We start from the raw sequence: 119,605 nt of genomic DNA, 5'->3' as shown, positions 1-119,605 counted from the left end.
GTAATAATTTGGAGAGAGGGGGTTTACATTTTCCATTTTAAGGGAGGCTCCTGCCTTCCTTATCAGATATCTATCTTTTCAAACCAAGACAAAGTCACACCTCATTATGTCTGAAAACAATTTTATTTATCTGCAAACACCTTGAAAATGCTTTTTGCTGTCATCTTATATACTGTCATACAACGGTACATAACTTCCAGGATCATAACAGCTCTAAAGCAAATCTTCAACATACCAGCTCTTTCTGCACGTTCAATAAAAGGCCAAGGAAAAAAAAAACCTGCAAAACCCAAAAATCAAAGCCAGCCAGCTCCTAGACATATTTCCACTGATTTTTAAGATGTAACATGAGGCAAGACAGTCTGAGACAAGCACATATATAATGTATGCTTTCAATTATTTTCATGCAAACATGAAGTTTACGAGAACAAAACTATTATGGCAAATCCCATTTTAGAAGAGAGTTAATTGCTAGGCCTGAGATTCTAAAGCTCAAGCCTTCAACTTCCCAAGCAGATCTGACCACTATAAAACAACGTCAAAGGGAACCAATTTCTGATCAACAACAAAATTGGCTCTACCACTCCATGGATCTTTCATTATTGGGGAGGTTTTCCTCACCACCTCCATCACTCACATATGTGAGGAAGGATGTCCTGTGTTTTGCCTGCCCACAGCAAATCAGACTCCCCCTCCTACCCTGTTACTGATTTGCTGTCCCTTTCTTCCAACACTTCTGCATCTGGGACACAAACTCCTTTTAAGAAGCTGCATTTCTTCAGCCACAGTCAGCCTCATTCCCCAGAGGGGATAACCATGGTCCAGACACACGACAAGAGATCCCACCACACTCTCTATTCCACACTGCTGGCTCCAGCTTCTCACTGGGAGAAGCAGCTGCCTGTCACTTCCTAGCCTCCAGCACAAGCCTTGGCTCAAAGCCACCCTCATGTAAAAAGTCATGCATTTGGAAATAGATTTAACAAACTGCTTAGCAGTTCATAAGCATAACAAGAAGGTGCAGCATCTAAACAATCAGCCTGGAGTTTAATCTGTTTCCAAGTGGTTTTCCTCCCTTCATCTGCTCAGTAGTAGGTTTGTACTTTTCAAATGAAATTTTTCTTGTAGCACTGCATATAGCATTGTATGCAAGAATTCTACAAAGTTGACAAAAGCTTGTGAATATGGTAATAAAAATCTTAATATTTTTGCAGTCATAGCAAGACAACATTGACACTGCTGCTTATTGTCCATCCAGCTTAGTTCATATCTGCATTTAAATTTTTAGGGGCTGCAGTAAGTTGCCATACAGTCTGCAGCATTTAAATCCCATGTAGGCCATTTTTTCACTCAGATTGTAAAGCATCTTGTATTCCTAATCTTGCCTCCAGAATATTGTCCCTTTTCATTACATATGCACTGTATGGAGCACAGAATCATAGAACCATTAAGGTGGGAAAAGACTCCCAGGATTATCAGGTCCAACCTTTTACTGATTGCCATTGTGTCAACTAGACCAGAGCACTAAATGCCACATCCAGGCTTTTCTTGAACATCCCCAGGGACGGTGACTCCACCACCTCTTTAAGAAGCCCATTCTAATGTTTAACCCCTTCTGTGAAGAATTTCTTCTTGATGTCCAGCTTCAACCTTCCCTGGTGCAGTTTGTGGCCATTTCCTCTTGTCCTGTAGCTGGTTGCCTGTGAGAAGAGACTGACCCCTACTAGGCTACACCCTCCTTTCAGATCGCTGTAGGGAGGGATAAGGTCTCTCCTGGGCCTCCTTTCCTCCAAGCTAAACACTCCCAGATCCCTCAGCCACTCCTCATAGGACTCTCTAGACCCTTCCCCAGCTCCACTGCTCTTCTCTGGACTCTCCAGCACCTCAATGTCTTTCTTGCAATGAGGGGCCCCAAACTGGACACAGCACTCCAGGTGTGGCATCACCAGTGCTGAGTACAGCAGGACAACCCCGACCTGGCCCTGCTGGCCACACCATTGCTGGTCCAGGCCAGGATGCCATTGGCCTTCCTCTTGAAAATATTGCCAAGCAGTAATTTATTATTTCTTTAAAATAGTTGAATAATAGAAAGAAACGCAAAAGTCTGGTTTCCCTCCTTTATACAGTTGCTCTGTACATATCCCTAACAAAAGAACTGATAGGTAATCCACTACAAACACTACCAGTCTCTCAAAAGAAATGGGAAATTTCTACCAATTTTGTTTCCAGATTGGAGGTAGAGCCTTCTTGTAAAGCTCCTCTGACAAGATAAACTCATCTTATCTGTTTGCTTTTAGAAAGTTTATTGTGGATAATTAGCTGCATGGATTTGGGAAGATGAACTACACACAGTTGCTTTTAATTCCAGGAATTCAAGAAACGTTGTTTGTAAGTGCTCCTACAAGTGTTTATAAGAAATTCCCTTCCCTTCCATCACTCTTTTTTTTTTTTTTCTTTTTTTTTTTTTCCCTTTGGAGGTTCAGAATAAATTTGGGGAAATGAAAAATTTTAAATTAATTCTAACTTGTTCCACAATGTACGAAGCATTTAAACAATCTTGACATAAATCCCACTGATTTTATTTTAAACAGAATTTTTGGAACTAAATTCAGGTTACCAAAACAAAGCAGCACCTTGGATATCATCCTTTTTTGTGTAATAGTGAACTTCAGCCTTCCTTGAAAACTCCTAAGGAAACATATGGATAATTTCACAGAGAAGTGTCACAAACCAAAGCTCTACAGAGGAAAGTAAAAATAAACAATATCCTCTTCTCTTCACTCATCCCATTAGAATAGCAACAGAATATAAACTCAGCAAGAGAGTAATTGGTCATCCTGATAGTAAAAGTCAGCAAAGAATTGCAACTTTACAGTATTAAGGTAACAACAGAAAATCACAAAACTCTCACTCTAATTTGCTATGAAGGCAAAGCAAGACTTGTCATGTAAGACTACACAATGATGTGCAACTTCTACTTTTTTCTTTCTTTTTTAAGAGTATGCACTATAGAATCTTATTATGTGAGTCCAAAACTGCTTGGCAGCTATTTGAGGGCAACGCGCTAGCGTTTGTGGTTGGGGGAGAGGAAGAGGAACACCAAAACACAGGAAGTTCCATGAAGTATCTGTAGCGCTATGTGCTTGATTTTAATCAGTGAGGGTAACACTGATGTCACAAAGTCATGGCTACATTCATGACTTACTGCTTTGTAGATGTGTCTGAAAGCACTAGGAACCTGTGCCTTTTGCAGTCTGCCAGGTGTAACTCAGTTTATTCCCACATAATTTCATGTATTTCAACTCCTTTCAGTAACTGATGATCCAATGTGTGACTGAATTCCTTTTCACCCAGAACACTCCAAACACTCAGTGCAAAAAGCACTGCCAGCAGGAGTGCTAAGTGTGCTGTTGTTTACAGTGGTGATCACCACTGCACCCTGGGAGTCAAGAGAAAACCTCTCACATTGTTAAGGTTTGGTCAGTCCCTGTCATTCTCCCTGTATCCCTTTTGAGCTACATTTTCTGCAGGAGATACAAAAGTTTACAGTAGGGGCCCTTCCCACGTTATCACTGCTGGGACTGCCCAGCTGTGAATTTTTTGTTGTTCAAAGCCCAGCCATTCTTCAGTCTGGGTCAGCATTCAGAAAATACAGTGCTGTCATTAGCAGTTGTCCCAAACTGAACTTTAATTTTTCTGTGCCCCAAGTCTTCCACATCATTCAAAATTCCCTACACCAGAACTTTCTCATCTCCATTCCACCATCTTCCAACACACTAAAATACCACATTACCTTCACAGATGTTCATGCCTACCTCTCTTTGACAACTTATATTACTCAGCTGCATGTTTAATAGCAATTTTTATTTTTGATATAAAATAGAAAAAAAAAATAAAAGCTTTGCTGATGTCACCTAATTTAAAAGTAAAGAGATCTTCAGCATTTTGAAACTAAGAATATTGCAGAGTTTTTAAAAATGTTGTTTCAGTGTTTTTTAATACCATTTTAGCTGGAAGTATATTTTCTGATTTTCGTATTATTTCTACATGGCAAATACCCCTATTCTTTGAAGACAAAAACTACTTATCTGTGATCAACATACCCTGCCTGCTCAACTGGACCTGCCTCCAGCTGCTACATCAAGGAGACACTTTACCAGTGGCAGAAGGATCCGGCTGGTGCTGCTCCAGGAACCGGAGACACTGCAGAGCACCTAATTCCTGCTCAAGTTCTGACCACAATCCAAACACTCACCATACCCTGGCTCTGCTGGGTGCTGATAACAGAGCAGTTCCACCTCAGCTCCCTGCAGCCCTTTCCAACCTCCACAAAATTCCACACCAGCTGGTATTGAATCCTGCAAGGACATGCACACAGCAACACTTCCAAATGCCTGTGGCTCAGGAGGCCATTTGCCTGTTAAAACAAATTTGTTTGGAGAGCTGCCAGGAATCTAAACTGACATTTCACTAACCCCACTGCTTGTGTTAAAGGGATAGCTCAGCATCTGAGAGGAGCTAAAATTTTAGTTGAACAGCATTCTAATATAGTTGATTAAATGAGAGGGAAAGTGCTTTCAAGAGGCAAAAAAATCTCTTTAGGAATTGTTCCCATTCTAAATCCATATGGGTAGGCAAACATTTGTGTTACTCTAACAATACCTAAAATATTCACTTTTCTAGAAGTGAAAAAGTTGTTTTTTTTTAAAAAAACAGTTGTTAACCTTTTCAACCACCCTGTTTAATATGTAAAATCACAAATATTTTGTCTGAATAAATATTGTAACTAACAGTTTGCCAAAAAAAAAAGGGTGGAAACTAGACAAAGATGTAACTACATTGCTTCTCAGACTGAAGGCAGCAGTGAAAACATTTACTTCAAGGCAATTATACAAACTATTAGTGTATCCCAGTGGTTTCAGTAAATATCAGAAGTTCTTCAGTGTGACATGAGTGTCAGTAAACTCCCTAAAGCAGTATTGTGACTGGTATTTTATAACAGACATTTGTTCCTCAGCTTGGATGTCTGCAATTTAGTCACAAACACGGTCTTGAAAAGCATTGCAGAACTGGATAAGCTAAAGGAAAATGCTGTATCCTACAAAATTCAACAGTTTACCACTGTAGCCAATAAAATTCCAGCTAATATAAGCAACTAGATTGAAAAAAGGAATAGGAATTAATTCAAGTAATGATGACAGGCTAGGACATATTAAAACAAGAAAAAAAATTCCTTAATAAAGCTCACTGATTTGGAGAAGCCTCTGCTTTCCATAAATCTGTCCACACATTCAATACAGCACCTCTGGAAAAAAGGGTTTTAAAACATGAGAGCAGTCCTCACTTGTAAATTCTTCCTGTTGCTATCTACCTCAGCTCTCCAGTAAAGTGGTTGGAAAGAAATAAAATCATACTGTTGAGTAAGAAATACTTTAGAAACCATACTTTAAAAAAAACCAAACCCATAAGTCAACAATATTCTGCTTCAACAGCACCTACATTGAAATTGCCATGCTGGTCAATCTCACCTTACAGAAGTAACAGACTTGCAGAATACTTGTAATTGTAGAACAGATTTCTTTTTTTAATGATTGCCTATTTTTATCGAAGTTGAGGAGCAACCATTCAAAAACCTATTTACTGACTTTGGAAACAGAAATGGTTAAACAATTTTTTTGGTCTTACTCATACAAAATAACTATGCTTCAGGTCTGGGCATACTCTGCATCCAGCCTCACAAATGATTATAAAAGTGGTTTGGAGAAAAACTGAATCTGCAGTTTGTTACAGATGATCCAACAATGTAGACACATTACCATGGCCATATTAATTATATTTAACTTTGAATTTGGCTCTCTGAGGCAGGGATTGACCCAATGACACCCAGAGCCCCTTTTCATTGTAAACTATGCTGTGATTCTATGAATGGAAACTGACAACACATGGCAACAGTTCTTGGTTTTTTTAAATGTCAACGTACTATTATTCTATTTATAACTCAATAGTGCCCTCTGCTGATATTTTCCTGCTTGGTTATTTGCACGGGAAAACTGTGAGGGGATGTTATGGGAACATGTTAACACTTTTCCTGCAAATGAAGGAAGGAAAACTGCAGAATGCTCTTGTTTCAGAAAGCAAAGAATGTAAGTCATCAACACCTTCACCAGTTTGGAAATTGTTCAGGTATTAAAGCAGATCTCTTCACCCTCTGCCATTAAAATTTAGCATATTTCACAGCAGCCTTCAGAGCTACAGAACAATCCTACCCAGAACACATAAAAACCTCCAAAAAGAGCTATCAGTCTCCCTAACTACAACAGCAGGTGCATGCAGGTAACTTGAAAGAGGAGTTTAAAAAGGACATGATAGAGAAACCTCTCAAACCTGGAATATCAGAATTAGCAACCATTCATCTTCACCTGCCTGAACTGTAGTTTTACATATAAAAAACTGTGCAAGCGATAGGTAAAAAAACTTATTATAACCTCTAGTAAAGAAAGGATTTTGGTGTAATTTATTTTCATTACCCTTGGCAAAATCTACTTAGGAGGGCAACATCAAAACTGGTTTTAAGACACCATTAAAATGTATGTATGTCCAAAACAAATATTACAACACACAACAGATGTATGGAGCTTCTCCAAACACTTGTCAGGACTATGACTGGATGTTTTAGAACATCGGTTATGTGAGAATTAAATTTTACTAAAACTGTTATAAAGGCTTGCAAAAGAGACTCAAAGTTCTCCCTTCAAAATTTTCAGTCTACTTAAATTTAATTTCTAGACAAAAATGGTTTTTTCCTATTTTTACACTAATTTCCAAGCTTTGAAGTGCTTTGCAGAAGTGTTTGCTCTTATTTTAGACATATCATTTGTAATCTGTTATTTTTCTTTTGTATTCATACAGTCTCAATGGCCAGTAAGAGCTCCAATTAAACTGATTGTATTCCCTGGTTAATCAGGAATAATTACCTATTAGCCAGCACCATGATTGAACCATCCTGAGGGCAAGTTATACAAGTATTTTCACAATAGAGGTAAGGTATTAAGAAAAATATCTGCAGAAGTGACGTGGCCATTCACACATACATGAATTCAAAGGATTTCAGGTGTCCTTCATAGTGTTTAAATGTCTTTTATAAACATCTGTTTACAAAGAAATGCTCTGTTTGCATGCCCGTGGAAAATAAAAATTACACTAAAGAAAGGTAAACCCCTGTCTTTTTCTATGAACTATTGAATGGGACAGAACAGCAAGGGAAATTCAGGCTAAACTTTCTGAAAAAAATTCAAGAAAAATATTAAGCAATGAAACTGATCACCACAAGGGTTGAAAGGTTTCCATCACTAGAGTTCCAGACAAATGATTACCAGTATTGTATTCCTTAGTTACAGCTACTGCACAAAATGGCACAGCTAAATGAAGAAAGAAACCTGGATTTCTAAGATTAGAAAATACAATGACCCCTGGCACTGTTTAAAAATTACTCAATATTAGAAGTACATCTGAGTGAAAATGAGAATCTGGTTTGTTGCTTGTATTATATTTGATTAACACAAAAGAATTATGCCTAAATGATAATTAATTAGTTAAAGGTGTTTCTCTTAGAAGTTTTGTGTATCCAGAACATTATGAATTACCATATATTCACCCTGAAATTGTAAAATTATCTGCTAAGGTGCAAATGAGAACCCAGTGAGACAAAAAGAATGAGTTACTTGTGAAAGTTGCACCTTCCTTCATTTGAATGGTCAGACCTGTATTCATGTATAGTCACTTGACTGATATAAATAAACTTTTACTCATACTTGCAGAGGCAGCACAGTCCTGAGTTTCTTTACTGGCTTCTGAATCAACAGAATTCTTGACTGAGTGCCAGCAGTCAAGCTCTCTTAGAGGTAACGTGCAAGTCAGAAAAAACACAACCTGACTTTCCATTGCAGGCTGAGCTTGCAGCTAGAAATTGTTTTAGTTATAAACATGCTGCAGCATGGGTGGCAATTCCATCAACAAGGACTACAAGGCACCAACAGCACCTGACTGCTTCAGCAAATGAAAACAGAACACCAGACACACATCCACATGCATCTTACTGAGAGAGAACAATTTCATTCCTTACACTATTCCATCTTGCTCACTTTGAGGATGGTAGATATTGTTTTAAGTGCAAACCCCAGAATGTCCAGGCAGTCCACCATAAAGCATTTCTAGTGTAGTAGCTTGCTACTGCTGTGCCTAGATTTCATTAACAACACAAGGTTGGAAATACTCAATCCAATATCTCCCAGTATAACCACCATGACTTATGAGTGAATACCCATTCTAGAAGAAGTTGTGTCAGTTTTTCCCTGAAAACTTAAAACTGTACATTTTTTTCTAAGTGTGGTCACCTGCTTCTGGGAGGTTGCATTTAACAGGTACTCAGTTAAATTACTTTTAAATTAATACTTCTTGCTGCTCACACACGACCATTACCCCCTTGCCATGTGGCTCTACAAGCTGAGTAAGAACATCTCCTCAGAGCAATATGTGGAAATAGGTCCCAAATGATCTGGTGAATCATTCCTTAGAGTACCTCAGGGCATCTTAAAATATCTTTTGTTTCTGGCTGATAACATTTGCTGGTTCTTTTCCAACCTGAGGCCGTAATTCAAGAAGATAGCCAGGCTTCTGCTTAATCCAGAATCAATGGCTCTACTTGCATGGATCAAGTTAATTGTAAACTTACGTGTTGATAGGAGATATGAAAACAGGCTTCAAGCGTGGCATCCATCCACATCACTTCTCAAATCACCAAACAAAATGTCCCTGCCTTTCCAAGAAGAACATGCATACAAACACATCAAGTGCTAGGGAGAAACACAGAACAGACATTACTTAAATAAATTTATAGTTAAATACACACTGTACTATTACACCAGAGTTTTAAAGTAATCTGATTCATGTTTTTCATCCCCAATGTAAGATGATAAAAATAGTTTTGCATTATTAGCAAAATGCATGTTAAGACATGACATAGAATCATTGGCATAAAGGCCAAGTTTGAAAAGCACACATTATCTTCCTGGGATGAAATAAATTACAGATAATATTCCTACTTTACAACTAGTAATTAGATCCAGTAGAATAATCGTTTCCATCTTGAGTGGGAAAGAAATTAGAATTATTATTTTTCTCTCCCATATATTTATTGTCTTTTCCCTTGGAGCAGAAGTTATTAATGTGCCCAAGAAAAATTAATGACTTCTATCTTCCGAAAAGTAAGAGATGTTAATGAAACATTGGGGAGGAGCAAAATTGAACGGATCATTCAGATCTCATTTGGCAGGATAGGACTCTACCCACAAAAAGTAAGGATGTTGATCTGTTTAAATCTCTTTTAGTGCCTAAACAAAAGTAGAAAGGGTTCTATGAGGGAAAAAAAAGAAAGGAGACATAGAAGAAAAGTAAATTATCAGAGAAAGGATTTTGGATGTTAGATAATTGAAAATCAGTTGGTTTTTTTTCTATTTAATTCCTATGCATAGAAGTCGGTATTGAGTTTATATTATAAATCTCATTAATGAAAAAGATGTTAGAACAAGTTGTCACCTCCAGGAAACAGAGAAAGGTTTGTTGACATATTCCCATAAGCTTTCTTCATCTTCAGGCTGATTCTTGGGCTTCATTCTTCCTGAGAATTTCACCACAAGTACTCACTGTTATTTTTGGAACTGACTTCTGCACTGAAGTCCTTGTTTCTATAATGTGTTTTCCCTTCCTTAAGCTTTCTGTAAAAAATTTTGGTTTTAGAGAGAATGTACAGATTACAGAATGCAAAGATTTGTTTGCAAAGGACATTATTTTAAATAAATTGAAGTTCCTCCACTACTTTCTAACATTTTCCAGAGTACCATTATCACCAGAAGATATAGATTTCTATATTTATTCTGTAGCCTTTTCTTTCTATTTTCAGTACACAAGTAACTTTCTACTGAAAATGGAAAGTATTTTATTCTAAGCATTTTATGAAAACCAACTGTCATTATCAAACACCAACATTTTAGGGCCGAGTATTTGTCTAAAAAACCCAAACATTTCACGTGTACTAATTTAATCAAAAAGACTAGAGGATGATGGAGATGCTAGATCTCAGTTGTTCTTAGGTAAGCTGCTAATATTTCCTTTAAAGCATTAATATGATTTAATGTGTTAGAAATATACTGTTCATTTCAAATAATGTGGTATCACAACTCAGAAGTCCTCTTGGAAGAAAGCTTTGGCAAGTGTAGTCTCCACCTCAAACTTTTGTTTCTTTTCAGTTTTCCTCCGAACAAGCACAAGCTTTTGTAAACTAAGAATTTCTAAAAGAGAGAGGATACAGAATGGCAAAATTCCTGAAGTTCATCATAAGTAAATTCATAAAAAATTAATCTCTCTCTCCAGGTGTAACTCTGTTTAAATACACCAGTTTCTCTTAGCAAACATTCTATACCAAAAATCAGTGATACTTTCATTCTTTACATTTCAGCACTACAATGTCATCTGATACCTCTACAGCCCTTTGTGTAATCCTCACTTGTCCTATTAATTGCTGACATGCATTTTAAACCTGTAATGCTGATGCATAATCCCTAAAAACAGCCTTCAGCAGGAAAAGAAAGGAGGGGGGCAATAATCGGCCTTTTCCTAGTAACTCTTTGTTTATGAGGTGTTTATCATTCAAACAACATTCATCATTGAACAACCCAGTGTTTATCAATCGCATCTTCCTGGAACAAGTAACATATTTGACAACAAGTAACATATTTGACATGTAGGAAAACACTAAGCCAAAGCCAAAAAGGTGACTCCGATAGGAAAAAGCAAAGCTATAAGCAGAGAAAATGTTGAACTCCAGAGGGTGATTCCAAATCCTCTGTAAACAGAACTCTGGATAGTGACTGTGACTAGGAATCATCCCTGTTCTTGCCAGGAGGTGGCAATAACGACACTGTACTTGCATGGACAGCTTCATATTTAGAAAGCTGGGGACGATTTAAGCAGTAAAAAAAAATAACTTCGTAGTATTGCGCTTGTATTCCTAACTTCTTATGGTGTTCTTCACTTCTCACTAGCCCCACAGGAGACAGAATAAAAGTTTCCTGCATCCTACAGCTGCCTCTCTCGAGTTTTCTCAGAGAAACTCTATGAAGCAAAGCAAAGCCAAGACTGAACCATTTCTCTGTTTCATTTTTCTAAACCACGCTTTTATATCTACAAAATGCACTACAGAGGTAGTAGGTGGCTATCTGTGCAAAACATAACAAAAGCTGAACAAACAATTCTGTAGATTTCGGTGACCATCCAACTCAGTAGAAAATAATTGTGTTTATCAGATAAATAAGGCAAACACAAGCATTTGAAGAAGTATGAACAAAAAGTAATAATAAAAGTTACTTATCCTTTTATCCAGCATAAAATATTGCAGCTTTTGGTAGCTACAAAAAATTTTTCTTGGTCTGCAAAAACACGACACCTTCTGGTGAAACATTATCATACAGCAGTAAGGACCATCCATCCTTTCAGCTCTGGTTTGTTACAGTTCATGTTGTTTGGAAGGAAAAGAATACCCATAACATTGCTTAAAATCCATTTAGTATGGCCTTCTTCTGCATTCCTTTACCAGCAGGATAGAAAATACTAATTCCTTAAAGTAACAAGTTTGAGATGCACAGCTAATACGGTAGCCTCTGGAATTAGCACAATATTAAACTATCTAATAAAAAAAAATAAATTATACCCATTAAACCCATTTTTAGCACGTTTTAATCAGTCTTCCCAGCACTTTATTAAACCTGCTTACTACCTTTCCAAGATGTACATACTGTGTCAGGGCCTAAAGCAGATTAGTAAATTCTGATGGCCCTGGTGCCATTCTGCCACTGCCCTACCTACAGCCCATGGTTTTTATGCTAAAAATCAGCTGTAAAGATATTTTGTTACTAAAATATCACACTGACAACTCAGCTGTTTCCTACTGGGGCTTTTTTTTATTTAAGGGCATGCACCTAAAGCACAAATAATAATTGGCTTCCAAGGAGTAGTAGATAGGTAGATAGAGGTCTTTTTTTTTTTATACTGTTATTAAAGAAGCTTCATTAAGCTCAATTTTCATTCCTGAAAAAGGCTTATAATTCTATATGATGATGAAGTTTTCAGAGATTTTTTTAATGTATATATCACAAGTGAAAGTTCAATTTGCTGGATCTTACTTTTTTATATCAGTTTTTCCTTGTTTAACAAGATCTTCTCAACAATCTGAGTTTAAAAGCAGTAAATTAAATTTCCCCAGTAATAAAATCCAATTAAATTAAAACAAAAGACAGCAGGATAAAACAAGCCTCTTTTCTTGAAGTGTCCCTAAGCACTCATAAAAGGAAAAAAAGCAGCTCTTTTCACTAGAACAAGAATTTACACATTAAAGAGATGCTACATAGCCAACAGTGACTTATTGTTATGAGTGGGTATGGAAAGAAAAGGAGTTTTCCAGCTTTAAACAATACAAAAGTCAACAGCATAGTATTAAATTTTAAACTTTTTTAAATGTGTGTAGTAGGTTTGTTCCAGGGAGCAAGAATCATTTTCCCTCTTTAACTTTGGCTTTATATTCTTAAGGTCTGACCCTATAAAATCTTTCATTAAAATTAATTTTCTGTCCATGAGGAAATCTAGTTTTCTACAGACAGTGGTGAACAAATACATCAGGAACAGGCTGTCTTTTCAATCCAAATAGCTTCAGTATTAATTAAATATCAGAAAAGAAGAAAAGAAAAGAAAAGAAAAGAAAAGAAAAGAAAAGAAAAGAAAAGAAAAGAAAAGAAAAGAAAAGAAAAGAAAAGAAAAGAAAACTTAGGAACTCTATTAGTTAGCATCTGGCTCTGTATAACATTGGTTCTGGCATGTTTTTAGTGAAAAAAATGCACACTCCCTCACAAAAATTTCAACATCACTCTGCTCTCCTGCCACGTTTCTCTAAAATAGGTATTTATGGAAGAAATTTACTCAAAGAGCAGAAGAAACATTTGGTACAATGCATTGGGAGCAGGTAACTCAGTTCATTTATTCACATAATAAGTGAATAAAAAAAATCAGGTCACATTCAAAATGCTAAGTAATAAAAATTCTACTTACTTCAGCTTCACAAAACAGGTGACGCTGCAAGTCAAATAGTCATTACCATTATAAAATATATCATTATAGTAATTTATACTTATTTTTAAAATAAAATCAACTAATTTAATGTCTTAGAGTTGTGACTACCAATCAATTAAAAATTTTGTATTCTGTGGATGATTAGCAATAGGGCAAGATCAAACTAGCTCTAGGGTTTAATAGGCTATGTAAATAACATCAGCGGTTGGGGGTTTTTAAAATAATTTCTGTAGAAATGTGTCTGAGGATCCTTTAGTCTTACTACCCATTTTTTCCCTTGGTACAACTGTAAAAATGACCAAGACGGGTCATAGGTTACTGTGCTTGCTGATCCAAATACACAATGCATCAGCTGTCATAATTAGAAAAACACAATTTAGGAGCCCAATTGTGTAATTCCTTCTTTACTTTGCAACTTGGTGTGGCTGAGTCCCTCACACAGACCGGGCTCCAATGTTACCAGATTCCCTTTTTGTCATTAAAAACACTCACCTAACTGGAATATAGTAAAAAAAAAAAAAAAAAAAAAAAAAAAAAAAAAATACGCATCAAAAGTATTCCACCAGCTGACCTAGTCGGGTATTATCAATTTAGATTTACCCGTTGCTTCCCCACGAAATGGGGGAAATCTGCACGTTTTAATGAGTTTATTTGGAAACCTGTTGGCGATTTTGAGATGCCTTGAGGGGAGGCGCCGCCTGAGGGAGCCGTGCTCCAAAGCCCAGGGAGCAGCCAGGTAAATCTCCTCGATTCACCACTGGGATTGCGTACACACAGACACCCAGCGCTGCCTTTCGGTGTTCCATAGGTGCATATATATGTAATATATATATATGTACTTTGGAGTTGGTGTGTGATGCGTATCCGACCGAGCAGCAGTGAGCCCGCCCTCAGACCGCCCCAGGGGCGGGCCCGCTCCGAGCACGTCCGGGTCGGGCGCTGCTGTGAGGGGAAGTGCGCGCGGCGGCCCCGGCCCGGCGAGCGGCGGCTCCGGCAGCGCTGTCGCCAAGATGTCGCGGGGCTCCATCGAGATCCCTCTCCGGGACACCGACGAGGCGAGTCAGGGAAGGGCAGGGAGGCGGCGGGGAGGGGCAGAGAGGGCGATCCGTGCCGGGGAGCGGGCGGTCGCCGCTGCCGCCCGTGCTTGTGCTGGGTGCGAGTGTCGCTCGCAGCCCCCGTGCCGGGGTCACAGGTGTGGGTCCGGCCACATTCTCGCCGCGCTCTGGTGTGTCAGGGCTTTTTGGTGCTCCTCAAGCAGTCCATAGGCACAGGCAGGGCAGAGGACCCACTCTAAAGTTATTTCGCCGTGGGGATAAGAACTTACTTAACTTTTCTTTATTTAAGGTACACTGTCGCAAGCCAAGGTTAGAAAGTTCAGAAGTATGTGGAAGTGTACAGCGTATAACAGAGTTTGACGTTAAATCATTCCATTGCAGATACTAAATTAATAGTGTAGCTAAGTAAGTAAATTAACAGTGTAAGATAACTAAGGAACATAATGCTTACAGGTTGAAGAATATTCTCTGTGACCACCTGTATCCCTCCTCTTCTATATACACACACATACGTATATGCATACATGTATACATACATACGTTAACACACAGACATTCATATATGCACAAAAATATATACAGAAACAAATTTCTAGGTGGCTGCCATTGAGGTTTTAAGTCTTACAAGTTTACTTTGTTCTACAGAGTTTACATGTTCAGGGGCTTTTTCTTCTGTGACAGAAATTTCTGTTGGAGCTGTCAACATGAGTTGTGATCTTGGTGCTGCTCTTCAGGCTAGGTCTACTTGGATCCCAAAGTTCTAAATTAATCACTAGGGAATGCAATAAAATGCCCCTCCACTCACCCCTGCTCTTTTTTTACTTCCATTTTTATTTGCTGTGTTGGTAATACCTATTTCTCATTCATAACTATTTTAGTTGCTGGATGAGGGCCATTATCTGTCAAACAGGAGGTACTATGCAAGACAAACTCAAAACTAAAATGAGCAGAAGTTAAGCAGAAATATTTTTACTGGTACTCTAAAGTCTTGTATAGTCAAAACTATAAGCCTTTATAAAGTGGATTGCTCTAATTCAGCCTACAGAGGAGTCCCAGCACTGGTAATCAAGGTGCAACAACTGCACTTCTTTCTTGCTGTAAAATTAACTTGTAACGCAGATGACTAATTATTAAAGGCAAGATGGCTGAGTAAGGTGAACTAACAAGCAGTTAAATTGTGTTCTAAATATCCCATCTGGGGTATACCTGTTCCTTTTTCCTCATTTTATAGTGTCAGAAGATTAGATCAACATGGGAGACTAGTACTCACAAAACAATGCCTGAATGATGAAAAGTTCTTGATGTCATTTTTTGGTCACATCTACAGTTGTGAATGTTCAGAAATTTAGCTGGTTCAATAGTGTCTTAAGGGCATAAAGATGACTTTACAAAATTTCAGGAATCTAAGTCTTAGGTATTGATTTTCTGACACTGGGTGACTTGGAAGATTTTGTCTCTGAGCTAGATCTCTGTATTACCTGTAGGAAAAGTTTTAGCAAGTCAGCAATGTGCAGTCAAGTTGATTATTAGCTGATTCTGAGCATGAAGCCATAGTGAAAGAAGCTGAATTAGGTTCTCTGCTTATTCTCCCTCACTTGTATCCCAAACATTGGTTTGTCTTTTCTCTAAAGAGAGACCATTGGTTTTATCTTGTACAGAATGCAATGTATTATCTCTCCTTTCTTCATCCATGACCTTGTTTAAACACAAATAATTATTTATGTTTTGTGCTCTGACAGGTCCAGTTTCTTTTGAGCTCAATGACAGATGATGTTTTTAATGCTTTGTGAAAAGATGATCTGTGTTGTTTGGTCCTAGGTTATCGAGCTTGACTTCGATCAGTTGCCTGAGGGTGATGAAGTTATAAGTATACTGAAACAGGAACACACCCAGCTGCACATATGGATTGCCCTAGCGGTCAGTATAGATACAAAATGTGTATTCACATAATCAAATCATAATTTCCATACTCTTATGACCAGTGATAACTGAGTTCTGAACAGGAACTTTATGGGGGTCATTCAGTCATTGATTCTAGGCCAGATGTTTCTGATTGACATATGCATATTAGGATTTTAATTTCATCTCTTTTTCCTGAAACAATGCTTTTTGAGGGTTGCTCTCTATGGTTTTTTTTTCCCTCAATCTATAGTTTTCCTGGTTTGTGCCTTTGATTACATTCCTCATAAAAAAGGAGTGGGCAATCTCTATACTGTGGAAAGAATGGTTAAATGTCCAATTGTCAAAGAAGTTCAGAGGAAGACCAGTGTTTTATTCACTTAAAAATAGCTCAAAAACTTGTGTTTTAAGGTGGTGAGACACTGGCACAGTTTGCCTTTAGAGGCTGTGGATACTCCATCCCTGGAAGTGTTCAAGGGCAGGTTGGATGGGACTTTGAGCAACCTGGCCTGGTGGAAAGAGTCCCTGCCCATGGCAGGGGGGTTGAAACGAGATTATCTTCAAGGTCCCTTCCATCCCTGGCTATTCAATGATTCTAGGACAGAAAAATATTTGGCATTATCAGAACACCTTTTTCTGATCATGCCTACATTTATTTCTGCTTTATTTCTACATCCTGGAAAAAGAGTCTGTGTGATATCTAAAGCATTAGCTTGACATGTCGTGTGCTCACTGGGGTGGCGTTGTCTGTTAAAACTGTGTTTTGTAGCTGGAGTACTACAAGCAAGGCAAAACAGAAGACTTTGTGAAGCTGCTGGAAGCTGCCCGCATCGATGGCAACCTGGACTACAGAGACCACGAGAAAGATCAGATGACATGTCTGGACACTCTGGCAGCCTACTATGTCCAGCAGGCTCGGAAGGAGAAGAACAAAGACAACAAGAAGGAGCTCATCACCCAGGCCACCCTGCTGTACACTATGGCTGACAAAATCATCATGTACGATCAGGTAAAAACAATACCTGATCAAAAAAACATTTTTGTAAATTAATGATTGTAAAGAAAACAAGTATTGATTCACTAGAAGGAAGATAGAAGCTGCTCAGGCTTTAAAGTCACATCTAAGCAAAACTTGTATCTAAAATGTGTGTGGTGCCACCAGGAATAATTCACTCTAGCTTGGCACACCTGAGAGAGCTACTTCAGTCAACTCTAGAGGTTGTGAAGGAAGGATTGGTATTCTCTTGCTTGACAAATGCAAGAGAAATAATTTAATTGTAAAAAGCATTATAAGGCAGTTAATCTTTCACATAGTCCAAACTTCATATTTTACAAAGATAAATGTATTTCAAATTATTTTCCTTGTCTAGAATCACTTATTGGGAAGAGCCTGCTTTTGCCTGCTTGAAGGTGATAAGATGGACCAAGCTGATGCACAGTTCCACTTCGTGCTCAACCAGTCTCCAAATAATATTCCTGCCCTACTTGGTATGAGTTTATGGATATTTTTAAGAACCTGGTCTCTCTGGCTGAGTTTCAGAAAGAATTACATGCTTCAGAGGGTGTGTGTAGAGAGAATGTGATCAAGACACACATAGCAGAGACTAATTCAAATCTGTGAAGTACACATAGGTGGAAGAGCTAGGAAGAATGCAGTGCTAACTGGCATCTTCTGAGACCCATGGACATGCATCCAGTTCAGCTATTTATGCTTCCCTGATGGTGGCAGTAAAGTTGGACACTCTGTTAAGGGTGAAGTTACCACTAGTGAGGGGTCAACAGACTGTAACACTTGTAATTTAAGTTGTTCACTAGTCTTAGTACATGTCTTTCCTCTGGACCAGTATGGAATTAAGTTTCTGCAGAAAAATATGAAAATGTAAATTTAATGTGTTTTCATGCTTTTTTCATATACTTGATATCATCAAGTGCAATAAAAGTCTGAATTTTCTGTTAGATTTTAACTGTAACTTTTGAAAATGGGCACAGCACAAGTTAACCAAATAATGCTTGGAGGTTTATAATTTTGGTTTTATTCCTGGTATGTTCTAACAGGTAAGGCATGCATTTCTTTCAACAAGAAGGATTATAGAGGAGCCCTTGCCTACTACAAGAAAGCACTGCGTACCAATCCAGGCTGCCCAGGTGAGACAGAAAGTAGTTGCTACTGGAGGTATTTGCTCTGCTTGTGAACTAACTCAGGTCTTCCTAATTCAAATTCAGAGGGCATTTTTGTGGTCTGTATCTGTAAAAGAACCCCAGCTCTCCTTATAGAGGGATTTAGGCATTCATTGACTTGACCTAGTTCTTAAATGTTAGAGAAGGAAGTTGTGTTTAGGAAAATACTACTATTTTTTATGAAGTATTACCCTTTCAAGAGGTATTGAAAAATGAGAATTGCATGTAAGAGAAGTTAAAGTTGTATGGGGAGGGAGGGAATTATTCAAGACTCTTGCAGAATTTCTTTCTCTGAAAGCTCGTGGAATAAGGCTTCAGAAATGACATAACAATAATGAAACAAGATATGAAAAGCAAAATTCTACTTATATAGTGCATGATGTGAGTTTTTCTGGTCTTGTATTATTTTTTTATGCAAAAATCTGGGAAAGTGATTTTTAATGGCTGTAAAAGTGATACATGGGATTTAGATACATTAATTCAAGGTATTTACATTAGGATCATAAATACTTTAAAGTCTCTTGAGAGATGTGACAGGCTTTGCCAAAACCTGTCTGAGAAAAGGTTTATTGCAAAGTTGATGTGTGTTCTGTGCTCTGCTTTACCCTAAGAATGATTGCTACAAAAGCCTTACTTTACAACAAATGTCTTTCCTTTGCTCCCCTTTTTCTAACAGACACAGGTTTGAAACTGCTGTTTATAAAGTCTCTGTACCCTTAGATCACAAGCAGTCTGAAAGAGCAATATGATATGAATTTTCTGTATTAGTCCATCTGTACTTGGTCATGGAAGCTAGAGGATGATAAACAGCATGTGAATCAGTTGATCATTTGAGAAGTGCCAGCTAACTTGTTTATTCATCTGTGTTTTCTGAAGACCTGCTAGTTTGGGGTGAACTTAACTTGCCTAAGAAACATCCAACCCTTCCATCTGGCAAATTTTTAATGCTTTTCTCTATTATTTTTTAATACATTCCCATAAAAGTAATTTTTTATTTGTTTGGCATTGGAGTCTGTGGGAGATAGATCAGTGTTCTGAGGTTTATGAAGAAAGAAAGTCTTACTAATATATTCAAGTTCATTTTGAGGTCAGCCAGATATGGGCTGCTGCCTTGAAAAACAGCAAATTGTTAGATGGCTTTACAGGCTTTAAGAAACTATGAAAAATTCTACTTTCACTCCAGGCTGTGAAAAAAAAAAGGCATAAAGTTGAAACTTTGGGATACTGACATGTTGTTCTCTAGCCGAGGTTCGGTTGGGAATGGGCCACTGCTTCGTGAAACTGAACAAGCTGGAAAAAGCTCGCTTGGCCTTCAGCAGGGCTCTGGAGCTGAATTCCAAGTGTGTTGGGGCCTTGGTTGGACTGGCTGTTCTGGAACTCAATAATAAGGAGGTGAGTCTGACTTAGCAGGAATCCATGCTCAGTTTACTTTCTTTTGTCTAAAAAAAGGCAAATTTTTTATCTTTTCAAAGATAGTCGTGTTTTAAAATGGGTAATAACTTTTATGGTTGAATAATTTGAGGTCTGTGCTGCTGTTGAATGAATTATAGATAGGTGCTTGTGATGTGAGCAGCTTTCTTCTATTGTTAAAAATGTTCAGTTCTGTTATCTATAGAAGAGTTAAGTGCAGAAAAACAGTGCTAAGTTAACTGTTTCATTCAAAATAATAAAAATCCTTAATGAGATATGTGAAGGAAGGTCAAGGTAAAAGACATATTCCCAGGAGGTTAGAAAAAATTTTTTAGAAGACTAGGAGTTAAGAACAAATGTTCAAACAAGTTTCAAAGTTACATTCAGGTGTGCATGCTGCGTGGTAAACCAAAGAGTAGGCAAGAAGAGATTGTAACTGAGCAGATAAAAGCACAAATAAATGGTGATCCACCTTTCTAGGTATTGTATTGCTAGAAAAATACATGCAAATATAGCTTAGGATCATAACTTCCTTAGCATGGATTAACCATCATAGATATTATCACTGGATGATGAGACCCTTAAGTGTTTTTTAAAAAATAAATATTGTTACATAATTGTATGTAGCTAAAATTTAATGTGCTGCTTTCTATAGCTCCCTAGAAAGGTCTTTTGTTAGCACAGAATGTCTGAGAATTTCTTGGTTTACTACTTGGTGGGAGAAAAGAAAAACCTGTTAATACTTCCATGAAAAAAACTAAAAAAAAAAATAAATAAAGTGGGCATAAAAGGTTATTTTCATAAAACTACAGAGAGACCCAAAAATACTTTAAAGTCAAATTTTAATAAATTCCACAGATGAGAAATCGATGATACTTGGTATATTTCTCTTGCTTTTCCTGAACATCTTTTGACTGAAGTCAAGGGATGAGGCCACACACCTGAAGATTCAAAAAGCTGTGATTTAAAGCTGAGCTGCTCAAAGATGTTTTGTGTTCTTTCTAAGAAATACATCATCTGTGTGTTACCTCACAATGTTCTCACAAATTTGTAGTAAAAGTTAGTGTAACACTGAAGAGTTAACAGAGGGAAGGGAGAACACTCTGGGGAAAAAGATTCTCTCTGAGTATCAAAATAATTGGTATATTTTTTGTGCTTAGGTATTTCTAGTGTTTCTTCCTCCTAGAAGATGTTACAATGTCAGATCAGGGTTGAGATCACACTGTGCTCTCATTCACGTCTGTCTGATCTGCTTTTCTTAAATGAAAGCACTTAGAGCTTTGGGACCTCTACCCATCTATTGGATTTGATTGAAGTTGCACATGAGACTCAAGTTATTGGAGAACTTGGCCAAATGCACAGTGTGATTATAAACCACATTTGCCTTTGAAAATGAAGGCAGGAATGATTCAATATCTCCTTATCCAGGTGTATTGTTATGCTAGGTTTGGAAAGATTGCTCCTGTTCAAACTGAAATTGATTTTTTAGCTGTCTTCAAGTTACGTTTTAACCTCTTAAAACCTAATCTGTTCAATAAGACAGCTTTCTGCTCATCATAATTAAAAAGTAAAGCACAGCAGTTAAACAATTTGTTGATATAGCATTTTTGGTGTTTCTGTTCAGAAATAAGTCCAGATTAAGCTGACATGCTTGTGATACAGTTTTCATGGTTGTCGTAAATAAAAAGCAATTATTTTATCAGTTGTGGATTTGAACTTGTAGGTAAGTCACATTTTTACCCGTGGGAAGCTTTCTTTAAGTTGTAAAGTTTCTTTAGAAAAGAGTAAGTTGATGCAGTGATATTCCTATGTAAACACCTCAAACTTGTGACTTTAAAACGAGATCTAAAGTTGTTGTTTAGAATTTGAACATTTCTACTGTTGAATGATTGAGTAAAACATTGAAACCTAAACAAAACAGGCACTGGGGACACTGAACAGTAAAAGGAACAGAAGGAAGGCTTTCAGGTTGTGAGGGTGACATGTCAAAGGACATCAAGACTAAGTCTTTTGGATTTTTTTTTTTTTTTCCCTAGAAAGTCCTGCTCTGCTTTCTTCCATCCCTGTTTGATAGCTTCATTTCCCATTTTCCTGTATGCTGCAGGAAGAAAGGCTGGTAGCTGAATTTACTTTTTTTTTGTGAGCTCAGTATGGTGTTGTCAGAAATCCTGAGCAGCCTAGACTGAAAAATAGTTTTGAAGATGGTGATAAGATACAAACATTGAGGTGCTGCTGATACCTGTCAATGTTTCATTTAGGCTGATTCCATCAAGAATGGTGTTCAACTCCTCTCTAGGGCTTACACAATTGATCCCAGTAATCCAATGGTGTTGAATCACTTGGCTAATCACTTCTTTTTCAAGAAGGTAAGAAATCACTGAAATTCTACAGTTAAATGCTTGATAACCTCTGAATTCTGGTGTTAGATTCAAACACATTTAATCAGGCATCTAATCTGTTAATCTGGATGAACAGATGTGAGGTTTTTGGCCTGAATTTTGTGTAAACCTTTCTCAAGGAAACCAAGAAAAAGTTCACTTACTTAAATCAAAATCAAGCCTGAAGGGGTTTTGGGGTTTTGATGTTTGGGATTGGTTTTTTTGGTTGGTTGGGGTTTCTCTTGGTTTGTTTTTTCACCTCCTCACTCTTACATACTTTAAAACACAAAATAGAGAAAAGAATAGTAATGGCTAAAACTAAATCTATTATTACTTAGTCAGTGCTTTGTTATATTTTCCAGTGATGTTTAAATCATGAAATCACTTGACCATAAATAAAGTGAAGACTTCCAAATTTAATTTAACTTCTTTTTTTATTTTTTTTTTGTCAGGACTATGGTAAAGTGCAACACTTGGCTCTTCATGCTTTCCATAACACAGAAGTGGAAGCGATGCAGGCAGAGAGCTGTTACCAGCTGGCGAGGTCTTTTCACGTGCAGGTAGGGCAGTTTTTAAAGTCCCCTTTGAGCTTTTTAAAAAGTCTCTGTTTAAAAGTTTGTGCAAAGGTTGCCTTTAAAAACACTGACTGTTCTCCATTTAATTCCTTTTAATTAGGAAGATTATGATCAAGCTTTCCAGTATTATTACCAGGCCACTCAGTTTGCCTCATCTTCTTTCGTACTTCCATTTTTTGGATTGGGTCAAATGTACATTTATCGAGGGGACAAAGAGAATGCTTCACAATGCTTTGAAAAAGTCTTGAAAGCCTACCCTAACAATTATGAGACAATGAAAATCCTTGGATCTCTTTATGCAGCTTCAGAAGACCAGGAGAAACGGGATATTGCAAAGGTGAGCTTTTGTTCTGCCAGCATTATGTGTTTACATGCAAGAGTAGAACTTGGAAATCAGACTTGAAATCAGATTGTTCCTTAAGCAGGATGAAACTCAGGGTTAGGTGGCTGTAGATCTGGAATATGTCATATGGCCTGTCATGAGGGATCTTTCTGTCTGTGAAGAGTCACAACTTCTGGACAGAACTGGGACTACACTGGTCTCTAGGTAAAGCACATCCATGAATTTAGAGAAGCCCCAGCCTCATGTTCCTATTTAGTACATAAAAAGGGCAGAATTCTTTGCACATATACATATATATATATATATATATATATATATACACACACATGCAATTCTCTGAAGATGGGAATTTAGCTCAGGGTTTCCTGAAGACAGCAAATCAGGTGGTGATTTCCAGAAAGCAGCTGGCTTGGCTTGGCTTGGCTTGGCTTGTCTGGAAGGACACTGATGCTTCTTTTTTTTTTTAAATGAAAGGTATTTTAAATCTGATGTTGGGTAGATAAATGCAAGAAATGTTAGACTTTTCTCTAGCTTTTCATGTTGGTATAGTAGCCTTTGCTTCTCTAAGACTTGAAGCAGGTGTTCTGTTCTACAGAGGAATAGTAAAATGAAGGAAGGAAACTAATGGAGATTTATTACTGTGGAGATGTTCAGGATCTTTGCTTCTGCAGTATGGTATATCTTTCTAATGTTAAGGTTAATGCATTCATTCTTCCTTTTATTTCCATTTTTTAAAATAGGCTGTGTGTCTTTGAAGTGGCATAATTACCTTCTGCTTTTTTTCAGGGGCATTTAAAGAAAGTCACGGAACAATATCCTGATGATGTAGAGGCATGGATTGAGCTAGCCCAAATTCTAGAACAGACTGATATACAGGTATTATTAATACACACTTGGTGAATTATGTGTGTGCTTTTCATAAGAGCATGTAGAGCTCTTTCTCTTCTTTCTTTCATCTACTTTCTGTTTCTTTCCAAAGGGCGCTCTGTCAGCCTATGGAACAGCCACACGCATTCTGCAGGAGAAAGTACAGGCTGATGTCCCTCCAGAGATCTTGAATAATGTGGGTGCCCTGCACTTCAGGCTGGGAAACCTGGGAGAAGCAAAGGTATGCAGTTACTCACAGTCTGAATGGTGTTCCTTGATCACATGGAAGCTTTTCTTTGAGGATATTCTGGAGTGCTTCATTCCTCTTTCTGTACTTCAGAAATACTTCCTGGCGTCACTGGATCGTGCGAAAGCAGAGGCTGAGCATGATGAGCATTACTACAATGCCATCTCTGTGACAACATCCTACAACCTTGCCAGGCTCTACGAGGCCATGTGTGAATTTCATGAAGCGGAAAAGCTCTATAAAAACATTTTGAGAGAACATCCGAATTATGTTGATTGTAAGAAACATTTGATATTTCAGTTCTACAGTCGTCCTTAGAATACTAAAAATCTTCAGGTTGACAGTGTCTTCTGCTCTCCTTATGTCTGTCTTCCCTTGTTTTCACAGTAGTTTTGGGGCTGACCAAGCTGCAGCACACTTGATGCCCCATTTGTAGCCTTTTCCCTGCTTGTTTTCCACTGTCACCTCCAATACCCTTCCCAAAGCTTGTGGAGATGGGAGAGCTATTTAAAGAGTAGGGAGGAGAACTATGTAACTGATGGATCCTTATTTTTTTTGTGGTTTTTCAGTTGTCTTTAACTTATGAAGCCAATTTAACACATTTACAATACTTTAACTATTCAAAACCTGCAGTTTTTATATGGCCATCATGGGTGCAAGTTCCTCTTCACATCATATTTCTTGTGAAGAGAACATGAAAGATGTCTCAGTGTTTGCTGTCCTTAGCTGATTGAAAGACTGCTTTTGAAATTCATGCATGGACAATATTTTCTTTGTTCAAGATGACTTTAACCTGTTCCCTGATTTTCATTTTATTTCCTAATTTTATTTTCAGGCTACTTGCGCTTGGGAGCTATGGCCAGGGATAAAGGCAATTTTTATGAGGCTTCTGATTGGTTTAAAGAAGCACTTCAAATAAATCAGGTTTGTAACCCTATAAGTGTTTAACATTGAAACACTCTAAATAATAAGTTAACTTGAAGTTTAATTTTCCTCTTTTTGTGTTTTTATTTTGTTTTTTCACATAAACTAGGGGAAGAAGAGAGAGCTGCCAGATCTGCTCTCTGTGTTTTGTTTGGGGTTGTTTTGAATATGGAGTTACATTTAAGAAGAGTAACACTTTATACTTGGAAAAGAACCCTTGCAAAGGAAAAGAGTGCTTTTGTAACTTAGAGTGAATTTTCATTTAGGATCATCCAGATGCCTGGTCTCTGATTGGAAATCTTCATTTGGCTAAACAAGAGTGGGGTCCAGGACAGAAGAAATTTGAAAGAATATTGAAGCAGCCCTCCACACAAAATGATACTTATTCCATGCTGGCTCTTGGCAACGTCTGGTTGCAGACTCTCCATCAACCCACAAGAGACAGAGAAAAGGTAATGGGCATCTCTCTGCCGTGTGTGGGTTTGTTGGTTTATTTTTTTGTGTGTTGTTAGCTATTCAGAGCCCCTTTTGATGTCTGTTTGGCATCTTCTAGTTCATAAAACCTCTGGATAGATCTTTTAATACCCCACTGTAGAAGTGAGTGATGAATTGGGGCATTTCTTTCTGCAGGAGAAACGTCACCAAGACCGCGCTTTAGCCATCTACAAGCAAGTCCTCAGAAATGACCCAAAGAATTTGTATGCTGCTAATGGCATAGGTGAATATCAGACTCTAGTTTTCCTTCAGAGGTGATCATATTTTTAAATTTCATGCTTTAATAGAAAATTGTTTTTCCAGGGCCCAAGTTCTGTAGATTGGAGCCCAGAAAATGGAAGCTATGTCAGTTTTTGAAGGGGCACTTTATTGAGGCAGTATTGAATTTTCTGTGGTAGGAGTGCACAGTGCATAAACCTGGAAGCTCACACTGTCCATATTCCTCTCCCCTCAGGAGCTGTCTTGGCACATAAAGGATATTTCCGTGAAGCTCGTGATGTTTTTGCCCAAGTGAGAGAGGCCACAGCAGATATCAGCGATGTGTGGCTGAATTTGGCACATATCTACGTAGAGCAGAAACAGTACATCAGTGCTGTGCAGATGGTAACATCTCCACATTGAACTACCTCCTGTCTTGGCTTAGATCACTTCTAGATATCTCCCTGTTTTCAGGGCAGCTGGGAAAGTTTCTGAGCAGCGTTTTAACAAGTCCCATTTCTAACAAGCCCTTAGCTCTCAAATCTAGATTTAGTAACAGTAACTTAAGATTTAGTAACAGACTACCAAATGTGAGCCAGGGGTAAGGAAGCACCTATCAACTTTTACACTTTTTTTGGTACCAGGGTTAGAATTTTGGTTGTGGAATAAATTACTAGTCAGAGGGGTTTCAGTCAGTGTAGTTACTGTATGTGATTTACATTCAGATGTTTCCAAAGTGAATAAATACAATTTGTTGCTGATGTTTTCTTTTAAATAGCAACAATTCCTATTTTTGTTCTTGTAAATGACCACATGAATACTTTAAGAGTTGTCTTAAAAGATGACTGGGCTGTAATTTCACACATCACAGTTAAAATCACAAAATAATTAATGTTGGAAGAAATCTATTCAGGTCATATAGTTTGACCTGACCTACTCAAGCAAGTGAACGTTAAAGTGTCAACTTATTCTGAGTAAATTGACTTAATTCATCAACTAACTGATGAAAAGCATACAAATAAGCTTGAAAACACAGCATATGTTGAACAGGACAGAAATTAAGAACAGACTTGTGTCATTTGAGTCCTTATTGAGGCTCAAAAACACTTCATTCAGAGCTATTCTGAAGCTTTTTGTGATGCTTTATAAAGAAATGTTACTGGGCCTTTCTTACATGATCAGGAGCTCAGTAGTCACTGTCCTCCAGTGAACTATTGTTAGCAAGCTTTGGCAACACAGTCACGTTCAGTCTGTTGTGCTTGAATGGGGTCTGCTGTTCTTTTAGCATTTTGTCTATATTTTTATTGACAAAATTGAATTGCAGTGGGGAAGTGGGTATCACTATCACCTATCAATGTAGGAGAAAAATATATTTTACTCATTTGCTAAGTTATTTAAGAAAAGTTGTTATTAGAAATGTGTGTATTTACTGAAGTATTTTATTGTTCCCTGGGTTCTGCTATGCAGTCACAGTGTGAATACATGATATTGAACTCAAAGGGAGACAAATTGAATTCACCAGCCCAGCTTATTGCAGCCACAGTAATTATCCTACTGACTTCTCTACCCTAAAGCATACAAATCTGAGCAGGCTTGAGTTAAACACAAAATCTCTGATGCTGAAGGTGAGTGAAAATTGGGTGCTCACAACACAGTGAGATCCAAGAGTAACAACCTCAGGTGTTACAGTTGAGGGCAGTTTTTCTGTACTTGAGCTGCAAATAAAACTTACTTTGTATTCCTTCCTATTTTGGAGGCTTAGAGAAGGGTGAAGGGTTCCTTGAGAAAAGAGTATGTAAAACAGAAGGTGCTTTTTACTGAAAATTGCAGAGTTTGGTATCTTTTAAGCCTTTAATTCTAGACCCACAAAAGTTACAGTAGCAAGTCATCTTTTACACTTTAGAAAAACTGATACCCTTTGGCATGGTCAAGTTCCTCAGCTGGGTGGACAGAACAAATTTGATGTTATCTGAATTTCTTTTTTTTTTTTTTTTTNTATATATATATATATATATATGTATATACACACATGCAATTCTCTGAAGATGGGAATTTAGCTCAGGGTTTCCTGAAGACAGCAAATCAGGTGGTGATTTCCAGAAAGCAGCTGGCTTGGCTTGGCTTGGCTTGGCTTGTCTGGAAGGACACTGATGCTTCTTTTTTTTTTAAATGAAAGGTATTTTAAATCTGATGTTGGGTAGATAAATGCAAGAAATGTTAGACTTTTCTCTAGCTTTTCATGTTGGTATAGTAGCCTTTGCTTCTCTAAGACTTGAAGCAGGTGTTCTGTTCTACAGAGGAATAGTAAAATGAAGGAAGGAAACTAATGGAGATTTATTACTGTGGAGATGTTCAGGATCTTTGCTTCTGCAGTATGGTATATCTTTCTAATGTTAAGGTTAATGCATTCATTCTTCCTTTTATTTCCATTTTTTAAAATAGGCTGTGTGTCTTTGAAGTGGCATAATTACCTTCTGCTTTTTTTCAGGGGCATTTAAAGAAAGTCACGGAACAATATCCTGATGATGTAGAGGCATGGATTGAGCTAGCCCAAATTCTAGAACAGACTGATATACAGGTATTATTAATACACACTTGGTGAATTATGTGTGTGCTTTTCATAAGAGCATGTAGAGCTCTTTCTCTTCTTTCTTTCATCTACTTTCTGTTTCTTTCCAAAGGGCGCTCTGTCAGCCTATGGAACAGCCACACGCATTCTGCAGGAGAAAGTACAGGCTGATGTCCCTCCAGAGATCTTGAATAATGTGGGTGCCCTGCACTTCAGGCTGGGAAACCTGGGAGAAGCAAAGGTATGCAGTTACTCACAGTCTGAATGGTGTTCCTTGATCACATGGAAGCTTTTCTTTGAGGATATTCTGGAGTGCTTCATTCCTCTTTCTGTACTTCAGAAATACTTCCTGGCGTCATTGGATCGTGCGAAAGCAGAGGCTGAGCATGATGAGCATTACTACAATGCCATCTCTGTGACAACATCCTACAACCTTGCCAGGCTCTACGAGGCCATGTGTGAATTTCATGAAGCGGAAAAGCTCTATAAAAACATTTTGAGAGAACATCCGAATTATGTTGATTGTAAGAAACATTTGATATTTCAGTTCTACAGTCGTCCTTAGAATACTAAAAATCTTCAGGTTGACAGTGTCTTCTGCTCTCCTTATGTCTGTCTTCCCTTGTTTTCACAGTAGTAGTAGTTTTCACAGAGTAGTAGTTTTGGGGCTGACCAAGCTGCAGCACACTTGATGCCCCATTTGTAGCCTTTTCCCTGCTTGTTTTCCACTGTCACCTCCAATACCCTTCCCAAAGCTTGTGGAGATGGGAGAGCTATTTAAAGAGTAGGGAGGAGAACTATGTAACTGATGGATCCTTATTTTTTTTGTGGTTTTTCAGTTGTCTTTAACTTATGAAGCCAATTTAACACATTTACAATACTTTAACTATTCAAAACCTGCAGTTTTTATATGGCCATCATGGGTGCAAGTTCCTCTTCACATCATATTTCTTGTGAAGAGAACATGAAAGATGTCTCAGTGTTTGCTGTCCTTAGCTGATTGAAAGACTGCTTTTGAAATTCATGCATGGACAATATTTTCTTTGTTCAAGATGACTTTAACCTGTTCCCTGATTTTCATTTTATTTCCTAATTTTATTTTCAGGCTACTTGCGCTTGGGAGCTATGGCCAGGGATAAAGGCAATTTTTATGAGGCTTCTGATTGGTTTAAAGAAGCACTTCAAATAAATCAGGTTTGTAACCCTATAAGTGTTTAACATTGAAACACTCTAAATAATAAGTTAACTTGAAGTTTAATTTTCCTCTTTTTGTGTTTTTATTTTGTTTTTTCACATAAACTAGGGGAAGAAGAGAGAGCTGCCAGATCTGCTCTCTGTGTTTTGTTTGGGGTTGTTTTGAATATGGAGTTACATTTAAGAAGAGTAACACTTTATACTTGGAAAAGAACCCTTGCAAAGGAAAAGAGTGCTTTTGTAACTTAGAGTGAATTTTCATTTAGGATCATCCAGATGCCTGGTCTCTGATTGGAAATCTTCATTTGGCTAAACAAGAGTGGGGTCCAGGACAGAAGAAATTTGAAAGAATATTGAAGCAGCCCTCCACACAAAATGATACTTATTCCATGCTGGCTCTTGGCAACGTCTGGTTGCAGACTCTCCATCAACCCACAAGAGACAGAGAAAAGGTAATGGGCATCTCTCTGCCGTGTGTGGGTTTGTTGGTTTATTTTTTTGTGTGTTGTTAGCTATTCAGAGCCCCTTTTGATGTCTGTTTGGCATCTTCTAGTTCATAAAACCTCTGGATAGATCTTTTAATACCCCACTGTAGAAGTGAGTGATGAATTGGGGCATTTCTTTCTGCAGGAGAAACGTCACCAAGACCGCGCTTTAGCCATCTACAAGCAAGTCCTCAGAAATGACCCAAAGAATTTGTATGCTGCTAATGGCATAGGTGAATATCAGACTCTAGTTTTCCTTCAGAGGTGATCATATTTTTAAATTTCATGCTTTAATAGAAAATTGTTTTTCCAGGGCCCAAGTTCTGTAGATTGGAGCCCAGAAAATGGAAGCTATGTCAGTTTTTGAAGGGGCACTTTATTGAGGCAGTATTGAATTTTCTGTGGTAGGAGTGCACAGTGCATAAACCTGGAAGCTCACACTGTCCATATTCCTCTCCCCTCAGGAGCTGTCTTGGCACATAAAGGATATTTCCGTGAAGCTCGTGATGTTTTTGCCCAAGTGAGAGAGGCCACAGCAGATATCAGCGATGTGTGGCTGAATTTGGCACATATCTACGTAGAGCAGAAACAGTACATCAGTGCTGTGCAGATGGTAACATCTCCACATTGAACTACCTCCTGTCTTGGCTTAGATCACTTCTAGATATCTCCCTGTTTTCAGGGCAGCTGGGAAAGTTTCTGAGCAGCGTTTTAACAAGTCCCATTTCTAACAAGCCCTTAGCTCTCAAATCTAGATTTAGTAACAGTAACTTAAGATTTAGTAACAGACTACCAAATGTGAGCCAGGGGTAAGGAAGCACCTATCAACTTTTACACTTTTTTTGGTACCAGGGTTAGAATTTTGGTTGTGGAATAAATTACTAGTCAGAGGGGTTTCAGTCAGTGTAGTTACTGTATGTGATTTACATTCAGATGTTTCCAAAGTGAATAAATACAATTTGTTGCTGATGTTTTCTTTTAAATAGCAACAATTCCTATTTTTGTTCTTGTAAATGACCACATGAATACTTTAAGAGTTGTCTTAAAAGATGACTGGGCTGTAATTTCACACATCACAGTTAAAATCACAAAATAATTAATGTTGGAAGAAATCTATTCAGGTCATATAGTTTGACCTGACCTACTCAAGCAAGTGAACGTTAAAGTGTCAACTTATTCTGAGTAAATTGACTTAATTCATCAACTAACTGATGAAAAGCATACAAATAAGCTTGAAAACACAGCATATGTTGAACAGGACAGAAATTAAGAACAGACTTGTGTCATTTGAGTCCTTATTGAGGCTCAAAAACACTTCATTCAGAGCTATTCTGAAGCTTTTTGTGATGCTTTATAAAGAAATGTTACTGGGCCTTTCTTACATGATCAGGAGCTCAGTAGTCACTGTCCTCCAGTGAACTATTGTTAGCAAGCTTTGGCAACACAGTCACGTTCAGTCTGTTGTGCTTGAATGGGGTCTGCTGTTCTTTTAGCATTTTGTCTATATTTTTATTGACAAAATTGAATTGCAGTGGGGAAGTGGGTATCACTATCACCTATCAATGTAGGAGAAAAATATATTTTACTCATTTGCTAAGTTATTTAAGAAAAGTTGTTATTAGAAATGTGTGTATTTACTGAAGTATTTTATTGTTCCCTGGGTTCTGCTATGCAGTCACAGTGTGAATACATGATATTGAACTCAAAGGGAGACAAATTGAATTCACCAGCCCAGCTTATTGCAGCCACAGTAATTATCCTACTGACTTCTCTACCCTAAAGCATACAAATCTGAGCAGGCTTGAGTTAAACACAAAATCTCTGATGCTGAAGGTGAGTGAAAATTGGGTGCTCACAACACAGTGAGATCCAAGAGTAACAACCTCAGGTGTTACAGTTGAGGGCAGTTTTTCTGTACTTGAGCTGCAAATAAAACTTACTTTGTATTCCTTCCTATTTTGGAGGCTTAGAGAAGGGTGAAGGGTTCCTTGAGAAAAGAGTATGTAAAACAGAAGGTGCTTTTTACTGAAAATTGCAGAGTTTGGTATCTTTTAAGCCTTTAATTCTAGACCCACAAAAGTTACAGTAGCAAGTCATCTTTTACACTTTAGAAAAACTGATACCCTTTGGCATGGTCAAGTTCCTCAGCTGGGTGGACAGAACAAATTTGATGTTATCTGAATTTCTTTTTTTTTTTTTTTTTCTTTAACTAAATAATCAGATATATGGAATTACTATATTAGATATATTTCAATTGGTAAAATATCTGATATGAATAAAGAAAATAGATTATTTCCTACCCCCAAACTGTGAAGAATATTTGTTGCAGTAAATAGTACTTTAAAAAGTATTTTTTTTTTTTATTTAAGACCTACAGAGCCTTCTGGGCTGCAGACAGTTTCTAGAAAGAAAAGCAGGTACTTGCAGTGGAATAAGAGAGAGAATGTTCTGATCAGTGAAAAGGAGTCACCCATGTAGCATAACACACTTTTTTAAAAAACAAAAGGCATATTAGCAGTAATACTTTTTAGGACTAGAAACTTGCTGGAGTTAGCTAACCAAAATCACTGTCACCTCTTACTTTGATTTTTTTTTTCTTTTATTTCAGTATGAAAACTGCCTCAGAAAGTTCTATAAGCATCAAAACACTGAAGTGTTGTTATATTTGGCCCGGGCACTGTTTAAATGTGGCAAATTACAGGAATGCAAACAAACTTTGTTAAAGGTATGGATCTAGAACATCATAGATCATAGAATAAAATTGCTGTTAGTTGATGTGTGTGTTTCTCTAAGTTTGGTAGTCAAGGGTTGGAATCATGGTGTTTATTCTCTGTATGTCATTTCTGTATCATGTTTAGCTTATCTTAAAAACTTGGTTTTTTTCCAGGCCAGGCATGTGGCTCCAAGTGACACAGTCCTCATGTTTAATGTGGCTTTAGTGCTGCAAAGACTTGCTACCTCTGTCCTGAAAGATGAAAAAAGCAATCTGAAGGAAGTTCTTAATGCTGTGAAAGAACTGGAGCTCGCCCACAGGTAAAGATTATTTTTTTTCTAATCTTTATAATCTATTTTGTTGTCCCCTTTCTGTATACTTGCAGTATTGACCACAAATCTGGTTAGAAGAGCAATCATCTTCTACAAAGCACTGTGTAATTCTAGAGTTTCTAGTAGGAAAACAAAACATTGGGCCCAACAAAACTGTGTGTTCAGATTTTATTTCAGAACTGGTTTTGTTTGACCAGGTACCACTATGTGTTTCTCAGAGTTTTGTTACTGCTGTGACCAAGATGTCCTTATTCCCAGGAATGCACAGTTGGAAAGATGTTGACAATTATTCTACAACATGAATACTATTTTATGACTTCTTTCAAAGCAAACTAGAAGGCTTAAAAGCCAATCTGTTTATCTTACATAAGCATAATTAATGACTGGCAGTCCCTTAAAACTAATCTCACTCTCCTTTTGGCAAGTAAAGCCCAAGTACTGTCACAGTTAAAGAATAGAAGCAGTTTCTCAAGTTCATTTGAGATATTTTAATTCTGTTTAAAAAACAATAATATAAAATTTTGTGCAGGCACCAATGTGATTAATCTGATCCAGTTGTCACCATCCTTGAACAGCTTTCAACCATTTATCCTGCTCCTAGGTGTAGCTGGTGCATGATTTGTGCATTCCTAGCTCTGCTGTTATATTGAAGATAGAAGTTCTGACTTAAATTTAATGAGAAGCTTGTTATTTGTTGTCTTGCAGAAATTGCATTAATTTATTTTTGCCTATTAACTAAAATTTTTCAAAAATACTCTTCATGGTCCAGACTCAAGCAAGGAATTATTATACTTATATACCCAAGAATTTGAGTCTAGCACAAAACCATTTCATTTCAAATGTGTCTGAGGGTATATAGGAAGAAACTGTGGCAATCTTGAAAGTTAGAAGTAATTTTCTTTTAGATTGGAGAAACTTTGAAAGCACTGATCATCACAGCTTACTGATCTACTTGGAAGTTTGTTGTATTCTCAAGGACCTGTCCACTAGGTCAAGAAGGCTGTTCTGAAAGGAATTTTGAAAAACAAGTTTTCCTTCCTTCTCATATGCTGAATTCAAGCATGTAATATGTGACAGATAAGGAATCAGTCTGTTGGGGTCAGCAATGTACTTCGTGGTAGGAGCCAGCAAATAAAATCTCAGAACTCTCTTTAGAACTTTTCCTCTCCAGAGTGGTTTTAGAATGCTTTAAATTTGGAGAACTCTGAATTTACTTTTTATCTGCTAAAAGGTGCCATATTAAAAGGTGTTGGCACAGAGGAAATGGGCAAGATTTCCTCATCTGTTGAGTTTTACAGGTTTGTAATTCAGGAGTAAATGCTTTGTTTTAAGGCAAAATTGCAATAAATATGTAAATAATGTCATATTTGCTTACTTTGGTTTCTTGTGATTTCTTCCAGGTATTTCAGTTACTTGAGTAAAGTAGGTGATAAGATGAGATTTGACTTGGCACTTGCTGCTACAGAAGCCAGGTAAAAAAAAAAAACAAAACAACAACAACAAAAAACAACCCATAAACAAATCCTTCATTCAGATTCTAAGTGGAATATTTTTGTTGTGGGTTATATTTATTTTTTTTTGTATTAAAACTAGATTCCAAAATTTCAACTGTCAGTTTGTCAGAACAGAAGAAATACAAGTGCAGGATCACTACTACTATTTAATTCTTTTCCTGTGTTTCTGCACATTGTTGTAAGATTTCCATAGCCCCATACAAGTACCACGTGTTGGCCACCCTGCACTGTACCTCTGAATGGGCATCATTGAAGCACCTTGTGCAGAGAGGAAAAGTTCAATTAAAAGAAATGTCATTTTGGCATCACCTAAGAAGGTGGTGGAAGCACTTTGCTTTAATGTTTCATGTAACTTGGACACTTTATGCAGCCTTAAGTCTCACACACTGTTGGGCTTTTTAAGCTTGAATTTTGCCCTACCTTTCTGATTAGGTTTGTTAGGCTGTTGTGATTAAATACAGTTCTTATTAACCATACTTCTGGAGCTCTCCAAATTGGTTGGCACAATTCTTTTTATGTTCATGTGTGGGTTTTCTGTATATGAATTGGCTGAGTTTGAAGTGTAAAGCAATATGTTTTCAAATGATACATTGAAGATAAATTAGCTTACTCGAAATGCTTTAATTTACTCAAAAATCTGCGCTGCTCTTCTTTGCGCTATTTCAAGTAGCTGTTTTTTTACTTCACTGGGGATATGAATGTTATGTTGTGATGCACACACTTTATAAAAGCATTTCTCTTTGTGTTTGCCACCTTACCTTACCTAAGACCCTTGGATTTTGCAGGCAATGCTCTGACTTACTGAGCCAGGCCCAGTATCACGTGGCTCGGGCACGCAAGCAGGATGAGGAGGAGAGGGAGCTGCGTGCCAAGCAGGAGCAGGAGAAGGAGCTGCTTCGCCAGAAACTGCTTAAAGAACAGGTTTCATTCCACTAAATTCAATGCAATAGCATTTTATAAATGTACACACTGACAGTATGTGTGCCCCTGCTGCTCTGGGGTGGTACCCAGTAGCTGTTTTTCTTAGTCATAGTAAGTTCTAGCTGAAAATATTACAGCTAACAGTTGATGCTCTTTCTTCCCCATAACCTCAGAAATACTTAATTGTATAATGAAATAAAATAGATGTGACAGAAGTTCTGCCATCAGATTTTTGTCTATTCTACTGTGAGCTTTTTTGTAGAAAACTTCTTGTACAAAAAACTTTTTTTTGCCGTGTGCACCTTCAGCGGTGACACAGAGCATCAAAAAGCAATTTTCCAGTCTCCTGACAGCAAATAATTTCTGTGCTTGGTATTATAATCACCACAGTGGTGCAAAAACAGTGGTAATGGATTGCTGTCTTGGTGTTTCAGGAAGAGAAGCGTCTGAGAGAAAAAGAAGAGCAGAAGAAACTTCTGGAACAAAGGGCTCAATATGTGGAGAAGACCAAGAATATTCTGATGTTCACTGGTGAAGTAGAAGGATCAAAGGAGAAAAAGCGTGGTGGCGGTGGAGGCAGGGTAGAACAACATTTTTTAATCTCTTTTTTTTGGTTGTTTTTTTGTTGTTTTTTTTTCCTTTTAAACCTCCTTAGTTTTCCCTTTTTGATATATGGTTTCTTGCAGGAGCATGGGCTTTTAATTTCAAGCTCCTAGGCTATCCTGAGTAAAATTGCACAGGTTTAATACTAAAACATCAAGACTGGAAGCTAATACTTAAAAGTTGTGAGCGTGGTGGCATCACTAAAATGCATTCATTTGTTAACATCACAGATTATTTTATTATGTGCCTATTCAGAGCCAGTTTCTAAATCATACCCATCTTGTGCCAACTTTGCCATAGTCTCTAGAAGGTCTGTATTGTCACCTCTTCCAGAACATGTTCAGCTGAATTTCCATTTTGAAATGTTTCCTGGTAGCTTTGTAACTGAGATGTGAATAATAGGTTGTGTTGTCTGTGTTCCTTACAGCGTTCCAAAAAAGGAGCAGGGGAGTTTGATGAGTTTGTCAACGATGACAGTGATGAAGATCTGCCCATCTCTAGAAAGAAAAAGAAGAGGAAGGGCAGTGGCAGTGAACAGGATGGGGAAGAAGAGGAGGGTGAGAGAAAGAAGAAGAAGAGGAGGAGGTAGCTGATATTTTAATTAATTTATTATTATTTCATGTTAATTCAACATTAGACTCCCCTGAGCTTTTAAGTAATTTCTCTGCAGTCGTTTCTAACAGTTTAAAAACAAGCTCTTACCAAGAGGTCACATGGTTATTTTTTACTTAAGACATTACACATTATGAGACTTAAACAACCACTGCAAAAGAAGTAGGAGTAACACTTGATGAACTGGACATTTCTTGAGACTGGTATTTTTGTATGGTTTTTGCAATATTATGCTTTATGTCATATAAAATGTGTTTCTTCTGTTCAAGACCTCCGAAGGCAGAAGAGGGGAGCGATGATGAAGAACACGAAAACGGCCCGCGGCCTAAAAAGCGGCGTCCACCCAAAGCAGAGAAGAAGAAGGCTGTAAGTTAAACCCTGAATAACTGCATCACTCTCTAAATATGCATTTGGAGCTCAGCATTACCCTGGTCAAGAGAGATTTATTAGTGTTGAAAATTACAGAAAAACCCCTTGAAGCCAACTGGCCTTAGAGCTTATTTTTATCCTCCTCTCCTGTTGCTATTGCTGCTTCAAGGATGAAGAGGATATTTCCAAAGCCATCTAGAATTAAGTGATAGTAAATGGAAAAATTTTTAAAAGCATGTCTGGTTTTCTGAATGTGTTTGTTCATTTGGGCTGTGTGCCACATGAACAAGCAGCCCTTTGTTTTCCCCCTATACAGCCCAAACCAGAACGTCTGCCTCCTTCAATGAAAGGAAAGATCAAATCAAAAGCCATCATTTCATCAAGTGATGATTCTTCTGATGAGGACAAACTCAAAATTGCTGATGATGGGTAAGAACCTTAATTAACTTTGTGTGAACTTAGGGTTTCGATGCATGCCTTCAAGAGAAAATGCAGTGTTAATGAGATAACATAAAGATAATGAGAAGTTTTTCATTGTACTCACAGCATCCCTTCCCAGTACAAATTAATTCCACTCATTCTTCTAACACTAGCATTACCCAAATCCTGGTGTCTTGCTTTATTTATCAGCTAAAGGGATCACCTTTTAATACCATCTTTCCCCTCTGCTTTTCCCCACAGGCACACGAGAAACAGCAACAGCGATTCTGAGGAAGGGGAGCAGCAGCACAGCAAACGCATTGTTTCCGACAGCGACTCCGATAACAGGAACAAGTCTGGCAGCGAGGCAGGCAGTCCCCGCAGGTCCAGCGCCCGCGCATCCGAGGAGGAGTCTGACAGTGACAGGTCCCCGAGGAAGAGGCGGCGCTCGGAGTCGGAGCAGTCGGACAATGAGTCCGTGCAGTCGGGGAGGAGCCGCGGCTCCGGCGGCTCCGAGAACGAATCGCGCCCAGCTTCGCGCAGCGCCGAGTCCGACAGAGACTCCGAGAGAGGCTCTGACCACGAGGGCTCTGCCAGAGCTTCTGGGAACGAGTCTGAACCAGAGGCATCCAATGATGAGGGCTCTGAAGGGGGCTCAGATGACAGCGATTAGAGCGGAGTTACAGACCGTATTTTAAAAACCTTCATGTAAATATATCTCAGTTACAGGGGAAATAGAATTTTTATATTTCAAAACTGTGATTTAAAGAACCTTAATGTTTTAGCAAACTGTTGTGAGATCTTCTTGTGATTCTTTCTATTAGTTTCTAATGGATGTTTCTCTAAGTTGGCTTACGGTGTATTTTTAGTTTGAAACCACTGTAGGCTCGCAGAATCTCTGTCCTGTAGTCAGCACACCAAGGACAGAATGCATGTAAAAACTATGGAACATTCAATCTCCTTAGGTGCTTCAGTGTGGCTAAAACTTTGTTCTGTGATTATACAAGCATAGATGGATCTTAAAATCCTGCCAGATGGGACAAAGAGCTGTGGATATTTCTCTTTTTCCTCACTTGGAGTAAAGGTCAGTAGGGAGGTTTTACTTACTTTCTACTAAGGAATAAATGTGCCACAATGCAACTCTTTTATGTTTTCAAGAGTTTGTTCTTTTGCTTCTGTTTTTGTGTTAAATGAGTTGAAAATATGCAGGTCTTAGAGAAATTTTATAAACTAGTGATGCAGATGTAGATGGAGTATTTAAATTGGCTGGAGAAGACATTTGGGAGAACTCTGTATTACTTGAGAAAGGTAAAGCTGCAAGTGTCACAATAAAATGTTCTTGCTTATTTGCTTGGAATGATTTATTTTACTCTTTAGAAGATATAAGCAGAATACCTGAAAAGGTTGAATTTGACAACGGAATCTCTTTGGAGGAGGTGGTCCTAACTATTGTAAGTACATGGCTTTGGGAACTAAGTCCTTTCACATAATGTATTCAGGAATAACAGTGAAAAATTGCTGTGCTCTAGACTAAATCTGATTTCTCTCTGTGATTCTAAAAAAAAAAATCAGTATTTTGTGCCAGTCTGAGGAATTTTATTTATTTTTTTCCATTGGTCTTAAGTCCTGTGTCAAGCATTTGCTAAGTGAAGATTCTGTAGGTCTGGATCATGGTATTGCTACCAGTTCTAACAGACTGTGTGGCCTAAATGTGTTGCCTTGGTTGTGAGAGGCCTGGATTGTCACCGCTGAGAGTTCCCTTGAAGCACTACGTGAAAGTGAAGTTTCCCATGCTGCTATTTCTGGTTTCTGTGAGCGTGAGCTGTTCTCGTTGTGGATGGGTTTGTTCATGTGTTTATGGGCTGTTGGTAACCATAGCAGACAGCAGAACACTCAGGATGTCTCTGTGGCTCCATTTGGTATCAAGTTTCTATCTGTGGCCTTACCTAAAATTTAGCATCAGAGTAGCAGAACAAGCCTCATGTTTTTTGTGTCAGAGCAAAGCTGAATCATGACCCAGAACCACAGGGAAGGAGTGGATAGCTGAGGTGGGAATGCTTGGTGTCACATGGCTTCATTTACCAGGCTGTGGAGACCCGTGAGGAGATTGGTGCAAGTAAGGAGAACTGATACATGCAAGGGGAAACAAATGGAGTAGGGACAGCAGTGGCAGGTGTGAGAGTAGCCAGCTCTTAGCAGCAGGAAGGAAAAAGATGTCCAGCACTTACTATGGGACCTTAGAGACTTTTCTCTGCCTCAAATACATCTCTACTCTCATAGCTTTCTCTATCATATTCTGTTTTCCTTGTAAAAAGTCTGAAGATTTTGTTTGATGCTGTATGTACAGAAAACACATTTTTGTTGGCTAAAGCTCGCTCTAGATGAAGAAGTGCTGAGTGTGTCTTCAGATCTAACATCCAGCTGGAGAGAAATGCTTTCAGTAAGTGTGAAATAGCAGGGGTTTTCAGACATCTCTTGTGTGAGAGGTATTTTTTGTGCTCTCCACAGAAAGGGGTTGTGTAAGAAGAGGTTATGATTTAATACAGCTTGAGCTGTGTGATGTACAAGAGGCCAATCAACAGGGACAGAAAGGGAACACAGGATGCTTTTGCTTCACTATTCCTCTGCTTTCATGGAGTAAAAGAGGAATCAAAAACCAGAAGTCAGATTTTCTTTTTTCTTGCCTTTGAGGAGGAGAGTTAATGCAGTTAATGGAAGGCTTAAGGTTATATAAAAAGTCATGTGTTGCTGTAGTCTGAGAGAAAGCTGTGTTTTAGCTTAATTCATATTTTCTAATGCTTGTTTTTTGAAAGTGCCGTGGTGGAATAACATTGCTGTAATTCTCTCTTGGCAGCATTCCTTTCCTTCTGAAGTAGGTGGTTGGCTTGCAGTTATTAAATTCCTTTATTTTTAGCAGTAATCTATTCCTGGATAAAATACAGCAAGTTAGAAGTGTAACACTGCCTTGCTAGAGAAGTGGTTTATTCCTAGTTTCTGTTTTGCATCCACACTTGCATGATGTGGATTGCATTCATTCAGTCCACAGTTCCATGACTGTAGGAAGTGTTTCCTGGTGAGCTCTGCTGCAGCTCAGTCCTCAGATGTGAGCAGCACAACATCTCCAGAATCCAAGAGGAAAGGGGCATGTAGAATTTGCTCATTCCTGAAGTTTGCATATTTGGCCTTTCACAGAACATTTAAAATGCAACTTGACCAAAGATAGATAGATAGATAGATAGATAGATAGATAGATAGATAGATAGATAGATAGATAGATAGATAGATAGAGTTGCTGGTTGGGCATTTTGGTTTTGGGGGGTTTTTTGGAGGAGGGGCAGAAGAGGGGAGTTGGTTGGGGTGTGTGCTTGTAAGTTTTTGGGGCTTTTTAATCTGCTGACTCAATTTTCTCTTTCAGAAGCTTTTCCAGGTCAGTACTTGGTGGGAAGGAGTAGCTGTCACTGCTGAATGACAAAGCATCTGTGTGTAAATTGATCATTCTCTTTGTAAATGTCCACTTCTGCTAATCTAACTCAGAAAACCACAGTACTCTCTCCACACAGAAGCAAGGAATACACCTGGGAATGTTTTGACAAGGGTTTGGACAAGGCAAGACCTATGGTGGGAGCACAACAGCTAAAATTATGTCAGTAATTTCAATAAGGAAGTGCCACTTCCTGGGAATAAGTTGGTTTTCACATTTAATATTTCACTGCTTAGAGCAGTGTTTGTTGCAGCAAAGTTATAAACTTATATTTAGGTTAATTAATACTATTGACATCTGTTGAGGTTGCAGGCTTTCTGGAACAAGTTTGCTCCCTTCTTTTTCCCTCCTTACTTTGTTTTGCAGTTTTTTTATACTCCCTTTTTAAATAGTGGTAGTTGCCTTACAGTCAGTAAATCTGGAGCTCAGAAGTTACCTGGAAATATTCCTACAGCTGGAGCAGCAGTCAGCAGGGACAAATTCAGTATTAATATGAGTAACAAAACAAGTTGGCAAAATGGATGTGAAAAGAGGTATGCAACTGAATGCTCATTGTTGCCATAGTTACTAGTACTTACTCTTAATAATAGTATTTTGTTATTTATCTAAACACTAATTGCTCTGCAGAAGAGGATTTGAATTGGAGAGAGAATCTAAGGGAATACCAGATATGGGAATACTTAGGAGAGAAATTCAAGGTCAGTATACTGAAAATGTGTATTATTTTCATCCTGTCTGTGTATTTTGGTCGACATCTGCTCAAGCTTCACACTTTTTTACTATAACTACTTGGAACTTCAGGATTTTTTGGTCTTGACTGCACCTATAGAAGGTACAGTTGTGTAGTCATGCAGCTTGCAATGTCTTTTTTACCTGTGGTTCATAGCTATTGGAGAGATTAAGAATGCTCATCATAGCTGTGTTGTTCTTCAAGTGCCTCTGGGTTGTTTTTTCCTCTTTTTAATTCTTCCTTTGCAAGAGGCAAAAACTTCTTTCACTGCAGCTTCCAGAGCTTGGGGCTGGCAGACTCGATTGAGTTTACCTCCATTTGAAATGATGAATGCTAAAGAGTCCCTATTGCTGATTCTAAATATGTGTCATCCTTATTTTGTGCACATCCCTTTACCTCCCTCTTTGGGAGTGCCCCCAACACTGTTGTGGTGTTGCCTGAACTCCAGCAGTGCTGTTTGGCTCAACAGCATACAAGAATTTCATACCTTCCCACCCAGCCTTGGCTGATTAAAATACAAATACCCAGTTTTAGCTGAAGAAAGCAGGAGTTTTTAGCACCTGAGAGAGAGTGTTTGTGGTACTGACTTCAGGGGTGTTTTCTTTTGCCTTGGAAGGCTCCAAGCAATGCTCTGGCTCTTTAAATGTTTTTGAACCCTTCAGAGCTCTTAGCACATGAATCTGCTCTCTTGCCTCTCTCATATGCAAATCCCATATGCTAATTGCAACATCTAAAGCATTCTTGGACACTCTGAGGAATACTTCAAACATTCTTGGACATTTTGAGGAGTATTGTGGGCCCACTCTGGTTCTTAGGGCCTCCTGTCCAAGGTGCAGTTGAGCTGGTTGCACAATCTGTCTTCAGTGACAGATAGGTCTCAGCTTAATGTCCCAGACTGTGTCTGCTAATTCAGAGGAGGTTGTAATTTAAGAAGAATCTCATGCAATGCTATATTCCCTCTGTCTGGTTCCACAACTCTATTAGAGAAAACTGGTTTTGGAGTACTCTCACCTTTGCAGCTGGAGGTTCTGGCTGTACAGACACGGCTGAACCACAGACAGAGCTAATACTGATCAATACTAACAAATACCAGTCTTGCTCTGAGCTGGTGACAGTTAACTCCCAGTTCTGAAGATGCCTCAGAGAACATGAAACATCTCTTCATCTATCTCCACTCTTCAGAGTTTGAACTGCTCTAAACTGTCTGTATCTGTTATGCTGTGCTAAATTATTCCAGTACGTGTTCCATTCTCATGGGAATCTGTCTAACCAAAAGGTAACATTCTTTTTTCTTGTGGGAAGCTGTCCCAGACCAGCTGGAGAGGAAGAATTATTGTCAGCAGCTGTTTACTAAAACCAAAAAGGAAAGAGGAATTAGGTCTCGTTTGGGTTTGCAAGAACAAAGCATGTTCCTGCACAAATTCAAGGTGTTGATTTTAATCAAAGTGTTCATACAGAGAATTCCATATTCATGCAGCTGTTTTGTTTTGTGGTCACTGCATTAGGAGAATTGGCATGGACTGCAGGAGTTTGAACCCATAACTCTTGGAGTGTTCCTCATTTCCTTCTGCAGTCTGGGCTGCTCGAGGTTTGTCCAGGCAGTAGCCAAGGTATGGCCATGAAGTAATTAGGAGCTGCCATATAAACAGAATGGTATTACTGGAAGGGGCAAGGAAGGAAGGAAAATCAATTATGTGTCAGATTGTGCTTAGACAGAGATTATTTATAGTCTTGATCCTTAATTACTTGGGTCTCTGTAGTTCTGTCTTGGATCTTCTGTGTTGGTTTTTTGCTCTGCACTCACTTGTCTGTAACTAATGCCCCAAGAGATGCTTGCCTTGCCATGAGTGTTTAAATTTCTGTTGCCTTTAAAAAATGCAGGGAAAAGATATTTTATTCAGTGCATGTGGAAGAATTTTTGATCTATCCAACTGTAAAACTGGAGAGCGGAAATTGTAATAGTAAAATCATGTAAAGTATACATTAAAAATAGGAAAAAAAGGAACATAAAAGACACAAGGATCTAAAGGGATTTGTCCAGTCCAGACTGTGCTGTGATCCTAGAAGAATCCAAGATTCACCTCAGCAGGCTGCAGTGCAACCTCACTAGAGGTTGGTGGTACTTATAATATTTGCATAGAAATTATTCTCAGTGAAAAAGAATTGCAAGTTTTAAATTGTTCTCCAACACAAAGAACCTAAACTGCCCCAAAACAGCAGCAGTTCCCTTCAGCTGTACTTTTGCAGAATGTCCTGTTGCTGTATTCCAGCTGAAGTGATGTTGTATTTCTTAGGGTTTTTATACATTTCTGTCTTTGATGTTGCTTTTCAGAAATGTGTAAGAAAATGTGGTGGGCAAGGGGTGGGTGAAGATGTGAGATGCGAATTGTGCATCAGGATTGCATTTCATGCAGCACTGACATGAAGCTGCTTTGGGGGAGGATGATTCCTTACTGAGCTGTACTGAATTTTTGTCTGATCTGTAAGGTTTTTGGAGTATAAATTGTATCTTTATTGGAAAAATTACAAACGTTGTTGTTTGATTAGTAATAGAACCACAGCCTCTTTCTCCTTCTTCATAAGATGAAGTCTAGTGAAAAAGATCTGTCTTTGGTTTTGAATGGTTTAATTTAAATAAAGAAAACTATAAACACATAATTTTGCTATTAGAAAGGTTGAAGTGCTGGCCGAGAATATGACTTGAAAACAAATTAGGGCCAGAGTTGTCTTACAGAATTAAATCTTTATTGCTAAAAGCTGACCATCCTTGTTGATCCCCACATTGAAGAGCTGGGTTTTGGCCAGGCATGATTCAATTCCAAATTAAACTGCTGTGAAGCTGCTTTGCTTTCACAGAGTACTTTTTGTAGGCAATTAATCAATATCTCCTGGAGAGCTTCAGCAGAGGCTGTGGTTGTAGTTGCTCAATCACTGAGCCTGCCAAATAATCACATGCATTTGTTTTGTTTGGGAAAACTTCCTGTGATGATTTGTTTAAGAAAACAAACACAAAACAACCACAGACCAATCATTGGGGGTGGCAGTAGGGGGTGAGTGTGGGATGCAGAACCAAAAAGCCATGAAAAACCCTCTCCAAATCCACATATTAAGTGGATTATCTGGAAAAACTTCACTAGACAAACCTGCAGGCTCACAGATGTCCCAGACAGAGAATCAGAACTGCTTTAGGTGCAGTCTAGTGATTGTATCTCCTTAGATTTATGGACCTATCCTAATATTTAGCATCCTCCCTCCTGCCTTCCACTTGGGGTTAGTTTAATGCCCAGTGGTGATGGTCTTTGCTGTGAGCTCCCTGGTCAATTGTCTCAACTCATAATTGCTACAAATGCAGACATGGCTTCTCTCAGTAGTTATGAGGATGCATTCCTGTGATCTCTTTCTAAGAATTAGTAAATCTGACATGACTGAAATGAGCCAGTGGTGTAAATTTGGGATATAGGAGAAAAGCTGCAGCAGGGCTGGTTATTCCATAGCCAATCATTTCTTTTCCTGAAGCAGAAATCCTCCTGACTTGCACCTCTCTGATGGAGATGGCCATTTGGGTCAACACATGGAATGTACTTTCTTGTGGATGCTCTGAGTGGCTCCTTGGGACCAGAAAACAAAGTCAGGTTAAAAACCAACAACAGTGTGAGCAGAATTGAGCTGAGGGCATGGGAAGAGAAGGGCAGTGGAAGCCACGTCCTGGCTGTGCTTCTTCCCTTCCCTGGGAACTGCTGTGCCTTGAGAGGCAACAGGGGCTGCTTTAGCCCCTGGTAACAAATGTGCCAAATCCACACCCACTCTTGGGAATAATGTTTATAAATTTGTTATTTGGTGGGTTGTTGTTTTTTTTGGTTTTTTTTTTCATTTTTGAACAAAAGCAGCTGGTAATATTAATCACAACTAAAATGCTACTCTGTAATTTCTGATTGACCTGTGGAGGGAGGTAGAAAGGAATGTTCTTGTCACTTCAGTTAAAGGAAATTACAGCCATGATTAGTGTCAAGTGGAAAAGGATTATTTTGAAAGCAAACTGGGACTGCAGAGAATAATGGAGAGTTATCTTGGAGAAACACTCATGTAGAACATGAAAAGAGTAAGCTAAAAATCCAGCTGGGAGAATCAGGGGGGGACAAATCTAAATTTAAAGCAAAACAAACTTCTTAAATAAAAGGTATTGATATATTAATAAATCTAGGGAGTTTTGTCAGATTACAGGGCTTCTTTACCTACTGTCTACTTCCCAGGAGTTACTTTTGATTAATGCAGTTGTTCCTGAGCAGCAGAGCATCAAGTTCTGTATTCAGTATTACTGCCTTGTTTGATCCTGATTCTTGTTTTACCTGCTGCTTTCTCTAAGCCTCACCTGCAAGAACAATGAGAACTAACACTCCTTGGTGCTTTGGGATGTTTTGGTTTTGTTTTATTGTCTTTGGTTGGGTTTTTTTGTTTGGCTGTTTGTTAAGTGTTCAGCCTTGGTGGCTGCAGTGAAAAGCCTGGATGTCTGGAGAGAAGTGCCCCAGGGATACAAGACTGGAAAAGCAAGGAAAAACAAAACAAAATTTACTATGTGTCAAGATTTCTAATTCAAACATTCTGGATTTAGGTTTTGGTGGACTCATCTCACATGGTTAGGGTGGAAGATGAGGAGGGAGGTAGCACAGGGTGATGTGTGGAGAAGCACTTGTGCATTTATTTTCCTTTGTGGTCGTTCTAAATTCCATAATTGTCTCCCTGGGCTCAGAGAGAGCTGTCTCAGCAATTCAGAGCTGCAGCTGCTGAAGAGGCTGTAGGAAAATGGGGCTGATACCCTTCAATAGGGCAAAGAAGAGAAGGGGAAGGAATGTGGGTTAGAGGTGCAGAAATCCAGGGTTTTGGAGAAACTCCTGAAATATCCAGAGGCAGAAAAATCAAGAAAGAAAAACAAAAAGACAAAATAATTCTGTAAATAATGATTACCAATTTGATAAAATGAGCATTTGAAAGGCTGTGTTAAAAAAATAAGGATTTCAGAGACTTTGAGAGACACTTATGGCCAAGATGTTCATTATGTGTATTGCTGAGTTTGTTTTTTCCCATAGAGCTGTATGTATTTCCTGCATCAGATCCTACAGGTTATATATCTAAATTTGAAATTCTAACTAAATGGGTTGCTGTAAGTGCTGTGTAGAGAAAATTACTATGTTGATTTCCAAATTGCATCAATGTCATACTGTCCTCAGAAAAAACAAAAAAAAAAGAAGAAAGTGCTGGATCAATCATGTTCTTTAATTTTCCTGTAGCAACAATGGCAAGTTTTATTACAGTGTTACAGGGCCAGGTGATTTAAGTGAATTTTATTTATCTTCAGACATCTAAAAATTAGCAGTCTAGACACCTTGTAGAGAGAGACCCATGGCCTGGCATCCCCAGGGGGAAAATCATCCCATCCCAAGGTAATTGTGTAAGGGAGGAGGAATGAGTCACTCTGAGGAACCTGTTCCTGTCTGCTGCCCCAGAAGTGTGTGGATGTTTAGACACCCAGCATCTGGATAGTTAAGTAAGAGGAATCCCACCCAGCAGGAAGGAGCTCAGATGTTTTCTTTGTTATTCACTTTAATTAGTTTCCAATTTAGATGTAATTTTTCCCTCTCTCTCCTCCCTAGACCAATCCAGTAGGATCAAGTTTACATGAACCTTTATCACACTGAGGAACTGAAAGGGAGATTTCCCAGAACAGGCATGAATACAGTTGGCATCCATCTACCAGCTCCCTTCTTAATTGTGCTTTTATGATTTTTTTTTTTTTTTTTTGGTTACATTTAGGGGGTTTTCTCCCCAATTTGTGGTTTATGTCTGCTATTTCAGCAAATGCCAACAGCAAGCTTTATTCAGATTGTCAGGCAAGCTAAGGATCACTTCTTGTGAAGCTGTGAAAGTGCCTAGCAAACAGCAGGTGGGAACTGGGAGCTCCTGGAGGTGCTGGGGTGAGTACACAGAGACAGCACAGTGTTTATGGTGTTGCAGTGCAGGGGGACTCTCCCTCTCTGGTGCACGTGCTGGGATCCAGAGCTCTCAGCCTGAGCTGTTCCAGTGCCTGCACCAGGTTCTGTAGGAAGCCCATTCCCATCTTTCCGGGCTCTAGTGTCTAATTTAGCTGCTGGTTGTGTGTCTCGCTGTACAGGTAACAGGTGTAGTACCAGGATTCAACTCTATTTGTAGTGTATTTTTATGTTCCCTATTGGAGGATGAACTCCAAAGCTCGTGTGATGTCAGAAGGAACAGGATTACCTGGATTTATTATTGTTCGATCCAAGGAGCAGCCAGCCTGTTTCTAAAGCAAGAGGGAAGGAAGAGTTTGAATCAATGACATTTCCCCTTACAAACCAGTTTAAGTGTGTAGAGTCTTTGAGGAGATTATGTAAAATATGAAATGATTCCTGAATTGAGTCCATCATGAAGATTCTTATGGAATTTGCACTGGCAAGAATTCCACAAGGATTGCTGATAGAATAGCATATTCTGTATTTATAACTGATGTCTTTTATCAGAGCCATCCCAGGACACAATCAGTGCACTCCCACTGACAGGTTTCACCTCTTGCTGGGGTTTTACTGCATTATGGTCCCTGCCTGCATGGTAAATCTACTGAGATATTTATCTAATTGAATTTATGAAGGGCCTTTCATCACGGCTAAATACTTCATGGTCTTGCCTATTAAATTACATCAATCCTATAGCTGGGAAACTATGGGAAATTGGAGGTCACCATGGAAACCATCACTGGAGCAGGAAATGAAACTGCTGTGTTGATCAAGTGAGTAATCAGTTATGTACAGCCTAAAAGCACTGCAGTGCACCTACCCTGCCTCTCATGGCTGTGTCGTGCTGGGCCTCTTCCCCACAGCCTGCCTGGGGCTCTCTTGACTTTAAAAATGTTCTTTGTATGAAACTGAGTGAGCCCTGCCCTTCCCAGCCCAGCCCATGGGGCTGTTTAAGGTTAACATGGCAGCTGAACCCAGGCCAGTTCCTGTTTTGTTGTCGATATTGGGAAGAGGGATTAGCACTAATGTTTCTACTCTTACTCGAGAAATATTAACGACCTAAGCTTAAAATAATCGAGTAACTGAATGGCATTTCTCCAAGAGGAGCAAAAGGAGTAAAGATAAGTGGGGATATACATAACATGTATGTGTGCATATCTGTATAAATAGAAAAACTCAAGGCTTTAATCCTTCCCCTGCTTTATGCCTCTGGGAAGGAACTGGGAAGGAACACTTGGCTGGCCTGCTGCATGTGCCTGGAGCCTTGTTTGTTACTCTGCTGTGGAGGCAGATGACTCTGAAATCTGAAAGAACATGCAGTCATTTCTTAAAGGGTTAAACAAAATCTCTGAAAAAATGCAGATCAAGCCTTCACCTGTCTTACAGTTTTAACTCCATGTACTTTCACTTCTCAAATTTCACTTTGTCCTACCAAAGGAGAAATGTCCATTTTCTAACAGAACCAACTTTATAAACTCCTCCACAGCCATCAAACCAGTTAAAGATCCCTTTTCCTTTCACAAACTTAAGTGGTTTTGTGCAGCCTCTTAGATAATAAAATTCTGGGAATACTTCACACATCAGATTTTTCAGGCACTTCTCCTGCTAACATAAACAAAAACTAAATGCAATCTTGACGTTTTTCTAAACTGCAAAATATTTGAAGATAAAAATCCCCTCAGCTGGCTGCTTTCCTCACTCCAGCCATGTATCCATGCCAAGTGTAACTGTTGCCATGGCTGCTTCGTCAACTCATTAAAAATAACAGTTCGCTCCTCTCCAACAACCCTCCCTTAAAGGAAAGGGATGTGGGCTCCCTAAATCAAACCCAGACAAGCCTGTGGGCCTTCACAGCAGCACCTAAAAGGCACATTATTCAAGGACCTGAAGAGTCTCAGTTCCTGACCGTCAGAGGGAAAGGCCTGAACCTGTTTGAGAGAATTCTTGGTCTTTTAGAAGTGAAGCTAATTCTGAAATGCCAGGATAGGGGTGGAGGGGAGATGGTGTAACTGGCTTGTATCCTGCTGAATAACAAATACAGCTACTTCTGAAGTAATGACAAGATTTTTTGGGGTGTATCTTGTGCTGCATGTTTATAAAAAACCTGAAAGCCACGTTGATACAGTCTCCTTTAAATTACTGTTACACCCTGATGCCTGCAAGTGTAGCTGTGCAGCTTTTCCCTTTCCTGCTGCAGAGCAGAGCTCCCAGCCAGCCGCAGTTTCTGTTTTGTTTCTGCAGATACAAGGTGCAGGAGACAGGATTGCTCCAGGCTGCAGCCCTGCCTGCAGGATCTCAGCCCCTGAACTGAGGGTGTATCTGCCTGCTGGGCAAGAGGACTTGCTGCGTGCTCTGCTTCTCTGGCCAGCATCACTGGAGATAAAAAGGAGCAATGATCAACTTACAGATTTATGTGAGGTGAGGGAAAAAGCCACGACCTTTGTGTGACACTTTGACCCATTCTGCCACTAGACTCACACTCTTGCCCCTTCTCATATTCATTCAAATCATTTGGTGTAGGAGATGCACCGTGGCTTTTTATCAACTTCCAAATATCAACCTCCTCCCAAATTTAGGGGAATCCTTGTGCCACCAGTGGTGCCACAAGCCTCTGCACACACCCAACACCAGGACAAGGCTGGAGCTGAGCAGCATTTGAAGCAAAGGCTGCAGCAAGCACAGCTGATAAATGGAGGTTTCTCAGTTTCTGTGAGCATGAGCCCGCCACCCTTGACAGTGCTGTACCAGCTCCCTGGGAATTCACTTTGGAGAATAAGCATGAATTAGCAATAGACTCTTTTCTAATCAATCTCTGCAGCTGCTTGCCTGGATTGCAAAATAAGCTGTGATAATTCATGGTTCAGATCTGTTCTAAATTTTTACAGTTCAGGAGTGTGCTGAAATGATCAAATTGTTTGGATTTACACACTGATCTGGGGAAAAAGCACTCCAAGTCCAAATAGCATTCAGAGGGAGGCTTCCATCTGCTACAAAAACAGGTCAGATAAGCCACTCTTAAAAAATTTTGTTCTGCTCCCAGCCTTCTCCTTTTTCCCACAGCATAAGGCTTCTTCCTGCACTGTTCCCCAAGAAACAGAACTGCACAGGAGTTATGAAGATGTTTTGAGTTTTAGGAAGTGATCAGGTGATTTGGAACACGCTTCCCAGGGAGAGAGGCTGAAGATGGGGCTCCTGAGCCTGTGTCAGGTTCTTCTACTAGAGGGCTGGAGAGGGACTTCTGACAAAGGCAGGTATTGACAGGACAAGGGGGAATGGCTTCTAACAGAGTTCAGGTGAGACAGAAGGAAGAAATTCTTTACTGTGAAGGTGGTAGACACTGAACAGAGTGCCCAGGGAACCTGTGGCTGCCCCATCCCTGTAACTGTTCAAGGCCAGGCTTAACGAAACATGGAGCAAGCTGGCTGGATTTTCCAGGATTCAATGATCAGAACACATTCCTGTAATTCCCAGATTTCATACCTAAGCTCCACTGCAGCTTGGACAGATGGTGATCCATTGCTGTGAGCAGGGGCAAGGCAGTGGCTGCCCAACTGTGACTCTCTCTAGCTGCAGGTGAGAATTCACCGTGACACATCCTTCTCAAAATCCAGCACACAGCTGACAGGGTGAGGGCTCCTGAACAGGAACTGAGACCCAATTCAGCATTTCAGAGGATCAACTGAGTTGCTCTAAGGGGTAGGAAGTATGTGTAATATGCAGCTTCTCCCAATGCTCCTGGCAGTATAATAATATAAAATATTTTTTAACAAAAATAATATTAATAAAAGCCATTATCATTTATCAGTTACAGTGCTTTAATTTTGAGTGTGACTTTACGATGTAGAATGAAGCACTCTGTTTACATGTTAAGTACAATGCCACTCATAGTCAACAAGAACACAGAAGTGAGACCAACCCAACAGCCATCCCCTGTTTCAGATTAGCCACAAGTTTTGCACTTGAGCACTTAAAAAAACTTCAGCAGCAGTAAAGATCGTGAAGATGTTACCACCTCTCCTCATCTATGGAGAGACCACGTTGATGTGCACACTGCAGTCAGCACCATTTTTACACCAGCTTGAAGAACGCAGACCTGTTCACACTGCATGAGGTTTTTCCAAGTCATGTGATGGCAATTCCACCTTTTTGTGGCATTTTCTACTGTTTATGTTCTATTCTGCATTTTTAGTTGTTCTCTAAGCTCTCTCACAGAGCTCTTACTTAGTGACCAGTTAGAAAGAAGCAGAGCAGCAAAGCCTCCATGCACAGGTAGGTAAGGCTGTAGTAAGGACAGGGTAGACTGGGCAAGAATACAAGGCTTAGTTACTGTGTCAAGGAACCACTCACAGCTGCAAGCTCAGCCTTCTCCAAAATGTGGCAGAAAAGCTCAGCTGCAGGTTCTGGATCTATTCCCAAGCTTCTACTTGCACATCCTTCTACCTTTTCCTCTCACCTCTGGTATAAGTCGAGTTGGAAACCACTCTTTCCTGACTTGTGGTTCCTTCTCCCCATCTTCCCTCTGCAGTGCACAGGAGCAAAATGCAGCACATGCTTCACCTACACATTACCAGATACTCAAGAATTATTATATTCCCACACACCACTAAACCAACCAGCAGGAATAGCAAAGTTTATCCTTAAACTGAAAGACTTGGAGAAACACAACACTATTAGTAGAACAATGGTGAATTTCACTTCACAGCACCTTATTACACTTAAAAATGCAATTCTGGAACAGCATTTTGAATTAATTAGGATTAAATGAACCCTGTATTTGTCCATCCTGTTAAATGAGTATTGAACCACAGAACCGTGGTGCCTACAGCACGCATGCACCTGAGCCTAGTGAAGGGTGAAATCTGCACCCCGTTGTTCTAGCAGTGACTACATCGCTCTACAGACAGGGAAGAGCTGGGAGTTTCAGAAGAACAACATACCATACATGCTCTGGGAAGCCCCAGGCTGTGCTCACCACTGCCAGCCAGGAGCTGCAGCTCCATCACACACAGCCCCTGAACTGCAGCTGGAGCATTCCTGCCTCCTAACTGGACCCCACAGCAGAACCCTGTTCTCCCTCGAACTGCTGGATACACTCCATTTCTGAAATGCAGAGATGGTGCCATGGAATTCTGCCAGCAATGCAAGTGCAACACCCTTTGTGTCATTTGGCTGGCACAGTAACTGGAGTTCCTGGTCTCAAGGTACAGAAGTTCCCAAGGCAGCAGCAGAACTCCCTGACAGACCACAGCTCACCAATTCTGAGACCAGAGCTGTGACTGGAGTTAGGGAGCCCTTCAAAGCAAACCATGACCTGGCTCTTCCAGCCACAGCATTTCAAGATGCCCCATGCCAACTCCAACTCCCCTTTCCTCAAGGCAAGCCGTTACCAGCTCTAGTCCTTTTCTCGGGCTCCACTTCTCCCCCTGTGATGTGTAACACTTGATAGGCTTCAGCACTCACACCACTGGCACACAAAGCTCCAGTCCAGGAGCCACTACCCTTTTGCCATTACAAAAACATCACCTTTCAACAGGTCAAGTCTTGAGTACCAACGAGGACAAAAAAACTCACTGGGGACAAGGTTCTAAGAAGCAAGGTAATTTGAGTATTTAATAGATGACATTTCAAGCCTGTACAATGCAACATCATTCAACTCTTTTGTAGGGTTTTTGCCAATTTGATTTGAGAAACAGGCAGCTAGCAGACAGTGCCACTTGATTCAGAAACATGCACGTGGCCTGGGGGAAGCTCAAAGCATTACCAAGTCAAAAGCACATACTCACTGATAAAGCATACATCGGACCACAAGGCAAACCCCTACCATTTCTTCAGCAGAATTCCATAATTTTCCTCCTGTCACAACACATCTATAGTGTCTCATCTTGTCTGTGACCTTATTTAGAATTCATTTTCATATCCAGACAAGGAGTGTGAAATTAACTTCAGGATGGTTGCAACCTAAGGCAACTCCTACTGATGTTTCCTTTCTTAAGTGAAGAAGTCATTAGCCAAAGCTTTTCTACCGGGAGACATTCAGAAACAAGTCAAGTATCACAATGTTTATTGATAGATACAAGTATATAAAATCAGGGCATGAACATGTCTTGATAAATTAAGTAGACTTAATTTCAGTACTGTAAGAGGGACCAATTCAAATTTCTCACCATGTCATGTTTCACACCCACAAAAACCTCCTCCAAAGGGCCATTAAACCATCTCTTCAGCCGATCAGTTTTTGTGCAAGTAAACTGTTCCTTTTAAAAAAAGACTTGTGCACTTGCCCAGGCTCAAGGATATTAAAACCTAGCACATAAAGCCCATTACTAGAGGTAGAAATACAGGCAAATATACTATTACGGCAACAACCATCGATTACAGTTAAGGATTCTCTGTAACAACCAAATGGATAATCAAATATTGCAACAACTCAAGTATTACACTGAGCAAAGTGCATTTCTACAGTATTCAGTGTTGCTATTCAGTTTCTAACTTAAAAACAGCCTACGATAACTGGCAGCAAAGAAGACCCTTGCAACAGACTGCTTCTGCTCAAGAACTTATGATGTAATTATTGCATGCTGCTAATACACTGTTATCTAAACATTGAAGATACTCTAAAATATTTTTATTGTAGACTATTAAGACATACTACAAAAACCTTTTGCAGAGAATATCCTACTGACATACTTCTGCTTTAAATATTGTGAAACATTACAGCGGAATGAATTTTCGCAGTGGTTAGGTCAAATGCAGTTACATCATAGCAACAGTATGTTTGCACAATTTAAGGCTTTGGCTGGTTCTTTAGTCAGCTTCTTCTTCAGATTCCTCTTCTTCAGCAGTTTCCAGCCAGGTTAACCACTGGTTTACCTGCAGTTACACAAAATTGGTTTAAGGGAGCAGGAACTGTTTCCTCATTAAGTACTTCTGCAGAACACTCATTTTCCCCCAGCTCATTTTAAAACACCTTTCAGCCACACTTCCACTACAGGCCTCTCTAGTAAATAGGAAGCATTTATTTCACCTTGCTTTTAACTCCTTCCTACTGAAATATTCCATGAAGTTTCTAGGTATTCACAAATCTTAGACACTTCAAAAGCCTTCTCAAACACTCCAGTGCAGCAGAAAAAACAAAAAAAAAAAGTCTCTATTCTAATGTTAGCAGATTTACCTGGAATAAAGCTTTGCCTTTCCCTGGAAACTCTTGAGTAATGTCTTCTTTCCATGCCAAGAAGGCTTCTTCTTCAATGATCTCCATGTCATAGAAATGAACAAAGAAGCGCAGTAACATGCCTACAAAAGTGAATTTAAACTTGGTTAGCTTTATAACCTTCTCAACAGCTTACTGCATTTTAAGAAATGTAGGGATAAGCCAATTCAGGCAAGACCTCAATGCACTTACCTTTTGGAAAATTATTGTTGTAGCAGTGCACCTGGAGTGCATATAAAGCACTCACTTGCAGATCAACATGGTCATGGAGGAACTTCTGCATCACCGGCTTGAAGGAAAGAAGCAGCTGTTTTTCCTGCTCGAGCTGCTCTTTAGATGGAGCAGATGAAGAATCCGATTCGTCACTGGGTGGGTTTACTTCACTAGAAATATACTGCAAGAAACTGGACAGAAGAAAAGCCGAGCTAAGTTCTGTAAACTCAGGAGATCAAAGCACTTGGTATTTCAAGTTCAGATAGCTATCACTGCAACTATTCTCCTGCTTACACCTGCAGCGAGGAGCAAGCACAGGGACTTGTTTTGTGCTTGACAGTGCACCATAAAAATCCTTGTTCTGCCTTTGTTACAGCTGCACACTCCAGAAAAACACATGGGTCTAGACCTCCTAAAGAAAACATTTCACACTAATGCAAGCCTGGATACTTGCTTTTCTTCTCAAATACAATGGGCTTTTACTGAAGAAGGTCCACTGAGAACAATCTATCTCCCCATGCACTGCATCTCGGATTTCTGCAGAGCTACTACATTTGAGCCTTTCCAGATTTAGAGCCTTACTGGAAGTTTAACCAAACAAGTACTAAAATACATCAAAACAGCATCTCACCTGGTCATCAATATATTCACAAATCCCTTATCTACATGAAGCTTGGGTGAAATGTTATCTTTAATCCACTTATAGATGGCTTGAGGGGATGGATCTGATTTTATCTGCTTTAGCAGTTCCTTCTCCAGTTTCAGAAGCGGGAACAAGAAGCTAAGCCCCTTCCCTTCCAAGATCTCCAGCATGCGGTCCTTGTTCTGGTCAATTTCTGACAAAGAAATAAAGATAACCTGTAAGGGCTTCTCAAGAGCTGCAAGTGATGGCTCATGGCTCCAGCCACCCCTTAAGGAACATCATTCCTAACACTAATGACAGCCAATTCCACCAAGATAATCCTGCATGTTATTTTACTCTGGCATAAACTAGAACAACATCTCGCTCACTCTAGGATCAGATGACAGAAGAGCTCTGTGGCAACTCTCACCTGGTAACATTTTCTGCATATTCACTTTGCTTTGTTGGAACAATTCTGTTAGCCATTCACGGTCTTGTAACTTAGCTAACTGCTGAAGACAGAGCAGGAAGAGAGGGAAATGGGTGCCGCTTTCCAGTGGTTGAGCCAGTTCGGAAATGCTCACCAGGTCTGAAATAATGGCACGGGCTGCAAACTGTGCTAAGTAGGATTTCACCAATGGGATGTCCACCTCCAGTTTGGGGCACTGGTCCAATACATTCAGAAATGCCTAAGAAACAGTACACACACGAGATGAAATTCATAAGTTATTCTGTTCCTGTGCAACATACTATTCACAGTACATTTTCTGCAATCACTTAGAAAGAGGATCCCAGGTTCCAATTGCCCAAATGCCTTCCTTTCATTGCTTCTTGTGCCCCTCACAGGCTCATGTACTGTTTTTTACCTCCTCAGATTAACAGGACTTAACAAATATCTGCACACTGCCTTCACAGCAGCTACACACCATGAAGAGCAAAGAAACAAGGACTGCAAGATTATCAAGATGACAGTACCTGCATGAAGTTGTCACTGGTGGCTATTCCCTCCTGCTTGAGCAAGCTGATCAAAGTACTTGCTTTCTCTTTGTCCTCATCTGATCTATCTAGGGATTGAAGGATTACTTTGCTCAGCATCTCAGGAATGAAGTGTTTTGGAGCTCTCATTTCTCTCACAGTATTGACAGCCTCATTAGCATTTCCATTGTTCAGATACTCAGTCACAACAGCCTCCTGGAGAGGAAATAAGTACAGTTAAACATTTTTTCTCAAGAGCACATCCAAAGCTCCAAGACTCACTACTGCATGCTAACTTACAGTTTGTTTCAGTAGCTCTTCCTTAGAAGGAGGTGGTTTCTTGGTGGTCTTTGCAGGCTTCTCTTGTATAAGTGGTGGATTTGTTTTAAGACCAAGTTGAGGCGGCTGAAAGAGACCAGAATTTGTTTCTTTATAGCACATCTACCTTTGCTTATATCAAGTTTTACAATACAAAACATAAAGCAGAGAAAACTCAAAATCAGTTTACATTCTCCTCCCAATTCCTGCTCTGTGCCTCCCCTTCCCACCTTTGAGATTAAGTTTTCTAAGCAGGAACAGGAAAGTATAGCAAACAACATACAGGAATTATTTGTATTTACCTGTCCCAAAGGCGGTGTCTGAGTGCGTGGTGGTTGAGCACTGGGAGGAATCATAGTTATCTGGGGCTGAAGCTTTGGCACTTGGTTTTTATTCATTAGAAAAGACTGAGCAGGTCTCAGGCTAATCTGTAAACAGCAAGTCGAAGAAAAACTCAAACTGTTTCAAGTATTCTGACCAACAGTACACAGCCATGGACTCATTCCAACTGATCTCACTGAAGCATGACTCCATTTCTACAATAGTAATACTCAAATACAGATTAAAAGCCACGTATGTGTTCTGCAACTCCCCCAAAAGCAAGTTACTGGCACTTAGTTCAACTGCTATAAAAACCTGGCAATGCTCCTTTTAGATGCAGTATGTTAGAGACCCAAGAAGATAATCAGCACATTTGCCGATGTATTTTACAGCCAAGACAAAACTACCAAACTGCTCAGAAATTGGGATACAAGTCTGGTTAACACTCAAAATCACAATGCAGTTTACTCTGCATTTGAAATTTTGCCTATTAGCCAGTTCTAAACAAAAGAAAACAAAAAAAAATAACCTGGTCCAGCACTTCAGGGTTTCCTGAAGTTTTAATTAAATGTACTGTTATCAATAGGATGCATGGGAACTGATGTCAGAGTAGTGTTCTTGGAACTGTGTGGGAAGGAAGGGACACCCCAAAAAATTGCCCTCATATCTCAGTCTTGCTCATAGGACGCTGGATACCCTAAGGAAAGTGAGGAGGGGTAAAAGGTGAAAGAGGAAGGGACAAAGAAGGAGGAGAATGAGGAGGAGGAGAAAGAGTTCCAGCATTAGTCCTCATAATAACGCGTCTTGCTATAATCATTGGGCAATATTTAGAATAGGCTGTAAATAATGTAGGCATGTCATGTACCTCATCTGCATTAAGCTGTCCTTTCTTAGAAAACCGAGGTGGCATATCCTTCGACTGTCCTTGTTGCTGGGATAAGAGTCCCTGATTCTGGGTATGGTAGAGTTGGCTTTGCCCCTATTTCAGAAAGGGAGATATAGAGAAAGAAGTGCAGATGATGGAGTGGCGTACATCATATGGTAAGTAGTACCAGAGGGACCAGAGGAACAAAGATTCTATTTGCCAGGAAGGGAGAAAGAAGGAGCAGGGGTGGTGGGAGAGTATCATCTATCCCTAAAAACAGGGCTATCTTTTAAATAAAACACACCGTTCTGACCCACCAAAGCCACATGCACCTTTTCTTGCAGTGAAAAAAAAACCAAAAAGTGTCCTTCTTGCATCTTTTGTACCATTCAAAAAGTGGTTTAGAATTTTTGTATCAGCTGAGCATCAGTTATCAGAGTCAATTCTGAATAGGTCTTTCAACATAAACAGACTACAATCCATAACATACGCATCTCAGGAAGTGCTTCTAAAAACAAGCTCAAGTCACCATGCCAACATCCTCCTTACCTGACTTTTCAGAAAAGATTTGCCTAGGTCTCCAAACTGGGATTGAGCAGAAGGCATGAGGTGACCCCCATGGCCATTGAAGAGTTGGTTTGAACGATGGCGTCCCATGGTGGGTGAGAATCTATCCTGAATAACCCCTGGACCAGTACCAATTCCGCTACCTGGATTAGCAATGAAACAAATGACTGTTTTAGTTCCTACTCAGCACAGCAGAGCCACAGCCATCCCAGCACTCCTGAGGTGTCAGTGTACCTGGCATTTGTCCAAACATATCAGCAAGCCCTCCGAGTGGGTCCCTGTCAAGTTTCATCCTGGGTGGCATAAAGGGTCCCTCCAGAAAGAAGTCGCTTCGCATCCCTTGAGACATAGGAGCAGGAATAAAAACTCCCAGATCCTTTAAAACAGGAATTATAATTTTGGTCAGTTTTGAACAGCAGTCCCAAGAAAGCCAAGTTTTTAGCCCCCAACTACACAAGTCCATCTGTTTTTCATCCTTAAGCCAACTGTCACTCTGTGAGAACTAAACTACTCCCAAGTGCACAGCACCAAGCCAGGCTCTGGACCTCACATGCAACACTCACTTTTACTGCATCTTGACGGATTTGATTGATAGTCTTTGGTCCATTGTCAAGAAAAGCTTTGCGAGGAACCCAGTTGTGTTCTCTCAACTCCACAGTATCCTTGAAACAGAACAGGATATTAGGAAAGGATTCAAGACAATTTTGCAAGAAAAAAAGAGAAGGAAGCCATTTTATCATCATACCTGCAGCAGGAAACGAATCCTTGCTGGCAATTCCTTACTTGACATCAAGGAGCGCATACGGGCAAAGTACTGATCCATTAAGGACTGGGGGAACAAAAGTTACAAGCTGGGATAATTCTATCAGTGCCTTGAGTGTTTTCACTCAAGACTGTCAAGACAAAATAATGCAACAAGCTGCCCTTTCCTGCCATCTCCAGCTCCTTGACGAGAAAGTTGAAAGGTCTAATGCATCAAGGTATTTGAGTCAGAAACAAGCAACACAGCCAAAATTCTGTTCATTTTAAGCTTACATTCCAAATTCCTGTCCCTCACATCACCTAGTTAGTTCCTCAGCACATCTTTTCAAGCAGTGTTTAGAGAAACAACAGTCTCACTTTTATGTCCTGATGACCCCAACTACATCTTTGTGAAATGTTTAAAACAACTTTAAACATTTAAAACTGTTTCAAAGATTGGCTTTTTTCTATTAAGAGAATTGGTCTAGGAGCCATAGTTGGCACTCTTTTCTCTGAAAAATCAAACCTCTGTTTTGTACTTATGAATACTGAATACAGAAGGTTCAGGCAATGAAAAGTCTTAGCCACACAATTTAATTAGGTTAATGACTGCACTGGATAGGCACATACCTTGGCTTTCGCATGATCTAATCTAGGTCCCACTGTCCTCATTATCTGACAGAGGCACTCCAAATCCTCCCCCATATCTTTGAGTTGAACTCTCTTCTTCTTTTCCAAAAGCTGAAAAATTCAAGGAGAAACTTAGAATTTAAAAACTTTATAAATACAAACTTTGTACACTGACACATACAAAAACACTGTTTTGTTCTGAAGGCAAATGGACTTAAAAATTGAACTTTAGGAACTGCCAATTCATAAGTGTATATACTTTGAAGCACCTATGGCACACTTCTGTCTACACCAAATTACATTCTCCCTTGGAGACAAATCCTATGGCTTTGAATAAAGCTGATTTTACTTCTCATTCATGCCAAAAGGCAAAAGATAATAGTCAAGAAACATTTATGTGGCATTTTATGCTCCTGCTCTAAGACTCCCAAAGCAGCATTAACATTTGCTTTTTTTTTTTTTTTTTTAGGTTTTTTACGTTTTGGGGTTTTTTTTTTTACAGTTTTTAAGCTGTTTTGCTCCTAGCCCCCACCCAATCTGAATACTCACTGTTTTGATGCACTTATGAAGGATAGATTCATGAATAAGATCAAGCTTGCCAAGTTCTCCAATGAATTTGATGTTCCCCAGCATCTTGATCTTGGCAATGGCTCTCTGTTCCTCCTCCTCAGGGAGGAGGGGACCATCGTGCTTATCATAGACTGGAAAACAAAGAAGCCTGTTTTACATGGCTGTGGGAAAACATGACAAAATGGATTCAGTAGTAAAGCGGTTCTAAAACTTACTATCAACATTTCTGGTTCGGTTTTCAAATTCATCTTGAAGTTTAGATATTAGGAGGCGTCTGAATGTCTACAAAAACAAAGAAAACAGTTAAGCTCATCAGGGCAGCCACAAGTGCATGCAAAATTTACCATTCCAGATTGAGAGATGCACTCACTGTGCTTTGCTTCTGTCCTGGATGACTCTCTGCTGATGGGCCATCAAAGTTGGGTGCATCTTCTGCCAGTCGCAGACATAGTTGAGCGTACAGCGAGCTATACTTGGGCTCTTCAAGGGCTTTGTCTACGATCTACAGAAATTCAGGTTGAGCAAGGCAGCAGTAGGGTACTTTTGTTATTAGCAAAGTGAGTTACAAGACACAGAATGGACTATACTACCACTCTCATTTAAAGTATCCTGTTTTCTGCTGAATCAAAGACAAACAGTGTAGTACAACAGCAGTCTTAATGCTGAAGCAAAGGATGAAAACCATTGCATGCTACTGAAAAGCTGTATCCTTGGCTAAAAAAACCATGAGTTTATTATCCCAACACCTAGCTCAGTATCACCAATCTGATTTCGTTTAAAAAAAGTGATGTAACAGTTACATCAGTGTCCCAGGAGGTCACCAGTGGTAGCCTTTCCAAAACCAAGAGCCTTGCTCCTCAGGAAAAGAGGAAAAAGGGGAGGCCAAGCAAATAAGACAGCTAACTAGCATCTTAGATTATTAGAAAAATAATTATAGAACCCCCAATCACATTTAGTGATTGTGGAGACTTCTAAATAAGAAACTTGAAGCATTAAATCTACTTCCTCCCTATTAGATCCTTTTTTACACAGAAAGCAGGGGTGGGAGGTGGTGTTTGAATAATCCAAATACACAAAAGCATTCATGCTACTTCTGTATCCCATCATAACCAACCAACCCCCTGCTTTTTAGCATGCAAGAAATTTGTAGTTATAAGAAATGCAACCAGCTTACCAGCAGTATGACCCCTTTTAGGATGAGCTTAGATTCTACACCCACATTGAGGAGCTCAAGGCATAGCTTGTCAAACTTTTCAGGAGTAAGCTTATTTAGTATGCTACAGAGGAACAAAAACCAAAAACACAGAATATACAGATTGTAAGCATGCCATGAGTCACTTTAGACTCAACTTTTCTTTTCACTTTCTAAGTCTATTAAAAATTGAAAAGTGCAATTTCCATTCAACTGGTTTTTTTTGAGATCTTCAGAGTGTGAACTATCACTGAAAATACTAACCTGCTTACAAGAATTATTTTAAGTGTTTCTTGCTACTATGTTATCAGGTTGGTTCCTTGCTAAAGTCAACACCTCCCCCAAACTCAAGGCCCACATCTTCCTTTCCTCCAGCTCATCTCTTACGTACACATTGTTATTGAAAACATAAGGAAAGAAGTAATTTCTTTAAGAACTTACCCTCTTACTTTCCTGAAGATTGCATCATGTCGTTCTTTGTCGTTTGCGGAGTCGTCATCTCGTCTAGTGCTTCGTGAAGGAATCCATTTCTGAGCGTTTTGCCCTGGGGTTTTCCCCAGGAACTCGCTACAAAATTTTGAAGAATAGGGTTGTTAAAAAACAGAAACAAGTGATTGAAAGAACTGCCCTTTTAACCTTTCAGTGTTGCCTTACTCAAACCAATTCCATTACTTGCTTTATTAAGAGCTTACAATTGCCCCTACCAACACTGCAACATCTGCTGCACAGAGAAGTACTCAACAGCAACAATCCCTGGCACCCAAAAAAAAAAAAAACTCGTCACATTTCTTAAGTTAAATACATGAACAAGCCCATGAACATCCTACCGACCGTGAGGTACACTTTCAAGGGCACAGACTGGGAAACATTCAAAGGTCTTTAATTCAGTGGGTATTTCTGGTACAATTTTAAAGCTAGCCTATTTTCAGTTCTACATTCACTATCAAGCATACTCTGACTTTGAAATCATGCAAATCAAAGAGCAAGATTACATACCTGTTGCTGGCAGTCTTGGGATAGTGCTGAGGTGCACCCCTACCACCTCCTCCGCCTGAAGAAGCACTGTTAAAAACAAACATGGAATCCTGCTAAGTCCAAATAGCTCAGTTTTGGTATGAACATTACACTAATTCAAGATCTCCTCAAAGGAGATTTTCTATTAGGAGCTACTTATCAAACAAATAAAAGGTACCTGAAACGAGAAGCACCCCCTTCTGCAATCGCACTCTCCACTTTGGCGGCTTGACAACGAAGAATCTTCAAAAGAATAAAATTAAATTGACGGGGTAGGGAAAAACAAAACCTAGAAAGACAAACCAAGCATTCATATTATACTTGTTTACTATGAGCCATACCGTCTCAATTTAAAAAATACAGATGTATGCTTGAGAATGATAACCGAACTTTACAACAACTAAGAAAACTTTCATGCATGCAATACTGGGGACAGTCACAGAAAGGCCGATTTCATCATTTTAGCCATGTTTTCCAACGAGGGTGAGGGGAAATATACAAGGGAATCATGGACTGAGCAAAACCCTCAGGTTTACCCAAAAGCCAAGAGTCCTCCCAGCAAAGAACTAAAGTACTTTTTTTTTTCTGATTCGAAAGCACAATGAGTCCTTTATTGACGTTACTTAGAAACTCTGATTTATAATGGTACGACAAAGCGGCCGAATTCTAAAGTGAAAAGCTTTAATCAGACAACAGAACACAAGCTTAATGTAGTAAAAGGCGCGTATTCTGCGTCCAAATGCCGTACTAAGCTACCAAATCCACCCACCACCTCAACTTTCAGCTCGCAGAAAGAACCTCAATGCACTGTTCACGTAGAAGAAAGGCGAGTACGAGGCCACAAACGCCCGGGGGACCGAAGCCTGCAAGTGTCCCGGATGTTCCCGGAGCGCTCCCGGAGCCGAGCGCGGCCAGTGCCCCCCGCCCGCCCGGCGCGGCCACGAGCGGCGGGGACAACATGGCGGCGGCGGCGAACAAAAGGCTCGGCCGCGGAGGGCGCCCCCCGCAGGCGCCGCGCTGCGCCGCCGCACCCCCCGCCCCGCCCGGCGGGCGCCGCCCGCTGCCCGCGCCCGCCCGGCTCTTTGTTCTCCGCCGGGGCGCCGGGCGGGATCCGCTCCCCCGCACCACGGCGGCCGCCCCGGGAGGCACGAGGGGGAAAAGCAGGCGGTATCGCCCCGCATCGCGGCGCCCGAGCCCCCAAACAGGAAACGTGGGCGAGGCTGCTGCCGGCTGACGCGGCGCTTCGGCAGCCCGCTCTCCCCTCCCGCGAAGGAAAGGCAGTGAACAATAGTAAAAGGAGAGTTAGAAAATCATCTCGTCACCTCCCCACCGGCAATGTGGATCCTCAGACAGCAGCCCGTTATGTGTAACCGCGGCTACTCCCTCCAAGGGAAACCCGGGGGGCAGTGCGGCCGCCCGCAAACCGCGGCCAGACCACCATCCTGCAGCCGACCCGAGGCAACTAAAGGCATGGCCCGTACGGACAGGCACTGCCCGATCCCGTCTCCCTCGCTCTAACCTGAAACGCCGCCGCTCAGCCTCCCCTCCACGCCCGGCGAAGGCTGCCAAGCTCCTCCAGCCCTTCGCTCAGAGGCGGCGGGGCTCGCAAAGCCGGCAGCGGGAGCGGCCGCCGGCCCGGGCCGCCATTTTGTGCGGGAGAAACAAGACAAGCAACTGACAAGAAAATGGCGGCCAGTCCGGGCAGCCGCCATTTTAGGCTGCAGCTGCAGCAGTAGCCGCTCACTCCCGGCCCCAAACCCGCGCTTCTCCCGCTATTCCCGCATTTCTCACCTTCCCTAAGGCCTTGTCAGCTTCCCCGGGTCCCGGCGGCTACCAAGGGCAGGGGAAAAGGCAAGAGAAGGGGGGGGAGGGGAAGGGAGCCGGGGACCGGGGCTGGGGAGGGGAAGGGGGGAGCGCGCGGGACAGGGCGAGTCTCCGAGTCACCACAGCAGCAGCAGCACCGGCCCGACGCCTCCCCCCGCCACCTCCATAGAGCGCCGACCGCCGCCGCCGCGTCTCGGGCGCTCCTCAGCAGCCCCACTAACTTTATCACCCTTCACGCAACCTACCCCACCTCCCGCCGGCACCCGCCAATCGCCGCCGACCGCTCCACCCGTCCTGCCAATCACAGCCGAGGAAGGGGGCGGTGCCAGGACCGGGGTGGGCGGCGGAGGGAGGTGGTTTGGTTGCGCCGTGCCGCCGCCGCAGTGCAGCACCGGTATTCACGAACGCTGCTACGCCAGGGGCTGCCGGCGCCGCCGCGCAGGGCATCGGGGTCTGCGCAAATGGCGCAGCTGCTTCATGGCGGCTGCTCGGCCGCCGTGTCCCTGCACCGTTCGCTGCCGAGCTGCAGCTCTCCCAGAGCTCCAGAGCCAGGGGCCTGCCGTGGGAGCTGCAGGCACGTTCACAGAAGGGTACTTTAATATATATGCTAGTATATATGTTCATAAGATTTTTGTTTGTTTGGGGTTTTTAAAATTTTATTTAATAAATGTATTTAAGCTCCCTCCGTCAGCCCACATTTCGGATTCGGCTGAGGTAAAAAAAAATGAGCCGATAGCAGACGGTAGCCCTGAGCTTGCAATCAGACCCGGAGGACGAAGTTTGCTATCTGGGCTCCAGGAGGCTGCCTGTACAGATCCAGTTTCAGGTTTGCTTTTGGGGTTTAGAAACTATTTCTCTGCATGTGCTTTTGACCGTGAACCGGCCTGTCCGGGGCTGCAGACACCCCTCGGACAGCCAGGGCTAGGAAAACACATTCGTGTTTGTCGTGGTAAGCACTCAGCTAGTGGAGTGTTCCTGCTCAGTTGAACAAAACAAAGATGGCCAGGCTTCCAGCTCTAGGTGGAAGTTTGACTATGGAGACTTCCAGAGACTCACCCGTGAGGGGTTTTATCCTTTAACAGCCCGGCCATCATCCCAGGCGGTGGCTAAGGTAGCTTAGCTAGCTTTACCTTCCCAAAGGTCTAAATGTAGTTGCCCTGGATGGGGCAGGGCAGAAAACAAGGGCTCTGTTAAGGTGAGTAGAAGCCCCAGGAACATTCACATCTGCTTTGTTCACACATCCGCCTTCCACTTTCGGTTTGTGTGACTCACGGTTCAGATGACTGGGAGAAAGTGATCCTTGTAGTAACTCTGTGCAGTTACTCAGTAACTCTGAGCTGTGCAGATGGCAAGTCCCAACACATGATCCTGCACAACTTCCAGCTTCTTTCCAAAGCCAACCTCATTCCTAACGCTTTCAACACAGCGTGCCATCGTGTCCCAAGGGTTATGTAAGGCCTAAAGGGGGCTGTCATGCAGGAGTTTTTCTGTTGCATCTCTGGGATGAAGCTTCTTCAAGGTAGGTTTGCCCATATCATACCTGTAAGCATTAAGCATAATTTACTCACTGGATCGTGTTAAGGAAAATCTCAAACAAACTACCTGAAAGTTTCGAGCTCATACATGTTAAATAAAGGTGACACAACTGTGACACGTACTTGTCATACCAGAATTTTTATATAATGACACTTTGCCACATGTAACAATAACCACACTACTGCAACAGCTTGGACTTCACGGGTAAATCTGCAAGAACAGAACTGTGCAGAACACCATTGAAATCCATGGAATCCAGCTTGAAAGGAGGCAACAGTGGGCCTCAGCGACAGAGGAAACAGCAAAGTCAACAAGATTTAAACCAGTGTTAAAACTGATGAAGGTTATTGAACATTTTCAGGGTAAAAAGTATAAAAAATTACTTACAAATCTTATAAACAGAAGTGAAAGCAGGGGTTTTGTTTTGGATTGGGTGGCAGAATATTCTCATTCAGTGTTTCCAGCACAAGCATTCCAGTACTGTTAAACTGTAAGTGAAAACTAAGAATTTATATATATTTGGGGGGGAAGGACAGGAAGAGAACAGATTGGGAAACCTGCAAAACATCGTAGGTGCATAGTGACAAAGTGTCACATTTCATTGTTTATTTTAAAGCATACTATAAAATACTTATTACTATAACAACAGAAAATCCCCCAACATTTGGTCAGTAAGAGAACAGCAATGTTTTCTTAAAGCTATGGTCTTTTTTTTAGGATTGAATGCTGAAGGATTCAGCAGGATATATGGTGTTCCATAGCTCACACTGACTTTGGCAGGTGGGAACCAAAGAAGTTTCTGTGCTTGGCTGCTCATAGCATCCCTTCAGATGTGCCACACTTTGTCAGCCTCAGAGACCTGCTGCATGAATACAGTTGATGAAGGCAGTGAACCATAATGCAGAGGACAAAAAAAATTGTGAAATGCCTTTTATTTCATGCATCTCACCTTCTCCTTAAATTCCATCACTTCTTGGCAGGGGAGACACCATTATTCTTATCTGAGAATGTAACAGCCCAATCGTTTGTTTGACTATTTGGGAAAATAATTACCAAAAGAATCTTTTTTTCAGTGTATCCCCTTGACTTTACCAACAAAAAACCCCACAGCCCCTGTCCCCCCAACAAACAAATCCTACCAACCAACCAAAGAAACAAACCAACCAAAAAACCAAAAAGGAATTTTATGTCTAGTAGTTGCAGTGCCACCTTGCATCCATCAGTCCCCTTTGTGATTTGTCCAGATTCTACCTCCCCTTTGTATTTTCCCCCTTTCTCTCCTCCGCTTGCACTGGACACCAGTGATGCTTTAATTCAAATCTGGTGGTTTCCAGTTGGCATAGTGGTGCTTCTGGATTTGTTCCTGCAAGTCTGAACTTGCAGAATTGATGCATAATTCCAGCCCGAGTGCACTGGCACGGGTTATTTTGAGAAGGGATGTCTATCATGTGTCCTGAGGAACCCTCTGCCTTGCAGGCTGCGTGGCACAGGAGCAGGGGTTGCTGCTCAGATGCATCATCTGGCTGAGAGGAAGGGAGATGTCCCTTGCTGCACATAGGGGAGAGCTCAGAAGCTGGGCAGGCTCCTATGGAAAGAGCCCACGAGATGTGGGAAAGGAGCTTGCAGAGCTGGGAGCTTTCCCTTACTGTTGCCGAGCTGGAATCACCACGAATTACCCAGTGGAATAGGTTGCCTTGCAGTGATTCCAAGGCTGGGCCCTGCTGGGTGGGGGCTCCAGACAGTGCTGGTGACAGGGTGGCTGGGGCTGTGTGGCACTGCAGCACCCCAGTGCATCCTGCACCTCATCCCATGCTGGCCAAGGGGCTGGCTGGGCTGCCTTTATTCAGAGTGCCCCATTAAAGCAGCGTGGACATGCAGATAATGTGAGCCAAAGCACCCGTGTAGAGAATTACTGCAGAGTAAGTAATGCACTGGCAATTCACACCCTAGTTTATTCCATGTTAATTTCTCCAACATAATCACCTCCTGCACCTTCTAATTTCCCCAACAGTTTTTCAAGCCTGTGCCTTTATTCACAGCCTTATTTTTCTCCAAAGCCATCGTGACCCACCCAATGAATGAAGTAGCTGGCACACACATTTAACCAAATGTGAAATGTAGTCATTTAGTTTTACCTGTGATAGAAGCCTGTCTCAAGGAGAGCTGTACTGTAGAAAAAAAAAAGGCCTGGGGAAAAAAGAAAAAAAAGCAAAACCTAAACCCAAACTGAAAAATACACCTCTATTTTTCATTTAAACATTTCTTTTGGCACTTCTACTGAAGCAGAATGTTCTTAACAGCAAACCCATTCATACTGTGCAGATTGACTTTTAGAGGAATTGTTTGCATTGTCTCTTGGAAAAATGCACTAATAATACATTGGGTATGTGCTTAAATTGTACAATATAGCGTGGATGGTGTCAAAGCATTGCAGAAGGCTTTGTGCTTGTTCTCTACAGGATTTTAATTTGCAGAGTATTGCTATTAAACTTCTGCAATCTGTAGAGGTGACTTTGAGTGACGCTGATTTAACAATACTCATTGAGGCAAGATCATTCCAACCCTTCTAGACACTGGTGCACTTTAAGCCACCTGGGAGGTCCCTTCTCTTTCCCCTTCCTTTGGAAAATCCTTTGCAGTAGATTTCACTGAGCCTTCCATATAATAAATTATTTTGCTTTCATTCCGTTGTCTTCTGAAATGCTGCATCTAATACCTTAACTCACCAGCTGGATTCCTGCTCCTCAGAACCAGACATACTAAAAAAATATATTAAAAAATCCACCTCCTGATTCCCAATTTAAGACTCAGAAGCCTTACTGGATTTCTCAAGTGTAACAATATGTCTGGCAGTTACAATTGCACGGGACTCTTATGGTGGTTCTCCCTCTGAAATCTGGAAAGATACTTGGGGTGTGACTTGAGAATTAGCCAGTGAAAACTGCCTGGAATAGTCAAGTGTCAGAGATAGTGAGATTTCACCAGGGAGTGTTTGTACAGGCCGTGAGGGAAGCGAGGCAGTGCCCATAGCAGCACAGCTTGCTTTGCTTTCACAGGCCTATTTAGAACTGGGAATATTTTTAGCTGATATAATTGTACTAATGCATAATCATCATAACTTGCAAAGAGGAAGATTGCATATGTATTCCCAGAATGGTTTAGGACAACAAACCAACCGAAAAATAAACCCAGCAGTGACTGTCTTCTTGTCAGGTCCAGTTCAGTGAAATATATAAGCTGCAAAATTTTCACATTCTCTAGTTTTCTAAAATGACATATTTTTTCATGGTCCTTAACTCAGCAGAGTGAGTGTGCTGTGCTGCAATGTTCTGTTTCTGGCATTGGTTAGCACCACCTTCATTGTAAAGTAGGAAACATTTCAAATTTTTAATTTTCATTATTTGCCAGGAGAAGAGTTTTTCTTTCTCCTAACCACTGCCAGTTCATGTTTGATTTACCTCAGAGCATGTCTATAATTTGTAATTTTTATAGTTATTAAAATTCCTATTTTCTATGTTAATGTCTAATTTTGACAGCTTTTAGGCCCTCTAGTAGCACATTTCAATGAGTTCTGTGGTTTAATTGTACGGTGTTTAAGAAGTAATAATCCTTGTATCAGTTTTAGGATGTATTGGCTTGATTCCAGTGTAATCTACCTGCTTAAGTGGTTTTGTGGCAATCATCTTCTATATGAAATACTTATCATATTCAGAGACACCTACTGCAGCTGAACACAAAGTACTGTTGGTTGAGTTGGAAGAGCATCTGAATGTCCTTATAGCTGCATTGCATTACTCCTTAAAAAAACATGTGTTATTGATGAACTCAGAAGCATGGGTGGGAGATTACTGTTACTGAAATGCTGCACATGATCTTACCAAACTAATTTTGTATTCTCTTTCTCAGTGAAGAGGATGCTGTGTCGTGGTTTGTGTGTGAAGAAACAATAGGAATACACCACAGAACATTTATATACATTTATCTGCTTGTAGCAAAGGGCTTTTGTTGGATGTAAAAAGCCGCTCCTTAGTTTTCCATGGGCAGAAGCACAGAATGTCTTCTTAAAATTTAAGGTAATATTCAGGCATAATAGTTATTAGTGGTTATTGTTAATATTATTTCTATTAATGAAAAAAAGAAAGCATTAATTATCTGCTAGATTTCTGATAGAACCACATTTTCTGATATTTAAGGATCAAAGATCCACTTGAGTGAAAAAAAGAATGAGGAAAAGCTACTTTGCCTTTCAGTCCTTAGGAGGAAGCAAAAACACAGGGAAATCAGGCAAATAGTTATAAATCCAGGTTAACCTTTGGAAGGCAGTGAAGTCCTTCTGTTTTCCCTTGTTGCACATTTTAAAAGTTCAAAACCTTTTTTTAATTAAAAAAAAATAAAATTATTTGTATGTAAGAGCATATTATTACAAACCTGTATTTTTAAGTAGGTTTGAGAACGTTAAACCATTAGATTACAATAAACAGCATTTCCATTGTTTGATCTATGGTTCCCTTTATTAAATATAGCCTACTTTGAGTATGTTAAAATTGTTTTGCATTTCTGTATATTAATTTTATACTGTCATTCTTTAATCCCTAATCCACTTAAAGCGAGTGTAGCTGCTCAAGTGCAGCTGAAATTTTTTCCCTATTTTGGTGAAATCTCTTTTGTTTTTAAAGAAATTGCATAAAGGAAGTGCTTTGGGAAGAGAGATGGAAGAAGAGAACCAAAACCACTACCAGAAAATGACCTAAATCAGGACAAACATTGGAAGACTGTCAGATGTTTAAAAAAAAGAAGGCTGGATCTGACTCTGAAAGTGGCTTCTATTAACTAGTAGGTACTTCTGGCTTCATGTACCATGATTTTATGTCATACAGAAAAGCTGGTCCAGAGGAGGGCCACAAAAGTGATCAGAGGGCAATGGTTTTAAACTAAAAGAGGGTAGATTTATGCTAGGTATAAGGAAGAATTTCTTTACAATGTGGTGTGATACAGTGGCACAGGTTGCCCAGAAAGGTGGTAGATGCCCCATCCCTGGAAACACTCAAGGTCAGGTTGGACAAGACCCTGAGCAACCTAATTTAGTTGAAGATGACCCTGCTCATTGCAGGGGCGTAGAACTAGGTGAGCTTTAAAGGTCTCTTCCAACCCAAAGTATTGTATGATTCTATGAAAATGTTAAATGTGTTCTGTGGATTGAAAATAATTAATTCTCTGAGGCAATACCAGCCATTTCAGCACCATAGAATTATTTCCTGTTAGCCAGCTTCACAAGTTTAATGAATAGAAAATTGATAATCATTAACAAAAGGTAAAAAATACTTCAGACATATGCTTGAGTAGCATGGTCCCATTTCTCTGTATTCTCTTTTGTGAAATTTTGAGTAAAAATGGAAGGTCTGAAAAGAAAAGATTCTGAAAACCTAGTTCTTTTGCAAGTTTTTGGGCTTGTTTGGCTTTTCAGCCTCATATGGAGCTGTGGGAATCGCTGTATTCTGGTTGGGGAGCAATCTCAAGAAGGGTTGCAAGGTGAATATGAGGATATGGGGGAGTTCAGTTGTACATGTACTTATTGTAAAATGCCTGTAAACAGAGCACTCTCCAACTGGAGCGATTTTTTCCTTGGTAAAAAGGAAATGGGTTTTTCTCTGTTTTTTTTTCTGGTCATTTGTTTAAGTTTAGGGTGTTTGTTTGCTTTGGGTTTTGCTGGGTTTTGTTTGGTGGTGGTGGTGGTTTATTTTCTTTAAATGGAAACAGTATAAATAAGCATAATTTAATCCTAGGTAGTTATTCTGGTTAACATAAATGATTTTCTGAAATGATACTAATTTTGCAAGGATTCCAGGCTTAGCATTTACATGCTGTGTGTCTGAGGCAGAAATCCCACATGCAGTGAGTCTGAGTTAAGTCCTCTGCCCACAGATGGACTTGTTTTATGTGTGAATAGTTGGATCCCTAGACTGAGATGATATTGGCTTGAATTTACAAAAGTAAATTAAAGAGTTCTACAGGTAATTTCTGGGTTAGGTGTTCTTCAGATACTGCGAGATCTGAGCCTCCTGGGATTGAAGTATTGAAGAGACATAAACCCCACTCTCGAGCTAACCAAAAGCTTTAATTCCTTCTACAAACTCCTGGTATTCCTTCTACAAAATCCTTGTATTGTGTTTTTATCAATGGAACTCTGTTTAGGCCCTAAACAAACACTAAAGGACATAACCACTGACTTAAGGTCAGTTTTATCTGGGATGAATTTCACTCAGTATTTTATCCATACTGTATTCTTTATTGACTCATTTATTGAATGCAGCAGCTCTCAGAGAGTTAGCTGAGAGCACAGCTATGGGGTGCTGGCTTCACATCCTTATAATTCATCTGGTTCCATTAGTAAATAGCAGGTTTGTCATTGTTGTTTCCTAAATAACTGGTATAAAAGCTTATGAAAAAAAGGAAAGTTTAAAGCTTGCTCTGATTAAAGGAGGCAGTTTAGTTTGTCCACCTTTGCGGGTCAGAAGCTGCACTAGAAAATCTCAGCACAAGCTCAGATTCTTACTCCTGTAAGGGATTAAAGTATCTAAAGAAGCCAAATCATTTACATTTACAAATAATGTTTTAAAACTATTCCTGCCAGTGAGTATTTCTATCTTCAGTTAGCTTGGTGAATAAGTAATAAATATATTCTTAGTCAGCTCCCCATTCATCTTGCTCCCAGCAACCATATGGTAAATATACTCACATTATGTCCTTCACTAAACAGATATAGAACCATGATAGCAGTGTAACAAACAGAAAAAGTACAAGGATGAGGATGTGTCAGCAAGAGAATGCTCTAGAAGATGAGTCCAAACACACACAGTTTATGGATTTATTAAAATTAGAACTTGGATACTTTCAGCCAGGAGTCAAATTAAATTATTAAAGCACTTTCTAAGTAAATTACAAAAACAGTCAAGCCAAATTAATTTTGAGCAGTAAGAAGGTCTGATTAGAAATATATCACCATTTGAGCGGTCATTTAAAAAGATAATTAAGATAACTTTTCCTGTGTTTACCCACATAGAAACAACAGAAAACTTAAGCAGAGCAGTTTACCTCATACATATAAATAAGGACTAAAGCTGTCTGCCTCTAAAGCAGAGTAAAACAGTAACTATATTCAATGAATCTTCAAAAAACTCTCATTCTTTTCCAGTACCCTAGACTGTGTTTCTCAGTTTTACTTTCCATGAAGTTTGGTACAATAGGTGTAATCACACCAGCTGACAGGCTGAGGAAGAACTTGTACAAAGCTAGATTGCATTGTGGAAGGAAATGATCCATCCTGCTACCTGGGACCAACCAACATTATCCTTGCCCTGTTTAACACACAACTGCATCTCCAGATGATGCATTGCCAAGAGGGTCACTCCCAGGAAAGGTGCTTTCTTTAGGAAGAGTACATGTGAAAGGGACTGACAATTGCTTTGCACTTTGTGGGCAGCAGCACAGTGGGAACATGTGGGCAAGGAAAGGTGTCAAGAACAGTCACACTCCAAGTTCATCAACTGGAGTGAGTTCTGGGTGCAGAGTGCTCCCTTCTAATAGCTTTTTCTGTATTGTGTTCGCAAAAGTTGCAAAGCCACAGAAACTGAGTTAGGGAAGACAGATTTTATCTGTAACAAGCTTCGTCCTGCCCAAGTTGTATCATAAACTGCTAAAGAAACATCAGATAGAATACAGGCAAAAACCCCCAACACACCTGGGCAGGTATTTTACCTCTAGCAGCTATGTTTTGGATACTTCAGAAGTCCTTTCTTCTTATCAAAGTTTCCTAGACCCTCTAAACCTTTGAGTGTAATCTTATCTAGTTCAGTGCCAGTGGAACAGGAAATTTAACTTTATAATTGCTGGAGATAGTTGTCACTTCTCAAAGGAAATAAGAACAAAAAGTCTTTTAAAAGAAATTGTAATCATTATTCATGCCAGTGGCTGCCCAGATCTGCAGAAGTTATGGGTAAGACACGATATTTGGAGAGCTGATATTTGTGTTTCTGATACATTAAATTCCTTAGTGACTTCCTCCACTCTGATAGTGGTCCCTTCCCACAAATCTTTGAAGGGCAGGAGGGTTTCACAAGTCTGTATCAAGACCAAGAATATTTCAACAGAAAACACATCCTAGTTGGTATGGAAAAAACTGATCAGTCAATTATTGCTCCTTTATTCCAACTGCTATTTCATTGATTCACATGGTTTAGGCAGAAAGAATCTTAAAGAAGTCTTTAGGCTTCTTTAAAAAAATGCAGAACATCACCATGGTATTTATGTTTACAGATTGAAAATCTCTGTAAATATTACTGAGAAACATTAATTGGTTTTTTGGGGCTTAGCCAATTAGCAAGGAAAAGAAAATTAAAAAAACCCAACAAAACACTTCAGCATTTATACTCTAGGCCAGCAATCAGAATCAGTGAACCTCAGGATTCAGAAGAGGGATTTGCAGCTCGAAACTTTGCTGCAAAGTAAACAAACAAAACTGATGTCAGAAGTTTCACTTCTCAGGCTTGCTAGAGCTGATCTGAAAAGGGTTGGCACTGATGTTTTAAATCATTTGATCTTTTTTTCACAAGATGCAAAATTGTCACTTCTGTTTGTCCCCTCTATGACCTGCTGCCACTGAGCTTTTGAACGGAAATCACTGCTAATGCAGCTGGCGCTGCCTGGAGAAAAAGAACTGAAAACACTGTTGGCCCCTTTTGATGTCAGTCAGTGATCTGGCCTCATGTGATGCCAGCTCCTCTGTGTGGTATCACAACCTGTTACAGATAACAGCTTGAATTACCTGTAATCTAAAAAAATTATGGTCAGACTACTGTAATAGTGATTCTTGCTTTTAGGGTGTGTTTTCTGAGAGGGAGAATTCAGAGGACCACATCTTGCCTCACAGGACAACAAACACAGAGAGTGGGATGGATATTTCCTGCTTACAGTGAGAGAGTACAACACATGCTTTACCTCAGTTTTAAGTATGGTTACTTAGAAAAAGAGTAGGTAAATTTGTAGATAAAACTATACAAAATACTCTTGCACCAAAATGTCTTTTTTTTGTTGTTACTGAGTTGCAGGATTTATGCAGGCCTTATTGTTACTAATTTTTGAAAGGAATTTTAGACATAGTGAAAGGAAAGTTTGTAGTTTTGGTGGTAAGAAAGGAAGAGGATGAGAATACCTAAAACTGTACATACCAAACTGATGTCCAACTGAAGGAGGAGTGGCATTACTGCCTTGATTGCAATACTGTGAGAATTTATGGTACATTTAGCTTGATAACCTTTGCTATTAGGCCAGAATAAAACTTGTTTTGTGCTACATATATGTATTATTTATGTTTTATTATGAAGTTTATTTGATAAGACAGTTTCTTGGCTATTTGCTGGTTATAATTTAGATTAAAAGATAGAAAAGAGTAGTCACACTTTATACAGAATATATAAATACTTAACAGAGCATCTAATTTTCTCATTCTCCACATTGGACTATCCATGAGCAACCAGGATTGCTGAATCCTGGTTGGGAACATGAAGTATTTTGGTTCATACATTCATAAATGCCATTTCCTTTCAATTCAGCTTACAAATTAGTTATGATCTTTGCTATGTAATTGACAGGCGATCTTTGAATATTATTTGAGACATGGAAACACAAAGTGGGATGGATTGGGTACTATTTTCACAATGTGTTAAGAGTTCAAACTTAGTATTTTACTTTACTTTGTCAAAAGAGATCAAAATAAAATAAAAAAAAAGGAGGGAAGAGCAGAGTTCAAATTACAGTGCATAAAATTGAAATAATAACTCAAGCTATTATTTCTTATGACACAGGAAAGAAAAGGTGAAAGTTGAATTCCGTACTTGGGATCTCAGAATAGATGCAAAGATGACCACACAGCCCCAAATGAGAAAATTAATTACTTCCACCTTTGAGATTTCTTCCCAATTTACTCCTTTTCACAAACTCTCTGAAATCAGTGTTTATAGCACAAAATGTATACAAAACTTGTAGAATCAACAAGAGATCAGAGACAACTCTGTGTCCCTACTCCCTCTACAGTTTTTCCCCATGAAATGCTGATTTTTTCTGTTGACCACATGGACCTATCAAAGTGCCAGATTATTCTGGGATGTATATCCATGTGGGAAAGCTTAGGAGCAAAGCTTTTCATCCCAGACTGTCTATTCTTGATTGACAGATCTTTGTCAATAACAAGTGCCTTCTAATGAATGTGTGCAAATAAATGTTATAGTTCCTTGGCTTTTTAAACATGTAGGTGGTGGCCACATGGGTCATTACATTATTAGAAATCTATTGTTATTGTTGTTGTTGTTGCTGTTGTTATTGTTGTTATTATTATTATGGCTATTATTATTATTATTATACTACAGAGACTACTGTAATGAAACTACCAATTGATTTGCATCTCAGTAAATTAGCTCTGGTTGAATAACTTACCATGATTCACACATCAAAATCTTCACTTGTGTGTCCTTAATTTTTGTCTGCTTTTGCTTTTCAGATGTTTGTGTAGTTTCTATCATTATAATGTCTGACCAACAGAAAAAAAAACCATTGATGTAAATTACTGTCTTAATATGACCTTTCATGTAGTAAATATAATTTATGTTCCATTTAGGGGTGTTTGACAGTGCTGTAAAAAGGACAAAGGAGACACAGTACAAGACCAAATTAAGATGTAGTTAATTAGTCTGTGTGATAGTTCTTTCCAACAGGGAAAAGAAGGTTAAGAAATAAAGTCATTGTCTTCATGGAAAAGTGAGTACTTTTAAAGTACCAAGTTATGAACCATTTCTGTGAAAATGTATGTTATAGACAGTGAAAGGGTATTTTTATGCCAAAATGCAAAGCTGTATCCAGTATCTAAAAGTGCCTCTAAACTGAATTAGGGAAAGTTTGAGAAGCAGGATATTTATGACTAGATGGAAGACATGCTGCTTCTGATCCTGAAACCTTATTTTTGTAATACACTTCATTATGGAATGTGATTATACCTTCGGATTTTACTAGGATTCTCTTTGTTCAAAGTAGTTTAACCCATATTCAGAGTGGGAAAAGCTGCTTTTCTTTTCTGTCTGGTAAGAATGTTTCCACCAGGAGTGAGGCAGATTTGGTAGTGGGCTCAGATTGAGGCGAGTTTTCCTTTATGTTTACTTCCTTGTGTAGGCAAACCCCGAGCAAGTGCGTCACACAGGAAGTCTTGGGAGTTACTCCAGATTTATGCTGATGTAACAGGACACAAGAGAAAAATGTATGACTTTCTGTCCTAAGCAGATGGAATACTGTTAAGTGACAGCTCCAGCAGGAACAGATTTGGGAAGTACTGTTTTTAAAGGCTGAATGTTTTAAAGAAAGGTTGGAAATAGCAGGAAGAGGAATCATGTTCATTTTTCAGGTTTAAATAACGCCTGAGTAGTGCATTACAAGTCCATGCTGCTGATAATGCTGGAATCCTATCCAGTGGCCTCTGTTTCCCCAGTTCTATTGCCAACTAATCTATTTAAATTTAGACTATGTGGGGGAAAGACCAATACTAGTACTGATCCAGGATGTGGGTACTCCTGGTCTGTGCTGGACTCAAGGTAGGCTGTCTATCCTTGGCTTGTGATCTTCCTGTTCTACTGCTGAAGTACTGAAAGAAAAACGTTAGTTGAAAGAACTGAGAGAGACCTTATAAATGTGCTAAAAGGCATCAGGGCAGTTTTAGAGCTCTTTGTGAAAAAGTAAAACACAAATGTGGCCTTTTGCCTCTCCACCAGCGTAATAAATGCCATCAAACTTTCCATTAGTACCATGCTGTGTTTTCCAAGAAGAGAAATGTCATCATGTTCATCCTATTCAATTTTTTAAAATATCTCTCTCTCTGTCTCCTTCATAACACTATTGAGGAGACTGGACAAAGTTAAACACAGCAATTCAAAAGTCAGATCCATTAGCCAAGATGGAATTGGACTCTCTGCTAAAAGAATGATGAAAAGTACTGACAGAGTGAACACACTGAAGATTTCTTTCATTTAGATATTGCAGTTTCTTAGTATCACATATTTCCTGGTTAAACTTCACTGAATAGAATTTATTTTTTCTGGCCTAATGCTTTCCTTTCTTCAATAGGCTTATGTTCTTTTTTGTATGATCCATGTGATATATTCAGTAATTCTACTCTGTTTTCTAATCAGTATTTTTTAGCTTCCAGGAGTCAGATCTTATTGCTAGGCAACTAAATGAGAAATCTCCATCTCTGTATGAAGCAGTTTGCTGTATCCATGCTGACCCTGTGCTTATCTATACATACATCTATAAACCTACCTAAGTGCTGCTGTAAACGTCAAATGTAAACATGTTATATATCTTATCCATATGGAATTTATCTTGAAACTGTGTTGTTAATAGTCAAAACAGCTTGGAACAGGCACAGATTTTCCCCTCCCCCTTTTCAGACATGTTTCCCTCATATGTACCCATCTTTAAGGGTAGCCTTCGTGCTGAAAATTACTTCTTTCTTTTAGACTAAAAGAAATAGGGATTTATGTATTAATCACCACTTTTTTCTTTTTACATCAGGATACTTCCTTAAATTAATTAATTTAAATTAATTTAATTAATTAAAATGTGAAATTTTTATTACTGTGATTCTCTGTTTGCAAGTTTTCCAAAGGAATTATGAGATAGAGGACTTAGTGTGAAAACCAACAGCAGGGCTTTAGCAGATTGTAGTGCCAGCAGTCTTTCTGCAGTTTTTACAAAGCTTGTACATTTAATAATTGATTGAGCTCTTATTTGCCACCTTGGTGCTTGATTGCATTTCCAGTCATACAGAGTATTTTGGTGATCTTCTAATAATATGTCTTCTGTAACGTCATTGTCTTATTAGTAAGGATTTGTTCCTACTTTCTTCAATGTTTTTTTTGTTTTTAGAGTATCACTGTTCTGCCATGGAGAAAAGGGCTTCTGCTGTCACACATGGGCATGACTTTTTTTTTTTTAAACTGTTTTAGATTGTTTTTTAACCAGCTCATGACATGCTTTTAACATGTGTGTCGTGTGGGAGTCTCAGGAATGTAGAATTCAGGTCAGAAGAGGCGTGTGGAGGTTACCAAGTTCCCAGTCCTGCTCCAGGCATGGTTAATCTCTGAGGTTCAGAGCTTTGTTGTGTACTTTCTCTCTCCTATACTGAGTGCCAAACCTGGACACAGAATTCCAGTCAAAGGTGTTTTGGCTGTGGCCTGACAAGTGCTGAGCAGAGAACAACCAAGAGGTGACTTACTGGTGTTGCTTAGACATGCTGCTGTCACCACCCCTTAGCTGGTGGCTTGGCTGGCTGAATTACAGCTTTCCAAGTAAAAGCCTTGGTGGGAACAGGCCCCTTCCAATACCCAATTCTGCATTTTTAGTTTCTCTTTAAACCAGCTTCTGATAATTCACTGAGGATCTGCAAAAGGGGTTTATGTATGTATTTTCATATAAGTACACCTAAAGTTGGTTAGTATAAATAAAGGAGCTGAACTGATCCATTTTTCTGTTCTAATTTTGGTTCAGCTGTGATTAAGGATGTTCTGCTGTCCTTCCTGTTCAGATCAGAAATAGATTGGTAACTGACTCATGTTAGAAAATACTGTGTTCAAAAATAGAAATGATCGCATGCTGTGGGTGATCCCATGGAGTGGGGCTTTAGGTGAAGAGAGGGTTTAAACTCTCTTTTCTGCTTTGCTGTCATAGCACTGCTGTTATTTATGGTTCCCACGTGGCACCACTGCTTTTCTCACCTCCTCAGCCTCACTTGCTGTATTTAGGGACTGAGGCAATCTGGCAAGTACAGTTGAGGGACCGGAGGAAAGCTGTAGCTCTGCCCCATACTTTGTGATTCAGCAGTGCCAAGGATGTGGGAGCTGGGAAGGCAGATGCTGAAGCCCTACTGAAGTATGGATGGACACAGGAGTTTGTGAGAGATTTGGTTCCTGTTCCTGAGTGAAGCAGCACTGCTGGGGCCCGGCAGGCACTGGGTGTACTGGTGGCACTGGTCGCTCAGGCTGGCTCAGGTGGCAGCCCGTGCTCAGCTTACATCAGGTGCACAAAAAGCAGACTGTGTAGCAGAGGACACAGAACATGTGGAAATAGAATAAGTTCTCCCTTCCTTTCTGCCAGTTTAAAGTGAAGAGAGCACTTCTAAAGAGGAAATGGTATCTCACTCAGAGTCAGCAATTAGCCTCTCTTTTAACTGCAAAACTAGGTGACAGGCAGTGCTGCTTGCAGTGATGTACATCTCTGAGGCAAACCAACCAAACTGCACAGGAATATTCCCTGTAAGCCACAAAAGGCTTTCTCTTCAGGTGGAAGAGAAGCTTCCACATCCTCCCATTAGTAATCCACCAAGCCATCCAATATCCACAAAGTGAAGTTATTATGTTTGGTATTGTTTGCTTAGTTATAACTTTTAGTTTAAGTCCCAAGTTGGAGTCACAGAATCATTATGATTGGAAAAGACCATAAGATCCAAAAGATCCCCAAGTCCCAGCACCACCACAATGTTAGGCACTAAATTACTAAACCATGTCCTCAATGCTACATTTGACCAAGCTGTTTCTACTGTAAATATTATTCCTAATATATATTGTCTTATAAACTACTTATTTTCATTTACAAATTCTAGCCAGTCTTTTTTTTGTTTCCTTAGGAGATTTTTTTCTTGCAAAGTATCTAATTCTTTAAGATGTTACAGGTGGAAGCATTAAAATGGTGAGTTACTAAGTAATTCGACTTAGAACCAGCAATGTTAATATTTTTATCTTTTATGCCTTTTAAAAAATCCTACGTTTTTGTGAACTGAGCTTGTTTTCACTTAAAAAATGCTGTAGGTGTTGATTCCTTATAGGACAATTTTCTTAATATACATCACTAAATCTCTTGATTATAAAAACTTGTATTTGTGTGGTCAGGCAATTGGAGTAGATGATCATTGTAGATCACTTCCAACTGAACTATTCTATTTTCTTCTATTCAGTACATCTTTTTTTCATTTTTTGGACAGAAAAATCGGGGTTGTTTTCAGAAAACAGTTCAGTCTTCTAATAGAGTTGGTTCATCCCCCCTCTTCTTCTATAATAGTGCTTCAAAAACAGCAAAACCTATCTCAGCTGTGAGTTCATATCCAGACTAAATAAATGCATTTTATGAGTCTATTATATTCCTAGTTCTCTCTCCCTAATTTAGCTGTGATTTCCAAATTTGCTTTTTTTTTCTTTTTTTTTTTCTTTTTTTAAGTGCTTCAGTGGAGAGATGAAGTTGCCTTCCACAAAACAGGCTGAAATAAATACACAGGCTTTCAACCTTCAGGGAAAATGTGTTGGATTCACAGGATAAGCGTGATAACTGACTCTAGACATGATAAAGGGAACTATGTAGCCCACACATTCAGTTCATTTGTCTTTGTGCATGCAGATAACGTGCTGTGGTTGCTACAATTTCGACTTTCCATCCTGAACTTCCTGACATAGGTGAATCTAACTTGCTCCATTCCTCCCAGGCAAATAAAATGATCTATTTTTAAAATGATTTAATCAAAGGAAGTTTTATTAAGAGGAAAGCTGAGATGCAAAAAGGAAACACATCCTGCCGTGCAAAATTTGGCTCCAGCCTGCCCACCACCTTGAGCTAATATTGTCCATGTCTACATTTGCAAGTGGTGCTGTGCACTTAGAGCCAGTTTGCCTTTGGTGCCAAGAACCTGATGTCCACACATGATGTGAGTGGGTGGAAAGGAGGGAATGTGCTTTGAACTAGCTCCAGTTTGCTCCTGTGAGCTGAAAGTCCAGTAATAGCTGGGGCACAGGAGATGGTCTGCAGTCTGTAGGGTGCATCTTTCACCTTTGTGTCATTTGGCTGTACCCTCTGATCTGGGCTGGGTGGAAGAAAGTAAGGTGAGAGGGAATGAACAGGATATTTTCTTCAAAAGCATATTCCTGGTGTGAGCTCACAAATTCATAGAGATGCCTCCATTGATTGGATGGTTTGAAAAGTAAATGTATTCTGGCAGACTGTAGGGAATTAATACCTTCTGCCCTTTGAAAATAAATTCTTTCTATATTCACTGATGCTTAAAAAGTATTCCAGTATTTATTCTCTGTGCCAGGGTGAGAGAGGGAAACATGGTAGAATATAAAAGTGTTCACAAGGGAAGCTACTTGTCTGGTTAATAGCAAAGGACTCACCTGGTAAGTGATGACATTCTGTTTCATAACTAACATAGAGGATACATGGGCAGAAAGGTGTCTTCCATATATGTGTTTTTACTGTTTCAAAGCCTACACTATTTACCTTTTTCTAAAAGCTGCAACTAAGAGAGCTTTCCCTCATTTCAAATATTTTTATTCTTCATAAAATGAAAACTGATAAATTGAAGGCTTTGCATTAAATCCAGTACACCACTGCAGACAACAATACTGTTGCTACCTTTATTCTTTTGAGTCAGTACTGTAAAATAATGCAGCATGAATACAGAGAAATATGATAGTCCTGTAGTAATGGTGGAACTGAAGAAGGTTATATAATTTAAACACTTGTGAAAGTAGTAGAATTATGGATTTCTTGCCAAGGCTTGTCTTCTGAGGCTGTGATTGTTTACAGGAGTTGTAGCACGGAAGCCCGTGAGGAAAGATGAGATGAGGAGGCTGATTCTGCTGCCTCATTCAGATGAAGCAGGACTTGCTCTGAGCAATGAATGCATTCATTTTCACGAGGTAGTCTAAAAATGGACTACAAAGCAGGATGGAATCCAACCCTACATCTTAGTATTCAAACTCTGTTTAAACAACTGTCTGCACAATGCTGCATTGCACTTGTGTTTTTAGTATGGCTCTCAGTGGAAACCAGTAACACCAGTATGTACCACCAAGGTGAGAACACGAAGCCAGAGGCCATGGCACTTTTTACACAGACTTGACTTAAAATAGGTAAGTGGTCAGGTGAGCAGAGGTAATGAGCCATGTAGAAAATTGTACCAAAGCTTTTACAAGCCTTAGCATGAGAGCTGCAGCATTTATGTAGCTTTACTCATGAATATTGTTGTCCTTTTATAAACAAAGCCGATCCATAACCGAAAAGCTGTCTTTAAAAAAATAGGTATAAAATAAGCATTCTTTTAACCCAAACTCTTTCTCCCCCTTTCTGAACCACTTTATATTGTTGTTCCACGTGTGATACTTCCTTCAGCACTACATCAGTGCAGTGTGTGGTGGTCAGTGGGACTTTTGCCAAGGTACAATGTAAAGAAGGTTTTGGCAAAGTGCGATTGCAGATTATAAAAAGTTGGCAGCAGAGTTAGCATGGGGTTAGGAGCCATAACACTAAGAAAGTTGCCTAAGAGAACCAACATGTTTATCAGAACTCAACAGAAGCCCTGGAGCTGGGAAGTCCTTTCCTCATACTGCTGAGTATCATGATCATGTGGTGGGCAGCATTTAATTTCTTTGAGTTGGAGATATTTTTAAATTCTGCTGGGTGTCTGTGAGCATCCTCAGCATCTTATTTGGGAAAAAAGAATATAGTGTAGTGTATCATGCTCAAAAATTCTCTGACCCCTGAGCATTTGAGGTTTGATCTTATTGTGAACATCTACTTTTTAATCATATTTTGGGCCTGACTAATTCTAACCATTGCTTGAACAGTAAATGCTACTTGGTCCCTCAAGGTTTGGCCTTTTTTTTTAAAAAAAAAGGCAATGGCATGTGTAAGAATTAATTAATTCCCTGCAGGTTTTTGTATTCTCTTCAGCTCTCACTTTGATTTTCTGGATCTTTCTGCATGTTCATATGTATTCAGCAGCTGAGCAACTGTGGTTTAAAAAAAATATTCACTGAAAAATACCAAAACTCTATTTCTCTCCTCCAACCCTTCACAAGATACCTGCAACAGAGAGGGTCAGGAATTTTAATGCCAGCTGATTTGAGACCTAAGAGAACAAATAACTACACAGCATTTTTGCCAGTGTAATCTTTGGTCATTATTATTGATTGAAATGAATCTTGAAAGTGTGTTTCTTCTGAAGGTTTTTGAAAAATGGTGGCTGTCAGTACGCTTTTAAGGCTGAAACATCTATCAGCAGCCCTGTAAAGATGGTGAATTAGTTCTGCTGAGGTGCGTGACACCTGGGAGAACTCCTCAGTGTGTCTGATGGGAATCAGAGGTAACTTACAAATTTTGAATACAAATGGAGGAGAAGAATAACAATTCTCTGTGATGTGCCAATTTATGAGCAATGAGTAAGCACGCTATGGAGGTTAAAAGCACCTCTTTTTTGAGAAAGCAGCAAGGAAGAAAGTGTAAAATTATGTTCTGAGGTCTGACCCTAAAAATACTCAACTTTACAAAAATTATTCACCAAGAGGACCTGTAGAACTCAGAGAGAGTTTCCTGGGAAAAAAACCTGTTAGTGCTTAAGTTTAACTTCTTGAGTTTCATAGGGTTGATGATCTGACTATTTAGTTAGGTTTTTTCTCTTTGAGTTGATATTTGACATCTGTCTAGTTGAAGGTCATGCACAAGAGTGAAAGTTATTTTACAAAAAATTAGATGTTACAGAAAAAATTGATATCCAAGAGCACGCTCATGCTTATAAAGTCTTGATAAGAATGTTTCCATGAATTTCTATTCTAGAGGGTAGCAGTACATATTTAAATAAATTTAAACCTCCCCCAAAACAACGAAAAACAAAGTGCAAAGAGTAAAGACAAGTCATTTCTGGTAATTCATGCAGATTATTCTTTCTGATTTGCTTAATATTTTATGTACAGATAATCTGTGAAGTCCCTTGAAGCAGAACAAAAGCTCTAAAGATACTCTTGCATCCTCATTGATAATATTCATAAATGTTATCAGTGAGGAAGTAGAAAGCAATTTTTCCTGAACTTTGCCTCAATGAATAATTGTTGACAAAGGGCTCTTCAGAATGAAATGTCACATCTTCTTTTTCCTATGGCTTGTGATAAGTTGTGCAATCAAAATGCTAGGGTCACTAGTTTTTTACTAGGAAAGAGTTTATTATGTCTATGTGCCCAAATGTTTTCAGTTCTCCGTAACTCTGATGGCACAATATGTGATGGAAGTAAAGGAAATCAAGGTAATATTTGTGCCTGCTAATACAAACACAGCCGTACCACCTCTTACTAGTTAGGTAAATACTCTGTCTGCAAAGTTCAGGTCTGGAAGTAAATATCAAAGATGACCAGTGTTAAATGTGTTGTTTAGATTGGGCCCAGGGTTCAGTTTGTTTCCTACTGAAGTTTTCTGTTCTGCTATGGACAATTACCACTTACATAAAAGCAATTTAAACAGATAATTCTTTTACCTCTACAGCTCAATAAAATAAAATCAAAACCAATTTCCTTTCCTCAAATACTTTTATGACATTAAGGAGTGAATTCCTGCATAAAACTACTAAGCAGGGCTGTGATTTTTTTTGTCATCCTTTTAGCCAACCTTTCTAGGATGGAAAAAGATTTTAATTGTAGATCAGGCCCTATTGAAGATTTTTCAAAGCTCAGATTAATTTATTACAGTACATAAAACAAGTGTAATTTTGACTCATCCTGTGTATAAATAGCTCCTCTAATGTATTAGATTTTTCTCAATTACTCAGATTACTCATATGTTTCCTAGGTTATCAACAGATTTTTTATATAAAAAAGAGGGAAGATTGATTCTGACATTTTCTCAGTCGTGTGCAATGACACTTTTGAAATCATAGCAGTCTCCTGCCAGCTACGGATATTGACTCAGGCATGAGATTTTTCAGAAGACATGCTTACTTTAGAGACAAACTCCAGTTTGTCATGTTTCTGTCTGTTGGATAAATATCTTTTTGGCTAAGTGTAAAACCCCAAATACATGTCATCCCAGATGCTCAAGAAATTTTTCATCCCACTGCTGAAAGGATGAGATGCAAAATCCTCTCAAAACACCTGCCAAGAGAGACTGCACAATCCTGTCCCAGGCAACTGGAACAGCCACCTGAGGTTTGGAACTTGAACAATACTGATGTTGAAAACAGCAATCCACGAGACAAATCTTACTTCTGGGGAGTGTATGTTTTACCCAGCAGGTGGGAGATGTAAATCAGGAGCCTGGAGGGAACCAGGAGATATGAGAATAGCAGAGGGCTGTATGCTCAAGTGCATGCCCTCTGCAGCCAGGTTCCTGGAAACCTGACCTTGGGTTATTTTGGATACTGGCTGATAAGAAGGTTTTCCTTGTTGTCTGAGCACTGAGACTGAAGAAATTTGCATTCCTCCTTTTTTCATTTTATCCTGCTGGCTGTACCAGACAGGACTGATGGGGGCAGGTGAGACTGAAATCCCATTGTGCAAGCTCCCTCGCTGGCACGCAGAGATTTCTGTCCCTCACAGGGAGTATTTGTTAGATAGACCTTGGGAAATGTTCCTTCAGGGTTCTAAGAACAGTATGCTCACTTGTAAATACTCTTCTCTTTCCCTTTCCCCTTTCACCGAGATAAAATAATGCTTTGGTGGCACAGGCTCTGTAATCCTTCTGCTTCTTCACTTCAATAGACATGGAGGGATCTGTTGTTTAAATAGAAGTCTCCTCTGCAACACCAGTGTGCTTTCATTGACACTGTTTTTTTCCTTTCTTAAAAGTATTCTACATATTGATGTATTTGCCTAGGAATAAACAAAAGCAGCTAAAGCAGGAAGTAAGAAAGAATGACAGAAGAATTACTTTATACTGTTGACTTCTCCACAGCAGGTTTGATGAGAGCAGATAAAGCTAATTTCATGCTTTTATTCAGTAATGAGTTTTACTTAATGTAGCCACCAGCAGACTTAGTGATCCTATGTCCCATTTTATACGGTGTGATTTTAACTATGCAGTTTTCCCTTCTTCTGTCAGGATAACCTGAAAAGCAGGTTATTTTATTTTGTACTTAAGCTTGATTCTGACCCAGGCAGTGAACAGCTGTGGTCTAGCTGTAAGTTGCTACTGTTATTTTCCCTGTACTTTCCCAAACTCTGCCTGCAGAACAGGGAAGTGTGATTGGAAGTGACTCATTGGATCACAGAATCCACCTCTCTGCTGCAGCATTCATCACATCTTATAAACTCCCTTTAAAAACATCCAAACTTAGTCTTGAAACTGCTTTGTCACGCACCTTACGTGCTCTGAGATACCCTACATTGTTTAAAATCTGCTGTTGAAGAACTTGAAAGACCTCTGCTCTCCTGACTGCTGCAAAGTAAGCTTTTTTCCCCCCAAGATATACACATAAAAATATGGTGTGTAGGTGTTTCTTTCCAGTTGCTCCTGCCAGAATGCTGCTCTGGGACCCCACTGATTAAAAACACAATCATTTTGCTCAGCCTTCATGGCTAATTGATCTGGGCTTGGAAGTGTCACCCAGCTTGCAAATTTGGTCGTGCAGTTTCTTGTATTGTCAGAACTCTTCTGGGGAGGTTTGTTTCAAATATGTCTAGAATTTGTCAGTTTATATTACATGAAGAATGTAGGAATAGGGTGGAAGATCCAGGGTTGTTGAATGACACTGAAGTAAGGGAAGAAATGCCTGGATTATCTGAGTATGAACAGACTGAGACTGATTCCAAAAGATTTGTAAATAGAAATATTTCAGGACATCTTAGTTGTGTATTTAAAATCAGCATTACAAAATTCTTCTCATCCATAGGGAGGATTTTAGAATGCATTGAAAGGTAGTGTAACAGTCTCTATGACAGTTTTTCTAAATAATTGAAAAAAAATACTTTAAGAATGCTTCTATGATCACAGAATATTCTGAGCTGGAAGGGACCCAGAAGGATCATCGAGTTCAACTCTTAGATGGATGACCCATACAAGGATCAAATCCACAATCTTGATGTTATTAGCACCATGCTCTGACCAACTGAGCTCATCTCAGAGCTTATATGAAAGGAAATAGCATGACCCAAGTCTATGTCTTCTGCCAGAAACAAGAATGATATAAATCTCCTTAAAATTTTCTTTTTCAGATTTTCCTTTCCTCATTCACAACTTCTATTGTCTTCAGCAGTGAATTTCTATGTCCACCATTAGCCATGCCATTATTGTTCTTTTTCCTTTCAGTTCTTATTTCATGGACTGATACCATAACATTCTGAATTGATTCCATAATTTATGACTGGTGTTATAATTAAAGAGGCTTACTTTATTTTTCAATTTTAAAATTAATGTGTAAGTAGATTCCACTTTCATCTGATATTCTAAGAATTTACTATCAGACTCTGGCAAGGGATATCAAATGGATTTTTAGATAAATGCAACACAAATTCCAGAACTACCTCTCTAGAACACTATTTTTTGATTTAAGTGCTAGTAACCATGGAGGTGTTCATGAGAGATTTCACTGATGAAGTAGGATGGGGCTCTTTCATATATTCCTTCAAGTTCCTTATTGATGCTTTCAAGCCATATTTGCACAAATTCCTGCTTTTGGTAGGGCTCTGGCAAAGGCAGATTGATCTAAGAGCATGTAAGGGGAAAATTTAATACTGTAAGTGGGGCTGTGTGCTTCCAAAATTTTTAAATAACTCCTTAGGGCTTGGTGACGTAGGAAACCTCCCCTGAGTCCAGCCATTCACCCCCACCTTTGTATCAGAAATGCAAATCATCTTAATAACCATCCCTTGTATCCAAATATCTGATTTTGGACACTGCTTCTGCATTCACCAGGCCTCTTGACAATATTGAATATTTTTGACTGCAAGGTCAAAAATCTTACTGCTGTAAGATTACAGCATAATAATGTAATCTTACAGCTGTAGAAGGAGGGGGTTTTGTGTGGGAAAGTTGCAGTGTCTGTTCATATATTATTCTGCCACATGATGTCCTCCTAAACCAGGTTAGAATTATGGAATGCAGGCATTCAAACTGTGCAATTCTTCAGCATTCAGACATGTATTTATACAAAAAGTACCAATCTTGTAGTAAACTATTACTCTAACCAGAAATAGCTAATCTGTAATTTGTTTCAGTTGTTATGTATAAATAGTGAACATTTCTTCTGAGGCTGAGCATTATTGATACAGCCTCATGATCACCTGCATTAAAATCCAAAGCTTAAGAAACTTCAGTGTTTTCAGTTTGTTCAGCTCAGTCTTACTGGTACTGCTCACTACTTTGTAGAAGCATTTTGTGCTAGTCGTATTTTTTTTACACCAAGGCACATTTTGAATGTTGCACACATTATGTGAGCATTGTAATTAATCTTATTAATATATTACTTTAAACAGAATGTCTAGTACTTGTATTTAGGGTCTGGCAGAAATAAAGACTTTTAGGTATAGCATCCTGTTTTTTTCTTTGTGTCATGTTACTTGTTGCTGTACATGACTTTTCTTTTTCTGTCAAAAATTAGTGGTTTTTTTAATGCTAATGTAGTGTATTTTTGTGTACTTAGAGGGGCATGAATGTTACTTTTCTGCCAGTTCATTAATTTAGAGGGGATAATCTCCCACCCAGACAAAGGAAGATATTGAAACTAAAGAAGCAGCCTTGAGGATTTTGGTCATGGTGATGAGCACCTGGTTCACTGGGGGTCAGTAGAGCACTGACTTGTCTCAGCTCTCAGTGTAGTGCTTCAGAATATTAACCAAAGCAAGGATAGAAAAATAACCCTGCTTTGTTTTCAGCAGAGTCAACAGGTCTGTCTTCTCTCCATACTTTATCTGTGTCTGTGCATATTCATAAATACGTACAGGTATGTGTATCTGACCACACAGAAACCAGCAGAGATAAAAGAGAAACTTCACCCCTTGCTCATCTGAGCTTCTACTGTGTTAGGGGTTTACACTGGGCATCAACTATTTATAACACAGGTTTACAAGGTGGCTGGACAGTAGCAGAAAAAAAAGTTTCCAATACAGATATCTCAAGTGTTGAAATTTTACTTGCAGATCTGGCTCTTACTATGTCCACTAAATTAGATATTTGGACTTAGGACACACTGGAGGGCTTTCTCTTGGTATGGAATTTAAGTTTCACCTAAACTTCAGTTTAGGGTTTTTAACTGGACTCATTCTTCAGTTAAACAAGGAGGAAAAGGGTTACATAGCAAATTCTTAGGGAAATGAAAGGAACTGTTTTCTGTGGAATACTCAGTAACTGGTCCATCCCTCTCTCCTGAATGCAGCCAGTACTATTTAAAGTAATTATGCTAATCATCACAGTATTTAGGCATAGATTACATTTATAAAGAAAAATGAAAATGCTGTTCTAGCATGCCAGTGAAATCTGCTTTGACAAGTTAATCCAGCATTTATTTAATTAAACAATGGTAATAAAATATTTAATTGCACTTCAAGATTTCTATTTCTATCATCCAACCAGGTGAAAAATTCTGAACTCAACATATGTCAAGCAATGAAAATGCCTCAAGCACATCAAATACCAGCCCATTATATAGATTAATGGAAGAAACTGAGCTGTAATGTGCACAGGTACTAAATATTTAATTCCCTTTCTGCTCTTTGAGTCTGAAGCAAAAAGGAAATATCCCTCTCCTCCCCCAATCCAGGCCTGTTTGTTTCTGAGGAATGTTAATCAGCTTCCTAGTGCCAGCAGGCTACAATCACCAACTACTAATTAGTTTTAGATAATGATATTGGTAATGAGGCTCTAGTTTCTCAGAGGCACCAGACTGAGCTTGACTCAGGTTTATTCAGTTATTTATTAAGAATGTTATTGTGCAGTGTGAACAGTTTGAGCATGTTTAATGCCAAATATTTGTCTTTCATTTAATAGTACCAACACACCATTTTAAAATAGGTTTTGCTGATAGAGCAGCTGATTTTAAATTAACTTTCCATTTAACAATGACAGTACTTGTCTCCTTGTTATTCCAATTGTTTGATTACTCTCTTGGACATGTTTACTCTCAGGCAGTTATCTAATTACCTGAGGTAAGAACACTAAATTGGGGAAGTTTTTAAATTAACTTCCCATCACATTGCCTCTCTAGGAGGCCTGGTCATGGTCTTATGCCAAATGCTGCTATTTTTGCAAGGTGTAAAATTCTCCACTAGGTGTTTCACAGACAGGGCTATAATTCATTGGAGCTGCCAACTGTGAGGGGTAGAGAAAAAGTCTCCACTTCATGTAGTGCTGTTGCTAGGTGTGAGGTTAATTTGTATGTTCCCAAAAGTTAGCCTTAAAATTAACCATTAAGGCAGAGAAAGAATACCATTATCCAGGAGATAATAACAAATACTGTGGAATTATTCCATACCTGGAATTGTATTTGGAAGGGAGAAATGAGACATTTCAGCATCTACATGAGGATCTCAGTTTGGTACCACCTTTCTATCTGGTAAGTTTACAGTGGAGGATTGTGATTAATGGGTAAAAACATGAAAAAATGCCACACTTGTTTCCTTGTAACATTGTGTATTGAGAGGAAGACTACAGGAGGCAGAAAGGTAATGTGTTTCCTGGCATCCTGTCCTTGCCTCTGCTAAACATTGCAGGCCTTATTTGACCTTTAATCCCTTAAAAATATCAACCCACTGTCAGAAGATTATGGTGGAAGAATGTAGTGTAATGAAACATTTTATGTTCTTTTTCTTTTCATGGCTGTCTTCTGCTTTTACATTTTCAGTATTTTAGAGGAAAAGCCTGAATTTTATTGATGCTCTCAAAAAGGCCAGGTGTTTAAAGGCATAATTTTTGTCAAAGTTACATGTCTAAATTGCAGTTCTGAGAATGCTTGCAAGTTCTTTCTGTTGGCATATGGAGTCCATTTTTGGCTTGTTTTTGTAGTTGAAAGTTCCCCAGTATGATTAAAATGTTCTCAATTTTGACAAATTGAGCAGTAGAAACTAATGGATCTGTTATTCTTTTGAGTAAATATGTGGAAAGCAGGTTTCAAGGCACATGTAATTGTATTTATGCCATCAAGAAAATGTGTGCTATTTCTATATTCCACTTAATAGAGCATCTGTCTGAGATGAAGAATACCTCGAGTTTTTGTTTTGGCTTCCAGTAAAATTTCAATCTACCACTAACAAATGTAAGAATCATTAATGAGATGCTGTGTTGTTCTGTCATATGTGATCCTTTTACTGGGCCCAAGAAGTCTTGAATTATTTTCCTTGCAATAATGCAGCTTCTGCTGAGTCTTGTAGAATAGTTTCCAGCTTGCTTCTTAACACATTCTTTAGGAAAATTAAAGACATCAATTTGAGCTCCCTCATTCTGAGGACAAATCAAGGTTGAGCTTTATATTTCATAAATGACTGCTAGGCTCTTCTATGAACAATAGTAACTTCTTTTTCTTAAATTGTGTTTTGCCTTTCTATTTCCAATATAAAAAAAATACACTCTGAATGTTTCAGCATTATAATCAGCCCAGCTGAATTATAATGCTGAAATGAATGCTACCCAGCTAGAGATATCAGGATATATCAGTTATAATTAAAATACAGGTTATATGTGAGGATCTAGGTTATCATAGGTTTTAGGCTAGCTGTGTCCTCCTCTGCTCACTAGCTGTATTCCATGGGAAGATTGTTTTAAAATATGCTCTCCTTGTATTGTGATTGTAGAAAACATATTTTTTGTTTCATGTAATGTGGGGACAAACCTATTCAAAGGTTATATTTTATAAAGTGAAATTTTCTACAGTAGGTAGAATTTGAGGTTAATGGCACTAGAGTATGATAATTTCTGAGTGACTGTGGACAGCTGTGAACTTTGATAATTAGGAAGAAACCTTGAATCCGGAGCAGATTGCTTCATATCTTTTTATTGGGCATGTTCTCCAAGCTTGCTGATCAAACATGGAATGCATCCCAGCTATGAAGTACAGGAAAACTGATGAATAAGATCCCAAAGATTGAGAGAATAACATTTTCCCTAATTTTACCAGGCACTGAAGTGAGACTGACAAGCCTGTAATTACCAGGGTCTTCCTTCTCACTCTTCTTGAACTTTTGCCATTTTCAGTCAGCTGGAACCTCTCTGGACTACCAAGACTTTTCAAAAACAAGGAGAGAGGTGCTGCAATAACATCAGCCAGCTCTTTCAGTACCCTGGGATGAATCCCATTGGGCCCCATAGGAGCTGAGTGTGAAATAGCACACTTGGGTTGTACTCCCAATGGTCAGCTGACGTTTCCTTTTCTTCTTGGAAGCGCATAATGCACACAGACATTTTCTCTATTTCTGCCACACCGATTTTCTGCTTCCTTTTCTCCTGGAAATATGAAAAGATTGCAGCCTACAAAGGTGTCAATAACTGTGAATTAGCTCTGGGAAGAGCTGGTGGTTTATCATTTAGACATGCAGTGTTGCTGTGTGTCACACAACATCACTCACAAGAGGATTATGGTCTGCTTAAATGACAAATGCATCACTCTGTGCCAAACTCCTCAAAACTTGAATTTCTATATTTATTTGGAAACAAAACCCTTAATGATGATGATGGGCATTTCAAGTCCTCTGCTGGTTTCAATTCTCTTTAGCTTGTCTTGATGTGTGAGAGGTGCAGATCATGAACTTGTCAGTCAGGCAAAGGCAATAGTGCTTTACAGCCTTCTAATTATCTAAAGAAAAAAAAAATTCTGTACACACAATTGTCCAGTGAACTTTTGAGGGTAAAATTATCTTTGACATCTGAGAAGTATGACACAGCAATGTAATAGCACATACTGCTTCTTGGAGGAGTTCTGCTGACTTTTTATCATAAAGATCCTATTTAAGTTGACCCTTAAAATTGTTTTGCTTTCCTGTTAGCTGCCTAGAGGTATGAGAATTTTTTTGTTTTAGTTTTCTTGCCCTTGGTGTGGCCACGTTGACTGTCACCAATCACCTTCTTACTTCCCATGTGCCTCACCATAGTTTCCAGAAGTATCTGCTCCATGACCTTACAATATTTGGGTACTGCTGTGCCAGTGAACTAATTCATAAAAACTCTATTTTGGTGTCCTCAGTTTCCCAGTCTTGGGGGAATGATTTCCTTTTGGTTTAATTATGTTTTTTCTGCTGTGGCAAGAGGCTTTACCATGAAGAAAAGACTAGCTCATAAAAGCTATTTTTCCTTGGTCAGACCCAATACACTGATTTTTCAGGGAACTTGGCCAATGGGTTTAGCAGAGTGTAAGACACCAGTGAGACATCATGGTAGATACCTGACTCAAGATATCTTACATCTTTTCTCAATATGGTTAAATGTCCCCCCACCTCCCCAAAATATTTTTGTAAATAATTACAGTGGAGAGCTTTGAAGAGGTGAAGATATGAAGGACAGTGGCTGAATGCCATTTCTGGCTTCTTTGTTGTTTGAAAATACAACGAAGTTGATGTCTGCCAGAAAGGTAAGGCTGAACACTTTTTAGTTGGAGATACTCTGTGTTTTACTGGCCCTGGATTCTTGAAGTTGCTATTTCCTCCCTGAAAACCTCTAAGTTAATCCACTTCTAAAAATATATATTTTTAGCTTGTTCTGTCCATCTTTTGGATGAAGAAATAACTTAGCTTTTTACTAATTTTCCTTAATGTGGCTATTTTTGCCATGTAAGTACCTTTATTTTATCATGTGGGAAACAAATGGGAAAAAGCCACTTCCTTATAGATATTTTAATAAGGTTTCAGATCTTTTTGTGTTGTATGTGAACATCTCAGGTGGAAGATATCATATAACATGAGATATACCTTTTTAATGAGAAATGCAATATAAGGGTGAATCAATACAAATTAAGACTGAGAAGAACTCAGTGATTATCTCTATTTTGATTTTTATATTATATCCTGAAGTTCTGTTATAGCTGAGTGACATGCTCACAGTTAAAGGCAGTTTTGTGCAACCTATTTAAAACATGTTGAAATGTATCTTTAGAGTAGCTGAAATGGAGATGGATGAAGTTCATTTCACAGTGCAGTCTGGAAGAGGTACAAAAGCTCAAGCACAAACTCGAGCGTCCAAGTAGTTACGTCCAAGTTTATGCCATGTCATAGCACATATCAGCATTGGTTTTAAGGACTTGTGAAGGAAGCCAATTTTTCAAGACATTAACTGGTGTTCAACTCCATCTCAAGCTTGTAAGACAACTTGTAACACTCTCTTCTCCTCCTCCTCTCAATCCTTTGTAAATTTTATAGGTAATATTCTCTTCCCTCAGTCTTCATAACCTAGGAGTTGCATATGTTGGAATTCAGAGTTGTGAAAGAAACATTGCTTGTATTTTAAAAAAACAAAATCTACATCAAAAGCAAAAGAAACCTGTCTTCACTTTGTCAATTGACTAAGAGGCTAAATAATTTAGGAGTTTGCCTTCCTTACCTCCTTCCTGCAGAAGACAAAAGGTTTGGTTTTCACAGTAAAGGACAATGCAAGTGTAATGCAAATCTAATTGAAATTGTAGTGCAAATCTATGCTTTCTACACCTATTTTAAAGGAACTCCTGATGTTTCAAGTTTCTTTTATGCCAGAATAGTATGAAATGTTTTGGCCATTTTCCTGAAATTGGGTTGTCCAAGTCAGAATTTCAGCTTCTGATTTTGGGAGTTATGTGTGTGACTATCACCAGTATGTGTATCATGCACTAAAATGTGGGGGGTCTAGATTTAAATCTCTGTTCTTCTTTATTCAGAGCAGTTTATCCTCCATTACTTGGAGGCTTGCAGGGCATGGACTTGAATATGGATCCCCTGTTTCAAACCATGCCACTAGACAGGCTTATCAAGTTCATGTGAATATATTCAGATGTATGGTATAGCTCTGTGCAAAGAATGCAGCTTGGAATAACAGATATGATAAAGTTTCATTTAACCAAAAATACTCTGTTCATGTCTATGTGTATAAATAGCAAATAATTAGTTATACTCAGAATAACTCATTAAAATTCCATTTAAAGTCATTAAAGTTAATCTGGGCATTTAAAACATCATTATCATGCAATTAGTTTGCTGTCTGTTGAATACTGGACTTTTTTTAATTGCATCTGAAAGGGGAAATTGGAAGTGGAAGAAACTTGCAGACAAAGCAACAAAAATAAATAAATTTTCTTGCTGTCTGGTGAAAAAACTCTTCAGAAAAGCAGATATGGATTTCCAAAAGTGGGCTTCCTTTCTGATAGCCTGTTCTTTCCCCTCCCTCCCTAACACTGCTGAAAAGTTATGTTTCTGTTACTTTTTCATTTCCATTTGACTACATCAGAGAAGACCAAATTATTTCCTGAGTGATGAAATAGGGGGGAAAAATTAATTGAAAGATAAAGTCCTTATTATTTTATAACTAATTACCAAGTTCCAGCATTCTGTGCTGGAATGAAAGATAATGTCTTAAGCTCCCTGTTTCTCATCATCGTCAGGGAGGTGTCCCTGCTCATGGCAGAGGGGTTGGGACTAAATGATCTAGAAAGGTCCCTTCCAACCCTTAACATTCCATCATCACTATCCTGGGGAGGAGTATTTGTTCTGCAATGGCTGCACAGTAAAAGTAAATCCCAAACTGTAGCTGCTTTCTGCTTTTATTAGCTTGATTTTTGGTGTTTTGTTGTTTTGGTTTTTGGGTTTTTTTTTTTGGGGGGGGGGGTGTTGTTTTCTTTTGTTTTTAAGTAAAATAACTACTAGAAAACTAATTAATATATTTTAATTGTATAAACCTTCTGAATTACCATGGTAGTCAAATGACTGGGAGAGTGCAATGCCAGGGGAACACATTTTGGAATCACTGGAGACTCATTCTTTTATTTTTCACTCATTCTTTTATTACTTTTCAGCATGCTGAATATGCTGGGATAATAAAAAAACCCCAAACCCAATGTTCAATTCAGGAACACAATTTGGTGGTAATTTTCATAACAATAAGATGCTGTTAAGCAAATGTTATAAAGTGGTTTAGGTTTTGAATGAGGTAAGAAAGGAGATAGAAATTAGATTGCCATATACTGGTAGTGCTTTAATCTCACCTTCCTTTTTTAAGGATGAGCTTAATCCTTTACTGATTTTTTTCTCATTTGTCTCCTAATTTTGTTTGTTAAAACATTTTGATTCTGCCTACTTAGCTGCTTTGTACTCTAGAGTTACATGAGTCTGGAAAATGAAATATATTAACATTTCTAAGAGTTTCAGTCTGAAGAAAATGCTGGAAGTCTTTGTTGTGAAATAAAGAACGCTCTACCTGACACTTGGGCCAAATTCAGCGAGTAATTCGGGTTTTTAGTCTTATTGTCATGGAATCATTGAAGCATCAACTTCTTTCCCAGATGTTTTACTCTAGTTTGTGCTGTGATGCTGCCAAGGTGGGTGTGATCAAAGGCTCTTTAGATGATGCCTCCTCACCACTGGAGTGGGCAGCAGCTCCATCCTGGAGCAATGGCTGGCTGGCCTCTGGCAGGCCTTGGCCACTGACTGCACCCTCTGCTTTTATTTCAATTATTTCCAAGTTGTTGTCTTTAGTGTTATAAAGTGGGGGGTGAGATGAACTTTCAAGTTAATTGGAGTGAAAAGGCAGACAAATTTTTAATTGTAAAGAAAGGAAATTGCTGTAGCTGTGGAAGATGGAATCCTGTTAATTGCTTTTAACTGACATCTTGGCCACTGAGATCAAAAAGAAGGGTAGTACTTCCCTGCCTTTACCCTTCCTGAGGAGATAAGTTATGTTTTGGAGAACCTGGCAGCAGAGAGGTGTGGGCTGTCCCATGAGGGAGGATGGTCCAGGAGCCAAGAGTGACGAGGGCTCAGGCAGGACAGTGCCCTTGTCCCCAGTGCAGTCCCACATCCAGGACCCTGGGGCTGCAGCTCCCAGCTCAGACTGCTTGGGCTTTTAGGGGCTGTTGGTGCACTCAGGGCCCCAGTGGAAGGTTTGTAAGGAATAAATATCAATGGTGAGCTGGCACTTTTATACAAGTTTTTGTGCAGATGGCCTGTGGCACAATTTGGAATAAATTAAAATGGTTTCAATTCTCCCTAAGAGAATTATTCCCACTTACAGATTAATGGAGTACATTTTTGCCATTTTCTGATGAAACATAGTGTATATTCTCACTGTGGATAATGGTTGAGTTAATAGACTGAATATATGAAATTAAATCTCTATCAATATTTTTCAGTATTATGTAGTTTTGTTCTATTATGCAGAGCAGTATGTTAATACAGTCAGAGAATAAAATGGTGCAGACTGTTAAGTCTTTGGAGTTTTTTGCCTTGGATTTTTTTGAATCACAAAACTTTTGATTGCAGCATGAACCTTCATTAAAAAATATAGGACATTTCAGTGGTTAAATACCATACAGAGTATTTCAGTTCCTTACTATGTACATTTCTCAAAAGCTTTTAAGAGAAGAGTCATTAACATTTTGGTTGCTTTCTCTATAACCTTCATGTTCAAATAAAGTTTTGGATCATGATTTGATGTTCAGCCTCTGTTGTGCTCATGTGTTTTATCCTGTTGTACAAATTACTATTATATGTGGTTAGTTAGCCTGCTCTAAGGGGAACTGGGTTTTAGATTAGAAATATCTGGTCTTTGAGAGCCTGGCAGTTTAAGGGAATCCTAGGCTGCCACAAGGCAAATATTAAAATCTATATCCCTCAAAAGATTAAGTACTAAACTTCAGTAGTTATGTTACATTTTGTCTGCCTCATAGTGTTTGTTCCATTCTCTAATTATATCTTGTGTTTAATGAGATTATATATTTTTGAGTAGTGAATAAGTATAGAACTTCATTTTAAAAACAAATATTTTCCACTTAGAATGTTTTGCTGAAGAAGTCCAGGCCAAAAGTGAAATCCAGAACTTTTAAATGAAGATCAGAAATATTTTGAAGATGAATTATGACTATTTTTTTTGGAACAGTTTTTATGACGTTTTTCACAGGAGCTGCTTCCCAGCCCCCTTTTAAATCAACTCTGCAGGGAACTATTTCTATTTGAACGTCTTGCTTTGCTAGTCTAATGGAGCTCTAAGTTCTAATGATGCTTTTAGATGCTGCTGCAATATATAAAAAAACCCCAGCAAAATAAAAAAACCAAACCAAACAAAGAAAATTCAACAATAAAAAAAAAAAGCTGAACAAACAAAAGCCAATCACCACTACCAAAGCGAAAAAAACAAACAAAAACCCCAAAATAAATAAAAAAACCCCAAACAAATAACAAAACCTTGACACCTTTATGGTCTTCATAGAATTCATTAACCTGCACTGTTAATAGTAAGACTAATGCAGCAGATCAAGGCTGTTATTGCTATTTGAATGGCTTTGCTTTTGTTTCAGCACAAGCAATCTGCAGTGACTGTTCCTGTAATGGTATTTTCCAGAGAGCCTCAGAGACTCTCACTTTGATTGGCAGTGCTGTAGGACAGGGCACTTCTGGACAATTTATGCCTTTTATAACAGCCACTCAATGCTGTTACTTAATGTGCTGTGTTCTATCAGGCTCATCATTTACTGCAAATTGAAGATATTTCCCAGTCCATTTAAAGACTGTTCCATTGTTAGAAGACTCGTGTCCTCTTTTATATTTTGTTGTTATTTTTGTGATGGTTTTTGAGTTTTGCCTGTTGCCCGTGGCAGATTTATCTTGCTTCTTCTATATTTAATTATAGTTCCAGTGGAATTCTTGCTGTGAAAATGCAAGTCTGACTTGCATTCCCTCTGAAACTGTTTTGACAAGTAAAACACAATTAATTTCTGCATAGTGCTATTCACAGTGTTTTAGGCCACGTTCCTTGGCATTTCTTGAGAGAAAATAATTGGGAGAAAAAATGGATACTTTGAAAGTTCTCCTTCTTCTTGATTTTGTGGTGAATAATTACAGGATCCCTGTTCAGATTTGCGTCTGCATGAGGTTCTGAGAAAACCTGGAGCTTTTGACCTCAAAGCTTCAGAAGTATGAGTAAGAATACACAGATTGTACTTCCCAGAATTTCTTTTAGCAATAATATAAACCTGTCTTGACAGTTACAAAACAGTATTTTGTGACTGTTCTTCTCTGTGGACAATGAATCTTCGTACCCATTTTTCCTTTTTATGTTGTCAGTGTGTGCTTGTAACTTCATGGAAATGGCTTCAGGGAGCCTCATTTGTTCTTTTCATCAACTTTGCAGTTCAGTTGTCTCATTTAATATATAGTTCTTTCTTTTGGTTTGTCCCTGGGTGATGCACTTTGCTAAGTGAAATTAAATTCCAGTCATTTTTAAAAATGCAGTTCTTTAAATCTGGTTACAAACCCTTCTTTACTTCTGACTTGCTGCTGTCTGTCCCATATAGTTACTCTTTCAATTCTTTGTCAGCTTTCACTGATATATCACTGGGTATATAAAAGCTCAGTCCAGACTGATGAGATTTGGTGCAGCCAATAGTGATCTTTCCTCCTTTGCCCATTGCAGACTTTTCACCTGAGGGAGCCTTTTAATTCTTCTGTTCAGAGATATTTGAGGACCAGAAACATCCCTTTGCCTTTTTGACTCCTGATTGTTCTCTTTAGTCAGGAGACTCTAGTCCTTGCTCTATTCTGCCTGTGATGCAAGTAATTCCTAATATCTCTGCTCCTCAGTTTGGTTCACAGCTGACTTCTTAGGGTGGCTGTTGATTCAGTCCTGGGCTCATTGTTTGGGTCACAGTTTAATCTGATGTCACTCGTCGCTATTTGGGTGACATCAGCACCTTGTTTGTGTGATTTTTCCCAGTGTAGTTATGGTGACATGAAAACAGCCAGTTTAAATATGTCAAATTTGCATTTGCAACCAATGCAGCCTTCACAGCTCTTTATTGATTTTAATAGAGTTATATTGCTTTAAAGCAATGAAAGAACTGCCCTTTGTTTTCCATATGTTATGATTCTTAAGCTGTACTTGCCATGTTGTAGCTACTTAGGCCGCCACACAAAAATGACCAGGGCTGCACCTTAACATGTGCTCAGTGTTCAGTACTAGGTCCATGATCCCTTTTTGCTTTTCTGTAACTATTTCTGGTTTTAGAAATAGGCCTGTTTTTTCACTTTCCAGGCTGCTTTCAATTATAGTGAGACAACAGCAGGATTTCGACAAATTCTATCAAAAAGCAGATTATACTTCTATCCTTAGAATATTTCTTGATCTATACTAGATATTAAGGTTGTTGTGTTTTCCACTGAAGCTTCCCACCAAAATGAAAGTGTAGCTTTCTTGTAGTTACAAGAGAGTAAATGCCTCTTCATGCAGCTCCAGCTGCAGGACTGAGGTATAAATGGATTGGGGAAAAAAGCTACAATTTGCTTTCAAAGGATTCATTAATCAAGAATTGCTTTCTTCCTCTCTACTGAGAAAAATTCAGCTTATAATTATAGTGTACCCAGTGCATCAGGGCATGCCTTTCTATTTTTATCTAAGTTGTCTTCCATCTTTCCCATCAAAATGTTCTGAGACTTATTATCATTCTTAATTATTACAGCTACTGTTTCTGTCTCTGAGAGATCTTTCTGGAATTTCACACTTCATATCATGTTTTTAGTTTAACCATCTCCATCCACAATGCAATAATTAGAAGACCTACATGCTTTCTCTTTGCTATAGGTGAATAAGTTTTTCAGTGCTCTGTTTTTACTCTATTTCCCATGTTTTGCAATATTGTTTGGTTATGACTCATACGCCCACAGCTGGCTGCCCATTTAGTAATTCCTAATATTCCAAAAAGTGCATATCCTGATTAGACAGGAGATTCTGTGTCTGCAGATGAGAACCTCATCTCTTGTGTCTTTGAGAGGCTGGTCCTTTTTGGCTATAGAACCTACTTTTGTGGAGTGAAATTCCACTCTTGGATAGCACCAATAATCATCTGGTTAGGCTTGCTTTATTCCTACTACTCTTAAGGACAGTTTGGATGAAAATTATTTTCCATTTACTGATGGAAAGAGTATTGTGTAGGCTGATCTACTCTGAATAATGAATATCACACACAAACTTCTGCTACAGTACCTGGTACTATGTATAACTATTGTTATAAAAAGAGAATTTAATTGAATAAAGAGATTGTCAGTACACTAAGCCCTAACTAAACCCTGTGAACAGAAAGGTAAGCACTGGAAAACTGCCTTCCTTAAACTAAGGTGTTCTCGTTTTAATTGTTTAATTTAGAAAAATACCCAACACTAATTACTTCAGTATATTTTTCTATATGCACCCTACTGCAGAATGCTAGAAATATGTTATCTTTTCTTTATTCATGCTTATTTGATATGGAATCCATGGAATATATTGGGAATATCGAAGGTGTGCTTTGGAATATTGTAAAGATGGAATATTGTAAAGACTCTACCCCACTGGAAGAATATTTCTGCCATCCCCTGCTATTGTTATGAAACCTTGGAGTGGAATGCTACCATTTTTTCTTGCAGAGGCAATATTGTATGCAGGACAGAGCTAGTGAGCAGCTGAATAAGAGCTCTTGATTGTGGATTTCAAGTTGCCTAGGTACAAAGCCATGTCTAGTTACAGGTAGTATGGATTTATTTTGCAGCTGGGGTCAGAAGTGAACGTTCTTTCAGGAGCACAGAAATTCATACAATCACCATGTGGTAATTTGCCTGTTTTGTCTTCTATCAGTGCCTGTTAACAACTTTAATGTGAGTGCCTTTATTGACAGGGCCAGGGAGACTCTCCAGTGCCAACCAGACCTCTGTGGGACCTTGATTTAAATATGAATTTGCAGAAGTGAGACCTGGTATGGTAAGAACCATTAGCTGCAGGCATGTGATGGGAAGCAAAATCCCTATTTTGCCCCAATCCTTTCTCTCAAGATGTTTTGAATCTAACATCAAGCAAAATGGGAACCAGAGAGTGAAATGGACCTAGAGTACTGGGAAACTTTCTTCCCAGTCTGCTCAGAGAATAACCGAGTGAGGGACAGTGTATTGGAGCTGTTGGGAACACCTGAGAAGGTGGGGGAGAAAAGCATCATGGATGGCTGATCTCCCTTCCTGTGTGTGAAAGGGAAAAGGTTGCTGGTGACATGGAGCACATCTCCCACAGAGGAAAGTTCCTGCAACTCTGTAAAATGCAACTCCCTGGGTTTTTTTCCTCCAGTCCAGAAGGTTGTATATCCAAAGAGAGGAGTTGGGGGAACAGGCTTGTTCACATAAAAGGGATTTTTTTTCCATCTTCTCAAAAAAATAAAAAATAAAAAAAAGTTTGTCATCCTTTACTCAGCTTGTTCCCAGTTCAGCTCTGTTTGATCAAAACGTAGCAGCTTCCATCAGTATCTCTCTCACTTCATAATACTAATTGCTATTATGAAATTGCTTAGATTATTACTGAAGATAGGTTAATTATCAATGACAATAAATACCTGTGCAAATGTAGCATCAGAAACATGTTTTGTTGTTGTATTTTTTTGTGCAAAATCTCCCTGGTTTAACAGTGAACTCTAAGGCAGAGAATTTGTTTTGGTGAACCACCAAATGAACCAAGGTGTAGCACAACTTTCATCTCTGTGGAAATCCACTTCTCTTCATTCTTGCACATGTTTGCCTTCCCAGTGATGTGTATAATACAAGACAGATATCTTTCTGAATATTCATAACACAGATGTGATATGATAGGTTTAATCTGACATCAAGAGGATGTAGACTGTATTTCTACTGGATGTCATTCTTAGCTTAGGTCTGAGGGAGCTAAACACTAAGGCATTGTCTGCATGAACCTGATACCTGTTGGTTTGTTTGTTTGTTTTAAGGATGTTTATTTAACCTCATGGTTCTAAGTGTATTTTTTAATATTTTAAATTAATTTTAATAATAATATAATATAATATGTATTTAATAATTATATAATATATAATAATAATCTTTAAAATCATTTTAATAATAATTTTTTAATGCTAAAGATAGTAATGATGACACGTTGAGTTAGTTTTTATTTGTGTGATTCTAGCATATTTCTGAAGGGGTGATGAATTTGTGAAACTTCACAGTGTAGAGTTGCACTTGAATAACATTCTCAGGTATTAAGAGAATGTATTCATGGGTTTATTTCAAGTAATTCCCCTGTGCTTGGGAGACCTGATACTCAATATGCAATAAATTTCCCTTTTTTTGTGTGTGTTTGATATCTAACCTTTCCTTATTTAGTTTCTTTGCTTACAGCTGAGTTTTTTGGGTGGGTTTGTGGTTTTTTTAGTATTTTTTTTTATTTGTTTGGGGTTTTTTTTGTTTGCAATTGTAGCTTTTCTACAGCCAAATACAGAAGTGGCTGGCATGGATTGGATAAAATTGCATTCCTTTCCATCACTTCCTTATGTAAATTCAGTATACAAGAGAGACTTGACCCTAGTAAACACACTCTCAAAAGTCAATTTGGGTTATGCCAATGAGCTAAACTGCTTATTAATTGATGTTCTGTAATGCTCTACTAGAAGCAGCAATTTAAAATATATCACAGGTTTTGGTTGCCTGTGTTCCATTGAGTTGTCACAGAATGCTCCTGGTTCTGTGGTGTTTTATTTTGCACTTCTCTTCAGGGCTGCACAGAACAGCACAAAACTGCCTCTCTGTAATTACATTTCAATGACACAACTCAGAAATTTGGTTTGACACCAACAATGTCAGAATATATTGGTCACAAACGAGCTTGGAAATTAATGTTCCTCCATGGCGAGTTGTGAAGTTCATGTCTGATACTTAAAATGTTTTGTGACTTTGATTCAAAGTTGGAGCAGAGGGGATAAAATTTGTGTGGATGTAGGAGCCTCCATCTCTTCCCTGTGACCACATGTCACAGGAAAAGCTTATGTGGGCTGGCAGTAAAGCCCCATGGATGAATTTGGGAGTTCTGGCCCATGATGGATTTTGCTCCCACAAATCTGGTGCAAGCAGCTGATGCAAGCCTAAAGAAAGAGAAGTGTCCTGATCTCTTTCAACTCAGTTTTTCAATTCTCAGTGACATTTACTCCATGTCCCAAAGGGCCAAATCAGTGTGTTTGTATTCCAGCCTCATCTGTGAGTTTCTGAGCACACATCAGCAGGCCTAAAGCATTGCAGCTTACACAGGGCCCGTGGCAGCCCTGCCTTGGTCTTTTAGACACTGACAAGGCTGATTTCAGTGTCTGCTAAAGGGAGAGATGACTGTTCATGCATAGTCACCACATAGAGCCTCTTTGGTTTTGTGTTTCTCCTATACAGGCTTTGTTCCTATTAGAAAAAATATACTTTTAATATTTATATTCAGTTTTCTTCGACATTTCCATTGAAAATATTTGTAGCAAATATTATTAACATATTTGATGGTAATATCTGAGTATTTAGGAACCAAAATACACCTCTTACCCTACAGTCTGATTCATTTTTGGGAGACTATTGGTAATTGGTGCAGCAGTGTTTTCAAGCCTGGTCTTCTGATAAAAAGGAGTTTTCCAGTTTAGAGGTAAAAGTACAAGATACTTAAAAAATCCATAATTCTATTTTCTTTCTTGTATCTATTAATTTTCAAAGAAAGTTACACTTTAAAAAGCATAGTATTTACTTTCATTTAACTCTCCAACTTCTGCTAAATTTTTAAGTACAAAATAAAATGTTTGTATTGAAATAATTATATTCTGCACAGTTTAAGCCTTCAGAGTTATGCTCAGGCAATGCATTTGGGTTATTCACTAAAAATGAGAAGCTGACACAGTCTGATCAAGCAGGCATTTACAGGTGAGAAGAGACACTTTGAATATTTAGGCTTTTATGTACAACTAGGGAAACTATCCCCTCAGGTTTCTTTCATCAGATATCTAATATGCCCATAGTAGACCTTAAACCCCTTTTCTCAGTGTCTATAAATAATTGACTAACTTTTAATACTGTGGTTATTCACTCTTATCCTGAACACATGTTTGCATTAGTCACTGAAATGCAAATTAATTGGCTCAGTTGTGTGATTAGCTCATAATATCAGTCATCATAATTTTCCTATTGAAAGCCAGAACTTGGTAAAGCTGATCTCCCCTGCTTTTCTCACCTCCCCTCTGGCAAAAGAGAGGGACATGAACTGAAAAACACATTATAGCTGTTCAGAACAGTTCTGGTACCAGTTTTTATAAAGAAAAGCTCTCAGGGGTCTGTTTCTGTTGTATTCACAATACTTGCTATGTTCATTTATGTGCACATTAAGACTTTTGAAAAAATTATTTTTTGACATATATTACATTGAAGGCAAAATTGTGTGCAACTTATGATTAGGAAAAATGGTGTGATTTGAGGATAATCCCACAGATTATGATTGGTATTTGTTTATGTGCTGGAATAGCATCCCTTGAAGTGTGAATATTGTCTGACCCTTGCCTGAGGATCTGACAGAGTCATGCAGGCTTGGAGCTCAGCTGGAGATACAGAGATGCTTTCCAATGTGATCATGCAGATCAGCTGTTCCATTGAACTCTACTGGTTTGTTAAATTTGGTTATGCTGCAGGAACAGGGTATTTAGTATTTTCTTTAGATGCTAATTGATTTGTTGTTGTTTTAAACTGGAAAAAGCTGCACTCTATTTTCTAACATTTGGGAATATGTCTTGCAGTGGTTTCGAGTGTAAATTCAGATGTAACAGGAGCAACTAGATAAGTGGTGTCTATATACTGAAAAAAAAATCATATTTATCTGACAGCTTCTGCAGAGTAGCTGCTTCATCTAAAATAACCAGATAAAGGCCTGGAGGAGAAAGGGGGCTTAAATATAGGTTTAAAAATGTTCACAAATACATACTTCAAGGAAGGTAAACAACATATATGTAGGACTGTGTCTTACCTCCTACCCTGAAAATGAATGGCAAGAATCTCCCTGAACAGCAATGAAAACAATATTCCCCCATCCTACCCTTGAATCATGCAACAATTCATAAGCAAATTCATAAGAAGTGGCATTTGGATGTTTTTAGGCAACATGTGAATTTTCCTCCCACAGGTAGGGATCCAAACATGGATCAGGAGCACCATGAATCTCTGCTAGTAGAGGAGTTTGTTGCTAAGAGTCAGACTGGAAAGTATCGATCCCAAATACTGCCCCAATTCATGGTGGGATTGATTTTAAGTGTGAAACAGACTAGTCTAGGAGAAATGGTTCAGTTGACCCCAGAAGAAAATATTCCTGTGAGGAAATGCAGCTCAGTGTTGCTCCCCACCCCTGTGCTCTTTACAGCAGGCAAAGGAAGGAGGCAGCTGCAATGGTACCTGAAGCATCAGGTAATTTCCTGAATTGCAGTGAGGAGAAATGTTCATGGTGCTGCTCATGGAAGCTCGAGGAAATGTGGAACAGCAAGACCCAAGGGATGGGTGTGTTTGGCACCACATTGAGGGTGTGCAGGCACTGAATTTATTTATGGCACATGTAATCCTGTCCTGGCTAGCACTAACTACTCTTGACTGGCATTTTTAATGACTTCACAGGTTAAACTATTAAAATTAAACTGGGTATAGATTTCAACTTAGAACTCCTTTCTTTGGATTAAGATGGATGGGTTAAATGAAATCACTGGTGACAGTTGTGTGAAGAAATGGAGAAATTCCCTCTCCATGCTTGGCAAATCTAGTACAGTTCACAGGAATGAATCTTGTAAATTTTTTTTAGCTGAAACAGGAAATATAGCAATGCAAATCAATATATTTCTGTTTTATTGGAACTGTGTATGATATTAAATATAGGTAAAAGTCCAGGAATATATTACTGCTAAACAACATAAGCCTGTAGACACTTAAAGGAGGTCAAAGTGGCAAAAATAATGACTCAGACTCCTAGTTTTGCTTGTAGGTCCCTGAAGAGATGGAAGGATAGGACATTTTGCTTTAAGAATATCTACAGCACAGTTATGTGTTTTCCTCCATTGTTTTAGTGTTGGTTGGAGTCCAGACCATGTTAAGGACCTCACAACCAGCCTGTCACTGTTCCAACTTACCTTGACTCCCCTGTGGCTGTCTTGGCATTTAGGGATTGTTATTGATCAGAGATGCTATCTTTTATTTGTTCTTGTATTTAAAGTTTACATTTTTATTCCTTTTTATTGCCTTTGCATGCAATTCAGGGTTATGATTTCTATCTCAGAAATGCCCTAAATATAGAACTGATTTATTTCTACATTTTTACTTCATTATTTCACCTCTTAAGGTACATTCAGTGTCTTATTGGGAGTCCTGAAGATTTTTTTAAGTTGTCATCAGGAAAATAATTGTCTGGCTACTAGTCATTTCCTGCTGTGGGGAAGCTGACTGTGGAAAGAAGGTAAGAAGAAACAGGGTTTGAAATGGATGTAAGAGCAAAAAATGACCCTACTCTATCATCATTATTTTCCTTCTGAAGATATGCAATTTTTCCTTCTTTAGGCCTCCACTAATTGTGGAATTAATAAGAAAATGATGAAGCATTGCTACTGAATCAAACATTGTAAAATCAGTTTGCTTGGTTTCCTGTCCATGTTGCATTTCCATTGTTTTCTCCATAAGGAACAGCAAACACTTTTGTTGTTGCTTTAATGTGTCATTTATGTTGTTGCTTTGCATCATATGTTCTGCAGGAAGTTTCTCAGCTTTTCTCTGTAGCTTTTGACATTAAACTCAGATCATCAAAGCAGTGTTGTGGAATTAGGATGTAACTTCAGAGGTTTTAGTGTTTGTTCTTTTAGAAATGCAGAAACACATCAGCTCAGAAGATTGAGGTTCCTTTTTGTCAAAGGTGTCAACTTGTGACATTTGTAGTCACTTTTTTTTTTCAGCTCAAAAAGAGATTGATCCTTTCTTTTTGCAGATCTCTTGTTGATGCTCTTCCAACATTATTCTCATAGAATTCCAGGGGATGATAGGCTTGATTTGTGTGGCTCTATTTTTCTTCTAGATGACTCAGTGCATAAAAAGAAATGGCCACTGCTCCTAGGCAAATGAGTCAAAAGTCTATACCATCCCCCCTGTCTTCACAGTAGAAGGATCTAAAGAAGTTATCAAAACAACTTAGATATGAACTATGAATCTTTATTTTTTTGCTAGTTAGCCACAGGTGAAAATTTACATTCCTGTCTTGTGACCTTTTAGAAAATATATTTATTTCCCTATTGTTATCCTGTTTCTCAGACAGCAATTTTCCCATGGGCACCATCCCCCCTTAGCCTTTGCTGAGTTTAGCTCCAGTTTTTAACAAAAAAAACTATAAAACTGGAGATTTCCTGGAGGGAGAAAAAGAAATCAATTACTGCTTGATAGATGATGCACAATGGGAGGGAACGTTTGGATGTAAATCCTGTTTGGCATTTCTCTTTCATCTAGGAAGATGATTTATCTGATGAGATGAGCTCCTCTTTTGTACACTGAGCTGTTCTTTTTATATCTTCAGCTCAAGTATTTCAGTTGCCTGCTTTGTAAAGTCACTTCTCACACAATTGCATCAACACAGTGAAGGCAGGAGTGAGTGTGGGTCAAAGGTTGATGCAGAGGGTTAGAAAGCCACTTTTAAACAGAGAAGTCACAATCTACACCCTCACATGTATACAGGAACAAGATTTCTCCTCATACACAAGGAAGGCCTTTTTGACAGTATCTGTATTAAAAGTATGAAAAAAACCTGTGGGGTTTTTTCCTGTGTTTCACCCCTTGCCCCCAGAATATTTTCTGCTGAAATTTTTTCTTGCTGGAAGTTTTCCAAGCATTTCTAACACCAGCTTTCCAAAAGAAAATTCATGTAGTGCATGAGGTTTATCAATCAGATGTTGTAGCAGACCTTTTCACATGAACCAAACTGATTGTGTGTAAAATAATACTGGGTGCATTATGTACTGATGGGCAGCAGGAACACTTTAAAGTTTCTGTGGTGCTAATCTATAAATCTGGTTACAGAGAGGAGTGTTTGTCATGCTGAGGGGTAAATCCAGTGTCATTGCATGGATTATTTTACTGGTTTAGTGGGGACTTTTTCTCCAATGATCATTTTATCTGGATTATGAACCTGGCTTGCTGCATCAGGATATTTTTGAAACGGACATAACTTAATAGGATTTGTAAGAGTTCCCCCTCTTACAAAGGGAGGAGGATGTGCATCAACCTCCCCCTGCTGTAACAGCCTCTGTTCACCAGGAAAAGTTCCCACTTGACCTAAGGAACCTGAAAAATTGGAATTGTGAGCAATAATAGTCAAATTTTTAGAAAGTTGGACCTTGAAGCTGTTGAAGTGCATAGGGCTTTGCACGAACAGGAATGTTAAATACTCTAGCAGGTTTGCAGTGAGCTCCAAGAAACTCGCTGTCAGGAAGGCTTTGTGGATATTCTTGTGCACAGTGATGTGTGTCTGCATTATTGCTAATGATGTAAGAAGTACAATTGAGTCAGACTGCTTTCCTAGCTCATTGAACCAAGGGACATAAACCAAGCTTGCCTTCTGACAATAGCATTACAAGCTCATCTTGCTAGTTAAGATTTAACAGTATTTGTGTTTTTCTTGCTACTACATTAATTAAGCAACCATGATGCTGCTCAGGCTGCAGATCAAGTCCAGAAAAGAGGAAAGAAAGTGAATCATGACTAGGCTATTAACTCAAATGAGAGTCATGAGGTGTTCTAAGCCTATTTTCTACTGGAGTTCTGGGCTTTGAAACTCGTGTTGAACCAGAACAAGGCTGAACTGTAAACTATGGCCTGATTCAGGTAATTTTGATTCCTGTATAGAAGGTCCTAAATCAATTAATGCTAACAGAGGTAGACAGAACAGATAGCTTGGATCATATTCCTACATTTTTCAGATGTTGCCAAAGGTGTGGTTAGAAAAGCTGTAGTTAGAAACTACAAGAGTGACTTGGAAGCTGCAGGTGCCCAAGAAACTCCTTGTGACGTGAACGCCCTCCTTTATCCCCAGTAGTGTCAGAAAGGGCTGTGGGTACATGTAGAACTCTGCATGGAGATAATTAACTCCCATGTGAGTGGAGTTTAATCAGATTGAAAGAGTGAGGGCACAGTCAGGTGAGTGTGGAAACCTTCCTTAAACTGGTGAGGTTCATTAACTTTGGTGTTGTTATTTATGGTGCCACTGACAGGAATGACACTACTGGGATCACTTAATTTACCTTTATAGGAGAACCTTTATTGAGCAATTGAAAAGAGTTATTAAAAGTTCCCTGTCTCCTACTGGCTTACAGCATGAATAAGTAGAAAAAAAGGTTCTGCTAAACTCTTAGTTTTATATTGATTTCCATGGGTGACCCTCATGTTGCTTTAATGGTTGTGCATGTGAGTATAAATCTTTGAATTTAAGTTTTCACACAGTGTCACCTGAAATACTTTTTTAAAAAACAAGCAATTGGTAAGATGCTAGTTATCCTTGACAGAATAAACTCCAAATTCAGCTATTTTCTGCTACTTTCATACATGTGAATTTAGTTGTCTCTTCTTGTTCTGCTATCAGAGTTGTTCTCAGTCCTGTTCTCTCCATGCTGGTTTTATGGGAGGTTGAGGATTTAATGGCTAATGTGCTGTAGCTCATTTTTCATTCAATCACATGGTCTTGGTGTGATAATGAAGGAAATGGAATGGAAGGATGGGCCCTAACACATTAAAAAAACTTAAGATAAAGGTTTGTTTTTTAATGTGACAATTAAAACTAATTAACCTTTAGACCGTGTTTGAATCCAGTGAGATTTCAAAGTTTCTTTAAAGAAAGCACTGTAACTTAAAAATGTGTTTTGTTAATTTAATGGTTTAATACATTTAAATTAGCTAAGTAATTTGAAAATTACTTTGCCATCACTTTGAAACTTGCTTCCATTGGCTTCTAATGGGACTTGAATTCTTTTCCAGATATAATCTGTTTCATGAGGGTGGCTTCATGTTGCAATAATCCTTCTCATTACATTTCTAGGGTTTAACTCCTTTTTTCCTTAATAACACCCTTGGCAACTAGTACAGAGCAGTTTTCTGTTTCAGGAGTATTCTGCTTTTTAAAAATAGCTCTCAAGCTCTGTGAAGTTTGCCTAAGGGCTATTCTTGATGACTAAACTGAGGACTTTCAAATACCTGCAGTTTTTCCATCCTGCACAAGGGATCTCAAAACCTCTGGGTTTTTTTGCATTTCCTGGACCTAAGGAAATATCAGGGGGTTTGGAGAAAATAGTTTTGTCTTTGTTTTTTTGTTTGGTTGGGTTGTTTTTTTTCAGTAGTAGTCGTTGCACAAAGCCTTCACAAAAAAAGCTGAGTGAGGCTGCAACACAACTCATTTAAGAATTCTGTATGCAGTATTTCCAGATTTATCTTTCAAACCCCTGCAGTACACACTGGGAGGAATCCTGATGGTTTCTTGCTACGTTAGAATATTGTTTCCAGTGCCTGATGCTGGCTCATAAATGTCTGGTTTGCAGTGTATTCAGGAGGACTCCTGCTCCTCAACCACAGTGAGGATGGTGTACCTTGGTGCTTTTCTAGTTCAGTGTTGTTTCAGAAATTGTGTTTAAGAAGGTGTAGCTGATTCTGTGGTGTGTGAAAGGACCAAACCTGCAGGGTATCTCATTAGACAGTTTGTGTGGTTTTTCTTCAGCTTGGAAAAGTGCAGTGAAAGGACATGTGACAAATTTGCCTTCTTTTCTAATGGCAAAGGCTCTTGGAAAACTTCCAATACAATGACCTTTCCAATTTAATCAGTGTCAGAAAACAGTCTTGTCCCATCAAACATGGAATAACAATATTATCTTGCCTTTGTTAATTGATCTGCAATTTTATAAATTGATTTATTTAAAGAATAAATAAAAATAAGAGTCTATGAAGATAGACTCTTAGATTAATTTAGAGATAAATACTTTTTATGAGTTGTTCTTTATATTTCTCTATTAATTTAGGGATTTGTTTTAACTGTGTTATTCCAGTTTTTCTCATATTTCCTATGTCAGAGCCTGCTTGCATGTCATTGCCTAAAACAGTGGGATAAGCAAGCTCTGGGCATACTCAGTGGTTTGTATTCTCCTTTAGTTAAAAAAAATATAAGGCCCCTTTTCTTCACTTAACCCTATTTGTTTGCATTACAGGTCTCTATTGCTTGTGTTGCTGCATTGCATGTGGTTTGAAAAGAGGCTTTAGGCCAAAAACATCTGTGTGATGGAAAGAGATCCTTTCTGAGCAAAGTGTGGGAACTTTAGCAAATCTAGTACAATTCAAAGGAATGAATCTTGTAATTTTTTGAACTGAAACAGGAAATACAGCATCTTTCAGATGGAAAGATGTTTTCCCCTATTAGTTACTAACAGTTCCACCAGCCTGTGGTGCAGATGCTCACCCATGTATTTACACAAGCTCCATAAAACAGGATGTTCAGAAATATAGAGGGAAATGTGAAATAACTATGAATATGCACAGCCAGCTGCTGGCAGTTCTTTCTGCTTCTGAGAGTGAGAGGCAAATGATGTTCTTACTAAAACACAAGTCAGAAATGGCTAAAATTGGCATTTATATACAGCCAGGAACCATATGTCAGGTTTAAGTGGGTGGTAGAACTCTAAATTGAGCCAATAGTTAAACTCAGTGCTGTGATGAACATAACATATTGAATTAGTCTTCTGCATTGTCCATTGAGGCAAAATATTACTGAGAACTAATCCAGATTAAAGATTATATACAATGCAGTTTTAGACTGCTTTGTAAATCATGCTGTAAGGACGTGGAGTAGTCCTCATCCTGGTTCCAAGTGTTAATTATCAAGGTCTTTCTATAAATGGCATGCTCTTGGCAGCCAGTGAAGGTTTAACTCTCCTCTACTGGCAGTGAGGAAATTCCAAACTCTAGATCAAATGTATAATAAAACATTTACTATATGGCACAAAGACTTGTGTGGTTTTGTTTGGTTTTTTATTTGGGTATAAGCTTGCAAATCTAAGCTGAGATGCGCTGGTTTGAAAACACCAAACCCCAACATCTGTTGTTCTGAAGGGCATTTTGAGTTCTGCTGCAGGAGTGTGTGTTGCTGTCCTCAGTGTTTTTCTCTTGTCTCATTTTGGTTAATAGAGCCCTCTGCTCACCTGGTAATTGGGGCACTGGATAGAAGCAGCATATTTGAGCTGCTTTCTGCATTGTGTTGGATTCAGTGATACTGGAGCAATGGCCACAATAGTCTTTAGCTCACTGGGGGTGTGAGGAGTCACAAAACACTCAGCAGGCTCTTACGAGGCCGTGGGTAGCACCACAATATTCAATTCATGTCACAATATTCAGGTGTTTGACCTGTCTGATGGGGTTCTCCCTTGCTTGCCAGGCAAAGTATTCCTTTCCTCCCGTGTCTCCAAACCATGGGAGCTGGTTTGGGCTGTGTGGCATGGCCAGAACAACAGGTTTGGTTTGATGGTCCTGATTTAGGCTGAGATGTTGGAACAGAATTCTTCCCAGCAAGCACTCCAAGGCAGCATGATTTTCATACCTTATTATCCCCTTTCCCATTTCCTGTCCCTTTTTCTCCTGCTGGCATGCTTCCCTTTTGGCTATTCCTTCTCTTGCTTTTTATCTTGGTCCTAGTTTTGCTGCATCTATACCCAGATCTGGCATTCCTGATGCCATTGCCCAGATAATCCCAGTCTTTTGTTGTGCTTCTGGTGCAGTTACACAAATGCTGCTGGTCTCTACATCCCAGAAAATCCCCAGCACTCTCCTTCAATTACCTTTGGAATTCATCTGTTTTTCATGTAACTTCCACATTCCTACCTGTGAAGCCTAGTTGTCCTTTCATTTTTGCTGTTTGTACCTCTTGTCAGCTTCTCACCTGTCATTCTCAGCAGATTTTCATGTCTCTGCAGCCTTAGGAGGTATTTAAGACAAACTCTCTCCTTCTGTCATGCCTTTTCCTAGGTGGAAGGGATTCCTAGGGCAAGAGCAGGTTTTTTGATCATTCAGAATGTCTACAAAAGGCTTTTTCCTCACCCAGCAACCCAGAGAAGTGAAAAAAAACTGTCATGGCATGTCACTGAGCACTGAAACTAAACTGAAAGGTACTCTAGTACTTCATCACTGCACTTTAGTTATTTTAAGGAAAAGCTTAAATATTTTGTGACTCATGGACTTCCCGTTGTCTCAGAAGCTGTGCTGTCATTTCTACAGAGACAGATTTTTCTTCCAAGGTAGAATCAACATTCCAAAGATTTCCCAGGCTAACATAATTATTTTGTTTGGTATCCACAAAGATCAGAAGTGTTCTTTAAGAACAGTAGGTAAGAGAAGGTCAGTTCTATTACTGATCAGATGAACTGGGTAGACTAAAGAGACATTAACATTTATAACTCAAAAATTAATATGTAAATAATAATAATAATAATAATACTTACATAATACCCTTTTTATTAAGTTCAAAGGAAGCAAGAGGCATTTTCTTTAAATTATCTCACAAGTTTTTTTTCCCTTAGACACAGCCCAAAATGGAAATAAAAGGAGCAAATGTAACAATACATAAAGGATGCAATATTGGTCTGCTAAAACATTTGATTTCATATAAAAGTAGCATGTCTATTGTTTCTGACCTGACCTTGAGACACTGGGGGGATGAGTTTTGATTCCCATGGAAAACTGCAGGATAGTGTTGTTCCAAGCCAGGACTTCATTTGGAGGATCATCATGTCCTTGGGAATTTTTTGAAGGTGGGAATGAACTTGTTTTTGCACTTCCCATCCATTTCACACACGAGCTGAAGCGTTGGGTCTGGACTGTGCAGCTGGGAAAAAGGTGCTATTAAATAGTTTTTTCTGCCTGATACATCACAGGCTGGTTTAAATTTTAACTAAAATCTCAGGCAAATCTTTCCTGAAATTGGGTTAAAAGAAGATTCCTACACACAGACACATTTTTGCAGCACTTTATTAGGAAGCCTGGCGAGCCATTGGATTTGAGCTTCCTTAGACTTGGAAACAGGTCCCTGTTTTAGAAACTTTCAGCAAATTACTGAAGTTCTCATGAGATCCAGCCTGTCAGCAGCAGCTTCCCATCCATCCTGAGAAACTGGGCAGGGACCCCTCTGGATTAGGCAATTTTTTTCCTGGAGAGATGCTCCAGCAGCACTTGGTAGTGAGTGTTGGGGATTAATCCATAAGGAAGGGTAAAATCCAGGATCACTGCAGGGCCCTTTGCAGCACTGAATTCCCAGCTAAGGGGAGAGGAGCCTCTGGAATTGCCCCTTCCAGCAGGTGCTTTGTGCCAGTGCCTGGAACCTGGGAATGATCCTGCCTGACTCTGGAGTCCCTGAAGTGCTGGATTATGGAAAACAGCCAAGGCAAAGGATCAACCTCTGGTGTCACCCGCTGGTTTTGGCAGAGCACAGCAATTGGCAGTGGGTGTGTTTGGGGAGGGGAGCCCCTGCTTCCCTTCCCAGTAAGGTCTGGGAAAGGCAGCCCAGAGGATGAGGTTTAGGAAGGAGCTGTGAGCTGAGAAGTGGCTCAGATCTGTGACTTAAATTCCTGGAATGGTCTGGGTTGGAAGGAACCTTACAGATCATCCTGTTCCCACCCCCTGCCATGGTCAGGGACACCTTCCTGGGCTGTCCATGGAATTTGCTCTGTGCCAGGCTGGTGGAAGAGGTGGGATTTTCTCCCTGAGCCCCAGTCAGGGGCAAGTTTGGGGTCTCCATGAGAAGAAGCCATGGGAATTGCATTTCCAGAGTTGGGAGGCTCCATGCCTGGAAATGTTTGCAGTTCTGCTATTAGTTTTTTTTCCAAAATTGGGCATTACATTTCTCCCCTGACTGAGGTGGGTTTCCCTGGATTGCTGGGTTTGCACACTGAGTGTTTCAGGGCTCTGTTCTCTCTTTCTCCTGAACAGAAGAGTGAGGAAATGAGGACGCTCCCAGCTGTCACAGAGATGTGGAAACAGCCCAGTTCCAGTGAGGAGTGTGGTGCCCAGCTTGTGGTGTGCACCCTGAGATGGTCTTTGCTGTTGTTTATTTCTTAGAGCCTGTTGTAGTGCTGGCCTGGAGCTGTGAGGTTTTTCCTGTCAGAAATCCATGATGGGGATGTTTTCCCTGGCTGTCCTGAGGGGAAGGGACAGCTTTGGAGTCTTTGCAGCCACAGGCTGGGGATGCATCCCCTGAAAACCCATTCAGGATTGTTCATCTGAGTCTGCCCCTGACCTGTGGCTTCCAGGGACCCTTCGGGTGTTCTGGACATTCCCAGGAGAGGATACTCCAACACCTGCCTTTTGAGCCAAGAATTCCAGACCTAGTAAGTCAGTCAGTCACATTCCATGTCAGCTGTCCCAGCGGTTGGGTGGGAGAGGGAACACCCCACACTGCTGTTTGAGACATTCCCAGCTGGAATGGGGGGCAAAGGCGCATTTTGGAGCACTGAGGCCACACGCTCAGTCTTGAACGGCATCCCCAGGGAATGCTGAGGCATCCTGTGCCCGTGGCACTCAGCAACACAGCACTGATGGGGAGCAAAAAGAGGAGGGGGGGAGCCCTGGGTTAATGGGAGGGATGTTTCTTGAATGGAATTCTAAGAGGTGCTGATCATGCAATGAAATCATGGGGTGGTTTGGCTTGGAAGGGACACAAAGACCCTCTGGACTCTGTCATCCAATTCCATGGCAAAGAACACATCCAAAACTGCCTCCTCACCCTCAGACAGTAAAGTGTCTTCCATAGCTCTTGTTTAGGAATAGGAATGGCTGTTGGGAGCTCTGGCAGGAACACCTGGAGACCAGATAAGAATAGTAAAGGGGTTGTTTTGGCTGCTGCTGGATGTGGTTTACTCTTCAAAATCTTCCTCTGACTGATGTTTTCATAGTAGTTTCCTAGGCCTCATTTGAAGGTAATTCCAAAAATTTGGAATTAGTTGGGGAAAAGTGGGGAAAATATGTGAACCTGATCCATTTCTAGTAATTCCAAACTTCTCCCACACCGTTTTGGGGGAAAGCTGGTTAAAGGATAAAGATGCAGAGGAACAAGTGTTGTAAACCCCCCTGGCTCTCTGACAGAGCAAACCCTCCAGTAATCCCAGTAATCTCTCAGAGAGACTCTGGGATCATAACATTTTCCAGGAAAGCAGAAAAAGAACAGAGGTGAGGAATAGGCTTCCAATTAATAATGATTTGATGGGTATAGGAACAATTCTTGTATGTTTGATGCTCCCCCTAGAATAATTTTAAATGATTCCTTCAACAAATCATTTAAATTTGTGAATTTGAATTTGAGAAGAAACAGTGCAAAATAAATGCATGGAGAGATGATGGAATCCCAAAATGGTTTGAGTGTGAAGGGACCTTAAGGATCACCTCATTCCATTCCCTGCCATTCCATCCACAGCCCAGGGTGCTCCAAGTCCCATCCAACCTGGCCTTGGACACTTCCAGGGATGGAGCAGCCACAATTTCTGTGGGTTTATGGACACAGGTGGAAATTTCCAGCAGGAATTGAGACATTTCCTTTGCTCTGTCCAGCCCCGGCAGGGCTCTGGGAGGCAGACATGGGAACAGGAGCTTTGCCCAGTGCCTTGGGGAAGTCTCTGATTTCCCAAAACCCAGCAGAGCAAACACTTGTGGTTTAACATCCCATTAAAAGGAGATGCCAAGCCAGGAACAGGAATGGGCTGCAGGGCAGGGATGGTACCAGGCACAGGGGTGACCATCCAGAGGGTCCCACCAGTCCATCCCTGCTGCCCAGGTTTGGGATGAGCAGGCTGCTGATGTCCCTGTGTTTGCTCTGCAGGATGAGGAAGCCAACCCTGCTGAGGAGGAGGATGAGGAGGTGTGGGAGGATGGAGACAGCAGCCACCAAAGGCTGGAGAAGGCACAGGTCCAGGTAGGAGACGTTGCCTTCCAAAGAGAGGGACTTGTCTGTCCCATTGGAATTTGGGGCGAGGTCAATGGAACAAAGGATTTGATTCCATTTTCTTACTTGGGTTCTCATGTGCCTTAGGAGGTATTTGTGAAAAGCTCATTATCCCTGATGGAATCTCTGTCAAACAGGGATTGAAGCTTTCTGAAGTGGCCCAAACCTGCCTGCATGTATCCAAATACAGCCCCTAATCCCTGTTTTTGTGTACAGCTGGAATGAGACCTCAACTGCTGCCACTTGCCAGCTCTCAAGTCGTGTAGCTCAGTCTGCAGCCCTGAAGGGCCAGGCTGTGTTTAAACAGCTTGAGGTAGCAGAGAGCTGGAGTCATTTCCTAGCAGGGAACTTGACTTGGAAGCTGCATTCCAAACTTTTGTCCACATTTATTTTATCTCCCACATGCAGTCGCCTAAAGAAGCAGAGATGGGTTGTTGCTAACAAAAAACCATCCAAATTCATCGGTGGTAGAGGGCTTAAAGTGTGAGTGGAGGTGCCTTTAGGA

General features: G+C 39.4%; 2 protein-coding genes, 2 long non-coding RNA genes and 1 other non-coding gene across 6 annotated transcripts; 2 read left to right on the top strand and 3 right to left on the bottom strand.

Moving 5' to 3' along the window:
* The first annotated feature begins 14,105 nt into the window (after positions 1-14,105).
* CTR9 (CTR9 homolog, Paf1/RNA polymerase II complex component) lies at positions 14,106-38,823 on the top strand. The gene is made up of 25 exons (XM_015630511.3): positions 14,106-14,231; positions 16,050-16,148; positions 16,900-17,139; positions 17,501-17,618; positions 18,186-18,275; positions 19,552-19,700; positions 21,977-22,084; positions 22,549-22,656; positions 22,772-23,008; positions 23,801-23,890; positions 23,994-24,122; positions 24,222-24,405; positions 24,964-25,052; positions 25,319-25,504; positions 25,683-25,770; positions 26,002-26,150; positions 32,602-32,718; positions 32,881-33,026; positions 34,439-34,510; positions 35,338-35,473; positions 35,908-36,054; positions 36,504-36,661; positions 36,958-37,054; positions 37,374-37,486; positions 37,739-38,823. Exons 1-25 carry the CDS (start codon positions 14,187-14,189, stop codon positions 38,148-38,150), a joined length of 3,507 nt encoding a protein of 1,168 aa, XP_015485997.1. The 5' UTR covers positions 14,106-14,186; the 3' UTR covers positions 38,151-38,823.
* A 14,476-nt stretch (positions 38,824-53,299) lies between these two features.
* On the bottom strand, positions 53,300-64,943 carry EIF4G2 (eukaryotic translation initiation factor 4 gamma 2). The gene is made up of 23 exons (XM_015629649.1): positions 64,914-64,943; positions 64,744-64,782; positions 63,131-63,195; positions 62,935-63,000; positions 62,380-62,505; positions 61,921-62,023; positions 61,117-61,248; positions 60,962-61,028; positions 60,726-60,877; positions 60,177-60,287; positions 59,551-59,634; positions 59,369-59,467; positions 59,040-59,181; positions 58,788-58,948; positions 58,239-58,352; positions 57,355-57,480; positions 57,035-57,139; positions 56,735-56,950; positions 56,190-56,448; positions 55,769-55,973; positions 55,117-55,328; positions 54,886-55,007; positions 53,300-54,584 (listed from the first exon to the last, which is right to left on the bottom strand). The coding sequence occupies exons 1-23, from the start codon at positions 64,941-64,943 to the stop codon at positions 54,519-54,521; spliced, it is 2,802 nt and encodes a 933-aa protein (XP_015485135.1). The 3' UTR covers positions 53,300-54,518.
* Positions 58,029-58,197, bottom strand: LOC117244620. Its single transcript, XR_004498063.1, has one exon. It is a non-coding gene; the product is annotated as a small nucleolar RNA SNORD97 (small nucleolar RNA).
* A 189-nt stretch (positions 64,944-65,132) lies between the features above and the next one.
* On the top strand, positions 65,133-77,111 carry LOC107206375. Of its 2 annotated transcripts, XR_001522392.3 has the most exons (4): positions 65,133-65,366; positions 70,219-70,385; positions 70,989-71,145; positions 75,189-77,111. It is a non-coding gene; the product is annotated as an uncharacterized LOC107206375 (long non-coding RNA). The 2 variants fall into 2 exon arrangements; XR_004497936.1 differs by lacking the exon at positions 75,189-77,111 and having other exon boundaries at positions 65,135-65,366; positions 70,989-71,146.
* Positions 77,112-114,132: 37,021 nt separating this feature from the next.
* LOC107206376 lies at positions 114,133-117,348 on the bottom strand. Its single transcript, XR_001522393.3, has 2 exons — positions 115,810-117,348; positions 114,133-115,152 (listed from the first exon to the last, which is right to left on the bottom strand). It is a non-coding gene; the product is annotated as an uncharacterized LOC107206376 (long non-coding RNA).
* Between the last annotated feature and the right edge of the window lie 2,257 nt (positions 117,349-119,605).

Source organism: Parus major, chromosome 5, assembly GCF_001522545.3.
Source record: "Parus major isolate Abel chromosome 5, Parus_major1.1, whole genome shotgun sequence".
Lineage (NCBI taxonomy): Eukaryota > Metazoa > Chordata > Aves > Passeriformes > Paridae > Parus > Parus major.
The sequence above is the reverse complement of the archived record's forward strand: the minus strand, read 5'-3'. Positions and strand labels throughout refer to the sequence as shown.

Coding starts and splice junctions, on each gene's coding strand:
- CTR9 (XM_015630511.3), top strand. CDS start 14,187: ATGTCGCGGGGCTCCATCGAGATCCCTCTCCGGGACACCGACGAG. Junction 16,149..16,899: donor ACATATGGATTGCCCTAGCG/GTCAGTATAGAT, acceptor TGTGTTTTGTAG/CTGGAGTACTACAAGCAAGG. Junction 18,276..19,551: donor TACCAATCCAGGCTGCCCAG/GTGAGACAGAAA, acceptor GTTGTTCTCTAG/CCGAGGTTCGGTTGGGAATG.
- EIF4G2 (XM_015629649.1), bottom strand. CDS start 64,943: ATGGAGGTGGCGGGGGGAGGCGTCGGGCCG. Junction 58,353..58,787: donor AATCTTTTCTGAAAAGTCAG/GTAAGGAGGATG, acceptor TTTCTGAAATAG/GGGCAAAGCCAACTCTACCA. Junction 57,140..57,354: donor AGACACCGCCTTTGGGACAG/GTAAATACAAAT, acceptor GGTCTCTTTCAG/CCGCCTCAACTTGGTCTTAA.